Consider the following 106062-nt stretch of genomic DNA (forward strand, 5'->3'; position numbering starts at 1 on the left):
GTCTTGACCATTGTTGCTAACACCCCTCCTGCATTTGGTAAGGTATGTAAGGTCAAATGCTGCTATGAGTTACTTTGTGAGCCACGTGTAACCAGAGGTGAAGGTCGTATTGTACTGGTCAAAAATGAAGGTCACTGTATGTCTTTCTGTGTCTACCAGGATGGGACTATACTATGATGGTACCTGTAATGAGATGGCATTCAAAGTGATGGGAAAATACCTCAAGAAGCACCGCTGCTTTAAAAGATTTCTAGGTGTTGGAGTACGACAGTACAATGATACATGTGCCTACCAAGCTCTGGCGTTCATGGATATAGTGTCAGTCCCAGGCTCACCGACTCCAATGATATCCTTAGATGGTTCATCATAAAGATGAGATATTTCTCGAATAATAAGGCAGTCATCTTGGTCAAGTCAATGCTGAATGAATTCAAGCATAATATAGTTACCTCCTGCAACAATGTACAAGATGTGTACTGACGGATGAGATGATAAATTATCTACTTGAAAAAGCGAAGACTAATAAGTCTGTTAAACGTTCACTGGACAGCTTCGGAAAGTACTTATTAGTCGCTCAGTAGACACTCAGGTACTCAGTAAGTACACAAGTGAGAAACATCAACAAATGCTGAACACATCAGGTAACAAGGTAACACATCAGGTAACAAGGCAACACATCAGGTAACAAGGTAACACAGCAGGTACCAGGGCAACACATCAGGTGACAAGGCAGCACAACAGGTAACAAGGTAACACAGCAGGTAACAAGGCAACACAGCAGGTAACAAGCAAACACATTAGGTAACAAGGCAACACATCAGGTAACAAGGCAACACATCAGGTAACAAGGCAACACAGCAGGTAACAAGATAACAATCAGGTAACAAGGTAACACAGCAGGTAACAAGGTAACACATCAGGTAACAAGGCAACACAGCAGGTAACAAGATAACAATCAGGTAACAAGGTAACACATCAGGTAACAAGGCAACACATCAGGTAACAAGGTAACACAGCAGGTACCAGGGCAACACAACAGGTGACAAGGCAGCACAACAGGTAACAAGGTAACACAGCAGGTAACAAGGTAACACAGCAGGTAACAAGATAACAATCAGGTAACAAGGCAGCACAACAGGTAACAAGGTAACACAGCAGGTAACAAGGCAACACAGCAGGTAACAAGATAACAATCAGGTAACAAGGTAACACAGCAGGTAACAAGGCAACACATCAGGTAACAAGATAACAATCAGGTAACAAGGTAACACAGCAGGTAACAAGGCAATGCAGCATGTAACAAGGCAACACAGCAGGTAACAAGATAACAATCAGGTAACAAGGCAACACATCAGGTAACAAGGCAACACATCAGGTAACAAGATAACAATCAGGTAACAAGGTAACACAGCAGGTAACAAGGCAATGCAGCATGTAACAAGGCAACACAGCAGGTAACAAGGTAACACAGCAGGTAACAAGGTAACACATTGGGTAACAAGGAAACACATCAGGTAACAAGGAAACACATCAGGTAACAAGGTAACACATCAGGTAACAAGGTAACACAGCAGGTAACAAGGCAACACATCAGGTAACAAGGCAACACAATAGGTAACAAGGCAACACATCAGGTAACAAGGTAACACAGCAGGTAACAAGGCAACACATCAGGTAACAAGGTAACACAGCAGGTAACAAGGCAACACATCAGGTAACAAGGCAACACAGCAGGTAACATGGCAACAAAGCAGGTAACAAGGCAACACAGCAGGTAACAAGGCTACACAGCAGGTAACATGGAAACACAGCAGGTAACAAGGCAACACAGCAGGAAACACTGAAACACAACACAGTAGATAAAGCTGCAGGGTAACATAGCAACTCAGCAGGAAACTTTGAAAGTAACACAGGAATATTGGAGGAAATGTAGTGTAAATATTATAGCAGGTAATATTGAAGGAAACATAGCAGATAACACTGAGATTAACACTGAAGGTATGATAGGAACACAGAAGGTAACACAATGGATAACACTGAAAGTAACACAACAAAACTCGGATAACACTGAAGGTACCACAGCAAGACTCGGAAAACACTGAAGGTATGATAGGAACACAAAAGGCAACACTGAAGGAAGAACAGTAACACAACAGGAAACACTGCAAGGTAATGTTTCAACACTGCAAAACAAACCACAACACAGCAGACAACATAACATAACAAAACTCTAATGAGTCTTGATACGAGGAATTCAAGCTACTGCCTTGAAATGGAATTTTATTATCTGCTGTTCTCCACCCCTCAAGGGAGGTTCCTTGATGCTGGTGAGGGGCTCTTGATCTAGGGAATTGGATCTGTGCTCCAGCTCCCTGAATTGAGCCTCAATACCTTCCATTCCCCTTCCCCCATAAGTGCTGTATAATCCTATGGATTTAGTGCTCCCCCATGATTATAATTATAAATGCTGTTCTCCAGGCACTTTATGACCATGCAGCTTGGTGGTTAATAACACACTCAGCTCACACACTGAGTGTCCATGGTTCAATCTCTGGTACGGGTAGAAACGTTGGACATGTTTCCTTATACCTTCTGTCCTTGTTCACTCAGCAGTAATTAGGTACCTGGGTGTTAGTTTATTGTTGTCGGTGGCATACTGGGGACAAAATTAAAGGTCCACAGTGCAAATATAATACAGTCCTCTATGGCCCATTGACTTTATCGAATTATCTTGGGTGGCTAACCCTCCCCCGGGTTAAAAGCTACCACATGGATTTTTGAAATCACCTTAATTTTTAGCATGATTACAGCACCGATCACCCAGGTAGCTACTTACTGCTCGGTGAATGGGGATAACAGGTGTAAGGAAACATGCCTAATGTTTCCACCCAGCCGGAGAGGCCGGAGACTGAACCACGGACACTTATTGTGATGGCAGGACTCTCAGAGGGCTATTTGAGGAGCAGTGGCAATAACAGTGGCAGAAGTGTTAGTATCACAGGCAGCATCAATGGTGTTAGTATAAGCAACAGCAGCAGCAGTAACAGTGGTTGTGTGTCAGATTCAGACCAAGTCACAGCAAATTTAGATGAATGGGGAAATGACTCTATTATTTATTCAGAAAGAAGGATGGGTTGAGGTATTTAGGTTCAGTTTGAAGAAAGGGAGGGAAGCTTCAATTCAGTGGGCCAAAACCCTTTATCTCAGCAAGGAACCCTTTCCCCAAAAAGTTGAAGCAGTGTCCCGAAGTGACACATCCATTCACACCATATATCATTCAAAAAAATAAGAGAAAATGTGCACTACCACACATTCCTTCACACTACTTTCCTCATTCAAGAGCATCACCGCTGTCTATAATCACAATCATCACAAAGAACCAGTAATTACGCACATCCATTCACACTAGACTCCACAATCACAATCATCACAGAGAATTAGCAATTACACACCCAACAAATCATCTGCAGTAATACACTGGTAAAGTAATAGTAAATAATTAGTTACTAATCACTAATAAATAATAAAGGGCAATAAAAAATCACTTGGTAACTATAAAAATATATGTACTGTATATAGAAAGTGAATACAACCGGATATCTTAAAATTAAAATTAAAGCTTAAGTCAGATATACAATACAATATGTTAATTCTTACCAAAATACAAATAGTAATAACATAATTTCTAAATGTATTTTTAAAATATTACATATAGTCCTGTATACTGATTTAATAATATAAATTCTTTACAGAAATATTGCTAATAATGTAATGTACTAAGAAAATCAATTTAAATATCCACCAGTATTTTATTTTAAAAACTATTTATAATTATGTATACCTACTGTACCCCAAATACCTGTATCCCAAATAGAATGTTTCATATTCATACATTTTATATTACCGTATGCTGTACCTACACCAAATATTTGTATCTCTTATGGTACGTATTTCCTCACATTCAAAGTTGATGCATTAGAGTTAAAACAAAATTATAGCTTACAAACTGCATGTATCAATCTCATCAGAAATTACTGACACACTTACTGAATAATTATGAATAATGTACTAGTGCTGTTATCCAGATAATGAGGCAGGTACCAAATGCCTAAGGACTAAAGCATACATAAAAATTAAAAGCAGAATTTGATAACTACCATACTGAGTAAAGTAGATTATTTATTTTTTTTTTATTATCACACTGGCCGATTCCCACAAAGGCAGGGTAGCCCGAAAAAGAAAAACTTTCACCATCATTCACTCCATCACTGTCTTGCCAGAAGGGTACTTTACACTACAGTTTTTAAACTGCAACATTAACACCCCTCCTTCAGAGTGCAGGCACTGTACTTCCCATCTCCAGGACTCAAGTCCGGCCTGCCGGTTTCCCTGAATCCCTTCATAAATGTTACTTTGCTCACACTCCAACAGCACGTCAAGTATTAAAAACCGTTTGTCTCCATTCACTCCTATCAAACACGCTCATGCATGCCTGCTGGAAGTCCAAGCCCCTCGCACACAAAACCTCCTTTACCCCCTCCCTCCAACCTTTCCTAGGCCGACCCCTACCCCGCCTTCCTTCCACTACAGACTGATACACTCTTGAAGTCATTCTGTTTCGCTCCATTCTCTCTACATGTCCGAACCACCTCAACAACCCTTCCTCAGCCCTCTGGACAACAGTTTTGGTAATCCCGCACCTCCTCCTAACTTCCAAACTACGAATTCTCTGCATTATATTCACACCACACATTGCCCTCAGACATGACATCTCCACTGCCTCCAGCCTTCTCCTCGCTGCAACATTCATCACCCATGCTTCACACCCATATAAGAGCGTTGGTAAAACTATACTCTCATACATTCCCCTCTTTGCCTCCAAGGACAAAGTTCTTTGTCTCCACAGACTCCTAAGTGCACCACTCACCCTTTTTCCCTCATCAATTCTATGATTCACCTAATCTTTCATAGACCCATCCGCTGACACGTCCACTCCCAAATATCTGAATACGTTCACCTCCTCCATACTCTCTCCCTCCAATCTGATATCCAATCTTTTATCACCTAATCTTTTTGTTATCCTCATAACCTTACTCTTTCCTGTATTCACCTTTAATTTTCTTCTTTTGCACACCCTACCAAATTCATCCACCAATCTCTGCAACTTCTCTTCAGAATCTCCCAAGAGCACAGTGTCATCAGCAAAGAGCAGCTGTGACAACTCCCACTTTGTGTGTGATTCTTTATCTTTTAACTCCACGCCTCTTGCCAAGACCCTCGCATTTACTTCTCTTACAACCCCATCTATAAATATATTAAACAACCACGGTGACATCACACATCCTTGTCTAAGGCCTACTTTTACTTGGAAAAAATTTCCCTCTTTCCTACATACTCTAACTTGAGCCTCACTATCCTCGTAAAAACTCTTCACTGCTTTCAGTAACCTACCTCCTACACCATACACTTGCAACATCTGCCACATTGCCCCCCTATCCACCCTGTCATACGCCTTTTCCAAATCCATAAATGCCACAAAGACCTCTTTAGCCTTATCTAAATACTGTTCACTTATATGTTTCACTGTAAACACCTGTATATTCTTCAGTTACTCGAGGCTTAAGTGTCAGCAGGGATGGCAGGATGTGACTGAATTTATCATGCCATCCTTATAGCTGACTGTAGTGCCATCCTTATTCTTTGTATGCTGGTGGTCAAACACATCATACTGATAAATTCCCAGTTGCATGTAATTGAGGCATAATGACTATACAGTGTAAATTAAAAAAATTCTTCAACATGTTGGCTGTCTCCCACTAAGGCAAGATGACCTAAAAAAGAAAGAAACACTTTACCATAATTCACACATAATCACTGTCTTTGCAGAGGCACCCAGATATGACAGTTTAGACGTCATTCCAAACAGCGAATATCCTAAACCCCTCCCCCAGGCATTGTATATCCCACCTCCAGGACTCAAATCTGGCTAACCAGCTTCCCTGAATCCCTTCACAAAATATTAACCTGCTCACAGTCCAAAAACCATTCGTCTCCACTCATTCCTTTCTAACACGCTCACACATGCCTGCTTCATGTATATTCATGAAGTACATACCTCAATTGCGAACATCAGGGATATCATAAATACAGTGGTTTAGACCACAAGGTTATGATTAATTGCAAGGATGGCATGATGAATTCAATCACATGCTACCATCTATATTGACACTCAAGTCTTGGGTGACTGTAGAGTAATTCATTAATCAACTGAATGCACTGAACACACAAGGTCTTCATTTGTGTGACAACTCAAAATGTGCACCAAGAGCTACATATACAATCAGACATGCCCCAATTTCCAGCACCAGAGACTGAATTCATGCTATAAATGCCCAATCATCCCAGACACTATTAACAACACAGCCCCTTAGACCAACAGGCTACAATCAGTTATAAGAATGGCATGAAGGACTCATGTTATATGCTGGACTACCACTTTATATCAGATTAGTTATCTTTTAAGACCACACCTTTACCTAACATTAAGGCACTTATGTCAGATGTTTACAGTGCTTGCCATGTTATACTCTTCATACTTCAAATCCACAAATGCAAAAACTGTCCCTTTTCCTTATCTAATTATTATTATTATTATTATTAGCAAAACCAAATGTCTATTCACATATGTGCTATGCAAACATTTGATCTACACAACCTCTTCCCTGTCTCAATCTACTCTTCTTTTGGAATCTTCCTCTGTCTTTCCAATCTCTCCATCATTCACAGACTGGCAATATGTTTTACTTGGTATACTTAACAGACACTATTGACGAGTAATTCTCATTCTTGTTTCTTATCCCCTTAACACTTTTACAAAGGAATTATACATTGATCCTTGGCTGCCTTCCCTCCTCCCTTTCTTGCAAATAATGAACAAGTGACACTATCATATTAAATCATTTTCTTTGTTAGAAATCACAATGCATTTGCAATCAACAGTTTTACAGTTTTCAGTTTTCCGCTGTAGATAAAACTGGCCATGAATGCTTGATTTCATGTGGTAAACAATTTTAAATACAAAAGTCTACATTTGTATTAATCCCACAAGCAATTACACTGAAGAAAGGAAGAGTTCTTATAATAAAAACTGGTACAAAATAGGCACATTATGCAGTAATAAATTCTGTAGTGATACCAAAATAATGTTGGCATATCAAATCTTATTCTTTAAAACTACCCTTCAACTGCATAAACCATTTAAAATTCTATAGCTAATAATCTTTTAAAATTTTCCTATCATAAAATTCTTCTTTTCTTTATTTTACAGTACAGTATATGATTTTTATTAGGCATATGAGAAAAAAATTACTGTAAAACTCATGACAACAAATATAAAAAAAGTTAGAACAGAAATAACTGAGAATTTTGTTTGTTACACATATCTTTAGAAGAATTAGTTCCTCCTAAGATATTTGTGTGTAAACACATGAAAGCACTTAGGTATTTCTATTCTGCTATTTTTTTGTGGTCGTATTTTTTCATATTGTATATACAGTACTAAAGTGCAAACAATGAATGTCTAAAGTGTAAGGGAACAGTATACACTGCAATTGTACCCCATATTTGTTTTCAAAGATAGATTGTTAAGCCAATAGCTTTCTGCTATCTTTTTTTTTGAGCCAGAAAAAACTAGTGTTTCAAAATTAGTACTAAAAATGTGTAATTACTGTATTGATAAAACTATCATCCAAAAAAAGGTTAGTTATAGGTAATAAAAGTACATAGACATTCTATTCATTTACGTATGCAGATAATATTTTAATTCACTGCCATTTCATGATTTCCCTTAAAATATAAACTGTGAGAGTGAACTACTGTGCTTACAAAATGAATTACTATAATAAACAAGTCCACGATCATAATGAAATGTTAATGTCAAGTTACAGTTTTGGATTAAATTTGACTACTGTAGTGATAGTGACTTGATGCTTTTCTTCACAAAATTCATTTTTAACCCACTGGGAAAAAAACTTATACCTGTATTGATTTCCATCCTATTGATTACAATCTATTAATCTTAACATTTCAACAGCTTCTGCAAAGGAAATCAGTTTCTACATACTGGTAATAATTTTCTTAGCATACTTCAGTATTCATAAAATCAATCACATATGGTATTTAAATGTGATATTAAAGCTCACAAAAAATTATAAATATTATTTATCATTATATCAAGGCATTAAAGTTATACATAACATTGATCTTATTTTTAAAACTGTAGGAAGAATTTTTTATGCCAAAAGCTATCAGGCTCTCAGCAAAGTTTACAATGACAAGGTAATGAAGAAAATATATATATATATATGAACGTACTGTATAATAAAACCACTACTTATGACATAAACATCCAGAACATTTAAACAAATATTTATAGGTAAAATATGGAGGGGCAAGAAGGCCACTAACAACTAATTATACGGTACTCCTGGGTAACTGCTAAGCCCCTTAAAGTCATACAGTGCTTGGGGAATGGGAGACAATCAGGTTTGATCCATGGAAGGGGAGGGCAGCTCAAATTTCCTTGGATCAAGAGCCCTTTGCCAGCATCAAGGCACTCTTTAAAGAGACCAAAACAAATGTTAATGACCCATTCTTTTATATGTTCTAAATTATCATCATCATTTGTTATTATACTGACTTATAAATATATTAAATTAGATTTTTGAAATTTACAAGCAAATATATATATACTATTTCTTAAAAGTGGGTTTTTTGTTCCATGTCACAGGCAAAACAAAACATTGCTTTTAATATGTACCATGAACTCGTAATGAAACTAGATTAAATACTGAGGTCTCAGATGCACTAAGTGTATTTAAATATCGTATCAGCCATGATATACCTAATATTTAGGCATTTAGTTGATAACAGCCTGAGTCATATTGGTCGGTTGAAAAAACCTTACCAAAACAAAGATTTTGAAGAAAATTAAGAGAGAAAATTTCCAGAGTACATCTTACAACATAGCATTTTAAAAGAGATGTGTGATTTAATTACAAATTCTGCATAGTGCAAAAATCGATATATAATCAATATGTAATATTATTTTTCATACAAATACAATAATTTCTTGCAGTTCACAATGATTTGTAAAAAATCATTTTTGTTCCCTATAATTTTATAACCGATTCTTTTAATTATATGCAAAGAAATGTGATTTACAAAGACATTTCAACCTACAATATTTATGTAGAAACAACTTTATATCTAATATAAAATAGGTTACATAGTGAGGGGAAAAATATTAGCTTAAGTATGCATTAAATAATGCAGTGTTCTCCACTCAAATCTAATACTGCACATCTTGTTTTACGATGATGCAATGTGCTAGACACTGATCTCTTCAAACTCATTACAAAATTTATTATGCCACCACAGTTACATGCTTTAAGATATGACAGCACTTCTTCTATTTTGATACTAAGATTATAACACTTGAAAGTGAAGCTAACAGAGAAGATTTACATACTTTCCAGCTTTTAAAAGAACAAATTAAAAGCGTGGCACCTAAGATCATGGATTCCGTGATGTTAGCTATGTAACAGCAGCACCGCAATGTATCAATATTTTTAGGGGTCCTTTTGAGCCTTAGCTGCTATAAGCTGGTATTGTCTTTCTTCATCCTACTCTAGTTAATATATCATATGCCATGAAACTTTTCACTAACAATGTTTTAGGCCTGATAGCAATGTGAAAATTTCACCAAGTTATTTCAAATAATATGTCAGTACAGTACATTAAATAATGAGACATAAGTGGGATTTTCTCCATGGGGAAGTGGAACAGAATTCTTCCTCCGTAAGCCATGCTTGTCGTAAGAGGCGACTAAAATACCGGGAGCAAGGGGCTAGTAACCCCTTCTCCTGTATATATTACTAAATTTAAAAGGAGAAACTTTAGTTTTTCCTTATGGGCCACCCCGCCTCAGTGGGATACGGCTGGTATGTTGCAAGAAAGAAGTGGGATTTACTCCATGGGAAAGTGGCAAAGAATTCTTCCTCTGTAAGCCATGCGTGTCTTAAGAGGCAGCTAAAATGCTGGGAGCAAGGAGCTAGTAAATCCTTCTCCTGTATAAATTACTGTAAAAACAAAAACTTTTTTTTTAGGTTATCATGTCTCAGTGGGATATGCCTGTGCATTGAAAAAAATAAAAAAGTGGGATTTACACTTTAATTAATACCTGGTCTTTGACAGGGCTGTGAGGGTGGTCACCCTGGAAACTGACTACAGGTAACCTTGGTCGTCTACCAATGAGTCAGTAAGATATTGCTTAATACAACATATTTCCCAGAGAGAAACACTTCACAGAAGAAATAATGAAACGTCAATACTATGAACATAAGAATATAGATGCACTGCAATACTGGTAGACCTACTGGCCCATGCAAGGTAGGTCCTGAATTGCAAAGCATATTAAATCCTCAAAGACCATGACATATTTATCTCACCATTATAATAGTGCCAAATACTGTCAAATGATGCTCTTCTAATCTGTTCCTTTCATCTCATAACCCCATAAATCCTTTATCATAGGTATTCTTTCATTTTCCAAGATAATGATTGCCTTTATATCACTCTAGACCATTGTATTTAAGCATGGCAATCACAACTCTTGTTAAGGATGCTTAGGAATTTCTGTCTTCCCATATGAGCAAGGAAAGCAGGAAGGAAGCATTCAAGGGAAATCTTCCCTTTCTGAGAGGAAATATGACATTACCAAACATACATGTAATGTGCTTCTTAGAAAGTGTGTATTTAACACTTAAAATCACACATTTGCTCATGTATCATTAGGAGGCCTGGTCATGGACCGGGCCACAGAGGCGTTGATCCCCAGAACACCCTCCAGGTATACATGTACAAATCAGTATCTCTTGAGTTGGATCTGGGAAGTGTCAAGACCCAACTATCAATCTCACAGCCACAAAGTAGCACAGCTTTATAGCTAAGATAAAGAAGCAACTACAAATATACCAGGACAAGCTACCCTCATGATGGCATAGGTTTATCATCCTTGGTATCTTAACACCCAGTTTGCTAATATTGTACAGTACTGCACACAACTACAGTATTTGCTTGAATGCACTTGAGTTAAATTCATAATACTAGACAATGACAATAAATTTGCAGCAGTCTTACTCAAAATACATTCTAAAATATGCCATTAAGAGTAATATTCAGTAACCATCAAGAGTTAGGTGCCCAGCAGCATGTGAGAATTTGATATATTACTAAGCCCCAACACATGCATTTGAGTCTACGACTACTATACAAAAGCTGATATACATCTCCCATCTTCAGGACAATTGTGCTTGGCTAATAATGTAGGAGATAGGAGGATGGGATTAGTTATACTAGCATCAATATTAATGCATTATTGTCTTTTAGAAGTTTCATGTAAAAAAATTGATGTGTAGGTCTCCAAGGCAATTACACTTTGAAACTGGTGTTGTCAGGAACTCTGTATTAATATTTTTAATTACATATTTCTGTGTGTGGCAATGAGGTTAACATTTTTGGGGTTCTCTACTCAAATTTATAATTAACCATAAAATTTGACCAAAGTCTATAGATATGTACATTTCTAAATACCGTAGATATTATATTTTTTCTAAGTAGTAGGTTGGTAGACAGCAACCGCCCAGGGAGGTACTACCGTCCTGCCAAGTGAGTGTAAAACGGAAGCCTGTAATTGTTTTACATGATGGTAAGATTGCTAGTGTCCTTTTTTCTGTCTCATAAACATGCAAGATTTCAGGTATGTCTTGCTACTTCTACTTACACTTAGGTCACACTACACATACATGTAAAAACATATACATACACACCCATCTGGGTTTTCTTCTATTTCCTTTCTAGTTCTTCTTCTTGTTTATTTCCTCTTACCTCCATGGGGAAGTGGAACAGAATTCTTCCTCCGTAAGCCATGCGTGTTGTAAGAGGCGACTAAAATGCCGGGAGCAAGGGGCTAGTAACCTCTTCTCCTGTATATATTACTAAATGTAAAAGGAGAAACTTTCGTTTTTCCTTTTGGGCCACCCCGCCTCAGTGGGATACAGCCGGTGTGTTGAAAGAAAGAAAGATTATATATTTTTAAATAAATTTACCCAACTGTTTCTCTCTCTCTCTCCTTTGTTCTCTTACATTTAAATGTGTCTTGTACTAGTGCCATGACAATCAATGAACTTTGCAGAATCATCACACTTGCTGTAATGGTGTGAGATATCCTCATACTTGTTATTAATGAAAGTAGCAGTGCTGAGCAGCATGTCCTGGTGCTACACTTCTTTAAACTAAAAGAAAGATGTATCATTGGAATCAGTTCAACACACTGTGGTGAAAACTATCTTGGAATTAGGTTAACTTGCATAAGAAAGTAGGCTGAGGGCACCAGGACTGATGCTTCTTCAAACAAGGCACAATATATATAACCTCGTACAGATATTCAAGTTATAGAACAAGTTTAATAACAAAGCCCCACCACTTCAAGAGGTCTAACATGATACATACAAGAGACAACAACTCCAGCTAGTCTAGTTACAATGCAAAACAGACAACAAGAAAGTCCTTTTCTCTCAGAGAGTAATAAACTCATAGAACAAACTACCCAATGAAACAAGGACTCTGTTGTACCTGAAAATACACCTGAATGTACTCATCAGATAAAATGGGGAACCTTCACATGACAGGGGTTTCCTTACCTATCAGAAAAACTGGGGAATCCTTTAGAAGCCATAGGCCTCCTTACCTATCAGACAAAAATGGGAAAACTTTCACTGGTCATGAGTTACTTTTCATCATAGGAGTATTAAAATTGTGGCTGGCAAATAATGACAGGTAAAAATAAAACTTTACTGACTGGCCAGTTAATTGACTGACTATATCAATGTAAAAATCACATCATTATGAGCCTGTCCTGAATTCTGACAGTGGATAAACTGTGTTTGACCATCACAATTTCAAAGATAGTTCAATGCTTATATCTGATATTTTCTAATTATGCATTATATTTTGTAATTTACTAGTGCTATTTTCCTATGAAATACTGTCAAATAAAATCTAACCTGAAATAAAAGCAGTGTTGTGAAACTAACTATAACCACTGATAAACTTTTGATCATAAAAATAGTGACCAAAATTATGAATCATTTAAAAAATACAAGACTCATTTGTATTATTTCAAATGCAACCACAACACTAACAAGATTATGCAATTATAAACTTAAAATATTAGTTTTAAACTTCCATATTTTTCTTGGCATTAAACCAAGCTGTGTACAAGAAAAAATATTTGAAGTACAATATATTTGATTGATAATATACAGCAATTATAAAAAAACACTGCACACTTATTTGCAGGTTTAAGGAATCTACCGTACTATGACTGTTTTTCTACTACTGAATAAAAATTGGTAAATATTTATCAAGGAAATGAATCAAGACAAAAGAGGGCAGTTATACCTAATAAGTGCACACTGCACTGGACGGTAAAAGGTACTGAAAGATATAAGTTAGACTAGCAGTTCTTTTCACAAAGAGGCAGCATTCATTAAAATGAATAAGATATTTAACACTGGGGACTGCATACTTCACTTGTTGGCTACTGGTAATTTTGGTTCCTCAGTCAATCTCCCACTGCTTGAAATGTGTATCCTCCAAAGCAAAAAACTTACCCCTTGCCAATATTCTAGTAATCTCACTAAATTTAATCAGTTCCTCCCTTCACATAAGACTTATTTTACCAGATGATGTGAAGACATAAAGCTAGACCTGACGACACCATCCTGCCTCGTATAACCATGGGATAACTAATATTAATGTGTTTCTAATTATTCATATATTCACCTGAGCTTTTTGCCACATCACTACTTTTTTATTCCAGGATTTTAATTACTGGTATACTACATATATTTGAAAGTTTAAAGCCAATTACAAAATATCCTACCATTAAGTTAGGTATGCAGTAAGCAGTTAGTGTATAAAATATACATATAAGAAATTTTACTTCTGTTGCAAAATAAAAAAGTATTTTGCCATATTATATAAGTTTTATAGTAAAAATATTATAATAAACTGAAGTACAGTATGTATTTGTATTAGGATTAATATAGTAATATAACCTCTCCAGGTAATATAGTAATATAACCTCTCCAGGTAATATAGTAATATAACCTCTCCAGGTAATATAGTAATATAACCTCTCCAGGTAATATAGTAATATAACCTCTCCAGGTAATATAGTAATATAACCTCTCCAGGTAATATAGTAATATAACCTCTCCAGGTAATATAGTAATATAACCTCTCCAGGTAATATAGTAATATAACCTCTCCAGGTAATATAGTAATATAACCTCTCCAGGTAGTAAAGTAATATAACCTCTCCAGGTAATATAGTAATATAACCTCTCCAGGTAATATAGTAATATAACCTCTCCAGGTAATATAGTAATATAACCTCTCCAGGTAATATAATAATATAACCTCTCCAGGTAATATAATAATATAACCTCTCCAGGTAATATAGTAATATAACCTCTCCAGGTAATATAATAATATAACCTCTGCAGGTAATATAGTAATATAACCTCTCCAGGTAATATAGTAATATAACCTCTCCAGGTAATATAGTAATATAACCTCTCCAGGTAATATAGTAATATAACCTCTCCAGGTAATATAGTAATATAACCTCTCCAGATAATATAGTAATATAACCTCTCCAGGTAATATAATAATATAACCTCTCCAGGTAATATAGTAATATAACCTCTCCAGGTAATATAGTAATATAACCTCTCCAGGTAATATAGTAATATAACCTCTCCAGGTAATATAGTAATATAACCTCTCCAGGTAATATAGTAATATAACCTCTCCAGGTAATATAGTAATATAACCTCTCCAGGTAATATAGTAATATAACCTCTCCAGGTAATATAGTAATATAACCTCTCCAGGTAATATAGTAATATAACCTCTCCAGATAATATAGTAATATAACCTCTCCAGGTAGTAATGTAATATAACCTCTCCAGGTAATATAGTAATATAACCTCTCCAGGTAATATAGTAATATAACCTCTCCAGGTAATATAGTAATATAACCTCTCCAGGTAATATAGTAATATAACCTCTCCAGGTAATATAGTAATATAACCTCTCCAGGTAATATAGTAATATAACCTCTCCAGGTAATATAGTAATATAACCTCTCCAGATAATATAGTAATATAACCTCTCCAGGTAGTAAAGTAATATAACCTCTCCAGGTAATATAGTAATATAACCTCTCCAGGTAATATAGTAATATAACCTCTCCAGGTAATATAGTAATATAACCTCTCCAGGTAATATAGTAATATAACCTCTCCAGGTAAAATAGTAATATAACCTCTCCAGGTAATATAGTAATATAACCTCTCCAGGCAATATGCACCTGACCTGCTTATAGCATGTACCTGTGGACGCTGCCATGTGGTACAGTATAAAGAACAACAACTACCAAGGTGAGGACGTAACTCTGTGGTTCATGGAATTTACTAAAAAGTAGTTTTTCATCCTTCAAAACTGTATATTCTATGTTCAGGTTCCATAAACCATATTAGGAATCCTACTGCCAGTACCCTAAATTATAGAGGTGGTAACTAAGGACCATAAGAGTCATACTCAAAGTACAGACCATTAAAGACACAAAATTTTAAATGTGAAAGGGAAGTTTAGTAAACTGAACTGACAGATAAACACATCAGTGTAGATGTGAGCAGAGGATCTCTCATACAGGCCTTGGATTAAGGAATGTTGCTTAAGTTCATTTTCCTGGGTTAGGGGATGCTGCTTAAGCTCATTTCTCTTGATTAAAGAATGTTTCTTAAGATTCTCTCCCTGTTAGCCACAAAAATCCTAAACATTTTATATACAAGATCACAAATAAAGAGTTAGTAGAGCAGCACTATTTATTAGCCGACATATGCACAGTACAGTACAGTGGAACCTCTACTTGCGAGAGTGTCCACGTGCGAGTTTTTCAAAATACAAGCAGTCAATGGGTTGATTTTTTGCTTCCATTAGCGAGCAAAATTTCCACAAGCGAGCAGACCTCAAGGCAGGTTCCTTGACACTGGTGAGGGGCTCTTGCTCTTGATCTCGGGAATTGTATCTCATTTGTTTGTTGGACTATCTTATTGAAACTTGGGCAATGTATGATGGAAAGATGCTTCTTAACGTACACCAAAAATGAAAGAAATCTAAGCATAAATAATGGAGTTCACTTCTCAGCAATTAGCCACCCTTTTGCGGTAATTTCGAATGGTTTTTATGGCTGTATTCTCGTTTTTTTGGTCTCATTTGCTAGAATGGAAAATATATTACAGAAATAGATATGATTTTAATTGCTTTCATGACAAAAAGTACCTTGAAATAGAGCTCAACCTAGGAGAAATGGTCCACTGGTTGGCTGTTTCAGAGTAAACAAATGATGTCACTGTCCATTCCAGTATGCAGTCGTGAATGGGTTGACATTATTTATACAATTATTGCAATAAGGAATAACAGTAAATCTTATATTTTTTGTGTGAATAAAAATTATAAATTATTTATATAATAATAATAATAATAATAATAATAATATGTATAATAATAATATGTATAATAATAATACATATAATAATAGTATAATAATATAATAATAATAATAATGATGGTGAACGTTTTTCTTTTTCGGGCCACCCTGCCTTGGTGGGAATCGGCCAGTGTGATAATAAAAAATAATAAAATATGTATAATACAGTGGTCCCCCGCTTTTTGTAGTTCCCGGCAATCGTAAAATTCGCCAATCATAGGGGTATTTTCGTATAAACATGGACTCGCTTTTCATAGGTTGACTCGCGAGTCGTAGTTCATCCGGGACGCGTACGCACGGCGTGAGCCAGGGCGACAGCCAGTCTGGCATTGTTTACCAGTGAGCGAAGGTCCCCTCGCGTGCTCCAGCGAAATATTTCATAATATTCCATTTATTTTAGTGCTTGCAAGTACTAAATAAGCTACCATGGCTCCAAAGAAAGCTCCTAGTGCCAAGCCTGTGGTAAAGAAGGTGAGAAATACGACTGAATTTAAGAAAACCATCATTGAACAATATGAAAGTGGTACAAGAGTGGCCGAACTGTCCAGGATGTATAAGAAACCCTACACAACTTTATGTTCCATAGTGGCCAAGAAAAATGAAATAAAGGATGCTGTTGTTGCAAAGGGAGTAACTATGCTGACAAAAATGAGATCACCAGTACTGGAAGAGGTTGAGAAGTTATTATTGGTGTGGATAAATGAGAAACAATTAGCAGGAGATACTCTTATGACTTCGTTTATTTGTGAAAAGGCTAGGCAGTTGCATGAAGATTTGGTAAAGAAATTGCCTGCAAATAGTGGTGAAGTGAGTGGATTTAAGGCCAGCAAAGGCTGGTTTGAGAGATTTAAGAACCGTACTGGCATACGCAGTGTGGTAAGGCATGGTGAAGCTGCCAGTCCGGACCACAAGGCGGCTGAAAAATATGTGCATGAATTCCAGGAGTACATAGAGGCTGAAGGACTGAAACCTGAACAAGTGTTCAATTGTGACGAAACAGGCCTCTTTTGGAAGAAAATGCCAAAGAGGACCTTCATTACACAAGAGGAAAAGGCAATGCCAGGACATAAGCCTATGAAAGACAGGCTGACGCTAATGTTCTGCGCTAATGCTAGTGGGGATTTCAAAGTGAAGCCATTACTAGTGTACCATTCTGAAAATCCCAGTGTTCAGGAAAAACAATGTTATGAAGAGTAAATTGTGTGTGTTTGGGAAATCTAATAGTAAGGCATGGGTTACGAGGGAAATTTTCGTCGAGTGGTTCAATGAAGTGTTTGGCCCTAGTGTGAAGGAGTATCTCCTGGAAAAGAAATTGGATCTCAAGTGCGTGCTAGTAATGGACAATGCACCTGCTCATCCTCCAAACTTGGATGACCTAATTTTCGAGGAGTTTGGGTTCATCACAGTAAAGTTCTTGCCTCCGAATACCACTCCTCCCCTCCAACCCATGGGCCAGCAGGTTATTGCAAACTTTAAAAAACTCTACACAAAAGCAATGTTTCACAGGTGCTTGACTGTGACCACAGACACTCACTTGACCCTAAGGGAATTTTGGAGAGAACACTTCAGCATCCTCCACTGCATAACCCTTATAGGTATGGCTTGGGAGCGAGTGACTACCAGGACTTTGAACTCTGCCTGGAGAAAATTGTGGCCAGATTGTGTCGACAAGAGGGATTTTGAAGGATTTGGGACTGACCCTAATGAGCCCATGTCTGTTGTAAAATCAATTGTGGCACTGGGGAGTACCATGGGGTTGGATGCGAGTTTGGAGGATGTGGAAGAATTGGTGGAAGACCACAATGAAGAGCTCACCACTGAGGAGCTGCAAGAGCTTCAGCAGGAAGAGCAACACATCGCAGCTCAGAATCTTGCTGCAGAGGAGGAGGAAGAGAGATGGAAGAAGGTGCCTTCTTCAGAAATTAAAGAGATTTTTACTATGTGGGATAAGATGGAAAGCTTTATGGAGAAACATCACCCTAACAAGGTTGTTGCAAGCCAGGTTGGCAACATGTACAGTGACAAAGTCTTGGGCCATTTTAGGGAAGTGTTAAAGAGATGCCAGAAACAGAGCTCTCTCCACAGTTATTTTGTGAGACAGGACTCCAGTGACTCTCAAGGTGGTCCTAGTGGCATTAAGAAACAGAGAAGAGAAGCAACCCCAGAAAAGCAAATGGTACCTGAGGTGTTGATGGAAGGGGATTCCCCTTCCAAACTATAAACAATCCACTCTCTCTCCTCCTCCAGTCTCCCATACACTAAGAAGAATCTCCAATAAAGGTAAGTGTTATGCTGTTAATGTTTCATTCATCATTTCCCATTGTATTGTTTATGTACTACATGTATATTTCATGTTAAAAATTTTTTTATTTTAATACTTCTGGGTGTCAGGAACGGATTAATTGTACGTATTTACATTATTTCTTATGGGGAAAATTGATTCGTAAATCATAAATTTCGTTTATAGTAACGGCTCCAGGAACGGATTAATTACGAACAACGAGGGACCACTGTATATGAGAGTATAGTTTTACCAACGCTCTTATATGGGTGTGAAGCATGGGTGATGAATGTTGCAGCGAGGAGAAGGCTGGCGGCAGTGGAGATGTTATGTCTGAGGGCAATGTGTGGTGTGAATATAATGCAGAGAATTCGTAGTTTGGAAGTTAGGAGGAGGTGCAGGATTACCAGCAGGCATGCGTGAGCTTGTTTGATAGGACTGAATAGAGACAAATGGTTTTTAATACTTGACGTGCTGTTGGAGTGTGAGCAAAGTAACATTTATGAAGGGATTCAGGGAAACTGGCAGGCTGGACTTGAGTCCTGGAGATGGGAAGTACAGTGCATGCACTCTGAAGGAGGGGTGTTAATGTTGCAGTTTAAAAACTGTAGTGTAAAGCACCCTTCTGGCAAGACAGTGATGGAGTGAATGATGGTGAAAGTTTTTCTTTTTCGGGCCACCCTGCCTTGGTGGGAATCGGCCAGTGTGATAATAAAAAAAAAAATAATAATAATACATATATAATGAATGGAGATGAATGATACTTGGGACCTGACGATCTGTTGGAGTGTGAGCAGGGTAATATTTAGTGAAGGGATTCAGGGAAACCGGTTATTTTCATATAGTCGGACTTGAGTCCTGGAAATGGGAAGTACAATGCCTGCACTTTAAAGGAGGGGTTTGGGATATTGGCAGTTTGGAGGGATATGTTGTGTATCTTTATATGTGTATGCTTCTAAACTGTTGTATTCTGAGCACCTCTGCAAAAACAGTGATAATGTATGAGTGTGGTGAATGATGATGAAAGTATTTTCTTTTTGGGGATTTTCTTTCTTTTTTGGGTCACCCTGCCTCGGTGGGAGACGGCCGACTTGTTAAAAAAAAAAAATAAATAATAATAATGTACTACATTTTTTTTTTTCAACAAGTCGACCGTCTCCCACCGAGGCAGGGTGACCCAAAAAAGAAAGAAAATCCCTGAAAAGAAAATACTTTCATCATTCAACACTTTCACCACACTCGCACATTATCACTGTTTTTGCAGAGGTGCTCAGAATACAACAGTTTAGAAGCATATACGTATAAAGATACACAACATATCCCTCCAAACTGCCAATATCCTAAACCCCTCCTTTTAATTGCAGGCATTGTACTTCCCATTTCCAGGACTCAAGTCTGACTATATGTACTACATATAATAATTATAATAATAGACGGCTTCAAAAGGCCGTTACTAGATGGCAGTGTTTACCACAACAAAGAGGGAGCGGTTGTGGCCGCCTCCACCTGTTACAGAATGACGTATTTTATTCATTCTAGAGTATATATCATGTTTCTGTTATTTATATTGTTTGTTATGTCATATTAGATGAACTGTGATATATAAATAAGTCGTATAGATGATATTAGTGAAATTATTCATGAAGTATTTTGCCCGGTCTCCAGACAAACTCTCGTCCACCGCTGACACTGCCCATACCACTACATGAATGACATATTTTATTCATTTTAGAGTATATATCAGGTTTCTATGTTATTTATATTGTTTATTATGTCATATTAGATGAAGTGAGATAGATAAATAAGCCAAGGAGTTGATATTAGCGAAATTATTGAAGTACAGAATTCCACTGGAACGGATTAATTGCATTGCAATTAATTTAAATGAGGAAAATTTACTCTGCAAACGAGCAAATCCAGTTGCGAGCAAGGTCATGGAACGGATTAAACTCGCAAGTAGAGGTTCCACTGTATTTGAAATATGATTTTTCCCTGTGGAGAACTACTGATTTCAAGATTTAGAGAACTGCAGCACCAAATGTTCATTTGGGAATGTTGCTCTCCATGTCTTTACAGTACTGTACAGAAGATCCCCAATTCAAGTTCTGCTTTTATGACATTGGTATTTTGGAACCAATTAATGATTTAGGAGCACACATTCACTCTTCTGATACATGGGAGTACTTATGGCTGTTAAGGATGTAGCAGCAAAAACTAGTGCTGGGACAATTAATAAAATTACCTCAACACACCATTCACTCTTGCCTTCTTGTGTTGTTTTCTAACAAAATTTCTGGCTTTATCTGTTTGCAAGCTGTAACCAAAACTTAATAAGACCATAAGAACAGTGGAACAGTGCAGAAGTTCTACTGACCCATGCCAGGCAGGGCTAACTCATACCCAATTCCACTCACTCACATACTCCATTCAACCTATATTTAACCCCTTGACTGTCGCAACCCCCAATCCTGAGGTGTCTCCTGGTGTCGCAAAATTTAAAAAAAAAAAAAAAAAAAATATGAAATGATAGAGAATCTTTTCCCAATTGTAATGACACCAAAAAAACGAAATTTGATGGAAAACTGACAGAATTATGCTCTCGCGAACTTAGCGACCTCAGCGATATTTACAAATCGGCGATTTCGCCCACATTTTTTCTATCGATTGAGTACAAGAAACTGCCCATTTGCTGATTTCAACTACCCAATAATGTGGTCAGAAATTTGCAATTTGGCCAATTTCATGAAAATTAAAAAATATGACAATCCAAAATGAACAATGCAGACATTCCTGGCTCTAAAATAATATTCTTTGTTCATCAGTCATGTCTCCAGGCCCCTCTGATATTACTCTTGCTTTCTATTTTGAATATTTATTCAAACAAAAAATAGAAGACTTACTATTATGCAGACTACTGCAATACTGTAATAATTGTATAAATAACATCAACCCATTCATGACTGCATATTAGAATGGCTAGTTGGACATTTATTGGACAATGACATCATTTGTTTACTTTTGAACATAGGCAAAAATCAAACATTTCCCCTACTTTGAGCTCCATTTCCAGGTTCTTTTTATAGTAAAATCAATCAAAATCACCTCTATTTCTATAATATGTTTTCCATTCTATCAAATGAGACCAAGAAAACGAGAATACAACCATAAATACTATACGAAAATAGACCACAAAGTCGGCATTTTAATTAAAAAAAATGGTCGGAGTTTTTTTTTCTCATTATGCACTGTGTGCTCCAGGATTTTTTTATATGGTGCACACTGACCACACAGACCCATTCTCTCACATGTGGGCCTACCAGCTTTCTCCTGCTTGATTTGAAGCCGCTAGAATTTATGAGTATATATACGTCAAACACGGTACCTCGTAAGACGTATATATACGGCCGCGACAGTCAAAGGGTTAAAGATATAGAATATTTTTGTCATCTTGCCTGTCAGTACTTTATACTAAACCATAATCTAAACATTGCTACACCCATGATTTTTTATATTAGGTGGTTTTAGCCTTAATTTTAGCTTGCCTAAAATGCTGTGCATACAATACTTTGGGGCTTTTAATATTGTTTTATCACACATACGTTTTTTTAAAAATAAAATTATTGTTATGATTATTATTATTATTATTATATGTGAGCAGCTGGAATTTGTCACCAATGAATATCATGGTATTTTCCATTGCCCACTGGAAGACTTTGTTGATATGGTAGAAACACTGAAGGAAGAACTACCGATAGTCTCATTTCTGAGGAGACATATTCCTAAGTCTGCACAGGGAATGTGTAAATGGTAGGTGAGGCATCGAGAAATTGAACATGGTAAAAGGAGAACATGGCCTATGTGCCAAACAGGAGTCATGCAGATCACTATTCTCCAGGTTAAAAAAAAAAAGTTGAATACCTACATAAATGATGAGAGTTCACAATGAGAAGAGGTCTATGGTGATCAAGACAGATAGTTGAATGTAGTGGTCCTGAGCAGTGTCTGAGGCAGATACTTAAAGCAACTCAAGTGTACATGGACAGAAAAGTGATCTGAATAATTTTTACTGTCAACATAGAAGTTAGACAGTGATGCAGCTACTGTAACACTCCTAACATGGTCCATGGAACCAGAACTCAGCAATGGATGTACATGGAATAATATGAGAAAATAATAATTTTTATGCATTTTTTAAATTTTGATTACCATACTTTTGATTACATGAAATTTAATCTGAAAACTTTTAATGAAATGTCATTACAAAATGTGCACAGAAGCGTATGGAAAATTTGTGAGCATAATTCAGAGCAGTCTGCTTATGAGTACCACTTGTGAGTACAATTCAGAGCAGCTTGCCCATAATTATGAGTACCACTTGTAAGTATAATTCAGAACAGTTTGTCAATAATTATGAACACCCCTTGTGAACATAATTACAAAAAGCTTGTCCATAATTATGTGTATCTCATACTATAATGTACCATCTACAGTATATACACAGTAAGTCAATTTGTAACTTTTTAACAATACATATATGATAACATAAAAAATTATTATTGTTATATTTATCTAATAAAATGTCACTATCACATTAAATACAGTAGTTAAAACTAACATTTTATGATATAATTGTTATTAACCCTTCAACTGTGCCTGACATATTTTTAGTTTACATATGTGGGAACCAGGATCAATATACGTATATACTGCATATATATGTATATATTGTGTGTTCTAGGTAGTAGGTTGGTAAACAGCAACCGCCCAGGGAGGTACTACCGTCCTGCCAAGTGAGTGTAAAATGAAAGCCTGTAATTGTTTTATATATTCTCCATGGGGAAGTGCAAAAGAATTCTTCCTCCATAAGCCATGTGTGTCGTAAGAGGCAACTAAAATGTCGGGGCCAAGGGGCTAGTAACACCTTCTCTTGTATAAATTACGTACTAAGTTTAAAAAGAGAAACTTGTGTTTTTCTTTTTGGGCCACCCCGCCTCGGTGGGATACGGCCGGTGTGTTGAAAGAAAGAAAGAAAGAAATATATATATATATATATATATATGTGAATAGAAGTGTATAAGATCGTCCTTGTTGGTAGGTTTTCTATACACTTTGAAGAGAAGTTTGTCACTGTCGGGAGATCTGCACAGTAGAACGTCGAGGAAAGGAAGTTTGCCAGGTGAGACAGGCAGAGATCTTGCAGTCCGCCTGAATGAGCATCGAAATGCCTCTAACAGAGACGATGTAAGGTACGCCTGTGTCCTCTACAGAGACTCCACGGGGCATTTGATGAACTGGAACGAGGCACAACTCGTTCTCACCGAACCAGACCTCAGACGCCGACGGTGCCTAGAAGCCTCACTAATCGCCGTCACCGACACTATAGAACGCAACACTGGAAACTACAAAATTTCAAAAACATTGGCATACATGATACTTAAGCAGCACCAACCCAACAACACAGGAGTCACATGATTTCATCGTCTACCCGTCCTCATCATAGGTAGAGGTTGTTTTGATAAGGACCTGCCTCGCATGGGCCAGTAGGCCTTCTACAGTGTTCCTCCATTCTAATGTTCTTATGACATTCCTCAGGTCACGTGCGTCACATCTCACTCTCCGCCTATATATATAATGTCTTTCTACCTCTGTATGTTAGAACTGATCAAGGTCCCAGGACCGAAACGTTTTCTAATAAATATGTTATAGTGTTTGCTTACGTGTCTTTCTAAACCAACTTGTCGGTATTTATTACCAAGGTTTATACCATATATATTTTTTTTTTTTTTCAACAAGTCGGCCGTCTCCCACCGAGGCAGGGTGACCCAAAAAAAGAAAGAAAATCCCCAAAAAGAAAATACTTTCATCATCATTCAACACTTTCACCACACTCACACATTATCACTACTTTTGCAGAGGTGCTCAGAATACAACAGTTTAGAAGCATATACATATAAAGATACACAACATATCCCTCCAAACTGCCAATATCCCAAACCCCTCCTTTAAAGTGCAGGCATTGTTCTTCCCATTTCCAGGACTCAAGTCCGACTATATGAAAATAACCGGTTTCCCTGAATCCCTTCACTAAATATTACCCTGCTCACACTCCAACAGATCATCAGGTCCCAAGTATCATTTGTCTCCATTCACTCCTATCTAACATGCTCAGGCATGCTTGCTGGAAGTCCAAGCCCCTTGCCCACAAAACCTCCTTTACCCCCTCTTTCCAACCCTTTTGAGGATGACCCCTACCCCTCCTTCCTTCCCCTATAGATTTATATGCTTTCCATGTCATTCTACTTTGATCCATTCTCTCTAAATGACCAAACCACCTCAACAACCCCTCTTTTGCCCTCTGACTAATGCTTTTATTAACTCCACACCTTCTCCTAATTTCCACACTCCGAATTTTCTGCATAATATTTACACCACACATTGCCCTTAAACAGGACATCTCCACTGCCTCCAACCATCTCCTCGCTGCTGCATTTACCACCCAAGCTTCACATCCATATAAGAGTGTTGGTACTACTAAACTTTCATACATTCCCTTCTTTGCCTCCATAGATAACGTTTTTTGACTCCACATATACCTCAATGCACCACTCACCTTTTTTCCCTCATCAATTCATGTACAAGCATATATATACACACCCCTCTGGGTTTTCTTCTATTTTCTTTCTTGTTCTTGTTCTTGTCTATTTCCTCTTATCTCCATGGGGAAGTGGAACAGAATTCTTCCTCCATAAGCCATGCGTGTTATAAGAGGCAACTAAAATGCCGGGAGCAAGGGGCTAGTAACCCCTTCTCCTGCATAAATTACTAAATTTAAAAAGAGAAACTTTTGTTTTTCTTTTTGGGCCACCCTGCCTTAATGGGATATGGCTGGTTTGTTGAAAAAAAAAAATATATATATACAGTGGACCCCCGACTTTCGATATTAATTCATTCCAGAAGTCTGTTTGGGTGCCGTTACCGAACGAATTTGTTCCCATAAGGAATATTGTAAATTAGATTAGTCTGTTTCAGACCCCCAAAAATACATGTACAAAAGCACTTACAAAAATACACTTACAGAATTATTCGAGTTGGGAGCTGATCGTAAGGCGGGGGTCCACTGTATATATTTTTTTTTTTCAACAAGTCGGCCATCTCCCACCTAGGCAGGGTGACACAAAAAGAAAGAAAATCCCCAAAAAGAAAATACTTTCATCATCATTCAACACTTTCACCTCACTCACACATAATCACTGTTTTTGCAGGTACGTCTTGCTACTTCTACTTACACTTAGGTCACACTACACATACATGTACAAGCATATATATACACACCCCTCTGGGTTTTCTTCTATTTTCTTTCTAGTTCTTGTTCTTGTTTATTTCCTCTTATCTCTATAGGGAAGTGGAACAGAATTCTTCCTCCGTAAGCGATGTGTGTTGTAAGACACGGCTAAAATGCCAGGAGCAAGGGCCAAATAACCCCTTCTCCTGTATAAATTACTAAATTTAAAGAGAAACTTTCATTTTTCTTTTTGGGCCACCCTGCCTTGGTTTGGATACGGCCGGTTTGTTGAAAAAAAAAAAAATACATATTTATATATTCTCCATGGGGAAGTGGAAAAGAATTCTTCCTCCATAAGCCATGTGTGTCATAAGATGCAACTAAAATGCCGGGAGCAAGGGGCCAGTAACCCCTTCTCGTGTATAAATTACTAAATTTAAAAAGAAAAACCTCTGTTTTTCTTTTTAGGTCACCCTGCCTTGGTGGGATACAGCTGGTTCACTGAAAAAAAAAAAATATACGTGTGTGCGTGTGCACGAGGTATGCGTGTATGTGCATACATTTTTTTTTTAACAAGTTGGCCGTCTCCCACCGAAGCAGGGTGACCCAAAAAGAAAGAAAATCCCCAAAAAGAAAATAATTTCATCATCATTCAACACTTTCACCTCTCTCACACATAATCACTGTTTTTGCAGAGGTGCTCAGAATACAACAGTTTAGAAGCATATACGTATAAAGATACACATACATACATACATACATAAGTAAAATGGCTGACTTACCACAGTGAAAACCATTTCAAGCAATAACCAATATGTGCATATTATAATGTTAAAAATATAGGTGCTTGATAATTGTACAGACACACAAACATAAATGATTTGAAATCACTAATGAAGTGTGCTTTTTTAAATCTGGTGAAACAACTAATTTAAAATTATTTTTAGCAAGGCAGAACCAGCATTATTATGCCATATGACATGACACCATTCAGCTAGAACAAGCAATGTATGAATTAACTGTTACCATCAAGAGGTATCACCTGAGCTCCAGCTTCATGTATCAAGTGAACAGGATCCCAAGACTGGAACATTTCCATAAGGAAATGTCCTAAGTGTGTTCATGTGTCTTTAACCACAAAAGTGTCATTCTATAATGTTATTTTTGTAAGTAAATTAAGTTTGTGATAGTCTATAATGCTAGAAGGTATCAAACCATGGAATGGGTCGGGTCTGAACCTATGGCGAGCGAGTCGTAAAACTAGCCTGGAGTTTTACCACTCACCATGGGTTCAAACTCCACCTGTTCCGTGGTTTGTTTACAATTGTGTATGTACAGTTACGTAAGCCTAAAAGCTATGTAACTGCCCACCTTGGAGATGTCATCACAGAAATCTTCCAAACAGAGTTGAAGGGTTAAACATCACTATGATAATCCAGTAAATGTAATTAGTTAGGTAATTACATCATATACCTTATACTACTTCCACTCTATATTAGGAACAAGTTGCTCTGCGGTAGTTGGAGAAGGAGTAAGGCAAGTCTCTGCTTTCTTATCCTCAGGGATAACCTCTCTAGGAACTTCAGCATCACAAAAGTCTCTCTTATTTTCTTCTTTAACAAGTGTGTCCTGCAAATTACTAACATTTTCATCAGTACTTTCTTTACATGGTTCCTGCATATTAAAAGGTGAATCTACCTTGTCAATTACCTCTGTAACATTCTCCTCTCTGTTGACATTTTCTCCACTACCTTGCAGATTTGGTGAACTTTCTCTCTCTTCTACATCCTGCCGATTCACAGAAATGGTAGAATCTACCATCACATTATTATCGTCTTTGGAATCTACCATTACAGTATCTTCATTTGAGTCTACCATTACATTATCTTCACCTGAATCTATCATTGCATTATCTTCATTGGAATCTATCATTGAATTATCTTCACCCAAATCTACAATTACATTATGTACACTTGACTCTACCATTACGATATCATTTGAATCTACTTTTGCAGCATTTTTGGTTAAATCTATTATATTATCTACACTGGAATCTACCATTACATTATCTTTGGTTAAATCTGTCATTACATTATCTACCTTTGAATCTACTTGTACATTATCTACACCCAAGTCTACCTTTACAATATCTACACTTGAATCTACCTTTACATTATCAACACCTGAATATAACATTACATTACTTTCACCTAAATCTACCATAACATTATCCATGCCTGAATCTACATTTACATTATCTAAGCTTGAGTCAACACTCCCAAAATCAATGGCAAGCACTTGTCTCTGGTCATTATTTACTGCATCTATACTGTATACATGCTCAAACGGTATTGATTCTTTTCCATTCATGTCATCTAAAATATTATCTTTAGGCAGCTGATCAATGCAGTAATCTTTATCTATACCTTCTCCTATCTCATAGTCTTCACATCCTTTTTCACATACATCTTCTACCGTTGCAAAAGTTTGTGTCTTGACAAACTGCCCAATCTCATCAGTTGGAGAATTAGGATCCCTGCCGATATCTACATCTCTTCGTAAAATCTCCGTCACTGGCTTCACTTGGTGCTTGCCACCATCATCATCCTGTGGAAATATATAGCATGGATGTACTGATAATGACTGTAGTAGTAATACTATGGAGGATATTACCTACTTCACAATATACAGGGTGGATAAAATCTGTATGATACAAAAACATCCATTGTGCGATTGTTTTCCATAGGAATATGTAATTTGAGTTAGAAACACTATGTTCGTAAGTTGAAACATTAGGAACATAACTTATTTGTAAGTTGGAATGCCTGGAAAATAACTTGTTTTTAACCCTTAACCCTTTGACTGTTTTCGACGTATAAATACGTCTTACGAGCCAATGTTTCTGACGTATATATACTCAATAATTCTAGCGGCTTCAAATCAAGCAGGAGAAAGCTGGTAGGCCCACATGTGAGAGAATGGGTCTGTGTGGTCAGTGTGCACCACATAAAAAAAAATCCTGCAGCACACATTGCGTAATGAGAAAAAAAAAACTCTGATCGTTTTTTTGGAATAAAACGCCGACTTTGAGGTGTATTTTCATATAGTATTTATCGTTGTATTCGCATTTTCATGGTCTTAGGTGATAAAATGGAAAGCATATTACAGAAATAGAGATGATCTTCATTACTTTGATGATGAAAACGACCTTGAAACTGAGCTCAAAGTAGCGGAAATGTTCAATTTTTACCAATGTTCAGGAGTAAATAAATCACACCACACGTCCAATACACGTCAACTGGGGAGTCTAATATTCTTTCACTAGTGCACTGATATTATTTATACCATTTTTACAATAATGCAGTAGTCTGCATAACAGTAAATTTTGTATTTTTTTGTATGAATAAAAAATCAAAATAGAAAGAAATAATAATATAAGAGGGGCCTAGAGATGTGACTAATGAACAGAGCATATGTTATTTTAGTGCCACGAATGTCTACCTTGTTTATTCTGGACCCTATTTTGAAATTGGCATCTTTTTTAGTTTGCGTGAAATTGGCCAAATTGCCAATTTCTGACCACTATATTGGGTAGTCCAAATTAGTAAATGGGAGGTTTCTTGTACTCAGCTGATAGATAAAATGGAGTTCTAAAGAAATAGCTATGAGTTTGGTCAACTGGAACAATGGAATTGGCTGAAAATAGGGCTCAAAGTCGGCAAAATCGCCGATACGCATATGTTGCCAAGACCGCTAACTTCACGGGAGCATAATTCCATGAGTTTTCGACCAAATTTCGAACTTTTGGTGTCATTACCATCGGGAAAAGATTCTCTATCATTTCATAAGAAAAAATAATTTTTTTTTTCAAAAATTGAGCGACATAGAATGACAGTTTCAGAAAGGGGCCTGAAACAGTCAAAGGGTTAAACTGTCCAAACGTAGATCTACATTCACTCGTGTGGCGCTCTGAATATTTTGAAAAATAAAAAAATAGTTTTTTCCTTTAAAATGAAGAGCACATTTTTCTACATGTTATAGGATTAAAAAAATTTTTTAGGGCCAGTACCTACTGAGATATAAGACCGTGAAGTTGGTTCTGGATGCTCACCTGATGGCAACATCGACTCCTGCCACTTGCAGAAGTGTTGCTGATATACCTTTTTTTCTCGTTTTTATTTTAATTTATATATTTTTTATGTTCTGATAATTACAATTTATAATAGTTCCTGTAATTTCATAGCCAATCTTTGTTCTGAGACTAATATTAGGTACTGAAATAGTGCTCAAATAGTCACAATCACAGTGACAGGTGAACATTTACACCTGCCTGGGTTATTTACTATTATCTAGAAATATATACAAAGTATTTATAGGTCCCAGCAATGTTTTAGATACCCTGGCATATACCTTGAAGCATGGTGTTATGAAAGGCATCCCTATACTGTTGACAGCCCAGTGGCACTTGATAAATGCCCACTGATCCAGCTAATCCTCGCTGTATTTGTTATCACTGTTACACACAAACATGTCTTGTCTCTCTGTCTATCTATCTGTCTATCTGCCTGTCTGTCTGTCTCTGCTTATCTGTCTGCCTGAAGTATACATATATGAAACTCTCCTTGAAGAATGGTGTTATGACAACTGTTATCAGCTAGTGACATTTGATAAATGGGCACTCGGGGGAACCCTGGCTTTATTTGTTTTCGCTGATACACATAAACATGTTTGTCCATCTGTCTATCTGTCTGTCTGTCTGTCTATCTATCTGTCTGTCTATATTTGCCTGGAATTTTTGGGTTATTCTAGGTAATAACTGTACTTGTGTACATGTGAGATAGAGATATAGATAGACAGAGATATAGACAGACAGAGATACAGATAGACAGAGTTATAGATAGACAGAGACATAGATAGACAGAGATATAGACAGATAGAGATATAGACAGAGACCTCCAAAGCAAGCCGACCAGCCTGCCGAATACGTAAGAATACATAAGTGTTCCTCCTTTCTTGTGTTCTTGTAAGAAAGAAGGAACATTGTAGTAGGCCTACTGGCCCATGCAAGGCAGGTCCATGTCATGCCCCCTGCCCCAGCTTAGACCAATGACCCACCTAGTCAGGTCACATCCACTGAAGGAAGGAGCATGACATCAGACCTAGTAGCACAAGCTAGTAAGGTCCAGCTCACACCCACCCACACTCACTCATGTATTTATCTAACCTAATTTTACTTTCCTCTTAAAATGGGAGTGTTAATGCGACATGGCATCAGTGAATCACTGGTGTTTGCCATGCTGTTTGCTCTAGCTGGCGCTCAACTGAACTGGTGCTCCCACAAGGTACTAAGTGCTCCCAGATTTTTTAATACTGTGCACACTAAGTGCACAGACCCAGTCTTTCATGTCTAGGCGACTCAAGCCTATTGTGCCAAATTTGAAGGAATGAAAAATAAAATGTTGATCTATGTTCGGAGCGCTATGCGTGCAAACGTAGATCTACGTTTGGACAGTTTAATGGTTAAGATGGAACACCAGAAACAACTTTTATATACGATGGAACACCAGGAATGCAACTTGTTCATCAGTTGGAATACCCTATATACTTTTCTGTATTACAATGCTTATTATAATTAAAGAATCTTTAAAAAAAAAAAAAATAATAAAAAAATTCTCACAAAATCTTTAATATTGACACATGCTTTACAGGTTAATGTCTGTGGCCCATCCATGCCAAGTGTAGCCACATCATCCTCACTATCACTACCTAAAACGGGTGTAGGGCCACGGGATGTACTCCGGGATGTACTCCGGGATGTACTTCGTCCCCTGGACACAGCATAGGGTACACTACCCGAGCGCATGCGGCGGCGAACATACCGACGCTTCACTGGTGAATATGTTTCCTCACTATCACTACTCGAATGATCGTCGAGCGCAATAAAATCACAATCCACGTCAGAATCATCGTCATTACTGAAGTCAGAGGCCAGGCCACGGGAAAATATTAGTTTTCTCTTGTTTAGGAACACCCGACCGTGAGTCACGAGTGCCCACACCAGAGGTAGAGGTCGAGGATCGTGTTTTCTGCACTATTATCGATATCCTGGTCAGTCACTAACTGATCAAAGCCGTAGAATATTAACTTATAAACAGTGCACACCCATTCTCTCATATGAGGAATTTTTTTAGCTAATTCAGTCACTGTGACAACAAGTATTTTTTGCTTAATATTTATAAAATGTATAGTGAAAAATAACTTAAAAAAAAAAAAGAAAATATTACTGAGTGCATTACCTGAATTTCTTGATGATGAGTTAGACAATGAGTCGATGGAGGGAAACAAGAGGGAACCATGTTCCTTTGATGAAGGTGGTGGTTCTCGGTGGAGTCTAAAGCAGCAGCAGCAGCAGTAGATGGCATTTCTCCCTCACATGACCTAGTCCAGTTGCATATGGATTTCTGAAAATTGTGTGATCATTTAAATACTAATGTCATGGTTATCTGCTTGTTTATCAGTGTATCCAAATATTCTTATCATGCACGATATAACAATCCAAACTAGTAATGTTTGCAAGTCCAAGATTAAATATTAAAGTAATATTTATATTATTTTCCTTTTTTTTTTCTCAACATGTCGGTCATCTCCCACCGAGGCAGGGTGATCCAAAAAGAAAGAAAATCCCCAAAAAGAAAATACTTTCATTATCATTCAATACTTTCACCTCACTCATACATAATCACTGTCTTTGCATAGGTGCTCAGATACGACAGTTTAAAAGTCAACCTCCAAACTGAACATTAAAATGGTATAAAATGCCGACAGGTTGTTAGGTAAGACACATATGCAACAGTTAGGTATCTTTATTTCGAAACGTTTCGCCTACACAGTAGGCTTCTTCAGTCGAGTACGGAAAAGTTGATAGAAGCAGAAGAGACTTGAAGACGATGTAATCAGTCCATCACCCTTAAAGTTTTGAGGTGGTCAGTCCCTCAGTTTGGAGAAGAGCATTGTTCTAAAGTCTGAATCAATATGGAGTTGAAGTGACAGGATGGAGCCTTATATAGCGCCAGGAGGTGAGACGTAGGCCACTAGTAGTGTGATCATTTAAAGATACCTAACTGTTGCATATGTGTCTTACCTAACAACCTGTCGGCATTTTATACCATTTTAATGTTCAATCTGTCAGACACTGCAACACAAGGGTATCTTGGTACAGACCTACAATCAACTTCGACAACCTCTACTAGTGAGAACGGCTGGATTTGAGAGGGACCTGACCTCCCAACATCTGCGTTCTACTAGTGGCCTACGTCTCACCTCCTGGCGCTATATAAGGCTCCATCCTGTCACTTCAACTCCATATTGATTCAGACTTTAGAACAATGCTCTTCTCCAGACTGAGGGACTGACCACCTCAAAACTTTAAGGGTGATGGACTGATTACATCGTCTTCAAGTCTCTTCTGCTTCTATCAACTTTTCTGTACTCGACTGAAGAAGCCTACTGTGTAGGCGAAACGTTTCGAAATAAAGATACCTAACTGTTGCATATGTGTCTTACCTAACAACCTCCAAACTGCCAATATCCCAAACCCCTCCTTTAAAGTGCAGGCACTGTACTTCCCATTTCCAGGACTCAAGTCTGGCTAACCGGTTTCCCTGAATCCCTTCACAAAATATTACCCTGCTCACACTCCAACACCTTGTCAGGTCCCAAAAACCATTCGTCTCCAATCACTCCTATCTAACACACTCATACATGCTTGCTGGAAGTGCAAGCCCCCTCACCCAGAAAACGAGCTGTTGGAGTGTGAGCAGGGTAATATTTAGTGAAGGGATTCAGGGAAACTGGTTATTTTTATATAGCCAGACTTGAGTCCTGGGAATGGGAAGTACAATGCCTGCACTTTAAAGGAAGGGTTTGGGATATTGGCAGTTTGGAGGGATATGTTGTATATCTTTATACGTATATATGCTTCTAAACTGTTGTGTGCTAGGCACCTCTGTAAAAACAGTGATTATGTATGAGTGAGGTGAAAGTGTTGAATGATGATGAAAGTATTTTCTTTTTGGGGATTTTCTTTCTTTTTGGATCACCCTCCCTCGGTGGGAGACGGCCAAATTGTTAAAAAAAAAAAAAAAAAAAAAAAAAAAAAAAAAAAAAAAAAAAAAAAAAAAAAAATATGGCATGTGAGCATGCTTACAGAACTATCAAGTTTTGATAATTACCAGTAAATTTAGAACATTGGTTTTTATCTTTAATAGTGCTGGGTTAATACAAAAAACTTAAACTCTGAAGACACTCTATTGTAATTTTTAACACTGTCACTCACTCTAGCTGCCTTTCTAGAAAGCACACACAGTTCTTACAAAATTAGTTAAAAAAAATTTTCATATAATTTGAAAGGTCACTGGTCACAAAGAGTATTTCAGGAAGACTAAAACATTAATTGAAAACTATTTGAAAATATGTAGCTGAATAGTTGAAGTTAAACCATTCACCTCCACTCCCTTCAAACTAACATACTAACAATTGATTATTAGTGGTAAAATACAGTATGTACTGACAGTATGTTAGGTAAGTGGACACATGTGCAACTAATAAGTCATTTTTTTATGTCTAAGTTTTGCTCATCAGAAACTTTGTCAAGTCAATGCAACATTGGCCACATAAAGCTCCTGGTCACCAAAACATTTGTGATAAAATGTTTTATTAGTTGTATGAGTCCATATACTTACCATACTCCTTAGACACTCCCACACAGCCCAGATTTACATGTGCTTTATAACACCTTGTATTGCTCCATTCTTTTTATATGATCAAACCATGTACAAATTACTGTATATCTTTTTTACCACTACACCCCTGTAACCAGTTTTGGTAATTCTTTTACTCTCAAAGCTTAGCCTGGGGTCAAATTTTATATCAGATTTGTTATCTTTTCAGACCACACCCTGTCTAAACACTACATTTACTTTTGTACAAACCAATGTATAACATATGAAATAACCATGACAATCTCACACATCTTTGTTAAAGACCTGCTCTTACTGGAAACCACAGCCATTCTTTCTTTCATACTCTTCCTTCTCTCTTCCTTCATATTTACTTCTTATAATTTTCAGCAGCTATCTACATTTGTTCTAGGTAGTAGGTTGGTAGACAGCAACCACCCAGGGAGGTACTACTGTCTTGCCAAGTGATTGTAAAACGAAAGCCTGTAATTGTTTTACATGATGGTAGGATTGCTGGTGTCTTTTTTTCTGTCTCATAAACATGCAAGATTTCAGGTACGTCTTGCTACTTCTACTTACACTTAGGTCACACTACACATACATGTACAAGCATATACAGTGGCCTCTTGCCTAACGAACACATTGCATAACGTTAAATCTGCCTAGCGATACACTTTAACGCAAAATTTTTGCCTCGGCTAGCGCTAAAAAACTCACTTTACACGATTCATTTGAGAAGCGTTCACGTGCGGCCTGAGCCCACCTCAGTTGTTCCGTGGGTGCCAGTGTTTACAAGCCAGCCACCGCGGTCGCTTCCAAGCATACAATCGGAACATTTCATATTATCACAGCTTTTTAGTGATTGCACCTGCAAAATAAGTCACCATGGACCCCAAGAAAGCTTCTAGTGCCAACCCTACAGCAAAAAGAGTGAGAATTACTATGGATATGAAGAAAGAGATCATTGCTAAGTATGAAAGTGGAGTGCCTGTCTCCGAGCTGGCCAGGTTGTACACAAAACCCCAATCAACCATCACTACTATTGTGGCCAAGAAAACGGCAATCAAGGAAGCTGTTCTTGCCAAAGGTGCAACTTTGTTTTTGAAACAGAGATCGCAAGTGATAGAAGATGTTGAGAGACTGTTATTGGTGTGGATAAACGAAAAACAGATAGCAGGAGATAGCATCTCTCAAGCGATCATATGTGAAAAGGCTAGGAAGTTGTATGACGATTTAATTAGAAAAATGCCTGCAACTAGTGGTGATGTGAGTGAATTTAAGGCCAGCAAAGGTTGGTTTGAGAGATCTAAGAATCGTAGTGGCATACATAGTGTGATAAGGCATGGTGAAGCTGCCAGTTCGGACCACAAAGCAGCTGAAAAATATGTGCAGGAATTCAAGGAGTACATAGACAGTGAAGGACTGGAACCTGAACAAGTGTTTAACCCTTAAAAGGTCCAAACAGATCGACGTTCAAATTCATAGTGCTACAAAAGTAGATCTACTTTTTTTTACATATTTTCAAATATAACAAAAAAAAAAAATGTAGATAAAAGTTTTTCTTACACGTTTTCACATGTAAAACAAAAAAAGAAGATCTACATTTTTTACATACTTTCAGATGTTGAAAAAACATATATATACGTTTGGACCATTTAAGAACATAAGAAAGGAGGAACACTGCAGGAGGCCTGTTGGCCCATACTAGGCAGGTCCTTTACAATTCATCCCACTAACAAAACATTTGCCCAACCCAATTTTCAATGCCACCCAAGAAATAAGCTCTGATGTGAAAGTCCCACTCAAATCCAACCCCTCCCACTCATGTACTTATCCAACCTAAATTTGAAACTACCCAAAGTCCCAGCCTCAATAACCCAACTAGGTAGACTGTTCCACTCATCAACTACCCTATTTCCAAACCAATACTTTCCTATGTCCTTTCTAAATCTAAACTTATCTAATTTAAATCCATTACTGCGGGTTCTCTCTTGGAGAGACATCCTCAAGACCTTATTAATATCCCCTTTATTAATACCTATCTTCCACTTATACACTTCGATCAGGTCTCCCCTCATTCTTCATCTAACAAGTGAATGTAACTTAAGTTAAGGGTTAACTGTGACGAAACAGGCCTGTTTTGGAAGAAAATGCCAAACAGGACCTACGTTACTGAGGAGGAAAAGGCACTCCCAGGACATAAGCCTATGAAAGACAGGCTTACTCTGTTGATGTGTGCTAATGCTAGTGGTGATGGCAAAGTGAAGCCTTTATTGGTGTATCACTCTGAAACTCGCAGAGTGTTCAGGAAAAACAATGTCCTCAAGGCTAATTTGTGTGTGCTGTGGAGGGCAAACAGTAAGGCATGGGTCACTAGGGACTTTTTCTATGACTGGTTACACCATGCATTTGCCCCACTCTGAAAAATTACCTAATTGAAAAGAAATTAGACCTTAAGCGCCTCCTGGTATTAGACAATGCTCCTGGTCATCCTTCAGACGTGGCAGAGCGACTTTCCGCAGAAATGAGCTTCATTAAGGTCAAGTTTTTGCCTCCTAATACCACTCCTCTCCTGCAGCCCATAGACCAGCAGGTCATTTCCAACTTCAAGAAACTGTACACAAAAGCTCTGTTTGAAAGGTGCTTTGTAGTGACCTCAGAAACTCGACTGACTCTAAGAGAGTTTTGGAGAGATCACTTTAGCATCCTCAATTGTGTAAACATTATAGGTAAGGCTTGGGAGGAAGTGACTAAGAGGACCTTGAACTCTGCTTGGAAGAAACTGTAGCCAGAATGTATAGACAAAAGGGATTTTGAAGGGTTTGAGGCTAACCCTGGGAATCCTATGCCAGTTGAGGAATCCATTGTGGCATTGGGGAAGTCCTTGGGGTTGGAGGTTAGTGGAGAGGATGACAATGACGAACTAACCACTGATGAGCTGCTAGATCATCTTCAACAGCAAGAGGCCAGACCTGAGGAAACTGCTCCGGAGGAGAGGATAGAGAAACTGAGGAAGTTGCCTACTTCAAAGATTAAGGAAATGTGTGCAATGTGGCTTAAAGTGCAAACCTTTTTTGATGAAAATCACCCTCACACAGCTATTGCAAGCCGTGTTGGTAACCTGTACACTGACAATGTTGTGAAACACTTTAGGAATGTCATAAAGGAACGGGAGGTACAGGCCTCTATGGACAGATATGTTGTGTGACAGAGGTCCAGTGACTCTCAAGCTAGTCCTAGTGGCATTAAAAGAAGAAGGGAAGTAACCCCGGAAAAGGACTTGACACCTCAGGTCCTAATGGAAGGGGATTCCCCTTCTAAACATTAACACCATCCACAGTCTCCCCTCCTCCCATCCCATCAATCATCACCAGATCTTCAATCAAGGTAAGTGTCATGTAACTATGCATGTCTTCTTCAGTTTGTGTGTATTAAAATTAATATTTCATGTGGTAAAAATTGTTTTTTGTTCATACTTTGGGGTGTCAGGAACGGATTAATTTTATTTCCATTATTTCTTATGAGGAAAATTAATTCACCTAACGATAATTTCGCCTAACGTTGAGCTCTCAGGAACGGATTAATAGCGTTAGGCGAGGGTCCACTGTATATACACACCCCTCTGGGTTTTCTGCTATATTCTTTCTAGTTCTTGTTCTTGTTTATTTCCTCTTATCTCCATGAGGAAGTGGAGCAGAATTCTCCTCCGTAAGTCATGCGTGTTGTAAGGAGCGACTAAAATGCCGGGAGCAAGGGGCTAGTAACCCCTTCTGTATAAATTACTAAATTTGAAAAGAGAAACTTTTGTTTTTCTTTTTGGGCCACCCTGCCTCGGTGGGATACGGCCGGTTTGTTGAAAGAAGAAGAAAGATCTACATTTTTAACACTTATATAACCCCTACAAGCTTAATGCTTCCCCATGAATATAATGAGAATATTGTAACACTTGCCACATTGCTCCCCGATACATTTTGTTCTGTGCCTTTTCCAGAAGCCATAGAAATGTCTTGTTTGAGATGTGAAAATTATGCCATTTCCTTCCATGGCCTTCAGCCAACAAATAATATTAAAAAAAAAAAAATATTAGAATACAGCGTGGTTACAAGAAAAGTTACAAGACAAAGGTAAAAGTATTGTTGAGATAATCTGACAGAGTAGAAAAAACATAAGTTGATTAAGTAGGTACTGCATGTACATAAGGAGTGGATGGAAGGATGTGCAAGGGAGCCTTTGATAAAGGTTGAAGGAGGGATAAAAAACAATGAGAGGTAGTGGTCTGAACATCTAGCAAGTGTATACGTTAGATTAGTAGCGGACTGTTAGGTACCATCAATGAGCACAGATGCAACTAATTTTTTTTATTATTTATTATCACACTGGCCGATTCCCACCAAGGCAGGGTGGCCCGAAAAAGAAAAACTTTCACCATCATTCACTCCATCACTGTCTTGCCAGAAGGGTGCTTTACACTACAGTTTTTAAACTGCAACATTAACACCCCTCCTTCAGAGTGCAGGCACTGCACTTCCCATCTCCAGGACTCAAGTCCGGCCTGTCGGTTTCCCTGAACCCCTTCATAAATGTTACTTTGCTCACACTCCAACAGCACGTCAAGTATTAAAAACCATTTGTCTCAATTCACTCCTATCAAACACGCTCACGCATGCCTGCTGGAAGTCCAAGCCCCTCGCACACAAAACCTCCTTTACCCCCCTCTCTCCAACCTTTCCTAGGCTGACCCCTACCCCGCCTTCCTTCCACTACAGACTGATACACTCTTGAAGTCATTCTGTTTCGCTCCATTCTCTCTACATGTCCGAACCACCTCAACAACCCTTCCTCAGTCCTCTGGACAACAGTTTTGGTAATCCCGCACCTCCTCCTAACTTCCAAACTACGAATTCTCTGCATTATATTCACACCACACATTGCCCTCAGACATGACATCTCCACTGCCTCCAGCCTTCTCCTCGCTGCAACATTCATCACCCATGCTTCACACCCATATAAGAGCGTTGGTAAAACTATACTCTCATACATTCCCCTCTTTGCCTCCAAGGACAAAGTTCTTTGTCTCCACAGACTCCTAAGTGCACCACTCACTCTTTTCCCCTCATCAATTCTATGATTCACCTCATCTTTCATAGACCCATCCGCTGACACGTCCACTCCCAAATATCTGAATACATTCACCCCCTCCATACTCTCTCCCTCCAATCTGATATTCAATCTTTCATCACCTAATCTTTTTGTTATCCTCATAACCTTACTCTTTCCTGTATTCACCTTTAATTTTCTTCTTTTGCACACCCTACCAAATTCATCCACCAATCTCTGCAACTTCTCTTCAGAATCTCCCAAAAGTACAGTGTCATCAGCAAAGAGCAGCTGTGACAACTCCCACCTTGTGTGTGATTCTTTATCTTTTAACTCCACGCCTCTTGCCAAGACCCTCGCATTTACTTCTCTTACAACCCCATCTATAAATATATTGAACAACCACGGTGACATCACACATCCTTGTCTAAGGCCTACTTTTACTGGGAAATAATTTCCCTCTTTCCTACATACTCTAACTTGAGCCTCACTATCCTCGTAAAAACTCTTCACTGCTTTCAGTAACCTACCTCCTACATCATACACTTGCAACATCTGCCACATTGCCCCCCTATCCACCCTGTCATACGCCTTTTCCAAATCCATAAATGCCACAAAGACCTCTTTTGCCTTATCTAAATACTGTTCACTTATATGTTTCACTGTAAACACCTGGTCCACACACCCCCTACCTTTCCTAAAGCCTCCTTGTTCATCTGCTATCCTATTCTCCGTCTTACTCTTAATTCTTTCAATAATAACTCTAGTAGGTAGTAGGTTGGTAGACAGCAACCACCCAGGGAAGTACTACCGTCCTGCCAGATGACTGTGAAACAGAAACCTGTAACTGTTTTGCATGATGGTAGGATTGCTGGTTTCTTTTTCTGTCTCATAAACATGCTAGATAACAGGGATATCTTGCTACTCCTACTTACACTTTGGTCACACTTCACAGACACGCACATGCATATATATATATATACATACATCTAAATAGCTCTTGTTCTTCTTTATTTCTTCTATTGTCCATGGGGAAGTGGAAAAGAATCTTTCCTCCGTAAGCAATGCGTGTCGTATGAGGCGACTAAAATGCCGGGAGCAATGGGCTAGTAACCCCTTCTCCTGTAGACATTTACTAAAAAAGAGAAGAAGAAAAACTTTATAAAACTGGGATGCTTAAATGTGCGTGGATGTAGTGCGGATGACAAGAAACAGATGATTGCTGATGTTATGAATGAAAAGAAGTTGGATGTCCTGGCCCTAAGCAAAACAAAGCTGAAGGGGGTAGGGGATGCTTCAGTGGGGGGAAATAAATGGGATTAAATCTGGAGTATCTGAGAGAGTTAGAGCAAAGGAAGGGGTAGCAGTAATTTTAAATGATCAGTTATGGAAGGAGAAAAGAGAATATGAATGTGTAAATTCAAGAATTATGTGGATTAAAGTAAAGGTTGGATGCGAAAAGTGGGTCATAATAAGCGTGTATGCACCTGGAGAAGAGAGGAATGCAGAGGAGAGAGAGAGATTTTGGGAGATGTTAAGTGAATGTATAGGAGCCTTTGAACCAAGTGAGAGAGTAATTGTGGTAGGGGACCTGAATGCTAAAGTAGGAGAAACTTTTAGAGAGGGTGTGGTAGGTAAGTTTGGGGTGCCAGGTGTAAATGATAATGGGAGCCCTTTGATTGAACTTTGTATAGAAAGGGGTTTAGTTATAGGTAATACATATTTTAAGAAAAAGAGGATAAATAAGTATACAAGATATGATGTAGGGCGAAATGACAGTAGTTTGTTGGATTATGTATTGGTAGATAAAAGACTGTTGAGTAGACTTCAGGATGTACATGTTTATAGAGGGGCCACAGATATATCAGATCACTTTCTAGTTGTAGCTACACTGAGAGTAAAAGGTAGATGGGATACAAGGAGAATAGAAGCATCAGGGAAGAGAGAGGTGAAGGTTTATAAACTAAAAGAGGAGGCAGTTAGGGTAAGATATAAACAGCTATTGGAGGATAGATGGGCTAATGAGAGCATAGGCAAAGGGGTCGAAGAGGTATGGGGTAGGTTTAAAAATGTAGTGTTAGAGTGTTCAGCATAAGTTTGTGGTTACAGGAAAGTGGGTGCAGGAGGGAAGAGGAGCGATTGGTGGAATGATGATGTAAAGAGAGTAGTAAGGGAGAAAAAGTTAGCATATGAGAAGTTTTTACAAAGTAGAAGTGATGCAAGGAGGGAAGAGTATATGGAGAAAAAGAGAGAGGTTAAGAGAGTGGTGAAGCAATGTAAAAAGAGAGCAAATGAGAGAGTGGGTGAGATGTTATCAACAAATTTTGTTGAAAATAAGAAAAAGTTTTGGAGTGAGATTAACAAGTTAAGAAAGCCTAGAGAACAAATGGATTTGTCAGTTAAAAATAGGAGAGGAGAGTTATTAAATGGAGAGTTAGAGGTATTGGGAAGATGGAGGGAATATTTTGAGGAATTGTTAAATGTTGATGAAGATAGGGAAGCTGTGATTTCGTGTATAGGACAAGGAGGAATAACATCTTGTAGGAGTGAGGAAGAGCCAGTTGTGAGTGTGGGGGAAGTTCGTGAGGCAGTAGGTAAAATGAAAGGGGGTAAGGCAGCCGGGATTGATGGGATAAAGATAGAAATGTTAAAAGCAGGTGGGGATATAGTTTTGGAGTGGTTGGTGCAATTATTTAATAAATGTATGGAAGAGGGTAAGGTACCTAGGGATTGGCAGAGAGCATGCATAGTTCCTTTGTATAAAGGCAAAGGGGATAAAAGAGAGTGCAAAAATTATAGGGGGATAAGTCTGCTGAGTATACCTGGTAAAGTGTATGGTAGAGTTATTATTGAAAGAATTAAGAGTAAGATGGAGAATAGGATAGCAGATGAACAAGGAGGCTTTAGGAAAGGTAGGGGGTGTGTGGACCAGGTGTTTACAGTGAAACATATAAGTGAACAGTATTTAGATAAGGCTAAAGAGGTCTTTGTGGCATTTATGGATTTGGAAAAGGCGTATGACAGGGTGGATAGGGGGGCAATGTGGCAGATGTTGCAAGTGTATGGTGTAGGAGGTAGGTTACTGAAAGCAGTGAAGAGTTTTTACGAGGATAGTGAGGCTCAAGTTAGAGTATGTAGGAAAGAGGGAAATTATTTCCCAGTAAAAGTAGGCCTTAGACAAGGATGTGTGATGTCACCCTGGTTGTTTAATATATTTATAGATGGGGTTGTAAGAGAAGTAAATGCGAGGGTCTTGGCAAGAGGCGTGGAGTTAAAAGATAAAGAATCACACACAAAGTGGGAGTTGTCACAGCTGCTCTTTGCTGATGACACTGTGCTCTTGGGAGATTCTGAAGAGAAGTTGCAGAGATTGGTGGATGAATTTGGTAGAGTGTGCAAAAGAAGAAAATTAAAGGTGAATACAGGAAAGAGTAAGGTTATGAGAATAACAAAAAGATTAGGTGATGAAAGATTGAATATCAGATTGGAGGGAGAGAGTATGGAGGAGGTGAATGTATTCAGATATTTGGGAGTGGACGTGTCAGCGGATGGGTCTATGAAAGATGAGGTGAATCATAGAATTGATGAGGGGAAAAGAGTGAGTGGTGCACTTAGGAGTCTGTGGAGACAAAGAACTTTGTCCTTGGAGGCAAAGAGGGGAATGTATGAGAGTATAGTTTTACCAACGCTCTTATATGGGTGTGAAGCATGGGTGATGAATGTTGCAGCGAGGAGAAGGCTGGAGGCAGTGGAGATGTCATGTCTGAGGGCAATGTGTGGTGTGAATATAATGCAGAGAATTCGTAGTTTGGAAGTTAGGAGGAGGTGCGGGATTACCAAAACTGTTGTCCAGAGGGCTGAGGAAGGGTTGTTGAGGTGGTTCGGACATGTAGAGAGAATGGAGCGAAACAGAATGACTTCAAGAGTGTATCAGTCTGTAGTGGAAGGAAGGCGGGGTAGGGGTCGGCCTAGGAAAGGTTGGAGAGAGGGGGTAAAGGAGGTTTTGTGTGCGAGGGGCTTGGACTTCCAGCAGGCATGTGTGAGCGTGTTTGATAGGAGTGAATGGAGACAAATGGTTTGTAATACTTGACGTGCTGTTGGAGTGTGAGCAAAGTAACATTTATGAAGGGGTTCAGGGAAACCGGCAGGCCGGACTTGAGTCCTGGAGATGGGAAGTACAGTGCCTGCACTCTGAAGGAGGGGTGTTAATGTTGCAGTTTAAAAACTGTAGTGTAAAGCACCCTTCTGGCAAGACAGTGATGGAGTGAATGATGGTGAAAGTTTTTCTTTTTCGGGCCACCCTGCCTTGGTGGGAATCGGCCAGTGTGATAATAAAATAAATAAATAAAATAACTCTACCATACACTTTACCAAGTATACTCAGCAGACTTATCCCCCTATAATTTTTGCACTCTCTTTTATCCCCTTTGCCTTTATACAAAGGAACTATGCATGCAACTAATGTGATATTTTATTGTGGCAACATTTTGCTCTCCAGAACTTTTGTCAAGCCATTACTTGCATTTGTGTCCATTTACCTAACATTTTGTTGGTAATACTACCACTACTACCAGTAGTGGATTATTATCATGAGGAAGTGCTTGCCCCACTGGGAATCATGCTATGACTCAGGAATGAAGAGTAATCATGTTATACCCAAGGAAGGGGAAACAATAACAATTCCTTGGATCAAGAGTCCTTCATCAGCATCAAGGCATCCCCTCCCTTCCCCTTCCCTGAAGGAATCATAATAAGTGGAAGTGAGTTGCCCATGGAATTTGATGTGCTGTTAGAGTGCAAGCAAGGTAATGTTTATGAAGGGATTCAGGAAAAAACAACAAGATAAATGGAAAGTACAATGCCTGCAATTTCAAAGTAAATTTGTGATGTTGCAGTTTGGTGGGTCAGCAATTGACCACGATTTCTATGCCATTAGGAGGAGGTACGGGATTACCAAAACTATTATTCAGAGGGCTGAGGAGGGGTTGTTGAGGTGGTTTGGACATGTAGAGAGAGTGGAACAAAATAGAATGACTTTGAGGGTGTATCAATCTGTAATGGAGGGAAGGTAGGGTAGGTGTCGGCCTAGCAAAGGTTGAAGGGAGGGGGTAAAGAAGGTTTTGTGTGCGAGGGGCTTGGACTTCCAGCAATCATGCGTGAGCATATCTGATAAGAGTGAATGGAGACAAATTGCTTATAAAACTTGACATGCTGTTAGAGTGTGAGCAAATTAACATTTATTAAGGAATTCAGGGAAACCGGCAGGCTAGACTCGAGTCTTAGAGATGGGAAGTACAGTGTCTGCACACTGAAGGAGGGGTGTTAATGTTGCAGTTTTATAACTGTAGTGTAAGCACACCTCTAGCAAGACAGTGGCGGAGTGAATGATGATGAAAGTTTTTCTTTTTTGGGCCACCCTGCCTTGGTGGGAATCAGCCGATGTGTTAATAAAAAAAAATAATAATTCTATGCCATTCTAGAGAAGCAGCCAGAGAATGAGTGAAAGTGAATAGGTTTCCTTCTGTAGGTCACTCTACCTTGGATGAAAATGACCAATGACTTACATGGTTACTTTGAATTTCATTGGCTACAATTTCCAATTCTCCATTTGTATTTGTTTAATGTGGTGTCTTAAGAAATAGAAGATAAATATGGCTCAAAAATTATATAATAATTATTAGTCTTTTAACATGCTGGCCATCTCCCACTAAGGCAGGGTGACCCCCCCCCAAAAAAAAAAAAAAAAAAAAAACTTTCTCCATTATTAGGATATCTATATATAAAAAGGTTAGAGGCCATTACAATGAAACAGGTCTTACATCCTTGCCAGTATAACTGCCATGTCCCTGACCTCGTCCACGGCCCCGTCCTCTGGGATTTCTATTTCCACGATTCCAGCCCCTCTGATGTGTCTTATCCCCACCATGACCAGTGTTCTCTTCATACTTCTGCTCATTGTGGCCTACATATGATGGAGATTTTCCCTTGCGACCTGACCCAACTCGCACAAATTTTCCTAAAAATTCAAAAACACATTAAATGCAACCTGGCATGGAATAAATGCATCTTAACGTTATTGTTGGGGAATTTTTCTTGACTTCATGGTGTTTATACTTTTAAAAGCACCTTTTACATTCAACTATTTCAGAGATTATGACAGAAAAAATTTCCTTTTATAGCAACACCAAACCAATCTTATGTTCATACTATCTGAAACAGATGGAAATGAAAATAGTTCTGAAAAATGTAAACACAAGCCATGATGCAATAGTAATATAGAAATAATCACATTAGCAGTGTGTTATTGGAATCCAAACACTGGGAGCTCAGCAAAACAGTGTGGGATTGAACATCTACAGGGTGCAGACCTACCTGCATTGACAACAGAGTGCCCCCATGCTCCTAGGTTTTTTAATTTCTCATTTCTTCATTAAAAAATAAGTGGAATGTACCTCTATAGTACAGTACAGTACTTACATTTGTACATCACAGTATATGAAAAAACTATTTTCCTCATATGTTTATATTATGACTTATGGACACTGGCTGCTTCACTGAGGAAGGAATTTGCAAATACCAAAGCTTATTTTCAGCACATTCACGAGAAAATGTAGTGCATTCACATTTCATGAAGCAAAACTGTGAATGTTAGTACCTCTGTGCCCAGATCTACCTATATGTTATAGTCTTCCATTTCATATAAAAAGAATTTATAGGAACTGTACCTAATTTTCCAATATCTTAAAAAATTCTTTTCAACAACTTGCACTCAAATTAAAGGCTTCTTCTTACAAATTAGTATCTAATACAATACAATAATACATAAAATTTTATATATGTATTGCCAAGTGCTTCTCCTTCATCCTTACCGGCAGTGCTTTGATTAGTGGTTGCAACAGATATTGTGAAGGAATCTCCATGGCCTTCTATCTTGCGTTCGCGAAACACGGCATCAGGGTCTAATTCAGCCATAATTTCTTCTTCATGCCTCTGAGCTAGACATTTAATACAATTCTGATATCAATTTATAAACAAACCTGTTTAAAAAACACATTAACAATTTGTTTAGTCTCAGTGTCTTATGGAATTCTGAATTAATAGCTAGGAGTATGATACTGAAGTGTTGCTCATATTAATGTTGGGCCAAATTACAATCCTGAACCTTATGAAGATTTGAAAAATGATTGCCTAACATATTAAGCAATTTTATGATTTAAAATTTGTATCAGCCATGAGTGTCACTTTTTTGTATAAGCAGAAGTGGAGATACTTAATTTATTCAAACTGAAATATTTAATGAAACACTGTGAATTATTTGTTAATACTTTTGCTAGCTCTTCCACCTACATTATTACACATACAAAATAATAAATATGTGCCTCTTCTAGTCTTCATCAAACACAGCAACTCATCCGTTTAATGGACTTTAAATTAAGAGACTTCAAATATAGGAAGCAAAATCCTCTGTGTCAACTGATTCAGAAACAACTGACAGTCACACCACATATTAAGAGCAATGTGTGGTGTGAATATTATGTAGAGAATAGAGAAACTATATCCCCACCTGCTTTTAACATTTCTATCTTTATCCCATCAATCCCGGCTGCCTTACCCCCTTTCATTTTACCTACTGCCTCACGAACTTCCCCCACACTCACAACTGGCTCTTCCTCACTCCTACAAGAATAACATCTTGTAGGAGTGAGGAAGAGCCAGTTGTGAGTGTGGGGGAAGTTCGTGAGGCAGTAGGTAAAATGAAAGGGGGTAAGGCAGCCGGGATTGATGGGATAAAGATAGAAATGTTAAAAGCAGGTGGGGATATAGTTTTGGAGTGGTTGGTGCAATTATTTAATAAATGTATGGAAGAGGGTAAGGTACCTAGGGATTGGCAGAGAGCATGCATAGTTCCTTTGTATAAAGGCAAAGGGGATAAAAGAGAGTGCAAAAATTATAGGGGGATAAGTCTGTTGAGTGTACCTGGTAAAGTGTATGGTAGAGTTATAATTGAAAGAATTAAGAGTAAGACGGAGAATAGGATAGCAGATGAACAAGGAGGCTTTAGGAAAGGTAGGGGGTGTGTGGACCAGGTGTTTACAGTGAAACATATAAGTGAACAGTATTTAGATAAGGCTAAAGAGGTCTTTGTGGCATTTATGGATTTGGAAAAGGCGTATGACAGGGTGGATAGGGGGGCAATGTGGCAGATGTTGCAAGTGTATGGTGTAGGAGGTAGGTTACTGAAAGCAGTGAAGAGTTTTTACGAGGATAGTGAGGCTCAAGTTAGAGTATGTAGGAAAGAGGGAAATTTTTTCCCAGTAAAAGTAGGCCTTAGACAAGGATGTGTGATGTCACCGTGGTTGTTTAATATATTTATAGATGGGGTTGTAAGAGAAGTAAATGCGAGGGTCTTGGCAAGAGGCGTGGAGTTAAAAGATAAAGAATCACACACAAAGTGGGAGTTGTCACAGCTGCTCTTTGCTGATGACACTGTGCTCTTGGGAGATTCTGAAGAGAAGTTGCAGAGATTGGTGGATGAATTTGGTAGGGTGTGCAAAAGAAGAAAATTAAAGGTGAATACAGGAAAGAGTAAGGTTATGAGGATAACAAAAAGATTAGGTGATGAAAGATTGAATATCAGATTGGAGGGAGAGAGTATGGAGGAGGTGAACGTATTCAGATATTTGGGAGTGGACGTGTCAGCGGATGGGTCTATGAAAGAAGAGGTGAATCATAGAATTGATGAGGGAAAAAGAGTGAGTGGTGCACTTAGGAGTCTGTGGAGACAAAGAACTTTGTCCTTGGAGGCAAAGAGGGGAATGTATGAGAGTATAGTTTTACCAACGCTCTTATATGGGTGTGAAGCGTGGGTGATGAATGTTGCAGCGAGGAGGAGGCTGGAGGCAGTGGAGATGTCATGTCTGAGGGCAATGTGTGGTGTGAATATAATGCAGAGAATTCGTAGTTTGGAAGTTAGGAGGAGGTGCGGGATTACCAAAACTGTTGTCCAGAGGGCTGAGGAAGGGTTGTTGAGGTGGTTCGGACATGTAGAGAGAATGGAGCGAAACAGAATGACTTCAAGAGTGTATCAGTCTGTAGTGGAAGGAAGGCGGGGTAGGGGTCGGCCTAGGAAGGGTTGGAGGGAGGGGGTAAAGGAGGTTTTGTGTGCGAGGGGCTTGGACTTCCAGCAGGCATGCGTGAGCGTGTTTGATAGGAGTGAATGGAGACAAATGGTTTTTAATACTTGACGTGCTGTTGGAGTGTGAGCAAAGTAACATTTATGAAGGGATTCAGGGAAACCGGCAGGCCGGACTTGAGTCCTGGAGATGGGAAGTACAGTGCCTGCACTCTGAAGGAGGGGTGTTAATGTTGCAGTTTAAAAACTGTAGTGTAAAGCACCCTTCTGGCAAGACAGTGATGGAGTGAATGATGGTGAAAGTTTTTCTTTTTCGGGCCACCCTGCCTTGGTGGGAATCGGCCAGTGTGATAATAAAAAAAAAAAAAAAATAATAGAGAAACCATGGTTGTTTAATATATTTATAGATGGGGTTGTAAAAGCAGTAAATGCTAGGGTGTTCGGGAGAGGGGTGGGATTAAATTATGGGGAATCAAATTCAAAATGCGAATTGACACAGTTACTTTTTGCTGATGATACTGTGCTTATGGGAGATTCTAAAGAAAAATTGCAAAGGTTAGTGGATGAGTTTGGGAATGTGTGTAAAGGTAGAAAGTTGAAAGTGAACATAGAAAAGAGTAAGGTGATGAGGGTATCAAATGATTTAGATAAAGAAAAATTGGATATCAAATTGGGGAGGAGAAATATGGAAGAAGTAAATGTTTTCAGATACTCGGGAGTTGACGTGTCGGCGGATGGATTTATGAAGGATGAGGTTAATCATAGAATTGATGAGGGAAAAAAGGTGAGTGGTGCGTTGAGGTATATGTGGAGTCAAAAAACGTTATCTATAGAGGCAAAGAAGGGAATGTATGAAAGTATAGTAGTACCAACACTCTTATATGGATGTGAAGCTTGGGTGGTAAATACAACAGCGAGGAGACGGTTGGAGGCAGTGGAGATGTCCTGTCTAAGGGCAATGTGTGGTGTAAATATTATGTAGAAAATTCGGAGTGTGGAAATTAGGAAACGGTGTGGAGTTAATAAAAGCATTAGTCAGAGGGCAGAAGAGGGGTTGTTGAGGTGGTTTGGTCATTTAGAGAGAATGGATCAAAGTAGAATGACATGGAAAGCATATAAATCTATAGGGGAAAGAAGGAGGGGTAGGGGTCGTCCTCGAAAGGGTTGGAGAGAGGGGGTAAAGGAGGTTTTGTGGGCGAGGGGCTTAGACTTCCAGCAAGTGTGCGTGAGCATGTTAGATAGGAGTGAATGGAGACGAATGGTACTTTGGACCTGACGATCTGTTTGAGTGTGAGCAGGGTAATATTTAGTGAAGGGATTCAGGGAAACCGGTTATTTTCATATAGTCGGACTTGAGTCCTGGAAATGGGAAGTACAATGCCTGCACTTTAAAGGAGGGGTTTGGGATATTGGCAGTTTGGAGGGATATGTTGTGTATCTTTATATGTATATGCTTCTAAACTGTTGTATTCTGAGCACCTCTGCAAAAACAGTGATAATTTGTGAGTGAGGTGAAAGTGTTGAATGATGATGAAAGTATTTTCTTTTTGGGGATTTTCTTTCTTTTTTGGGTCACCCTGCCTCAGTGGGAGATGGCCGACTTGTTAAAAAAAAAAAAAATAGAAACCCAGACTTTAACCCTTTGAGGGTTTCGGCCGTACTAGTATGGCTTACGACCCAGGGTTTTTGACGTACTAGTACGCCTAAATTCTAGCGCCCTCAAATCTAGTGGGAGAAAGCTGGTAGGCCTACATATGAAAGAATGGGTCTATGTGGTCAGTGTGCACAGTATAAAAAAAAGTCCTGCAGCACACAGTGCATAATGAGAAAAAATAAACTTTGACCGTTTTTTGGGAATAAAACAGCGACTTTGCACTGTATTTTCGTATGGTATGTATTATCGTATTCTAGTTTTCTTGGTCTCATTTTATAGAATGGAAGACATATTACAGAAATTGAGATGATTTTGACTGGTTTTACAATGAAAAGTACCTTGAAATTGAGCTCAAAGTAGCAGAAATGTTCGATTTTTACCAAAGTTCAAAAGTAAACAAATCATGCCAAGCATCCAATACACGTCAACTGGTGAGTCTAATATTCTTTCACAAGTGCGTCAATATTATTTATACCATTTTTTACACTAATGCAGTAGTCTGCATAACAGTAAATCTTGTATTTTTTGTGAGAATAAAAATTCAAAGTGGAAAGCAAAAGAATGTAAGAGGGGCCTTGAGATGTGACTAATGAACAAAGGGAATGTCATTTTAGTGCCAGGAATGTCTTTCCTGTTTATTCTAGACCCTATTCGGAAATTGGCATTTTATGAAATTTGTGTGAAATTGGCAAAATTGCTAAATTCTGACCACTGTACAGTGGACCCCCGGTTAACGATTTTAATCCGTGCAAGAGGGCTCATCGTTATGCGAAATAATCGTTATGCGAATCAATTTTCCCCATAAGAAATAATGGAAATAAAATTAATCCGTGCAAGACGCCCAAAAGTATGAAAAAAATTTTTTTTTACCACATGAAATGTTAATTTTAATACACACAAACTGAAAAAGGCATGCACAATTACATGACACTTACTTTTATTGAAGATCTGGTGATGATTGATGGGATGGGAGGAGGGGAGAGCATTATCTTCTTACTGTTTAGAAGGGGAATCCCCTTCCATTAGGACTTGAGGTAGCAAGTCCTTTTCTGGGGTTACTTCCCTTCTTCTTTTAATGCCACTAGGACCAGCTTGAGAGTCACTGGACCTCTGTCGCACAACAAATCTGTCCATAGAGCTCTGTACCTCCCGTTCCTTCAAGACTTTCCTAAAATGGGCCATAACATTGTCATTGAAATAGTCACAAGCACGGCTTGCAACAGCTGTGTCAGGGTGATTTTCATCTATAAAGGTTTGCAGTTCAACCCACTCTGCACACATTTCCTTAATCTTTGAAGTAGGCACAATGGATTCCACAACTGGCATAGGCTTCTCAGGGTTAGCCCCAAACCCTTCAAAATCTTTCTTAATTTCCATACTAATTCCCACCCTTTTTACCACAGGGTTGGCACTAGAAGCTTTCTTGGGGCCCATGGTCACTTATTTTCCACAAACAGCACCGAAAACACTGTAATAATACGAAATATTCCGAGTGTATGCTTGGATGTTACCGCGGAGGCTGGCTGGTAAACAATGGGACGGCCGGCACATGTGAGGGCACATTGGACGCGTCTCGGACGAAAATCGGTATGCGGGTTTTTAATCGGTATGCGGGGCAAAAATTTTGCGATAAAAGTAATCGTTATGCGGAAAAATCGCTATGCGATGCCATCGTTATGCGGGGGTCCACTGTACTGGATAGTTAAAATTAGTAAATGGGTGGTTTCTTGAACTCATTCGATAGAAAAAATGGAGTTCTAGCGAAATATTCATATTTTTTGTCGACTAGTGCAATGGAATTGGCCGAAAATGGGGCTCAAAGTGGGCAAAATCGCTGAAGCGTAAACATCGCTGAGACCGCTAACTTCGCGAGAGCATAATTCCGTAAGTTTTCCATCAATTTCATAATTTTGGTGTCATTATGATCGGGAAAAGATTCTCTATCTTTTCATAAGAAAAAATAATTTTTTTTTTTTTAAATTTGGCCGACCCTGAGAACGAGTCTCGGAGAGGGCCTGTCGACCCTCAAAGGGTTAAAAGATGGTGTGGGGTTATGAAAGGTACACAGGTAGGCCCTGCTTTACAGCACTTTACTTTAAGACATTTCACTAAAGCAGTGGTTCTCAGTTATACACATTCTTCATTTATTCAGACTTCCTACAATAAATATATCCACCACTCACTTATAAACTAAGGATGAAAATATTTTAAGGTAAGTAATTTGTGTACTGTATATGTATTTTTTAGGCCTAGTTCTATTGCTCACTTAATATATGATAGTGTAAACATGTTATTGGGCTTTTATAAGAATTTGAAAGTGGAAAAAGGCTATATTTCACCTTACAGCTATTTTCGCTTTGATGGAAAGTTTAAGTTGTAGGGGCTTGAACATCCAGCATGAGATAGCACATTAGATTGGAGTGAGTTTAGATATAATTTTTAGGGTTGGAAGTGATATAATATGAACAAGGTAACAATTATGAGGGGATTGAGTGAAACTGGTTAGCTGGACTTAAGAGTCCTGAAGGTAGGGTGTACAGTGCCTACAGTCTGGAATAGGGGTGAGGATGTTATAGTTGGGAAGGTTATTTACACTGTGATGTCTGTGTAATTCTGGCAAGACAGGTACTGAATGAATGATGATTAAAGTGTTTCATTTTTGGGCCACCTGCCTTGAAGGGAGATGGAGTAAAAAAAAAAAAAAGACTTCTATATAGTAAATTTATATTGAGTGGCTTTTTGATACAGGCTATTTTAAAATGTAATGTAATTTGTCTAATAGAATTTCATACTGTACAAAAACATTTCTCCTGCACATTTCTCATGCCACGGCAATTCCAAGTGAGTGACTTGTAAAAAACTCGAATTTTGTAACAAAAATGGAACACAGTAAAGTGTAACAGATAAAGTCAATGAGAACAAAGTAGTCTATGACTGAAAGATTTATTATATTTTATTTATTATCACACTGGCCGATTCCCACCAAGGCAGGGTGGCCCGAAAAAGAAAAACTTTCACCATCATTCACTCCATCACTGTCTTGCCAGAAGGGTGCTTTACACTACAGTTTTTAAACTGCAACATTAACACCCCTCCTTCAGAGTGCAGGCACTGTACTTCCCATCTCCAGGACTCAAGTCCGGCCTGCCGGTTTCCCTGAACCCCTTCATAAATGTTACTTCGCTCACACTCCAACAGCATGTCAAGTATTAAAAACCATTTGTCTCCATTCACTCCTATCAAACACGCTCACGCATGCCTCTTGGAAGTCCAAGCCCCTCGCACACAAAACCTCCTTTACCCCCTCTCTCCAACCTTTCCTAGGCCGACCCCTACCCCGCCTTCCTTCCACTACAGACTGATACACTCTTGAAGTCATTCTGTTTCGCTCCATTCTCTCTACATGTCCGACCCACCTCAACAACCCTTCCTCAGCCCTCTGGACAACAGTTTTGGTAATCCCGCACCTCCTCCTAACTTCCAAACTACGAATTCTCTGCATTATATTCACATCACACATTGCCCTCAGACATGACATCTCCACTGCCTCCAGCCTTCTCCTCACTGCAACATTCATCACCCATGCTTCACACCCATATAAGAGCGTTGGTAAAACTATACTCTCATACATTCCCCTCTTTGCCTCCAAGGACAAAGTTCTTTGTCTCCACAGACTCCTAAGTGCACCACTCACTCTTTTCCCCTCATCAATTCTATGATTCACCTCATCTTTCATAGACCCATCCGCTGACACGTCCACTCCCAAATATCTGAATACATTCACCTCCTCCATACTCTCTCCCTCCAATCTGATATTCAATCTTTCATCACCTAATCTTTTTGTTATCCTCATAACCTTACTCTTTCCTGTATTCACCTTTAATTTTCTTCTTTTGCACACCCTACCAAATTCATCCACCAATCTCTGCAACTTCTCTTCAGAATCTCCCAAGAGCACAGTGTCATCAGCAAAGAGCAGCTGTGACAACTCCCACTTTGCGTGTGATTCTTTATCTTTTAACTCCACGCCTCTTGCCAAGACCCTCGCATTTACTTCTCTTACAACCCCATCTATAAATATATTAAACAACCACGGTGACATCACACATCCTTGTCTAAGGCCTACTTTTACTGGGAAATAATTTCCCTCTTTCCTACATACTCTAACTTGAGCCTCACTATCCTCGTAAAAACTCTTCACTGCTTTCAGTAACCTACCTCCTACACCATACACTTGCAACATCTGCCACATTGCCCCCCTATCCACCCTGTCATACGCCTTTTCCAAATCCATAAATGCCACAAAGACCTCTTTAGCCTTATCTAAATACTGTTCACTTATATGTTTCACTGTAAACACCTGGTCCACACACCCCCTACCTTTCCTAAAGCCTCCTTGTCCATCTGCTATCCTATTCTCTGTCTTACTCTTAATTCTTTCAATAATAACTCTACCATACACTTTACCAGGTATACTCAGCAGACTTATCCCCCTATAATTTTTGCACTCTCTTTTATCCCCTTTGCCTTTATACAAAGGAACTATGCATGCTCTCTGCCAATCCCTAGGTACCTTACCCTCTTCCATACATTTATTAAATAATTGCACCAACCACTCCAAAACTATATCCCCACCTGCTTTTAACATTTCTATCTTTATCCCATCAATCCCGGCTGCCTTACCCCCTTTCATTTTACCTACTGCCTCACGAACTTCCCCCACACTCACAACTGGCTCTTCCTCACTCCTACAAGATGTTATTCCTCCTTGTCCTATACACGAAATCACAGCTTCCCTATCTTCATCAACGTTTAACAATTCCTCAAAATATTCCCTCCATCTTCCCAATACCTCTAACTCTCCATTTAATAACTCTCCTCTCCTATTTTTAACTGACAAATCTATTTGTTCTCTAGGCTTTCTTAACTTGTTAATCTCACTCCAAAACTTTTTCTTATTTTCAACAAAATTTGTTGATAACATCTCACCCACTCTCTCATTTGCTCTCTTTTTACATTGCTTCACCACTCTCTTAACCTCTCTCTTTTTCTCCATATACTCTGCCCTCCTTGCATCACTTCTACTTCTGAAAGATATATAAAAAAAATAAACCAAGAAACAAACATAGTAGCAAATAAACAAGTCTGGATCAATCAGAACTGTTCAAATTGATAGGATTCATAAGAACATATAAAACGAGGAACACTGCAGCAGGAAGGTTGGCCCATAATAGGCAGGTCCTTCACAGATCCATCCCACTAATAGAATATTTGCCCTCATAAGAACATAAGAAATAAGGAACACTGCAACAGGCCTACTGGTTTATGCAAGGCAGCTCCAATTCTCCCCACCAGCTTAAGCCAATGCCTTGACCTAGTGAGGTCAGACACGTCACTTAAGGGAGGAGCACTGCGTCCGACCTAGTAGCTAGTCAGGTCCATTTCACACCAACCCACACCCACTTTAAGAACATAAAAACACAAGAAAGAAGGAACACTGCAGCAGGCCCACCGACCCACGCGAAGCAGGTCCATGTCTCCCCCCCCGGATTAGCCCAATGACCCACCTAGTCAGGTCACTTCCGCTTAAGGAAGGAGCAAGGCATCAGACCTAGTAGCACAAGCTAGTCAGGTCCAACTCACACCCACCCACACCTAGCCATGTATTTATCTAACCTATTTTTAAAACTGTACACAACGTTTTGGCCTCTATAACTGTACTCGGGAGTTTGTTCCACTCATCCACAACTCTATTACCAAACCAGTGCTTTCCTATATCCTTCCTAAATCTGAATTTTTCCAACTTGAGATCATTGCTGCGAGTCCTGTCTTGGCCGGATATTTTCAGCACGCTATTTACATCCCCTTTATTTATTCCTGTTTTCAATTTATACACTTCAATCATATCCCCCCTAATTCTATGCCTTTTGAGAGAGTGCAGATTCAAGGCCCTTAGTCTATCCTCATAGGGAAGATTTCTGATACATGGTATCAACTTTGTCATCCAACTGTGCAGCATAATCTAAATGAGGCCTAACCAAGGATATATAGAGTTGAAGAACAACCTGAGGACTTCTATTATTTATACTTCTAGATATGAAACCAAGGATTCTGTTAGCTTTATTGCAAACACTAATGCACTGTTGTCTTGGTTTTAGATTACTGCTAACTAGAACTCCTAAATCCTTTTTGCCATCAGTAATATTAAGATCTACATTATTTAGTTTATATGTGGCATGGTTATTGTCCTGTCCAACATTTAGAACTTTGCATTTGTCTATATTAAACTGCATCTGCCACTTCTCCGACCATTGCATGTCTATTCAAATCATCCTGGAGTGCTCTAGTGTCCTCATTAGAATGAATTGGACGGCCTATTTTGGTATCATCAGCAAATTTGCTTATGTCACTATTTATTCCCTCATCTATGTCGTTTGTGTAAATTGTGAGCAACAACAGGCCCAACACTGACCCCTGAGGAACACCGCTTGTGACGTGCCCCCATTCTGATTTCTCCCCATTTACGCAAACTCTCTGCTGCCTATTTGTCAGCCATGCCTCTACCCAGGAAAAAATTTCTCTTCCTATCCATGTGCCTTAAGTTTCCTCAATAGCCTCTAATGTGGAACTCTATCGAAAGCCTTACTGAAGTCCATATATAAATTATCATATTCATTACCATGATCTACCTCCTCAAACACCTTAGTGAAGAAAGTTAATAAATTCGTAAGACAGGAACGCAACTTTGTAAAACCTTGTTGAGATTCATTAATCAATTTATGCCTATCAAGATGGCTACAAATTGCTTCGGCAATTATTGACTTCATAAATTTTCCCACTATGGAGGTAAAGCTTATTGGTCTATAGTTCAAAGCTAAGGACCTGTCACCTGCCTTGTAAATAGGTATAACATTTGCCACTTTCCACTTATGAGGCACCATACCAGTTAGCAGTGATATGTTGAAAAAATCTGCCAAAGGTATGCTAAGTTCCTATTTACATTCCTTTAACACCCTAGCAGACAGTTCATCAGGGCCTGGGGATTTGTTAGGTTTTAATTTCTCAATTTGTCTGAGGACCATGTTACTAGTTACCACAATCATGCATAGTTTAATATTATCCTGTTCTACATAATCTATTATTTCAGGAATTTTGCTAGTATTTTCCTGGGTAAAAACTGAGAGGAAGTAGGTATTGAAAATTTCACACATATCCTTATGACTGTCAGTGATCTGACCAGTTACTCTTAAGTGGACCTATCTTGTTCCTAATCTTACTTCTGTATACCTGAAAGAACCCTTTTGGGTTAGTCTTCCAACCCATTGCAACCTTAGCCTCATAATCCCTTTTTGCTTTTCTTATTCCTTTTTTTATTTCTCTCTTTAATTGAATATATTGATTTCTTAACTGCCCATCCGCTCTTTTGATTCCTGTCATATGAGTAAGGCACGACTGGTTATAGCAATGGAAGGATAACCAACATCCTGGAGGAGTAGAGTGGAGAACATATATATACTACTAAAGGCTGCATGAAAGAACAAAAGAAGTGAACAAGCCAGACTAAGATGTATATATGTAGGTCTCCCAGATGAATTTTTCTTCATGACTATCCCCCTCCCTCCCCAACTATGGGAATTTTGAGGTATATGAAACAGAAATAAACCTGAGCTTTTTTAAATAAATATACTGTTGTATCTGTACGCCTCTGCAAAGACAATGATTAAGTATAAATGATGGTGAAAGTGTTGAATGACGACAAAAGTTTTTTTTCTTCTTTTTGGGTTTTTCTTTCTTTTGGGATCACCCTGCCTCAGTGGGAAATGGCCAACATTTAAAAAAAAAAAAAACATTTTTAATAAAACATAACTGTAATATTGGTTGTCCTTCACGATATTCTTAACCCTTTGACTGTTTCGGCCATATATATACGTCTTAAGAGCCAGTGTTTCGGACGTGTATATACTCAAAAATTCTAGCGGCTTCAAATCAAGTGGGAGAAAGCTGGTAGACCCACATGTGAGAAAATGGGTCTGTGTAGTCAGTGTGAGCTGTATAAAAAAATCCTGCAGCACGCAGTGCATAATGAGAGAAAAAAAACTCTAACCATGTTTTTGGATTAAAATGCCGACTTTGAGGTGTACGTATTTTTGTATAGTATTTATGGATGCATTCTCATTTTCTTGGTCTCATTTAATAGAATGGAAAACATATTACAGTGGACCCTGGACCAACGATGGCATCGTATAACGTTAAATCCGACTAGCGATACATTTTAACGCAAAAATTTTGCCTCAACTAGCGCTAAAAAACTCGACCAACGCGATTCGTTCCGTTCGAGACGCGTCCACGTGTGGCCTGAGCGCACACGCTTGTCCCGTGGGTGCCAGTGTTTACAAGCCAGCCACTGCGGTCACATCCAAACATACAATCGGAACATTTCATATCACAACATTTTTAGTGATTGCACCTGCAAAATAAGTCACCATGGGCCCCAAGAAAGCTTCTAGTGCCAACCCTGTGATAAAAAGGGTGAGAATTAGTATGGAAATTAAGAAAGATTTTGAAGGGTTTGGGGCTAACCCTGAGATGCCTATGCCAGTTGTGGAATCCATTTTGCCTACTTCAAAGATTAAGGAAATGTGTGCAAAGTGGGCTGAACTGCAAACCTTTATGGATGAAAATCACCCTAACACAGCTATTGCAAGCCGTGCTGGTGACTATTACAATGACAATATTATGGCCCATTTTAGACAAATCTTAAAGGAACGGGAGGTACAGAGCTCTATGGCCAGATATGTTGTGCGACAGAGGTCCAGTGACTCTCAAGCTGGTCCTAGTGGCATTAAAAGAAGAAGGGAAGTAACCCCGGAAAAGGACTTGACACCTCAAGTCCTAATGGAAGGGGATTCCCCTTCTAAACACTAACACCATCCACACTCTCCCCTCCTCCCATCCCATCAATTATCACCAGATCTTCAATAAAGGTAAGTGTCATACAATTGTACATATATTCTTCAGTTTGTGTGTATTAAAATTAATATTTCATATGGTAAAATTTTTTTTTTCAATACTTTGGGGTGTCAGGAACGGATTAATATGATTTCCATTATTTCTTATGGGGAAAATTAACTCGACTAATGATAATTTCGACTAACGATGAGCTCTCAGGAACGGATTAATATCGTTGGTCGAGGGTCCACTGTATAGAAATAGAGATGATTTTGATTAGTTTCATAATGAAAATGACCTTGAAATTGAGCTCAAAGTAGCAGAAATGTTCGATTTCTGCCAATGTTCAAGAGTAAACAAATCATGCCACACGTCCAATACACGTCAACTGGTGAGTCTAATATTATTTTACAAGTGATATTATTTATACCATTTTTACAATAATGCAGTAGTCAGCATAACAGTAAATCTTCTATTTTTTGTATGAATAAAATGATCAAAATAGAAAACAAGAGTAATATAAGAGGGGCCTGGAAACATGACTAATGAACAGAGGAAATGTTATTTTAGTGCCAGGAATGTCTGCATTGTTTATTCTGGGCCCTATTTTGAAATTTGCATCTTTTTGAATTTACACAAAATTGGCTAAATTGTCAATTTCTGACCACTTTATTGGGTAGTTGAAATTGGTAAATGGGCGGTTTCTTGTACTCAATCAGTAGAACAAATGGAGTTCTAAAGAAATTGCTATGAGTTTCGTCGACTGGGACAATGGAATTGACAGAAAATAGGGCTCAAAGTCGCTGATGCGTAACTATCACCGAGATCGCTAATTTCGCGAGAGCGTAATTCCATAAGTTTTCCATAAAATTTCGTACTTTTGGCGTCATTAGCATCAGTAAAAGATTCTCTATCATTTCATAAGATAAAGGATTTTTTTTTTTTCAAAAATTTTTCGACAAAGAATGATTGTTTCAGAGATATGCTTGTGACAGTCAAAGGGTTAAATGATGGAGTAAGCTTTAACTTTATATGATAAAATATTAACCCTTTGACTGTTGCGGCCGTATATATACGTCTTACGAGGTACCGTGTTTGACGTACATATACTACTCATAAATTCTAGCGGCTTCAAATCAAGCAGGAGAAAGCTGGTAGGCCCACATCTGAGAGAATGTGTCTGTGTGGTCAGTGTGCACCACATAAAAAAAAATTCTGGAGCACACAGTGCATAATGAGAAAAAAAAACTCAGACCGTTTTTTTAATTAAAATGCCGACTTTGTGGTCTATTTTCATATAGTATTTATGGCTGTATTCTCGTTTTCTTGATCTCATTTGATAGAATGGAAAACATATTATAGAAATGGAGGTGATTTTGATTGATTTTACTATAAAAAGAACCTAGAAATGGAGCTCAAAGTAGGGGAAATGTTTGATTTTTGCCAATGTTCAAAAGTAAACAAATGATGCCATTGTCCAATAAATGTCCAACTAGCCATTCTAATATGCAGTCATGAATGGTTTGATGTTATTTATACAATTATTGCAGTATTGCAGTAGTCTGCATAATAGTAAGTCTTCTATTTTTTGTTTGAATAAAAATTCAAAATAGAAAGCAAGAGTAATATCAGAGGGGCCTGGAGACATGACTGATGAGCAAAGAAAATGTTATTTTAGAGCCAAGAATGTCTGCACTGTTCATTCTGGACCTTATTTTGAAATTGTCATATTTTTTTAGTTTTCGTGAAATTGGCCAAATTGCAAATTTCTGACCACATTATTAGGTAGTTGAAATCGGTAAATGGGCAGTTTCTTGTACTCAGTCGATAGAAAAAAATGGAGTTCTAAGGAAATAGCTATGAGTTTGGGCGACTGGAACAATGGAATTAGCAGAAAATAGGGCTCAAAGTGGGCGAAATCGCTGATTTGTAAACAGCGCTGAGGTCACTAACTTCGCGAGAGCATAATTCCGTCAGTTTTCCATCAAATTTCGTTTTTTTTGGTGTCATTACAATCGGAAAAAGATTCTCTATCATTTCATGAGAAAAAATAATTTTTTTTTTTAAATTTTGCGACACCAGGAGACACCTCAGGATTGGGGGTTGTGACAGTCAAAGGGTTAATCTAAATTCCAATTTTTTTAGGGTTAATAAACACTGAAATTTTAATTGTTATGCCAATAAAGTGAAAAAAAAAGGCACAAAAAAGATTACCACAACCTTAGAGTTATGTCAATTTCGTATTCAGTATATTGTTAAATTATGTGTATTATAAACATTATGAAGCTTTCAAAATAAAGTCATTCTGATAATTTAATGAAGGAAAAGAAGATTAACAAATGTACTCTACCATTAAGATCTGCTGGATTGATAAAATGCACTCGGCTTCTATAATTTCCACAGGAGGATCGGCCACCAGTGGGTCTGCGGTCTCCTTGTTGCCCTCGATACTGACCAGCTTGAAACTGGCCAGGATCACCATCTTCAGCACCAGGTGAGGTTATACCTTCACCTGAAACACGTAAACAAGAATTAGGTAATGGTACAATAAAAGGAAGACAGATTAAGCAACATCAAGAGTTAAGAGTACATACTAAGAAAAGATCATTCAAGATTAACATTAAAGAACAAAAAGGCACAATATCGTGACTGGAACAATACAGGGGAGGGGGAAGGCCCCGCTTTACGGCTATTTGCTAATACAGACATTTCAAATTATACCCAAAAATTCATTTATATGGCTCCCTGATTCTCTATTACGGTGTCCGTGTGCCACTCATGTTTGTTTACAACTTCCATGAGCTCCATGTCTCAATTATGCCTTGAAACTTTACAAAGTTTCAAGTGTTTTAAAGTTATTGCATATTTGAAGTTATTGCATATGTACTCTGATAATTGTACTTATCTGTACCTGCACCTAAATAAACTTACACATTGTGGTGGCATGCAGGTACATTAAAATCATTGAGTGTCTCACTAGTATTAAAGAGACAATAAGTGGTACCTGCATATACAGGTACCACTGTACATACAATCAGAGTAAAACAAATTATCATAATTGTGAGGCGTAGTAGCCAGGAGGGAGTAAAGGCGTGTATGACAATAATTACTATAACAAGTTTTCTCTGGTACAACACCATCAGAGACAATGTATACAGTATTACTGGGGGGTAACTGTAAAAAACATTCCTTTCACTCATAAACAGCATCACTCGCTCTCAAAAAGGTGTGATGCATGAGATCCTTTCACTCATAAATAGCATCACTCACTCTCAAAAAGGTGTGATGCATGAGATCCTTTCACTCATAAATAGCATCACTCACTCTCAAAAAGGTGTGATGCATGAGAATGGGAGTGTTGCTGTTATGTATTCTACTGAACAAATGTGAAGACAACTTGTACACAATGTAAGGTGTTTGTATTATGGTGAAAAAGTTTCACCACAAAGACTGATTATGTGTGAATGATGGTGAAAGTGTTTCTTTCTTTTTTGGGTCACCCTGCCTCTGTGGGAGACAGCTGGTGTTGAAAAAAAAAGGAATAATAATAATAAAAACAATAATCACTCTGGGGCACTTTAACCCTTTGAGGGTTTTGGTTGTAAGATAAGATAAGATAAGATTTTGTTCGGATTTTTAACCCCGGGGGGTTAGCCACCCAGGATAACCCAAGAAAGTCAGTGCGTCATCGAGGACTGTCTAACTTATTTCCATTGGGGTCCTTAATCTTGTCCCCCAGGATGCGACCCACACCAGTCGACTAACACCCAGGTACCTATTTGCTGCTAGGTGAACAGGACAACAGGTGTAAGGAAACGTGTCGAAATGTTTCTACCCGCTGGGAATCGAACCCGGGCCCTCCGTGTGTGAAGCGGGAGCTTTAGCCACCAGGCCACCGGGCCACAAGTACGTCTTATGCGTAGGGGTTTTTGACGTACTAGTACGCATAAATTCTAGCGGCCTCAAATCTAGTGGGAGAAAGCTGGTAGGCCTTCATATGAAAGAATGGGTCTATGTGGTCAGTGTGCACAGTCTAAAAAAAATCCTGCAGCACACAGTGCATAATGAGAAAAAAAAAACTTTGACCATATTTTTGAATAAATCAGCGACTTTGCAGTGTATTTTTGTATGGTATTTATTGTTGTATTCTAGTTTTCTTGGTCTCATTTTATAGAATGGAGGACATATTACAGAAATTGAGATGATTTTGACTGGTTTTACAAAGAAAAGTGCCTTGAAATTGAGCTCAAAGTAGCAGAAATGTTCGATTTTTACCAAAGTTCAAAAGTAAACAAATCTAATATTCTTTCACAAGTGCACCAATAATATTTATACCATTTTTTACACTAATGCAGTAGTCTGCATAACAGTAAATCTTATATTTTTTGTGAGAATAAAAATTCAAAGTGGAAAGAAAAAGAATATAAGAGGGGCCTTGAGACGTGACTAATGACTAGAGGAAATGTCATTTTAGTGCCAGGAATGTCTTTCTTGTTTATTCTGGACCCTATTCGGAAATTGGCATCATTTGAAATTTGTGTGAAATTGGCAAAATTGCTAAATTCTGACCACTGTACTGGATAGTTGAATTTCATAAATGGGTGGTTTCTTGCACCCATTCGATAGAAAAAATGGAGTTCTAGCGAAATATTCATGTTTTTTGTCGACTAGTACAGTGAAATTGGCCGAAAATGGGGCTCAAAGTGGGCAAAATCGCCGAGACCGCTAACTTTGCGAGAGCATAATTCCGTAGTTTTCTATCAAATTTCAAACTTTTGGTGTCTTTATGATCGGGAAAAGATTCTCTATCTTTTCATAAGAGAAAATAATTTTTTTTTTAAATTTGGCCGACCCTGAGAACGAGTTTCGGAGAGGGCCTGTCGACCCTCAAAGGGTTAAATGTTGTGTATTATGTTATTATAGACATTTTCATTAAATCCATATATTACATTTTTTTCAAAATTACATAAGAAACATATTATATATCATATAAACAAAATACATGTATATACAATCATAGTAAAACAAATTAACATAATTGTGGGGTCAGACGCATTGCTAGCGTTGGTGTCACTCGGGGCGGCATCTTTGGTGTTACCCCTGGCCACAAAATAGAGCGAAACACCAACGTCAAAGACCTGGGAGTGATCATGTCAGAGGATCTCACCTTCAAGGACCATAACATTGTATCAATTGCAGCTGCTAGAAAAATGACAGGATGGATAATGAGAACCTTCAAAACAGGGATGCCAAGCCCATGATGACACTCTTCAGGTCACTTGTTCTATCTAGGCTGGAATATTGCTGCACACTAACAGCACCTTTCAAGGCAGGTGAAATTGCTGACCTAGAAAATGTACAGAGAACCTTCATGGCGCACATAACGGAGATAAAACACCTCAATTACTGGGAGCGCTTGAGGTTCCTGAACCTGTATTCCCTGGAACGCAGGCAGGAGAGATACATGATTATATACACCTGGAAAATCCTAGAGGGACTAGTACCGAACTTGCACACGAAAATCACTCACTATGAAAGCAAGAGACTTGGCAGACGATGCAACATCCCCCCACTGAAAAACAGGGGTGTCACTAGCACGTTAAGAGACCATACAATAAGTGTCAGGGGCCCGAGACTGTTCAACTGCTTCCCAGCATACATACGGGGTATCACCAATAGACCCCTGGCAGTCTTCAAGCTGGCACTGGACAAGCACCTAAAGTTGGTACCTGACCAGCCGGGCTGTGGCTCGTACGTTGGTTTGCGTGCAGCCAGCAGTAACAGCCTGGTTGATCAGGCTCTGATCCACCAGGAGGCCTGGTCACAGACCGGGCCGCAGGGGTGTTGACCCCCGGAACTCTCTCCAGGTAAACCCCCATGAAATCCAGGGGTGGGGGGATAGGGGAGAGTAAACTCCATTTAAGTCACTACTGAATGACCAATGACTAATGTTTAGCAATGAGAACGTTTAAAGGCCATACACTAAACAGGAGAATACTTCTTAACTTTATTAACCCTTTCAGGGTCCAAAGGCCAAATTTCAAAGTGCACACCAGTGTCCAAGAATTTTCAAAAAATAATTTTGTTATCTTTTCTTATGAAATAGTAGAGAATCTTTTTCTGAAAGCAATAAAACAAAAAGTACGAAATTTGATGGAAAATTGACGAAATTATGCTCTCGCGAATTTTGATGTGTCAGCAATATTTACGCATCGACAATTTTGCTGACTTTGACTCCCATTTTAGGCCAATTATATTACTCCAGTTGATCAAATTCTTAGCTATTTCGCTAGTATTACTTCTATTCTATCGACTGAGCTTAAGAAATCGCCAAGTCAACTGTTTCAACTACAAAATAAAGTGATCAGAAATTGGTAATTTGGCCAATTTAATGCAAAGTTCAAAATATTCTAATTTCAAAATATGGTCCAGAATAAACAATGCAGACATTCCTGGCACTAAACTAACATTTCCTCTGTTCATTAGTTATGTTTTCAGGCTTTACAAATGAATTCCATTTTGATTTTTTATCCACATAATGAAATTTTATTCAAATAAAAAAAATAGAAGATTTACTGTTATGCAATACTGTAATAATTGTATAAATATCATCAGCACATTTGTGAATGTATATTAGACCCACCAGCTGTCGTGTATTAGACGTGTGAGGTCGTTTGTTTACTCTTGAATATCGGCAAAAATTTAACATTTCTGATATTTTGAGCTCAGTTTCAACCCATTTCCATTACTAAAACCAATCAAAATCATCTCTATTTCTGTAATATGTCTTCCATTACATCAAATGAGACCAAGAAATCGCAAATAAAACTATAAAAAACATACAAAAAAGCACTGCAAAGTCGCTGTTTTAAATTTACCACTCACAGCTTATCAGAGTGAGCTGAGCTCATGGCATAGAGCTACGGTTTGGACCCTCGACATATAGCCGAAGATCTACGGCACAGACCCTTAAAGGGTTAATGATAAAATAAATAATTGTAGTAATAATGAGGAAACATAAATTCAAATACCACTTTGAGTACAGGCAACAGTTTCTACATTTATTCATCTTCAACAATGCCAAAAAAAAAAAAAAAAAGCTTGAAAAAACAAAGAAAAAAGTTACAATATCAGAGAAACACTAGTTCTGATTTGACCTTGAGTACAGGTAACATCTCAATGATCAGATCTTACATTTTCTTGCCTTCAATCCTGCAAAATCATCTATCACTTCATCAAAATAAATGCTGTCAACTGACCCATTTTCTATGGATAACATTGCTATGTCAGAGATTCTGGATCGACTCATTGTGGACAGTAAATAGTTTTTAATCAGCTTCAACTTGGAGAAACTAATTTCACAAGAAGCCACAGAAACACATATAGTAAGGAACAACCTCCCCCACCTCCCCCCAACCTTTCCCCCACTCCCCCCACCCCCACCTCCTCCCACTTCCCCCCAACTCCCATACCTCCTTCCACCTCCCCCACTTCCCCCCAACTCCCATACCTCCCCCCCCACCCCCCTTCACCTCCCCACCTCCTTTAACCTCCCCCCACCTCCACCACTTCCCCCACTCCCACCCCCTTCCCCCTTCTCCTTCCACCTCCCCCACCCCACCCCCCTTCACCTCCCCCCACTCCCACCTCCTTTAAACCTCCCCCCACCTCCACCTCCCCCCATCTTCCCCCCACTCCCCCCCCACCTCCTTTAACCCCCCCCCCCACCCCCTCACTTCCCCCCACCTCTCCCCCCACTCCCCCCACTCCCACCCCACCTCCTCCACCCCCACTGAACCCTCGACTTCCCCCAACTCCCATACCTCCCCATTTCCCCCCCCCTTACTTCTCCACCACTTCCCCAATTACTTCTTCCCCCCTTACTTCTCCCCCACTCCCACCTCCCCCTAACTCCCCCACCCCCCCCACCTCCCCCCACTCCCACCCTCACCTCCTCCCACCCCAACCAGCCCCTCGCCACCCGCCCAGCCCCCCATCCGCTCCCTTACCCCAACACCCGCCCCCCACTATAACACAGCACTATCTTCACTATATAACACAGCACTATCTTCACTATATAACACAGCACTATCTTCACTACATAACACAACACTATCTTCACTATATAACACAGCACTATCTTCACTATATAACACAGCACTATCTTCACTATATAACACAGCACTATCTTCACTATATAACACAGCACTATCTTCACTACATAACACAGCACTATCTTCACTACATAACACAGCACTATCTTCACTATATAACACAGCACTATCTTCACTATATAACACAGCACTATCTTCACTATATAACACAGCACTATCTTCACTACATAACACAGCACTATCTTCACTACATAACACAGCACTATCTTCACTACATAACACAGCACTATCTTCACTATATAACACAGCACTATCTTCACTACATAACACAGCACTATCTTCACTACATAACACAGCACTATCTTCACTATATAACACAGCACTATCTTCACTACATAACACAGCACTATCTTCACTACATAACACAGCACTATCTTCACTACATAACACAGCACTATGTTCACTACACAACACAGCACTATCTTCACTACATAACACAGCACTATCTTCACTACATAACACAGCACTATCTTCACTACATAACACAGCACTATCTTCACTACATAACACAGCACTATCTTCACTACATAACACAGCACTATCTTCACTACATAACACAGCACTATCTTCACTATATAACACAGCACTATCTTCACTACATAACACAGCACTATCTTCACTACATAACACAGCACTATCTTCACTACATAACACAGCACTATCTTCACTACATAACACAGCACTATCTTCACTACATGGCACAGCACTATCTTCACTATATAACACAGCACTATCTTCACTACATAACACAGCACTATCTTCACTATATAACACAGCACTATCTTCACTATATAACACAGCACTATCTTCACTATATAACACAGCACTATCTTCACTATATAACACAGCACTATCTTCAGTACATAACACAGCACTATTTTCACTACATGGCACAGCACTATCTTCACTACATGGCACAGCACTATCTTCACTATATAACACAGCACTATCTTCACTATACAACACAGCACTATCTTCACTATATAACACAGCACTATCTTCACTATATAACACAGCACTATCTTCACTATATAACACATCACTATCTTCACTATATAACACAGCACTATCTTCACTATATAACACAGCACTATCTTCACTACATGGCACAGCACTATCTTCACTACATGGCACAGCACTATCTTCACTATATAACACAGCACTATCTTCACTATATAACACAGCACTATCTTCACTATATAACACAGCACTATCTTCACTATATAACACAGCACTATCTTCACTATATAACACAGCACTATCTTCACTATATAACACAGCACTATCTTCACTATATAACACAGCACTATCTTCACTATATAACACAGCACTATCTTCACTATATAACACAGCACTATCTTCACTATATAACACAGCACTATCTTCACTATATAACACAGCACTATCTTCACTATATAACACAGCACTATCTTCAATACATAACACAACACTATCTTCACTATAACAGCACTGTCTTCACTATAATGGAACACTATTTTTGCTATAACACATTTATATCTTCTGTATAACACAGCACTATCTATGGTATAACAGCACTATCTTCAGTATATAACACAGCACTATCTTCAATACATAACACAACACTATCTTCACTATAACAGCACTGTCTTCACTATAATGGAACACTATTTTTGCTATAACACATTTATATCTTCTGTATAACACAGCACTATCTATGGTATAACAGCACTATCTTCAGTATATAACACAGCACTATCTTCACTACATAACACAGCACTATCTTCACTACATAACACAGCACTATCTTCACCACATAACACAGCACTATCTTCACTACATAACACAGCACTATCTTCACTACATAACACAGCACTATCTTCACCACATAACACAGCACTATCTTCACTACATAACACGGCACTATCTTCACTACATAACACAGCACTATCTTCACCACATAACACAGCACTATCTTCACTACATAACACAGCACTATCTTCACTACATAACACAGCACTATCTTCACTACATAACACAGCACTATCTTCACTACATAACACAGCACTATTTTCACTACATAAGACAGCACTATCTTCACTACATAGCACAGCACTATCTTCACTACATAGCACAGCACTATCTTCACTACATAGCACAGCACTATCTTCACTACATAGCACAGCACTATCTTCACTACATAGCACAGCACTATCTTCACTACATAGCACAGCACTATCTTCACTACATAACACAGCACTATCTTCACTATATAACACAGCACTATCTTCACTACATAACACAGCACTATCTTCACTATATAACACAGCACTATCTTCACTATATAACACAGCACTATCTTCACTACATAACACAGCACTATCTTCACTATATAACACAGCACTATCTTCACTACATAACACAGCACTATCTTCACTACATAACACAGCACTAATATCACTTTTGAACACAGCACTGTATTCACTACATAACACAGCACTATCTTCACTACATAACACAGCACTATCTTCACTATACAACACAGCACTATCTTCACTACATAACACAGCACTATCTTCACTACATAACACAGCACTATCTTCACTATATAACACAGCACTATCTTCACTACATAACACAGCACTATCTTCACTACATAACACATCACTATCTTCACTATATAACACAGCACTATCTTCACTACATAACACAGCACTATCTTCACTATATAACACAGCACTATCTTCACTATATAACACAGCACTATCTTCACTACATAACACAGCACTATCTTCACTATATAACACAGCACTATCTTCACTACATAACACAGCACTATCTTCACTACATAACACAGCACTATCTTCACTATATAACACAGCACTATCTTCACTACATAACACAGCACTATCTTCACTATATAACACAGCACTATCTTCACTACATAACACAGCACTATCTTCACTACATAACACAGCACTATCTTCACTATATAACACAGCACTATCTTCACTATATAACACAACACTATCTTCACTATATAACACAGTGCTATCTTCACTACATAACACAGCACTATCTTCACTACATAACACAGCACTATCTTCACTATATAATACAGCACTATCTTCACTACATAATACAGCACTATCTTCACTATATAACACAGCGCTATCTTCACTACATAACACAGCACTATCTTCACTACATAACACAGCACTATCTTCACTACATAATACAGCACTATCTTCACTATATAACACAGCACTATCTTCACTATATAACAGCACTATCCTCACTATATAACACAGCACTATCTTCACTACATAACACAGCACTATCTTCACTATATAACACAGCACTATCTTCACTATATAACACAGCACTATCTTCACTACATAACACAGCACTATCTTCACTACATAACACAGCACTATCTTCACTACATAACACAGCACTATCTTCACTATATAACACAACACTATCTTCACTATATAACACAGCACTATCTTCACTATATAACACAACACTATCTTCACTATATAACACAGCACTATCTTCACTACATAACACAGCCCTATCTTCACTACATAACACAACACTATCTTCACTATATAACACAGCACTATCTTCACTATATAACACAACACTATCTTCACTATATAACACAGCACTATCTTCACTATATAACACAGCACTATCTTCACTATATAACACAGCACTATCTTCACTACATAACACAGCACTATCTTCACTATATAACACAGCACTATCTTCACTATATAACACAACACTATCTTCACTATATAACACAACACTATCTTCACTATATAACACAGCAATATCTTCACTACATAACACATCACTATCTTCACTATATAAGACAGCACTATCTTCACTATATAACACGACTCTTACTAAATGATTCACTATCACTATATAACACAGCTTTATCACTATTCCTATAAGGTACCTAACATTCTTGTGGTGTATAAATAGATTTTTTTGTTTGTTAAAACTTGTATCTCCCTAGCCTAGTTGTTAGCACATCGCTCTGAGAGTGGTAAGACTCAAGCATTGTGGGTTCGAACCCCACTAGTACCTAGTAGTACCTAGTTAGTGTATCCCTCCCAAGTTCACCAGCAAGATGGTAAGTCAAGAGAAGAGTGAGGATGTCAAATTCCTTGGTGTGTATCACCCTCTCATGGAGGCTACCAAAGCATTGCGGAGATGTGATATCGGGACCATCGTTCATGGGACTCCTCGCACTTTCGGTAAAGTATGTGAAGTCTGTCACAGCGACGAGCTACTTCGCGGGCCTCCAATACCCGAAGGTCACGGTCGTATTGTACTGATGTTTCATGAACTTCACTGCATCTCTCTGTACGCCTCTCATGATGGAACATTAATCTACTATAATGGTGGTAGTGAACTTACCGCCCGCAGTGTGGTGAAGAAATACTACAAGAATAACCCCCTGTTACAGAAGATTGATAAGAATTAGAAGTGTAGAACAGGGAGGCGGTACCTGCCCCTACCATGCACTGGCCTTCATGGACATAACTGTCAGTTCCGGTCTCAAGAAGGCCACCGACATCTGCCGCTGGTTCAGCAAGAGAATGAAATATCTCCCAGATGTTAAAGCAATCAATATGGTCAACTCAATGCTGACTGAATTCGACAATGATATAGATACTTCCACCGACAATTTCCAAGAAAGTATACTGCGACCCGTGATTAAAAGTCATCTGGCTGATATAAGGAAGACGGATACGTCTGTTAAACGTCAACTGGACATTGAGACGCCCTCAGACCCACCATGAAAAATGATAAAGATCTGAATTATCAGATAAAAAGAACATAAAGTTGATTATCAAGAATGATGTGATGTGCATGTGTGTGTGTGTGTGTGTGTGTGTGTGTGTACTCACCTATTTGTACTCACCTATTTGTGGTTGCAGGGGTCGAGTCACAGCTCCTGGCCCCGCCTCTTCGCTGATTGCTACTAGGTCCTCTCTCTCCCTGCCCCATGAGCTCTATCATACCTCGCCTTAAAACTATGTATGGTTCCTGCCTCCACCACATCACTTTCTAGGCTATTCCATGGCCTGACTACTCTATGACTGAAGAAATACTTCCTAACATCCCTTTGATTCATCTGAGTCTTCAACTTCCAATTGTGACCTCTTGTGTCTGTGTCCCATCTCTGGAACATCCCGTCTTTGTCCACCTCGTCTATTCCGCGCAGTATTTTATATGTCGTTATCATGTCTCCCCTGACCCTCCTGGCCTCCAGTGTCGTCAGGCCGATTTCCCTCAACCTTTCTTCATAGGACAATCCCCGTAGCTCTGGGACTAGTCTTGTTGCAAACCTTTGCACTTTCTCTAATTTCTTGACGTGCTTGACTAGGTGTGGATTCCAAACTGGTGCTGCATACTCCAGTATGGGCCTGACGTAGATGGTGTACAGAGTCTTAAACGAATCCTTACTGAGGTATCGGAACGCTATCCGTAGGTTTGCCAGGCGCCCGTATGCTGCAGCAGTTATCTGATTGATGTGCGCCTCAGGAGATATGCTCGGTGTTATACTCACCCCCAGATCTTTTTCCTTGAGTGAGGTTTGCAGTCTTTGGCCATCTAAACTATATTGTGTCTGCGGTCTTCTTTGCCCTTCCCCAATCTTCATGACTTTGCATTTGGCAGGGTTAAATTCAAGGAGCCAGTTGCTGGACCAGGCTTGTAGCCTGTCCAGATCTCTTTGTAGTCCTGCCTGATCCTCGTCCGATTCGATTCTTCTCATTAACTTCACATCGTCTGCAAACAAGGACACTTCTGAGTCTATCCCTTCCGTTATGTCGTTCACGTATACCAAGAACAGCACAGGTCCTAGGACTGACCCCTGTGGAACCCCGCTTGTCACAGGCGCCCACTCTGACACCTTGTCGCATACCATGACTCGTTGTTTCCTCCCTGTCAGATATTCTCTGATCCATTGCAGTGCCTTTCCTGTTATGTGTGCCTGGTCCTCTAGCTTTTGCAGTAACCTCTTGTGAGGAACTGTGTCGAAAGCCTTCTTGCAGTCCAAAAATACGCAGTCGATCCACCCCTCTCTCTCGTCTTACTTCTGTCACCTTGTCATAAAACTCTAGTAGGTTTGTGACACAGGATTTTCCTTCCCTGAAACCGTGCTGGTTGTCAATTATACACTTGTTTCTTTCCAGGTGCCCCACCACTCTCCTCCTGATGATCTTCTCCATGACCTTGCATACTATACACGTTAGAGATACAGGTCTGTAGTTTAGTGCCTCATGTCTGTCTCCCTTTTTAAAAATTGGGACTACATTTGCCATTTTCCATACCTCAGGGAGTTGCCCAGTTTCAAATGATGTGTTGAAGATCTTTGTTAATGGCTCACACAATATCTCTGCTCCCTCTTTAAGGACCCATGGAGAGATGTTGTCTGGTCCCACCGCCTTTGAGGTGTCAAGTTCGCATAGCAGCTTCTTCACCTCCTCCTTGCTTATATGTACCTCATCCAGCACTTGCTGGTGTGCCCCCCTGTTCTGATTTCTTGGAGTCCTACTGGTTTCCACTGTAAATACCTCTTTAAATCTTGTGTTGAGCTCCTGACATACCTCTCGGTCGTTTCTTGTGAATTCCCCATCACCCTTCCTCAGTCTGATTACCTGGTCCTTGACTGTTGTTTTCCTCCTGATGTGGCTGTACAACAGCTTCGGGTCAGTCTTTACTTTTGATGCTATGTCATTTTCATATTGTCTCTGAGCCTCCCTTCTTATCTGTGCATATTCGTTTCTGGCTCTTCGGCTGATTTCTTTATTTTCCTGAGTTCTCCGTCTTCTGTACCTTTTCCATTCTCTAGTACACCTAGTTTTTGCCTCCCTACACCTTTGGGTGAACCAAGGACTCGTTCTGTTCTTCCCATTATTTCTGTTTCCCTTGGGAACAAACCTCTCCTCTGCCTCCTTGCATTTTGTTGCTACATAGTCCATCATTTCTTGTACTGGTTTTCCTGTCAGTTCCCTCTCCCACTGAATGTCTTGAAGGAAGTTCCTCATGCCTGAGTAGTTCCCCCTTTTGTAGTTTGGTTTTTCCCAGCCTATTCCTGCTACTCTCTCCACTTGGAGCTCAACTATGTAGTCGAAGCACAGAACCACATGATCACTAGCTCCCAGGGGCCTTTCATACATGATACCCTCGATGTCCGAACTACTCATGGTGAATACAAGGTCCAACCTTGTTGGTTCATCCTCTCCTCTCTCTCTGGTAGTGTCTCTAACATGTTGATGCATGAGGTTCTCCAGTACCACATCCATCATCTTGGCTCTCCATGTTTTGGGACCCCCATGGGGCTCCAGGTTTTCCCAGTCAATCTCCTTGTGATTGAAATCACCCATAACTAGTAACTTTGCTCCCCCCATGTGTGCTCTCCTGGCCACCTCGGCTAGTGTGTTGATCATTGCTCTGTTGCTCTCATCGTATTCTTCTCTTGGCCGCCTGCAGTTCTGTGGTGGGTTGTACATTACTGCAATTATCACCTTATGTCCCTCAGACTGGATTGTTCCTACTAAGTAGTCCCTTTCGCCCATGCCATCCATTCCTTCCATTTTCTCAAAACCCCACTGGTTTTTAATGAGCAGTGCAACTCCTCCTCCCCCTCTCCTCCCTCTGTCTTTCCTGAAGATTTGATATCCGGATGGAAAGATTGAATCTGTTATTATTCTGGTGAGTTTTGTTTCTGTGAGTGCTATTATGTCTGGGGATGTCTCTTTGATTCTTTCGTGCCACTCCTCATACTTGTTTGTTATTCCATCTGCATTTGTATACCACACCTTCAACTTCTTTTCTAAGACTGTGGTCTGGGAAGTATATTGGGGTTGGGGAAGTGGGAGACCTGGTAAGGAACTATGGGTTGTTGCTGTGGGGGTGAAGTTTGTAATGTAGTGGGTGGGGGCATTGGATGTGGCATGGGTGTTTTGATTTAGAGTGTTTGGTTGCACTGGGGTTGACCTGGTTGGGAGGCTTCTATAGAAAGTTGTGAGGGAGGCTGTATTAGATCTTCTTCCTGGGTCTGGGATCTCCTGTCTGTCTTCTCCATCCCCTCTCTTTCCTCCTTTCGCCTTTGTACCATCTCTCTCAGTTTCTTCCTTTCTTCTTGTGTTCTGTCGCGGTCGAGATACACCCTCCTGTATGCCGTCATGTCCCTTAATCGTGCTTTCTCCTGCAGTATCCTGGTTCGAGTCGCTTCTGCCTTGAAGGTCACTCTCACTGGCCGGGTTCTTTTTTTTACAAACCCCCCTATTCTCCGAAAATTTTCCAGCTGGGTCATATCGTCTTCTCCTATTGCTTTCATGATGCTTTCAATTGCTTTTTTTTCCCCTTGTTTTCTTGCTTCATATGTTTCCCCTTTGACTTCCTGGAGCCCATACACAAAGACTGACCTCACCCTTTCATTCTCCCACTGCATATCCCTGTGTATCCCCTCATTTAATTTGGTTTCCTCCACTGCAGCTTTCCTTTCATCAGTTTCACTGGCTAATGTACTTGGGCTCAGTGGCCTGTCATTTTCCCTTCTCAGCTTTCCTTGGGCTCTGTTGTTGTCTGTTAGGGCCTCCACATAAAGCTTAGCTCTTTCATTTGCTACAGTCTCCTCTGATAGAGCATCTCCATGCAGTTGTGCCCCTTCTTTCCCTACAGTCCCCTTATTTGTGGCTGAGGTAGCAGTCTCTGTTGTCAATCCCAAAATGTTCTTTAGTTCTTTAGGCTGTTTCAGATTTTTCAATTCCTCTTCTAAACTCTGTATCCTAGCTTCTGCTGCTTTGACATGCACCTCCCACTTCCTGCTTTCCATATCTATCCTCTCTTCCATTCTCATGCTAAGTTCTTCTAGTTTCTTTTCCCATTCATGATCCCTTTTTATGAGCTCTGCTGCCCAATCTTCCTTTGCATTTTCCTCCTCCTGTCCCTTGGTTTTTCTTGTTGCTCTCTGGCAACCCATTTTTGTTTTATCCTGATTGCCTCAGAGTGGGAAACCTATGTAGTTCTGTATGTTAGGTTAGTAGTGTGTGTGTCAGAGTGTGGGGGGGGGGGGAAGTAGTGGAGGAACTGTGGCTATTTGGGAGCTGAGTGGGGAGGGGTGGGGAGGGTTTGAACGGGGGTGGGGGGGGCCGGGGGGCGGGGTGGGTGATCGAGGGAGGGGATGGATCAGGGGAAGTAGTGAGATGTCGGTGGTGAGGGGGGAGTGTGTGTGTGTCTGGATATGTGTGTGTGTGTGTGTGTGTGTGTGTGTGTGTGTGTGTGTGTGTGTGTGTGTGTGTGTGTGTGTGTGTGTGTGAGTGTGTAATTTTGTGTGTAATTGTGTGTGGAATTATGTGTGGGTTTATTATGTACTGAAAGGTAGGTGGCTTGTGCGTTTAAGGTAAGTCTCAGTGGTCCTTGGCTGCCCACACCTTCTTGTGACCTGACCAACCTCCTGGGACTTACCGCACTTACAGTGTGTGTGTGTGTGTGTGTGTGTGTGTGTGTGTGTGTGTGTGTGTGTGTGTGTGTGTGTGTGTGGGGATGTGGGTGTGTGTGTGTTTGTGTGTTTGTGTGTGTTTTTGTGTGTGTGTGTGTGTTTGTGTGGATGTGTGTGTGTGTGTGTGTGTGTGTGTGTCTGTGTGTGTGTATGTGGGTGTGTGTGTGTGTATGTGTGTGTGTATGTGTGTGTGTGTGTGTGTGTGTCTGTGTGTGTGTGTGTGTGTGTGTGTGTGTGTGTGTGTGTGTGTGTGTGTAAGTAATTATGTGTGGGTTTATTATGTGTCTGAAAAGTAGGTGGCTTGTGCTTGGAGTGTAATGTAGATTCTCAGTTGTCATTTGTGTCCACAACCTATGTGACCTGACTCCCTTGCAGTGTTGCCTATATCACCTGCTTATAGTGAGTTAATCGCCTTGTTCAATGGATTACCATTTGCTAAACCTTATTGAATACTTGAGTGCCTATTCTTTATCATGCTATGAGAGTTAGACTATTCACATTCAGCTTGGCGGTTAAATTGGAACCTTGACCCCACACCCAAACAACCACTCATAGGTGATACAGTACTTGTAGTGCAGCTGTAGCAGTGTAGATTGTCCAGGTCGATGTGACGTCCTGGAGTAGATCCAGCTCGATGTACGTCCTGGCGTAGATCCACCTCAATTTCTTCTCGTTAATAATGTACCCTATTCACTGTATTTCTTTCACTGGTCACACTATTGTTTCACTTTATTAAAATCTTGGGTGACACTTGGCAACGCCGCCTTCACACTAGCCTGCGCCACAACGCTTTTATTTTCCAGATCACTTTCAAAATTGTGGCTCTCCCCACACTTGTGTGGCTCAGGCAATTAAAAAAAAACACTTCTAGGATTGTTGACTACCCTGACACACTTAGCAACCCTTGCAGAACACTTGTAGCCCTCAAAAACACTTAACCCTTTCAGGGTCCAAGGCCAAAATCTGAAGTCACGCACCAGTGTCCAAGGAATTTTGAAAAAAAAAAAAATTATTTTTTCTTACAGAATTAAAGAGCATATTTTTGTGAAGGTAATAAAACAAAAAAAATAGAATCTGATCAGTACTTACCGAGATACAGTGCCAAGAAGTTTGTAGAAAATGATGTGGTGGCGGCAACATCGACGAATTCCACATACGCGTATTATATTATTTTGTTGTTTTTGTTGTTTTTTCTTTTCTTTTCCAATTTTTTTCTATTCCTACTAACATTTGGGGCCTGAGAGACCAATACTGTATATAATGTATATATATATACTCACTGTATTGAACACAATAACCGCACTAAAGTTATTATCATATTATTGTTTACCACCGTTGTTTATTACAATAAACATGCACAAATATTGTATAATACTAATGTTCTATCATATATTTACATATTTACAATCACTGGACATGGTTTTAGAACTGCTGGAGCTTGTGGAACTCCTTTAAACAAGGCACCATGCACAGAGGCACCTTACATTCCTCACACATAAACCGAGTGTCTTTGCGTCTTTGTTGCCGTCGTTTTGTTTGTGCACAGACAATGCATCTCTTCTGAGCAAATTTCTTTTGAGTTGAAGGAAGCTGTATTATGAAATGATCACCTTCTCTCCTCAAACGCTTGGGTATATTGTGATGAATTCGAGGACCATGTTGTATTGCAGGTGTTATTACCTGGTACTTCATTATGAGTTGTCTGACAACAGACAAACAAAATTCACCATACGGTGGTCTGTTACCAGTCTTTATTTGGTACATATTATATGCATTCAGCATTGAAATGTCCATGAGATGGAAGAAAAGTTTCATGTACCACTTGTAACTCTTACGAACACAGTCAACAAAACCAATCTGCATGTCACACTTGTCAACCAAGCGCATGTTTTGTGTATAATCAATCACTGTCACTGGTTTTCGAATACGTTCATTAGTCACTCGATCAACTTTGCCACTGTCTTGCATTTCATTACGGTGAATGGTTGTCAACAATGTGACATCTCGTTTGTCATGCCACCGTAATGCCATGATGTCATTGGCAGTAAACACCTGCACGTCATCACCACGAACACCTGCGTTGAGCCTGGGCATATGTTTACGATTAGAACGCACTGTGCCACACACATCTGTCTTGTTCACTCGCATGAAATCACTGAGTAATGGGCTTGTGTACCAGTTATCGGTATATAATGTATGGCCCTTACCAAGATATGGTGCCATCATGTTTCTCACTACGTCACCTGATATACCCAATAACATCTTGGTATCTTTCAATGTTTTACTACCCGTGTATACAACAATATCCAACACCAGGCCACTGTCACAATCACAGAGTACAAACAATTTTATACCAAAGCGGTTCCTCTTGCTCGGTATATACTGCTTGAATGACAGTCTACCTTTGAACAAAATCAAAGACTCGTCAATTACAAGATTCTTGAATGGATAAAAGTATATCCTGAACTTTTGTTTGAGATACATGAAAACATTTCTAATCTTGTATAACCTGTCACTTCTGTCAGGCCTGGTTTTGTCAGAGAAGTGCAACATACGTAACAGTAAGATAAACCTGTTCACTGGTATTATTTCACTGAAGGATGGGGTACAAATTAGCCGATCTGTGGACCAGTATGCTTTTATATTATGCTTATAGACGTGAGGCATAAGCATTATTGTTGCAAAAAGCAAATACATTTCTGCAACAGTCGTCTCTTTCCACCTGTGTAGTCTTGACTGTGGTGATAAGATCGTATTTGCCATGGTGTACTGAAAATACTTATTACTTTCCCTGACAATAATTTCCATCAATGGCTGGTCAAAGAATAATTCAAAGAATTCCAGTTCATTGGCCGTGGTTCCAAGGGGACAGGTAGGTAGAATTCCACTTTGAGAGTCATCAAAGTGGTGAGGGCTGGGAACAAAATTGGGATTTTGCTGCCAATCCCAGATACGGTTTGCTGGTGGATACTGGACATCATAGGCTGGTTGTACGGGTGGTTGTGGCGGGCTGGTGGGTGACGCTCCGCTTTGTCCTTGAACTGACGAGTCAGCAGCGTGGGTCCCTCAGAGGCCAGGCCACGGGTGTTACGCCCTTTGTGCCCTTTGTGATTAATTTATATGTATTACCCACTTAATATTATACTCTGGGTTTCTTTAATATTAGCTAAATTAAAGATTCTACTAGTTTATAATATTATCTGGTTTAGGAATATACCCGGGTATGATGTATATATATCTTGAGTAAGGTGTACCTAACAAGGTATGTCCATTGGTGGGTAGTTTGCTCCGCTCTACCCTCTCCCCCTATTGACGAGTTGATGTCAAGAAGGGATTGACTGTCGGTGGCAGTTCACTCTCTCTGCTGACTGGGTGAACGTCTTGGCAGACCTTCTAGTACGGTTCTCTCCTGGTATCTTGGAGAATCTAGTTGAGAAACTCCTGAACTGGCTCGAGTTGAAAATTCTCTGGTGGAGTTGGCAGAAGTCATATCCAGATATCTTCAGTATACGAGGTGTCAAAGAGTGTCATGTGTAGAAGTCACAAGTGATATTGACCTTACTCAGTGAAGGAGTTCCTTTTTGATGGACATACTCATTAAAGCCATGTTATTATTGAGGAAATAGTCCTACTCCTCTGAATATTTTCGAGTGTAGTGTCCGTATAGACATTGAAAGTGCTAATTTACTGTTGAAACCTGTATTATTGTATACCTACAATGTAGGAATTTTAATTTATTGAAAGAATCTCATTAATTAATATTTAATAGATATTTACGAATATCCAAGAAAAATATTTTAATAAAAAGCCTGCAAAATGCTGAGTAATCCTCATTTGTGCCTTATATTTCCAATATTGGAAGTTCCTATGTGTTCTTGGAAGTGATTTTGTTACGGTGGGCACTAAACCTGGCAAACGACTAAGATTCGAACCGTAACAAGTGGGGGCCTGTCCGGGAGGATATCCCGACTATATCTTCCCAATGGAAGTTCACATACAGCAACTGGTTAACGAATTGACTTTGGATAAGTTAGAGACTTTGAAACTGCAGAAGTGCTGGCGGATAGCGAAGCATTTAGGGGTGAGGTATAACAATCGTTATACCACAGAAACCGTTCGGTCTATTATAAGGAATATCTTATTCCCCATACCTCTTGAAGTTTCTGAGTCGCCTGATTCAGAGGTCGAAAGTCTAACATCCCAGCTGGATCGCATGTCTCGAGCAAACGATCTAGAGGCATCAGGTGGAGCCGGCAAATCAGTCCCTGGAAGTCCTACAAATTCCTTAGTTGCTGAGAGTATGTCAATGCCAGGAGCTGAGGAAATGTCACGTGACAAATTTCCCCCTGAAAGGGAAAATGAAGCAGGGGTTTCTAATAGTCCGGCGCCGAACTATGATGCCGTGCGAGGAGCAGGAGCTCGGCCCAAGATACGACAGGAAGGATTTCTTCCCCCGTCTCCACCAATTCCCTTGACACCCGTCTCTCTGGACTATTTTAAGAGAATGATGCATCTCATAAATCTGCAAACGGCTCAGTTAGAAGCACAGCGAAAACTGTATGAAGAAGAATTTGAGAGAGAGAAAATCCGTTGTGAAAGACAACAAGTGGAGAGAGACGTGAGACTGACGGTTTCCCCGAACCTCTCCTTTGATTTACATAAGGCAGCATCTTTAGTGCCTCGGTTCAATGAAGCGGACCTTGACACCTATTTTCACACCTTTGAGAACCAGGCAAGGGGGATGCAATGGCCTAAGGAATATTGGGCCACCCTATTGCACACAACATTAACTGGTAAGGCTCAAAAATGTACAGCTACTCTGCCTTATGATAAGTATGTGAATTATGAGGTCGTTAAAAAAGTAATTTTGGAAACTTATGACTTGCTCCCATTGAGCTACCAACGGACTTTCCGTACCCTACAACGGCTACCCGGGCAAACGTGGGTAGACTTTGCCCGTCAGAAGAAGGTAGCCCTGGAAAGGTGGTTAAGGGCCTCGGGCTGTGACTCTGTGGAAAGCTTAACTCAGTTAATTTTACAGGAAGAGTTTAATAATGCTCTGTCGGGAGACTTGCGTAAGTTTTTAATTGATCACCAGACTTTGGATGTCTTAACTTCCGCCTCGCTCGCTGATCATTACGAAATCTCCTCTCAGTTAATGGGAGATAAATCCCCTCGAGAGAAAGTAAGGAGAACACCCCCGAGGGATTGGCGATACCGGCCAAGAGAAGAGATCCGTCAGAAATTACCTCCCCATCAGGTGGCTCCTTACGCCGTTCTTAAACCTAATGCTGGGGAACATTTCGATACTAAGCCCCACCTGGAGGTGGATAAAGCGAGGAAGAAACCTATCTGCTCCTACTGTCAGAAGAAAGGGCATGTGAGAAGCCTCTGTTTCAAGCTAGAAAGAGACCGGAAGAATAGAGTTCTAGATGTGGTTCCCGTACAGATGACGTCTACCAGGTCCCAGGGACAGCTGGACCCATGGATTGAGCAAGATTCAGCCGGTCAAAAGGTTCCCACTTCTAGATGACTGACTCCCTCAATCATGTCCAAAAAGAAAGTAAGTGAGGCAATGAGTCCTTATTTTTCTATCGGTAAGGCCGGGAATACCAAATCCCAACTCGTTGAAGTAAAGTCTTATAGAGACACCGGGAGCTACCTAACTTTGTTGAGGGAAGGTGTTCTCTCCTTGAATGACTCGACCTATACCAAGATAGATGTGCTTTTAGAGGCGTATGGAGGGACCGTGTCTCGGGTTCCCCTCCATAAAATATACTTGAAAATAGGTTCTTATGATGGATATGCGGTGGTAGGTATATCAGAAACAGAATTCCCCATTAGGTCAGTAGACCTACTTGTCGGAAACGACTTGGGCCTGGGAGGGATCTGTAAAGAACCTCTCGTCATAGAGAATACCTCAGCTGAAAATTTTGCCCTTGAGGCTTGCAAGGAGGGTCCACTTTTATTTCCTCTCGCCGTAGTTACGAGAGCCATGGCAAAGTCCCATTCAATCCCTTCGTCTTTGAGCAATAATCCCTGTGATTGGGGCCTGGATGTATTGTTTAGTGATACTCACATGCCAGAAGCTGAAGATAAGTTACCAAAAATTAGTACATCAGATCTAACGGCCTTGCGGATTAATGATTTTAAGCAAGAAAATTTGATCCAAGAACAGCGAGAAGACTCTTCGTTGGAGGGAGTAAGAGGACTAGCCATTACTGAAACTGAGGCGGCAGATGTAAAAGATTGCTTCTATTATAGTAATGGCCTTGTTATGAGGAAAATTCCTACAACGGCCCCAGGTATTAATTTACGTGCTACGAAACAGGTACTGGTTTTACCGGGAAGATTCCGAACTCTGGCTCTGGAAGTGGCCCATAATAGTCCAATGGGTGGACATCTGGGGATACGGAAGACACTGAGAAAGTTGTCTCGATATTTTTTCTGGCCCAAGATGAAAGAGACGGTGGTAGAGTACCTTCGAAATTGCCCGATTTGCCAGAAAATAGGTAAACCAGCACAGACACCGCCACCTGCTCCCCTCATTCCTATTGCAGTAGAAGGAGAACCTTTTACTCGTTTGATAATCGATTGTGTAGGGCCCCTTCCTAAAACCAGGTTGGGTAATCAATACCTGTTGACTATAATGGATGCTGCCACCAGGTATCCTGAAGCTGTTCCATTAAGAAAAATAAATGCTCGAGCTATAGTAAGGGCTCTAATTCGATTCTTTTCCCAGGTAGGGTTGCCTCGGGAAATTCAATCAGACCAAGGCTCTAATTTTACTTCCAAAGTGTTCCGAGAAGTATTATCTAGACTCGGTATTAGACCCTTACTCTCTACAGCTTATAGACCTCAAACCCAGGGGGCCTTAGAGAGATTTCACCAAACTTTAAAGTTCATGATGCGTGCTTATTGTGAGCAGTTCTCTAAGGATTGGGATGAGGGAATCCCTTTTCTCCTCCTCGCAATCAGGGAGAGTGAGCAAGAAAGTTTAGGGTACAGCCCCTTTGAGCTAATATATGGACATGCTGTACGAGGACCATTGGCCGTGTTAAAGGAAGTATGGTCCGGAAGGGCCGATCCACCTTTGTATTTATCGCCATCTTTAATGCAAGAGCACTTGTCCTTCACGAGGAGCCTGGCTTTAGAAAACATAGCAAAAGCCCAGACTAAAATGAAGCAGCGTTTCGATAAGAAGGCTGCTCTACGCTCTTTTCAAGTAGGGGATAAAGTTTTAGCTCTAAAATTAGTTCCTGGACATACGCTGCAGCCCAGGTATGAAGGACCCATGGAGATAGTGAGGAAACTGAGTGAGGTAAATTACTTAGTTCGTACTCCAGGTAAAAAGAAGTCCAACCATGTCTACCATGTAAATCAGTTGAAAAGGTATTATGGGGGAACATCGCCCACTACTTCCATTCTACCACAAGAAGAGGATATATGCCTTACAGATTGTTCTAGAGGGGTAGAAGTACGTCTAAAAAATTCAGAAGTGTTGAGCGCTATGGACCAGTTTTTATGTAACTTAGGAGATGACCAAGCTAGAAAGATTAAAGAGTTGCTAATGGCTTATCCGAGTTTATTCGGAGACGTCCCCAAACGTTGCACTCTGGGGACACATGATGTGGATGTACAAGGTGCCCTGCCAATCAAGCAAGCCCCGTATCGAACGAGCCCAGTGAAAAATAAGGCACTTAGAGAGGAAATAGATTTTCTGTTAACTCACGGTTTGATCGAATGCAGCAAAAGTCCGTGGGCTTCGCCCTGTGTCCTCGTGGCTAAAGCCGATGGATCTTACCGTATGTGTACAGATTACCGGAAGGTAAACTCCGTGACCTTACCAGATGGGTATCCTCTACCTAGGGTAGACGATTTAATAGATAAAGTCTCCGGGGCTAAATATGTGAGTAGACTAGACCTGTTACGAGGTTATTACCAAGTACCACTGTCAACACGAGCCCAAGAGATATCGTCTTTTACTGTTCCTGGTGGTCTATTTAACTATTTAGTTATGCCCTTCGGCCTCTGTAACGCGGCGTCTACGTTTCAGAGGCTGATGAATAGTCTAACTTATGAGCTGGAAGGTGTGGAAGCTTATTTGGACGATTTAGTGGTGATAAGTGAAGAGTGGGGACAGCATGTGTCTCGGCTAGAAGCACTTCTAAGAAAACTGGAAGAATACAATTTTACGGTTAATTTAGCCAAGTGTGAGTTTGGGCAAGCCCGAATAAAATATCTAGGCTTCAGTATCGGACAAGGAACCGTAGCACCTCTTAATGCTAAGATCAAAGCCATTTCAGATTTCCCTATACCTCGGGACAGAAAAGGAGTACAAAGATTTCTAGGGATGGCCGGCTACTACCGCCGGTTCTGCCCCAACTTCTCCCAGGTGGCAGCTCCCCTGTTTGAATTAACCAGTTCTAAAGTTAAATTCTGCTGGACCTCAGAATGTGACATGGCTTTTAGCAAATTGAAACGATTACTTGAATCGTCCCCAGTATTACAAAGTCCAAATTTTGATGTCCCTTTTTCTTTGCATGTAGATGCCAGTAGCTATGCTGTGGGAGCAGTCTTGCTACAACCCTCATCCTCCTCTAATATTCTTCATCCTATTTGCTATTTTTCTGCCAAATTAAAGTCCCACCAGTTAAATTATGCAACGGTAGAGAAAGAAGCATTAGCTTTAGTGTTGTCTTTAGAGCACTTTGAAGTTTACCTGGGCACTACTCCCCACAAAATCAGTCAATTCAGACCATAACCCTTTGACCTTTATTAATACTATGAAGTCGACGAATGCCCGGATTCAGAGATGGGCGAATGTGACCAATTATGTAAGTGTATTTATGTAAGTGCGTTTGCACGTGTATGTTTGGGGGTCTGAAATGGACTAATCTACTCTTCGAATTCAACCCTTTTCAGTCAGTATTAACCACATACGTGGCCAGGATAACGTAATTGCTGACGCTCTGTCCCGCCCTTAAGGATAAGTCAGATATTCCCTTTTTTTTTTCTTTTCAAATAATTAATATTGGTTTTGTGTTTAATATTTTGACTTTTGCCATCAACAGTGAGAAGATTGCTGTAACAAAAAATAAGAGTCCTTATGGAGTTGAGATCCAGGATGTCAGTCTGGCAGAAGCTGAGAATGTACACTGCTTTGGCCATGTCTCCTGTTGTGTTCCCATGACGTCCTCAGCTTCTGACATCGCCAGAGGTCAACTATTGTGTGTTTACCTCTGAGATGGAGCAAAGATTAAAATTCCGTTTCCTGACTCCTGCTTCATAGTGACCCTGGAAAATATTTTTTTTTTACTCTGAAGGACGTTGTCTTTGCAATTGTCTGGATATATAGTGTAGAATAGAGGCATTGTGTGCCTGGTATGACTTGAAGTCTATTGGTGCGACAGTCAGTCGTACGGGAGGAGTGTTACGCCCTTTGTGCCCTTTGTGATTAATTTATATGTATTACCCACTTAATATTATACTCTGGGTTTCTTTAATATTAGCTAAATTAAAGATTCCACTAGTTTATAATATTATCTGGTTTAGGAATATACCCGGGTATGATGTGTATATATATATATATCTTGAGTAATGTGTACATAACAAGGTATGTCCATTGGTGGGTAGTTTGCACCGCTCTACCCTCTCCCCCTATTGACGAGTTGATGTCAAGAAGGGATTGACTGTCTGTGGCAGTTCACTCTCTCTGCTGACTGGGTGAACAACGTCTTGGCAGACCTTCTAGTACGGTTCTCTCCTGGTATCTTGGAGAATCTAGTTGAGAAACTCCTGAACTGGCTCGAGTTGAAAATTCTCTGGTGGAGTCGGCAGAAGTCATATCCAGATATCTTCAGTATACGAGGTGTCAAAGAGTGTCATGTGTAGAAGTCACAAGTGATATTGACCTTACTCAGTGAAGGAGTTCCTTTTTGATGGACATACTCATTAAAGCCATGTTATTATTGAGGAAATAGTCCTACTCCTCTGAATATTTTCGAGTGTAGTGTCCGTATAGACATTGAAAGTGCTAATTTACTGTTGAAACCTGTATTATTGTATACCTACAATGTAGAACTTTTAATTTATTGAAATAATTTATTGAAATAATCTCATTAATTAATATTTAATAGATATTTACGAATATCCAAGGAAAATATTTTAATAAAAAAACCTGCAAAATGCTGAGTAATCCTCATTTGTGCCTTATATTTCCAATATTGGAAGTTCCTGTGTTCTTGGAAGTGATTTTGTTACGGTGATTCAAACCGCACTAAACCTGGCTAAACGACTAAGATTCGAACCGTAACATTTACTAATACAATAACTTTTAAGAAAAAATAAAAACATGATTGATGGCCGAGAAACATAACTGGCTCTTCAACTATGTAAACTGTATATACTCATAGGTGCTCAGTAGGTACTTAGTAGGTGCCCAGTAGATACGCAGTAGGTATTCAGATACTCAAGAGATACTCAGACAGTAGGTACTCAGTAGATTGTAGGTACTCTGTAGAAAGTACTCATTAGTCACTCAGTATTTTATTATTATAATCAAGGAGAAGCGCTAAACCCGTAGGATTATACAGCGCCTGGGGGGATGTGGAAGGCATTCAGGCTTAATTCGGGGAACTGGAGCACAGATCCAATTTCCTAAATCAAGAGCCCCTCACCAGCATCAAGGAACCTTCCTTGAGGGGAGTCACTCAGTAGACTCAGGTACTCAGTAGAGAAACATCAACAAATGCTGAAACACTGCAGGTAACAAGGCAACACAGCAGGTAACACAGCAAGTAACAAAGCAACACAGCAGGTAACAAGGCAACACAGCAAGTAACAAAGCAACACAGCAGGTAACAAGGTAACACATCAGGTAACAAGGTAACACTGCAAGTAACAAAGCAACACAGCAAGTAACAAGGCAACACAGCAGGTAACACTGAGAGTAACACAACGAATAACACTGAAGGTATGATAGAAACACAGAAGGCAACACTGATGGGAGAACAGTAACACAACACGAAACACTACAAGGTAATGTTGCAACACTGCAAGTGACAATGAAACAAACCACAACACAGCAGACAACATATGAGGCAACACAATAATACAGCAGACAACACAAGAGCAAAACAGGCAACACAATAACATAACAGATAGCACAAAAAAAAACAGAGAAAATACAACTCAGCAGACAACATAATAATGCAACAAGTAACAGCAGGAATCACCACAACACAGCAGGAATCACAACACTGCAGGAATCACCACAACACAGCAGGAATCACAACATAGCAGGAATCACCACAACACAGCAGGACTCACAACACAGCAGGAATCACAAAACCGCAGGAATCACCAAAACACAGCAGGAATCACAACATAGCAGGAATCACCACAACACAGCAGGAATCACAACACCGCAGGAATCACCACAACACAGCAGGAATCACAAAACCGCAGGAATCACCAAAACACAGCAGGAATCACAACATAGCAGGAATCACCACAACACAGCAGGAATCACAACACCGCAGGAATCACCACAACACAGCAGGAATCACAACATAGCAGGAATCACCACAACACAGCAGGAATCACAACACAACAGGAATCACCACATTACAGCAGGAATCACCACAACACAGCAGGAATCACAACACAGCAGAAATCACCACAACACAGCAGGAATCACAACACTGCAGGAATCACCACATTACAGCAGGAATCACCACATCTGGAATCACAACACCGCAGGAATCACCACAACACAGCAGGAATCACAACATAGCAGGAATCACCACAACACAGCAGCAATCACAACATAGCAGGAATCACCACAACACAGCAGGAATCACAAAACTGCAGGAATCACCAAAACACAGCAGGAATCACCACAACACAGCAGGAATCACAACACAACAGGAATCACCACAACACAGCAGGAATCACAACACAACAGGAATCACCACAACACAGCAGGAATCACAACACCGCAGGAATCACCACAACACAGCAGGAATCACAACACAACAGGAATAGCAGGAATCACCAAAACACAGCAGGAATTCCCCACAACATAGCAGGAATCACCACAACACAGCAGCAATCACAACATAGCAGGAATCACCACAACACAGCAGGAATCACAAAACCGCAGGAATCACCAAAACACAGCAGGAATCACAACATAGCAGGAATCACAACACAGCAGGAATCACAACATAGCAGGAATCACCACAACACAGCAGGAATCACAACACCACAGGAATCACCAAAACACAGCAGGAATCACAACATAGCAGGAATCACCACAACACAGCAGGAATCACAACACAACAGGAATCACCACAACACAGCAGTCAACAAATCAAAACAATAACACAGCAGTAACACACTAGGGACTAAAACACAGCAGGTAACATAGTAGCCGACAAAACACTGGAAACAGTAATTTGTTGTGTTGTGTCGTGTAGTGCTATATTGTGTAGCATAGTGGTGTTGTGTAATGTAATACAATAACTTTGAATACTTTCCATTAATTTCCTTGGTTGGCTCAGTTGGTAGAGCATCGGACTGTAAATTTCAGGACGGCGGTTCAAGCCCCGCCTGAACCTTTCTGTTGTTGATTAAACTTAATTTGAGTTAATATAAATAACTAAGTACGAGAATGAGAGTCATAGCTAGGAAAGTGAGAATCATGATGACTTGGTCATCATTCCTTGCATGTAGGATCAGAGTAAAGTGAAGGAATAAAATCCTCCATAAGACAACCTTCAGGTCAACACCTCAACACCAGTTGCAAGATGATGATCGAATGCTTAAAAAACTTAATGAAAAATTTAAGATGGCTGGTCTATCTAAGGCAGTATTCAGAACCACTTAGATTATTATTATTATTATTATAATCAAAAAGAAGCGGTAAGCCACAAGGGCTGTACAGAGAACCACTTAGAACCTCCACTGAAACCTCCTGCTACTCTAAACCCAACTAACTTCCATAATAATCATACCTCCTATAAAAATCGTACTTATTACAATTATCCTTAACTTTGAACATTAAAACGGACTGCTCACAGACTAGGCCTAGCCTATAGAAAACATCGTACCCCTGAAATGCTGAGGCTCTTTCAAAGTGCCCTTACTGCTGCCAGGGAGCGTATGACAAAGCTTCGGCAAACAGACTGGGAACAATGTCAATGGTCTCAGTGCTCACACCCCACTTAGCCATGAATGGAGGGACATAAATAGAATTAAGGGTAATAGAACTGGTCAGATCGTGCACCCTCATCCATCATTCCCATTGGGGTCATTTAACACCTGGGAATGGGAGACAACCAGGTTTGATCCAAGGAAATGGAGAATAGGTCTAGTGCCTTGAAGTACTTGAGGGGCTTTACCAGCATCAAGATACCCCTCTTGAAAGTCCTCATCATCATTATAATCATAAGTACTAAACCCACAAGGGTCATACAGTGCCTCAGATACTACCATCCTCTTATACCAAATAAAACTTAAAAATGTCAAAACAGGATTGCTTAGGTTTAGTACTAAGTCTCGTGAACATGAACATGAGCACCGTATATTGTTATAATTTTTTTTTTTTTTTATTCGCCGGTATTCTCCCGGCCCGGGTCTTTTCCAAGCAGTGGTGACCCGGCCTTGGCTCCCTATCTGGGGAGTATTGTTATAATGACAGTAGAGCACTAAATTTGTTGGAATTACACAACACTTGTGGGGGGGGGGGTAATGGAAGGTATTCAGGCTCAATTCAGGGAACTGGAGCACAGATCCAATTCCCTAAATCAAGAGCCCCTCACCAGCATCAAGTAACCTCCCTTGAGGGGAATCCTGTATGAGTCTTTTATTTATTTATTAATTTGAACATGATACAGAGAAGTACAAAGGAATACAGTTATTACAGTGCAACATGCCAAAGCTCCTTGTATGCAGAGCATTATGGGCAGGCTTAAAATTAACTTAAGATTAACTAAGCAATGATATATTCAGTGGTAAAAACATTATTGTAAACAGATAACAGTTTAGCACAAATGAATATTATAAAGACAGGTCATATGATCATTTACTGTGTTGCTGTGCATTCAGTAGAATGGAGTATTCTGTTAGGTAATGTAATTAAAAAATAAAGTTTGACTGGGTCACAGGTTAGACATTTACGAGATACAATAATGAGAAACATTTATGAGATACAATTTATGAGATACAATTATTCAGTATTTATTTAGTTGTGGGTGAGTAAGTGATTTTTGAGAAGAGACTTGAATTTATAAACAGTGTTTCTTTTATATTCACAGGTAATGAATTCCAGATTTTAGGGCCTTTTATGCGCATTGAGTTTTTGCATAGCGTGAGATGGACATGAGGAACATCAAAGAGTGATCTGTGCCTTGTGTTATGGTCATTTGTTCTGTTGAGGTTGGTAAGGAGACATTTGAGGGGAGGGTTTATATCCGAGTTAAGTGTTCAATGTATGTAGTAGGTGCAGTAATAAGTATGGATGTTTTTGAATAAGATTCATCTGATAGTCTGGAACTATCAGATAGTTCCAGACTGTGGAACAGAACATCTCCAGGCTGAGGGACTGACAACCTCAAATCTACGACTTCAAGGGTAATGGACTGATTACATCGTCTTCACATCTCTACTGCTCTTGCCTACTTTCTGTACTCGACTGAAGAAGCCTACTGAGTAGGCGAAACGCTTTGGAATAAAGTTGCCTAACTGTTGCCTACGTGTCTCACCTACCAACCTGTTGGCATTGTATACTATTTTGATATTCACTCATACAAGGAAAGTTGTGGATGTAGATGACATCTTTGCTCTTTTTCCTCATGACTCTAGTCTCTTTCAACCATTTCTTGATCCCCTTAATGATCTTGCCCCTTGCATAAAGTTTAAAGCTGAGTGGGAATCTAATATGATAAATGGTTTTGAAAACCAACATGTTAAAGATTGAGACACTTATGCAACATATGGGAATCTTTATTAAGAAAACGTTTCGCCACACAGTGGCTTCATCAGTCCAATACAAAGTAGAAATGGGTACGGAGAGGAGGAGTTTGAGGTAATCCAGGCTGAGGGACTGATTATCTTGAACTCCTCCTCTCCATACCCATTTCTACTTTGTATTGGACTGATGTAGCCACACAGTGACTTCATCAGTACAATACAAAGTGGGCCAACAGGCCTGCTACAGTGTTCCTCCTTTCTTTTGTTCTTATGTTGTATATGTGTCTCAATCTTCAGTGGGAATCTAATTCCTTGCTTCCTTTCCTTGATGTTAATATCCACCTCTCAGATACAGGTTTTGGGTTTTCCGTGTAGCACAAGCCTATGTACAGTGGCATATACATTCACTACTGTGATAAATGGTTTGAAAACTGACAAGTTGAAGACTGAGACACATATGCAACATATGGGAATCTTTATTAAGGAAACGTTTTGCCACACAATGGCTTCTTCAGTCCAATACAAAGTAGAGAGGGGCAATGTTTCACTTTCCAGGAACTTTGTCAAACTGGTATAAACAATACATGGACACAGAGGGTATTCGTATATAGGCTTTGAGTGAGGTGTAGCACAAGTAGAGGTAGTAGTATATGTAGTTGTTCTTATGTTCTTATACATGTGGTGGAAAAGCTTTGGGTAGGGGTAGTTTTGATAAGGACCTGCCTTGTATGTGCCACTAGGCCTTCTGCAGTGTTCCTCCATTATGTTCTTACGTACCACGGTTATTTCAACATTTCATGAATGTCAGTTCTCACCCGTTCATATATCTTGGTTCATGAACATGACTAATATCACCAATAAGCAAAAGTAAAGCTCAAAATATGATAATTACCTGACCCTTTGTCTGTTTAACCCAGCCACATATACACCACCTGGAACAAACTCACTTGTGGGCGGTGCAGCAGACACAGGATGTTACACCAATGATGACTGATCATAGTGATGCCAGGGCAATTAAGGGTTTTTCCAAAACATCATAAATAAAATTATCGATTTATCGTAGTTTATCACATAGCGTCATTGATTTTCCCTATATAGGCCTATATGTACTCTGTAATCATATAATAGGCTATATAGAAATAGAGGATTTTTCTCTTGTATTGCTGCATCACTGCCTAGTATGGGCCAACAGGCCTGCTGCAGTGTTCCTCCTTTCTTATGTTCTTAGTGTCACCTTCTTTAGAGGCTCTTTGGTGTCACCCCCTAAATGGTGTCACCTGGGGCAGCCCCCCCTGCCCCCCCCCCTAACGATGCCTCTGTGTGAGGTATGTTAGCTGGGCAGGCTACCACACCAAAATTCCTACAATAAATACTACTCACCTCACCATTAAGACTACAAATATTTTAAGGTAAGTAATAAGTGTACTGTATATTCATTTTACTTTTTTTTTGTTTTTATGCCAAGTTTTATTGCTAACTAAATATATGATAGTGTAAACATGTTATCAGACATTTATATACATCTAAAAGTGATAAAAAGAGTGGTTCGCTCTATGGCAGTAGCCTGGAACCTAACCCCCTGTATAAGTGAGGCCCTCCTGTACACATAGGAGAAAGAAACTAGTAACGATGCTTCAGTCCAACTAGTTAATGGTCTAAGTCAGACAAAACATCATCATAAATTTCTTTCTCCTATGTGAGGGTTATTTGTGTTCAAGATTAACATTTTCTATGAAACAGTCACCCTCAGAATTTCAGGACATGCATAATGAATGTACTTTACCATTAAGATCTGGATTCACATAATGTGCTCGGTCCCTGTAACTTCCTCGAGAGGAGCGGCCACTAGTGGGTCTGTGGTCTCCCTGCTGTCCTTGAGATTGACCAGCTTGCAACTGGCTTGCATCCCCATCATCAACACTTGCTGTAGTTATAAAATCACCCAGCTTTATACCTTCACCTGAAACACAAGAAACAAAATTACAATAATGATGCATCTGCCATGCAAGTAAGAGAAAAAGGCATGAAAGAGTTGGTACAGAAGAGATGAAGGTGTTGCGTAAAGGACACTATCAGAAAGAGAGGGAAAAGGGGAAGGAAATCACATTTGATGTATAAAATCAGTGTCAGCTAAAAAGTCATAAGGAAAGTCTGTACTGAAGGACAAAATAAACATAAGAACATAAGAAAGAAGGAACACTGCAACAGGCCTACTGACCCATGCAGAGCAGGTCCATGTCCCCCCCCCGGATTAGCCCAATGACCCACCCCCACCGGATTAGCCTAATTCCACCCCCCCCAGTCTGGTCACCTCCACTCAAGGAAGGAGCACGGCACCAGACCCAGCAGCACAAGCTAGTCAGGTCCAACTCACACCCACCCACAATCACTCACGTATTTATCTAACCTATTTTTAAAACTACACAACGTTTTAGCCTCAATAACTGTACTCGGGATTTTGTTCCACTCATCCACAACTCTATTACCAAACCAGTGCTTTCCTATATCCTTCCTGAATCTGAATTTTTCCAACTTGAAACCATTGCTGCGAGTCCTGTCTTGGCTGGAAATTTTCAGCACGCTATTTACATCCCCTTTATTTATTCCTGTTTTCCATTTATACACCTCGATCATATCCCCCCTAATTCTACGCCTTTCGAGAGAGTGCAGAATCAGGGCCCTCAGTCTATCCTCACAGGGAAGATTTCTGATACATGGGATCATCTTTGTCATCCTCCTCTGTACGTTTTCCAGAGCATTTATATCCATTCTGCAATACGGTGACCAGAACTGAGCAGCATAGTCTAAATGAGGCCTAACCAAGGATATAAAGAGTTGAAGAACAACCTGAGGACTTCTATTATTTATATTTCTAGATATGAAGCCAAGAATTCTGTAAGCTTTATTGCGAACACTAATGCACTGTTGTCTTGGTTTTAGATCACTGCTAACCAAAACTCCTAAATCCTTTTCACAATCGGTAGTATTAAGATCTACATTATTTAGTTTATATGTGGCATGGTTATTTACCTGTCCAACATTTAGAACTTTGCATTTGTCAACATTAAACTGCATCTGCCACTTCTCCGACCATTGCATCAGTCTATTCAAATCATCCTGGAGTGCTCTAGTGTCCTCATTAGAATGAATTGGCAGGTCTATTTTGGTGTCATCAGCAAATTTGCTTATGTTGCTATTTATTCCCTCATCTATGTCGTTTATGTAAATTGTGAACAACAACGGGTCCAACACTGACCCCTGAGGAACACCGCTTGTGACGTGCCCCCATTCTGATTTCTCCCCATTTATGCAAACTCTCTGCTGCCTATTTGTCAGCCATGCCTCTACCCAGGAAAAAATTTCTCCTCCTATTCCGTGTGCCTTAAGGTATTTGAGGAGGTAGATCATGGTAATGAATATGATATTGTGTATATGGACTTCAGTAAGGCTTTTGACAGGGTCCCACATCAGAGACTATTGAGGAAATTTAAGGCACATGGAATAGGAGGAGAAATTTTTTCCTGGATAGAGGCATGGTTGACAAATACACAGCAGAGAGTTTGCATAAATGGGGAGAAATAAGAGTGGGGAAGCGTCACGAGCGGTGTTCCACAGGGGTCAGTGTTGGGCCCCCTGCTGTTCACAATATACATAAACGACATAGATGAGGGCATAAAGAGCGACATCAGCAAGTTTGCCGATAACACCAAAATAGGCCGTTGAATTCATTCTGACGAGGACATTAGAGCACTCCAGGAAGATTTGAATAGACTGATGCAGTGGTCGGAGAAGTGGCAGATGCAGTTTAATATAGACAAATGCAAAGTTCTAAATGTTGGACAGGACAATAACCATGCCACATATAAACTAAATAATGTAGATCTTAATATTACGGATTGCGAAAAAGATTTAGGAGTTCTGGTTAGCAGTAATCTGAAACCAAGACAACTGTGCATAAGTGTTCGCAATAAAGCTAATAGAATCCTTGGCTTCATATCAAGAAGCATAAATAATAGGAGTCCTCAGGTTGTTCTTCAGCTCGATACATCCTTGGTTAGGCCTCATTTAAATTATGCTGCACAGTCTTGGTCACTGTATTACAGAATGGATATAAATGCTCTGGAAAATGTACAAAGGAGGAAGACAAAGTTGATCCCATGTATCAGAAACCTTCCCTATGAGGATAGACTAAGGGCCCTGAATCTGCACTCTCTAGAAAGACGTAGAATTAGGGGGGATATGATTGAGGCCACAGATATATCAGATCACTTTCTAGTTGTAGCTACACTGAGAGTAAAAGGTAGATGGGATACAAGGAGAATAGAAGCATCAGGGAAGAGAGAGGTGAAGGTTTATAAACTAAAAGAGGAGGCAGTTAGGGTAAGATATAAACAGCTATTGGAGGATAGATGGGCTAATGAGAGAATAGGCAATGGGGTCGAAGAGGTATGGGGTAGGTTTAAAAATGTAGTGTTAGAGTGTTCAGCAGAAGTTTGTGGTTACAGGAAAGTGGGTGCAGGAGGGAAGAGGAGCGATTGGTGGAATGATGATGTAAAGAGAGTAGTAAGGGAGAAAAAGTTAGCATATGAGAAGTTTTTACAAAGTAGAAGTGATGCAAGGAGGGAAGAGTATATGGAGAAAAAGAGAGAGGTTAAGAGAGTGGTGAAGCAATGTAAAAAGAGAGCAAATGAGAGAGTGGGTGAGATGTTATCAACAAATTTTGTTGAAAATAAGAAAAAGTTTTGGAGTGAGATTAACAAGTTAAGAAAGCCTAGAGAACAAATGGATTTGTCAGTTAAAAATAGGAGAGGAGAGTTATTAAATGGAGAGTTAGAGGTATTGGGAAGATGGAGGGAATATTTTGAGGAATTGTTAAATGTTGATGAAGATAGGGAAGCTGTGATTTCGTGTATAGGGCAAGGAGGAATAACATCTTGTAGGAGTGAGGAAGAGCCAGTTGTGAGTGTGGGGGAAGTTCGTGAGGCAGTAGGTAAAATGAAAGGGGGTAAGGCAGCCGGGATTGATGGGATAAAGATAGAAATGTTAAAAGCAGGTGGGGATATAGTTTTGGAGTGGTTGGTGCAATTATTTAATAAATGTATGGAAGAGGGTAAGGTACCTAGGGATTGGCAGAGAGCATGCATAGTTCCTTTGTATAAAGGCAAAGGGGATAAAAGAGAGTGCAAAAATTATAGGGGGATAAGTCTGTTGAGTGTACCTGGTAAAGTGTATGGTAGAGTTATAATTGAAAGAATTAAGAGTAAGACGGAGAACAGGATAGCAGATGAACAAGGAGGCTTTAGGAAAGGTAGGGGGTGTGTGGACCAGGTGTTTACAGTGAAACATATAAGTGAACAGTATTTAGATAAGGCTAAAGAGGTCTTTGCGGCATTTATGGATTTGGAAAAGGCGTATGACAGGGTGGATAGGGGGGCAATGTGGCAGATGTTGCAAGTGTATGGTGTAGGAGGTAGGTTACTGAAAGCAGTGAAGAGTTTTTACGAGGATAGTGAGGCTCAAGTTAGAGTATGTAGGAAAGAGGGAAATTTTTTCCCAGTAAAAGTAGGCCTTAGACAAGGATGTGTGATGTCACCGTGGTTGTTTAATATATTTATAGATGGGGTTGTAAGAGAAGTAAATGCGAGGGTCTTGACAAGAGGCGTGGAGTTAAAAGATAAAGAATCACACACAAAGTGGGAGTTGTCACAGCTGCTCTTTGCTGATGACACTGTGCTCTTGGGAGATTCTGAAGAGAAGTTGCAGAGATTGGTGGATGAATTTGGTAGGGTGTGCAAAAGAAGAAAATTAAAGGTGAATACAGGAAAGAGTAAGGTTATGAGGATAACAAAAAGATTAGGTGATGAAAGATTGAATATCAGATTGGAGGGAGAGAGTATGGAGGAGGTGAACGTATTCAGATATTTGGGAGTGGACGTGTCAGCGGATGGGTCTATGAAAGATGAGGTGAATCATAGAATTGATGAGGGAAAAAGAGTGAGTGGTGCACTTAGGAGTCTGTGGAGACAAAGAACTTTGTCCTTGGAGGCAAAGAGGGGAATGTATGAGAGTATAGTTTTACCAACGCTCTTATATGGGTGTGAAGCGTGGGTGATGAATGTTGCAGCGAGGAGAAGGCTGGAGGCAGTGGAGATGTCATGTCTGAGGGCAATGTGTGGTGTGAATATAATGCAGAGAATTCGTAGTTTGGAAGTTAGGAGGAGGTGCGGGATTACCAAAACTGTTGTCCAGAGGGCTGAGGAAGGGTTGTTGAGGTGGTTCGGACATGTAGAGAGAATGGAGCGAAACAGAATGACTTCAAGAGTGTATCAGTCTGTAGTGGAAGGAAGGCGGGGTAGGGGTCGGCCTAGGAAGGGTTGGAGGGAGGGGGTAAAGGAGGTTTTGTGTGCGAGGGGCTTGGACTTCCAGCAGGCATGCGTGAGCGTGTTTGATAGGAGTGAATGGAGACAAATGGTTTTTAATACTTGACGAGCTGTTGGAGTGTGAGCAAGGTAACATTTGTGAAGGGATTCAGGGAAACCGGAAGGCCGGACTTGAGTCCTGGAGATGGGAAGTGCAGTGCCTGCACTCTGAAGGAGGGGTGTTAATGTTGCAGTTTAAAAACTGTAGTGTAAAGCACCCTTCTGGCAAGACAGTGATGGAGTGAATGATGGTGAAAGTTTTTCTTTTTCGGGCCACCCTGCCTTGGTGGGAGTCGGCCATTGTGATAATAAAAAAAAATAAAAAAATGATTGAGGTGTATAAATGGAAGACAGGAATAAATAAAGGGGATGTAAATAGTGTGCTGAAAATATCTAGCCTAGACAGGACTCGCAGCAATGGTTTTAAGTTAGAAAAATTCAGATTCAGGAAGGATATAGGAAAGTACTGGTTTGGTAATAGAGTTGTGGATGAGTGGAACAAACTCCCAAGTACAGTCCTAGAGGCCAGAACGTTGTGTAGCTTTAAAAATAGGTTGGATAAATACATGAGTGGGTGTGGGTGGGTGTGAGTTGGACCTGATTAGCTTGTGCTACCAGGACGGTTGCCGTGTTCCTTCCTTAAGTCAAGGTGACCTGACCTGACTAGGTTGGGTGCATTGGCTTAAGCCGGTAGGAGACTTGGACCTGCCTCGCATGGGCCAGTAGGCCTGCTGCAGTGTTCCTTTGTTCTTATGTTCTTCTTATGTTGCACTTCTCTGACAAAACCAGGCCTGACAGAAGTGACAGGTTATACAAGGTTCGAAATGTTTTTATGTATCTCAAACAAAAGTTCAACATGTACTTTTATCCATTCAAGAATCTTGTAATTGACAAGTCTTTGATTTTGTTCAAAGGTAGGCTGTCATTCAAGCAGTATATACCGAGCAAGAGGAAACGCTTTGGTATAAAACTGTTTGTACTCTGTGACTGTGACAGTGGCCTGGTTTACCTGGAGTTTACCTGGAGAGAGTTCCGGGGGTCAACGCCCCCGCGGCCCGGTCTGTGACCAGGCCTCCTGGTGGATCAGAGCCTGATCAACCAGGCTATTGCTGCTGGCTGCATGCAAACCAACGTACGAGCCACAGCCCGGCTGATCAGGAACTGACTTTAGGTGCTTGTCCAGTGTCAGCTTGAAGACTGCCAGGGGTCTGTTGGTAATCCCCCTTATGTGTGCTGGGAGACAGTTGAACAGTCTCGGGCCCCTGACACTTATTGTATGGTCTCTTAACGTGCTAGTGACACCCCTGCTTTTCATTGGGGGGATGGTGCATCGTCTGCCAAGTCTTTTGCTTTCGTAGTGAGTGATTTTCGTGTGCAAGTTCGGTACTAGTCCATCTAGGATTTTCCAGGTGTACATAATCATGTATCTCTCCCTCCTGCGTTCCAGGGAATACAGGTTTAGGAACCTCAAGCGCTCCCAGTAATTGAGGTGTTTTATCTCCGTTATGCGCGCCGTGAAAGTTCTCTGTACATTTTCTAGGTCGGCAATTTCACCTGCCTTGAAAGGTGCTGTTAGTGTGCAGCAATATTCCAGCCTAGATAGAACAAGTGACCTGAAGAGTGTCATCATGGGCTTGGCCTCCCTAGTTTTGAAGGTTCTCATTATCCATCCTGTCATTTTTCTAGCAGATGCGATTGATACAATGTTATGGTCCTTGAAGGTGAGATCCTCCGACATGATCACTCCCAGGTCTTTGACGTTGGTGTTTCGCTCTATTTTGTGGCCAGAATTTGTTTTGTACTCTGATGAAGATTTAATTTCCTCATGTTTACCATATCTGAGTAATTGAAATTTCTCATCGTTGAACTTCATATTGTTTTCTGCAGCCCACTGAAAGATTTGGTTGATGTCCGCCTGGAGCTTTGCAGTGTCTGCAATGGAAGACACTGTCATGCAGATTCGGGTGTCATCTGCAAAGGAAGACACAGTGCTGTGGCTGACATCCTTGTCTATGTCGGATATGAGGATGAGGAACAAGATGGGAGTGAGTACTGTGCCTTGTGGAACAGAGCTTTTCACCGTAGCTGCCTCGGACTTTACTCTGTTGACGACTACTCTCTGTGTTCTGTTAGTGAGGAAATTATAGATCCATCGACCGACTTTTCCTGTTATTCCTTTAGCACGCATTTTGTGCGCTATTACGCCATGGTCACACTTGTCGAAGGCTTTTGCAAAGTCTGTATATATTACATCTGCATTCTTTTTGTCTTCTAGTGCATTTAGGACCTTGTCGTAGTGATCCAATAGTTGAGACAGACAGGAGCAACCTGTTCTAAACCCATGTTGCCCTGGGTTGTGTAACTGATGGGTTTCTAGATGCGTGGTGATCTTGCTTCTTAGGACCCTTTCAAAGATTTTTATGATATGGGATGTTAGTGCTATTGGTCTGTAGTTCTTTGCTGTTGCTTTACTGCCCCCTTTGTGGAGTGGGGCTATGTCTGTTGCTTTTAGTAACTGTGGGACGTCCCCCGTGTCCATGCTCCCTCTCCATAGGATGGAAAAGGCTCGTGATAGGGGCTTCTTGCAGTTCTTGATGAACACAGAGTTCCATGAGTCTGGCCCTGGGGCAGAGTGCATGGGCATGTCATTTATCGCCTGTTCGAAGTCATTTGGCGTCAGGATAACATCGGATAGGCTTGTGTTAATCAAATTTTGTGGCTCTCTCATAAAAAATTCATTTTGATCTTCGACTCTCAGTCTGGTTAGCGGCTTGCTAAAAACTGAGTCATATTGGGACTTGAGTAGCTCACTCATTTCCTTGCTGTCATCTGTGTAGGACCCATCTTGTTTAAGTAGGGGCCCAATACTGGACGTTGTTCTCGATTTTGATTTGGCATAGGAGAAGAAATACTTTGGGTTTCTTTCAATTTCATTTATGGCTTTTAGTTCTTCCCGCGATTCCTGACTCCTAAAGGATTCTTTTAGCTTAAGTTCGATGCTTGCTATTTCTCTGACCAGTGTCTCCCTACGCATTTCAGATATATTGACCTCTTTTAGCCGCTCTGTTATTCTTTTCCGACGCCTGTAAAGGGAGCGCCTGTCTCTTTCTATTTTACATCTACTCCTCCTTTTTCTTAGAGGAATAAGCCTTGTGCATACATCGAGTGCCACCGAGTTAATCTGTTCTAGGCATAAGTTGGGGTCTGTGTTGCTTAGTATATCTTCCCAGCTTATATCGGTTAGGACTTGGTTTACTTGGTCCCACTTTATGTTTTTGTTATTGAAGTTGAATTTGGTGAATGCTCCCTCATGACTAATCTCATTTTGTCGGTCTGGGGCTCCGTGCATACATGTCTGAGCCTCAATTATGTTGTGATCTGAGTATATTGTTTTTGATATGGTGACATTTCTTATCAGATCATCATTGTTAGTGAAGATGAGGTCTAGTGTATTCTCCAGTCTAGTAGGCTCTATTATTTGCTGGTTTAAATTGTATTTTGTGCAGAGATTTAAAAGCTCGCATGAGTGTGAGTTTTCATCAGAGCTGCCTCCTGGTGTTATTTCTGCAACAATATTATTTGCTATATTCCTCCATTTTAGGTGCCTTAAGTTGAAATCCCCCAGGAGCAAGATGTTGGGTGCAGGAGCTGGAAGATTTTCCAGACATTGGTCAATTTTTAACAGCTGTTCCTGGAATTGCTGGGATGTTACATCCGGAGGTATTGGATATTGTTGTATACACTGGATGTAAAACATTGAAAGATACCAAGATGTTATTGGGTATCTCAGGTGACGTAGTGAGAAGCATGATGGCACCTTATCTTGGTAAGGGGCATACATTATATACCGATAACTGGTACACAAGCCCTTTACTCAGTGATTTCTTGTGAGTGAACAAGACAGAAGTGTATGGCACAGTGCATTCTAATCGTAAACATATGCCCAGGTTCAACACAGGTGTTTACTGCCAATGGCATCATGGCATTACGGTGGCATGACAAACGAGATGTCACATTGTTGACAACCATTCACCGTAACGAAATGCAAGACAGTGGCAAAGTTGATCAAGTGACTAATGAACGTATTCGAAAACCAGTGACAGTGATTGATTATACACAAAACATGCGCTTGGTTGACAAATGTGACATGCAGATTGGTTTTGTTGACTGTGTTCGTAAGAGTTACAAGTGGTACATGAAACTTTTCTTCCATCTCATGGACATTTCAATGCTCAATGCATATAATATGTACCAAATGAAGACCGTATGGTGAATTTTGTTTGTCTGTTGTCAGACAACTCATAATGAAGTACCAGGTAACAACACCTGCTATACAAAACCGTCCTCGAACTCCTCAGGATATACCCAAGCATTTGAGGAGGGAAGGTGATCATTTCATAATACAGCTTCCTGCAACTAAGAAGAAATTTTACTCAGAAGAGATGCATTGTGCACAAACAAAATGATGGCAACAAAGACGCAAAGGCACTCGGTTTATGTGTGAGGAATGTAAGGTACCTCTGTGCATGGTGCCTTGTTTCAAGGAGTTCCACAAGCTCCAGCAGTTCTAAAACCATGTCCAGTGATTGTAAATATGTAAATATATGATAGACCATTAGTATTATACAAGATTTGTGCATGTTTATTGTAATAAAAGTGGTAAACAATAATACAGTGGACCCCACACATACCGATGGCATCACATAGCAATTAATCCGCATACCGCTTGCTTTAATCGCCAAAATTTTGCCTCACATACCGCTTAAAAACCCGCTCACCGATTTTCGTCCGAGACGCGTCCAATGTGCGGCCTGAGCGACGCTCACATGTTCCGCCGGTGGCATTGTTTACCAGCCAGCCTCCGCGGTAACATCCAAGCATACAATCGGAATATTTCGTATTATTACAGTGTTTTCGGTGCTTTTTCTGGAAAATAAGTGACCATGGGCCCCAAGAAAGCTTCTAGTGCCAACCCTACAGCAATAAGGGTGAGAATTACAATAGAGATGAAGAAAAAGATCATTGATAAGTATGAAAGTGGAGTGCGTGTCTCCGAGCTGGCCAGGTTGTATAATAAACCCCAATCAACCATCGCTACTATTGGTGGTACAGCTGCTGCTGCTGCTGCACTGTCAGCTGCTGCTGCTGCTGCTGCACTGTCAGCTGCTGCTGCTGCTGTAGCATCGTCTGCTGCTGCTGTAACATCGTCTGTTGCTGCTGTAGCGTCGTCTGTTGCTGCTGTACCACCGTCAGCTGCTGCTGCTGCTGTAGCATCGTCTGCTGCTGCTGTAACATCGTCTGTTGCTGCTGTACCACCGTCAGCTGCTGCTGCTGCTATAGCATCGTCTGCTGCTGCTGTAACATTGTCTGTTGCTGCTGTAGCATCGTCTGTTGCTGCTGTACCACCGTCAGCTGCTGCTGCTGCTGTAGCATCGTCTGCTGCTGCTGTAACATCGTCTGTTGCTGCTGTAGCATCGTCTGCTGCTGCTGTAGCATCGTCTGTTGCTGCTGTACCACCGTCAGCTGCTGCTGCTGCTGTAGCACCGTTGTTGGTGTGGCTTATTGAGAATACCAAGAAACAATTAACCCCAGAGGATTTGCCACCCAGGATAACCCAAAAAAGTCAGTGTCATCGAAGACTGTCTAACTTATTTCCATTGGGGTCCTTAATCTTGTCTCCCAGGATGCAACCCACACAAGTCGACTAACACCCAGGTGAACAGGGAAAAATGCCTGGAACTAGTGCTCATATTGGTGAATTTAAAGCCAGCAAAGGTTGGTTTGAGAGATTTAAGAATCGTAGTGGCATACACAGTGTGATAAGGCCTGTTCTGGAAGAAAATGCCAAACAGGACCTACAGTACTCAGGAGGAAAAGGCACTCCCAGGACACAGTGTCTCATCAGTCATTGCTGCATCTTCAATAAAGGTAAGTGTCATTTATTCTTCATTTAGTAGACTAGTACATGCACAATATATACTGTGCATGTACTACTCTACTATTGTGCATGTATCCTTCTCTTTGTGTGTGGGAAAATGTATATTTCATGTGGTAAAAAAATTTTTTTTTCATACTTTTGGGTGTCTTGCACGGATTAATTTTATTTCCATTATTTCTTATGGGGAAAATTCATTCACATACCGATTATTTCGCATAACAATTACCCCTCTTGCACGGATTAAAATCGTTATGCGGGGGTCCACTGTATGATATAACTTTAGTGCGGTTATTGTGTTGAATACAGTGAGTTTATATATATACATTATATGCAGTATTGGTCTCTCAGGCCCTAAATGTTAGTAGGAAAAGAAAAAAATTAGAAAAGAAAAGAAAAAACTACAAAAAACGTTAAATAAACTAATGTGCGAATGTGGAAATTGTCGATGTTGCCGCCACCCGGTCATTTTGGGTAAACTTTTCGGCACTGTATCTCGGTAAGTACTGATCAGAACATTTTTTTTTTTGTCTTATTACCTTCACAAAAATATACTCTTTAATTCTGTAAGAAAAGATTTTTTTTTTTTTTTTCAAAATTTCTTGGACACTGGAGCACCACTTCAGATTTTGGCCTTGGACCCTGAAAGGGTTAATTTTCATGAAATTGGCCAAATTGCAAATTTCTGACCACGTTATTGGGTAGTTGAAATGGGTAAATGGGCAGTTTCTTGTACTCAGTCGATAGAAAAAATGGAGTTCAAAAGAAATAGCTATGAGTTTGGTCGACTGAAACAATGGAATTGGCCGAAAACAGGGCTCAAAGTGGGCAAAATTGCCGATTTGTAAATATCACAGAGGTCACTAACTTCGCAGGAGTGTAATTCCGTCAGTTTTCCATCAAATTTCGTTTTTTTGGTATCATTCCAATTGGGAAAAGATTCTCTATCATTTCATAAGAATTTTTTTTTTTTTAAACTCTGTGACACCAGGAGACACCTCAGGATTGGGGGTTGTGACAGTCAAGAGGTTAAAGCAATATCAAAGATGGGTGACACAAACCCACTACCACTATAGTATGCTCCTTGCTTAGTGACAAATTCGTTTACTGATGTGGTCTTAGTAACAGAACTGTGTTGTTAAGTGAGGAGAGGCTGTACTATCAAATTATTGTATTTATTTTTTTTTTTTTTTTATTATCACACTGGCCGATTCCCACCAAGGCAGGGT

The 106062-nt window shown here is 39.8% G+C and overlaps 1 protein-coding gene across 2 annotated transcripts; it reads right to left on the bottom strand.

The window, feature by feature from the left end:
- Positions 1 to 25158: 25158 nt before the first annotated feature.
- On the bottom strand, positions 25159 to 94624 carry LOC128684264 (uncharacterized). Of its 2 annotated transcripts, XM_070080857.1 has the most exons (6): positions 94263 to 94621; positions 62166 to 62327; positions 46949 to 47074; positions 45899 to 46095; positions 32541 to 32705; positions 25159 to 28851 (listed from the first exon to the last, which is right to left on the bottom strand). In XM_070080857.1, exons 1-6 carry the CDS (start codon positions 94474 to 94476, stop codon positions 27724 to 27726), a joined length of 1992 nt encoding a protein of 663 aa, XP_069936958.1. In that variant the 5' UTR covers positions 94477 to 94621; the 3' UTR covers positions 25159 to 27723. The 2 variants fall into 2 exon arrangements, with proteins under 2 accessions (XP_069936958.1, XP_069936959.1); XM_070080858.1 differs by lacking the exon at positions 46949 to 47074 and having other exon boundaries at positions 94263 to 94624.
- Positions 94625 to 106062: the final 11438 nt, after the last annotated feature.

This window comes from Cherax quadricarinatus, unplaced genomic scaffold, assembly GCF_038502225.1.
Source record: "Cherax quadricarinatus isolate ZL_2023a unplaced genomic scaffold, ASM3850222v1 Contig1116, whole genome shotgun sequence".
NCBI classification, from domain to species: Eukaryota; Metazoa; Arthropoda; class Malacostraca; order Decapoda; family Parastacidae; genus Cherax; species Cherax quadricarinatus.

What these genes read in the sequence shown, in the direction of transcription:
- LOC128684264 (XM_070080857.1), bottom strand. Translation starts at nt 94,476, where the DNA reads ATGCATCATTATTGTAATTTTGTTTCTTGTGTTTCAGGTGAAGGTATA. An exon ending in GCAGTTATACTGGCAAGGAT is followed by an intron (nt 32,706 to 45,898) that starts GTAAGACCTGTT and finishes CACAATTTTCAG; the next exon opens with AAATCCATATGCAACTGGAC. An exon ending in CTCATCATCAAGAAATTCAG is followed by an intron (nt 28,852 to 32,540) that starts GTAATGCACTCA and finishes ATATTTCCACAG; the next exon opens with GATGATGATGGTGGCAAGCA.